This window comes from Esox lucius, chromosome 13 (genome assembly GCF_011004845.1).
Source record: "Esox lucius isolate fEsoLuc1 chromosome 13, fEsoLuc1.pri, whole genome shotgun sequence".
Taxonomy (NCBI): Eukaryota; Metazoa; Chordata; class Actinopteri; order Esociformes; family Esocidae; genus Esox; species Esox lucius.
In genome coordinates, this window is record NC_047581.1 from 26,090,663 (window position 1) to 26,227,434 (window position 136,772).

The 136,772-nt window shown below is 42.1% G+C and overlaps 3 protein-coding genes and 1 long non-coding RNA gene across 15 annotated transcripts; 3 read left to right on the forward strand and 1 right to left on the reverse strand.

The window, feature by feature from the left end:
• Window positions 1-28,660: 28,660 nt before the first annotated feature.
• tnc (tenascin C) lies at window positions 28,661-93,445 on the forward strand. Of its 6 annotated transcripts, none has more exons than XM_010876680.4 (24): window positions 54,307-54,573; window positions 55,542-55,553; window positions 66,952-67,535; window positions 67,842-69,248; window positions 69,533-69,796; window positions 70,290-70,405; window positions 71,234-71,387; window positions 74,236-74,505; window positions 75,045-75,230; window positions 76,754-76,843; window positions 77,107-77,370; window positions 80,394-80,669; window positions 84,267-84,542; window positions 85,814-85,936; window positions 87,303-87,446; window positions 87,842-87,961; window positions 88,620-88,763; window positions 88,915-89,045; window positions 89,421-89,553; window positions 89,842-89,993; window positions 90,203-90,299; window positions 90,457-90,618; window positions 91,415-91,578; window positions 91,752-93,445. In XM_010876680.4, exons 3-24 carry the CDS (start codon window positions 67,049-67,051, stop codon window positions 91,860-91,862), a joined length of 5,271 nt encoding a protein of 1,756 aa, XP_010874982.2. In that variant the 5' UTR covers window positions 54,307-54,573; window positions 55,542-55,553; window positions 66,952-67,048; the 3' UTR covers window positions 91,863-93,445. The 6 variants fall into 6 exon arrangements, with proteins under 6 accessions (XP_010874983.2, XP_010874982.2, XP_010874985.2 ...); XM_010876683.4 differs by lacking the exon at window positions 55,542-55,553 and having other exon boundaries at window positions 67,842-68,880; window positions 69,067-69,248; XM_010876681.4 differs by lacking the exons at window positions 54,307-54,573; window positions 55,542-55,553 and adding an exon at window positions 28,661-28,783.
• Window positions 93,446-93,789: 344 nt separating this feature from the next.
• LOC109616529 lies at window positions 93,790-98,560 on the reverse strand. The gene is made up of 3 exons (XR_002197692.3): window positions 98,091-98,560; window positions 95,281-95,354; window positions 93,790-94,523 (listed from the first exon to the last, which is right to left on the reverse strand). It is a non-coding gene; the product is annotated as an uncharacterized LOC109616529 (long non-coding RNA).
• A 53-nt stretch (window positions 98,561-98,613) lies between these two features.
• Window positions 98,614-100,399, forward strand: si:ch73-195i19.3 (beta-1,3-galactosyltransferase 2). Of its 2 annotated transcripts, none has more exons than XM_010876694.3 (2): window positions 98,614-98,985; window positions 99,080-100,399. In XM_010876694.3, exons 1-2 carry the CDS (start codon window positions 98,982-98,984, stop codon window positions 100,009-100,011), a joined length of 936 nt encoding a protein of 311 aa, XP_010874996.2. In that variant the 5' UTR covers window positions 98,614-98,981; the 3' UTR covers window positions 100,012-100,399. The 2 variants fall into 2 exon arrangements, with proteins under 2 accessions (XP_010874996.2, XP_010874995.2); XM_010876693.5 differs by having other exon boundaries at window positions 98,614-98,923.
• On the forward strand, window positions 99,087-121,292 carry zgc:162952 (PKc_LIMK_like_unk domain-containing protein). Of its 6 annotated transcripts, none has more exons than XM_010876686.5 (10): window positions 101,078-103,044; window positions 103,530-103,644; window positions 111,052-111,248; window positions 111,720-111,841; window positions 112,982-113,030; window positions 113,586-113,735; window positions 116,762-116,935; window positions 117,209-117,292; window positions 118,179-118,265; window positions 119,518-121,292. In XM_010876686.5, the coding sequence occupies exons 2-10, from the start codon at window positions 103,614-103,616 to the stop codon at window positions 119,620-119,622; spliced, it is 999 nt and encodes a 332-aa protein (XP_010874988.1). In that variant the 5' UTR covers window positions 101,078-103,044; window positions 103,530-103,613; the 3' UTR covers window positions 119,623-121,292. The 6 variants fall into 6 exon arrangements, with proteins under 6 accessions (XP_010874990.1, XP_010874988.1, XP_010874989.1 ...); XM_010876687.5 differs by having other exon boundaries at window positions 111,055-111,248; XM_010876688.4 differs by lacking the exons at window positions 101,078-103,044; window positions 103,530-103,644 and adding an exon at window positions 99,087-99,168.
• The last annotated feature ends 15,480 nt before the right edge of the window (window positions 121,293-136,772 follow it).

The window sequence follows — 136,772 nt, forward strand, 5'->3', positions numbered from 1 at the left end:
AGCCAGAATTGAACACTTCTTTTCCTCACTCAAAGGTTTTCTTTTCAACTCTTTTGTCATGCTGAATAGTTATTTTCTTATTCAAATCACCTTTGAGGTACTACTTGCACTGTTTTTGCCATCCAGCTGGTCCTATTGCAAGAGGATAGTGATAACCACAGCAGGGGTTTTTATACTTTTCCTTGTTAAATTAGATTTGGTTCAGGTAATCACCTAATCAGTACCTCATTAAGTAAAATTAGGTGAGCCTGTGTTGGTATTTAACAGACACTGGAATGGAATGGCTGCCATACATGTAGAGATGCTGATTTAAGAGAAATTAGGAGTGGTCTTTAAATTTTTTCCAAAGCTGTATATGCTGCATCTGGGTGATGTCATCCGGAATAACAATGTCAATTTTCACTGTTATGCTGATGACACACAGTTGTTTATTTTGATGAAACATAGAGAAGTCCCAAAATTAGCTACTTTGGAAGCATGTGTTTCAGATATTAGGAAGTGGATGACAGAAACAAAGAGATTTGTTGGCAGATCTTACAGTGAACCTTGACATTTGCATGGTCATTTCCCATCGAGGGGTCGAGGGTGTTACCCTCGACCCTGACCTCTCCTTTGAAGAATATATAAAATATAACTCAAGAGCTGCTTTTTTCCATATTCAGGAACAAAGCTAATCCATGCTTTTTTCACTTCTAGATTAGATTACTGTTTTGCTCTTCTGTCCGGTTATCCTGATAAATCAATAAATACATTTCAATTGGTGCTGTACACAGCTGCTAGAATCCTAACTAGAACAAAAAAATGTGAACACATTACTTCAGTACTAGCCTCTTTACACTGGCTACCTTTTAAAGCTAGGGCTGATTTTAAGGGTTTATTGTTAACCTATAAAGCAGTTCATGGACTTGCTCCTACTTACCTCACTGAAATGATCCAGCCATACATACCTACACTTAACCTAAGATCGAAAGATGCAGGCCTTCAAATTGTACCTAGAATATCTAAACAAACAGCTGGAGGCAGGGCTTTCTCTCATAGAGCTCCACTGCTGTGGAATGATCTGCCAAGTAAGGTAAGAAATACAGACTCAGTGCAAACTTTCAAGTGTCTACTAAAGACTCATCTCTTCAGCATGGTCTATGATTAAATGCAGTCTGATCCAGGGGTGTGAAGGTGAACGGAAAGGCTTGATACTGTCTACCCTTGCTGTCTTGCCTGGTAGGCTCTGATTGTCACTGGGATGCCCTCTCTCCAATGCCATTCGGGGGTGGAGTCACTGGCCTGTTGTTGTCTCTCTGTTGAGCTCATTGTGCAATTGGGGTGAACTCTGCTGGTAGTACTCGGCCCTCATTTCAGGGTGGTTGCGGTTGGTGGGTGTCCCTTTGGTTGATGCTTGGCAATGTGGGTAGATTGACTTCCTGCTTGTTGGGCCCTGTCTGGGGCCTCCCCCAGATAGGGCCACAGTATCACTGGACCCCGCTGTCTCAGCTCCAAGGTTTTACGTTGCTATATTAATGTGCAGAGGGAGTAGGGTCAGTTCTCCTTCTCCACTGTAAAGCCTTGTAAACCTAAGGAATGCACTCTCCAAATGTTCTTGTCTCCTGCTCCATTCAAACTTGAGGACTTGAGGTCTTGACCCACACCTCCAAAGTACCAGGCTCTAAAACTCATCGCCACTGTCGAAAGTCCTCCTAGCTGTGATGCAGATCAAGACGGTACCTGACAATTCCAGCTGTCAGTCTAATAACCACACCCTCCTCCACCCGGTTGTCCCTGTCTTTGTCCATCTGGTCATGCTTCTGACCTGGCTTAGGATTTATAGACTCTGGACAAAACCCAAATGCAAATACTAATTATTACAACTTTAAAATGTTTTAAAATGTTCACCTGGCACAGCCAGAAGAGGACTGGTCAACCCTCTCTAGGTTTCTTCCTAAATATCGGCCCCTATTAGGGAGTTTTTCCTAGCAACTGTGCTTCAACATTGTTGTTGCTTGCTCCTTGGGGTTTCAGGCTGGGTGTTTTGTAAAAACACTTTGTGACAACTGCTGATGAAAAAAAGGGCTTTATAAATAAATATGATTGATTTTGATTTGATTTGACAAATAGAAAAGGGCACTAAAATTACGATGGATGGCCAGTGGTGGAACTGAACAGTGTGCTGGCACGGGACATTGATCTAAACCAACATACAGTCAGTCGTAGTGAGGTTTAGCTCACCTCAAGTTAATACTGCCGATTTCCGCCTGCCCTGCGCTGGACCACAGGGGTCATAGGGTCAAAACTGGCATGCAGCGACACACAAAGACTGGCCTGTTCCCCAGGCTTCTGCGGATCCTGTTTATAGGCTCCATTCTGACAGCTAAGAGATCCCCCAGCTCTGTTTTGGAGAGCACGAAGAACAGATCCTATATTACCACTATTCACAGAATGTATTGCTAATAACTACGGTGAACAAAATTATAAACGCAACACCTTTCTTGCCCCCATTTATCATGAGTTGAACGCAAAGATCTAAGACTTTCTCTATGTACACAAAAGGCCTATTTCTCTCAAATATTATTCCCAAATCTGTCTAAATCTGTGTTAATGAGCACTTCTCCTTTGCCGAGATAATCCATCCACCTCACAGGTGTGGCATATCAAGATGCTGATTAGACAGCATGATTATTGCACAGGTGTGCCTCTAAAATCTGCAGTTTCACTGTATTGGGGGGAGTACGGGGGGGTCCGACAACCAGTCAATATCTGGTATGACCACCATTTGTCTCACGCAGTGCAACACATCTCCTTCGCATAGAGTTGATCAGGTTGTTGATTGTGGCCTGTGGAATGTTGGTCCACTTCTCTTCTATGGCTGTGCTAAGTTGCTGGATATTGGCAGGACCTGGAACATGCTGTCGTATACGCCGATCCAGAGCATCCCAAACATGCTCAATGGGTGACATTTGCTAGCCATGCAAGAACTGGGATGTTTTCAGCTTCCAGGAATTGTGTACAGATCCTTGCAACATGGGGCAGTGCATTATCATGCTGCAACATGAGGTGAGGGTCATGGATGAATGGCACAACAATGGGCCTCAGGATCTCATCACGGTATCTCTGTGCATTAAAAATGCCATCAATAAAATGCACCTGTGTTCATTGTCCATAACACACGCCTGCCCATACCGTAAACCCAGTTTGTGCAGAAATTCTTTGGTTTTGCAAACCGATTTTTGCAGCAGTTGTTCCGGGTGGATGGTCTCAGACGATCTTGGAGGTGAAGATGCTGGATGTGGAGGTCCTGGGCTGGTGTGGTTACACGTAATCTGCGGTTGTGAGCCCGGTTGGATGTACTGCCAAATTCTCTGAAACACTTTTGGAGATGGCTTATGGTAGAGAAATTAACATTCAATTCACGGGCAACAGCTCTGGTGGACATTCCTGCAGTCAGCATGCCAATTCCATGCTCCCTCAAAACTTGCGACATCTGTGGCATTGTGCTGTGTGATGAAACTGGACATTTTAGAGTGGCCTTTTATGGTGGCTAGCCTAAGGCACACCTGTGCAATAATCATGCTGTCTAATCAGCATCTTGATATGCCACACCTGTGAGGGGGATGGATTATCTCGGCAAAGGAGAAGTGCTCACTAACACAGATTTAGACAGATTTGGGAATAACATTTGAGAGAAATAGGCCTTTTGTGTACATAAAGTCTTAGATCTTTGAGTTCAGCTCATGATAAATGGGGGCAAAAACAAAAGTTTTGCGTTCATAATTTTGTTCTGTGTAGGGCATTGTGTGCCATTTGGGCCAAAGTTGGTGATGTCTCACCTCAGCACGCAATATACAGTCATATAGCAATATAAAGTAATTCAGCTGAAACTGGGGACAGTTTGTGAGGTTGAAAGCCATGCTCCTACTGACAATTACCACATAACCGTGACTGTCCTTGATCCCACCCCATTCCTTAACAGTACCCCTAAACAACGGTTCCTTTCAACTCTCAAGGTCAAAGATCAAAGATCAACATAAAACAAGTCCAGGAATCTAGCTGGGTTTGATTAACCAAATTAGTAAATGGGTCTACAGCTCACTGGGGAAGATTGGAACAGTTTAGGTCAAAAAGAAAGTTACTTATAGGTGGTGTATTGTTCTAATTTATCTTATTTTGTTAGTGAGTGTGATATTGGCCTTTGCTACTGTAACTCCTGCTCTTTGAGGCCAGCGGTCAGGACGAGAGAGAGTGAAGTAAGAAGTGTTGTGTTAGTTGCTTTGTGGACCATCATTATATCTTACAGACCTCAGGATCAGGGTCCAGGAGATGCCATTAGGATTCATCATATTATGTGAACACAGTAGTTATCCACAAGCTTCATTTAATGTTCAGATGCCATTAGGATTCATCATATTATGTGAACACAGCAGTTATCCACAAGCGTCATCATTTAATGTTCAGATGCCATCCCTGTACTTACCCCGCTATTCTTTATTTAGGAGCCAGGTTCATATGTGAGTCCCATTTGAACACTCCAATGTAAATAGTTAACTGCTGTCCAGAGCCCCGTGGACTCTGTCTTGCACTAAATAAGGAATAAGCTCTCATGTGGGACCTTTTCATTAAAACCCTAGGGGCCTCCGTCGTACTCCTTCTGAACTCTTGGTGTTAGGTGAAACGATCCCTAGCAACAGCAGCATCTGTTTAAGGTGTCAATGAGGCGAGACACAGCAGAAGGATAAATACAGGCTGAAATTCTGATTTATTCCTCTGACACATTCCTTAATTAAGTACTTTTGACATCGCTTTAAGAGAGAGGAATAATTGTTATGCACAATAGCTTAATCATTTATGTGATGAGATGCAAATAGCTGCTGTTTTGAAAAGATAACCCCTTCGTCCTCTGATATTTTCTGTTTTCTTAATCAGAAACTGAGTTAGTGACTATGGTGACAATCCGAAATGAACTTTAAAGAGGATCATGTACTTGCAATGAAAGACCAATAATTCATATTATATCTTGTCTTGGTATGAATAGTACAGATAGTACAAATCAAATGATTGTCTAGTGTATGCATGTAAGTATGACAGATGTCTATAAACGCTTTACTGAGTATTTAAGTGCCACTCTGGGCCTCTTTTCATCCAATGTAGACCTGCTAAATTATTTTACCCTCACATACCTTTTTTTCTTGTTCGAAACAGCTAGTTCCATATTATGAATAATGGAATATAATCAGTGTATGTTTATTCATGTACATTCAGGAGTGACTAGTGCTGATGAAGTCCCTTGCAGGCTAGCCTTTGGCTATCCAGATTGTGCTTTTTTGATGGTGTCGTGTCAACCATTAGTGTCAGACGGTGGAGTAATAGTACTAAAGCTGCAATTTTAACGTCTAGCCCTTCTAGTAATTTATACTCTATGAATTAGGAACTGTCAAACACTGGAGCCACTTTCAAAGCCTCCCCTATTCTCTGAATCTGAATGTAGACCAATGTCTTCATTACAACTGTAGTGCTTTTTGTCTATTTAATTGCAACCATTTTTCAAAGTTTACCCCAATATTTTGCTGACTGGCCAGTGGCAGGGTTGGGAGTTCCCCGAATACGTCCTAATTAACTACTTTTGACTGAGCTTTATTGAAAAGTAGTGCACTCTGGAGTAATTAGGGGGCAATTTGGAACATGGTATTGACTTTCAGCCCTGCTCAGGAACACAACCCAGTACCGTGCTCAAGTCATTTGATACAGAGATTGCAGCCCTCCTTTTTAGGTATTGTACCTGTCTGTATTTTTCCCTTCACACAACATTATTCGAACCTGCTAATGGCCAGAAAAGTGTTTTAACAAGGTGGTTTTAGATTGTCAATTAGGGGTGATGTCATGTATGTTTTCTCTGACTCAAGAGGTCAACCCGGTCAGGATGTGGTGGTCTGGGTCTGTGGATGAAACCTGATCTGCCTTCTTGCATTCCGCATCATGTGGAGTTTTATTCTGGGCTCTTGTAAATTGGACAAATGTCCGCCAGGTCTAGGATAGCAAAAGTGTTGGTTTTGTGTTTTAAATCTACTGAGATAACCAAAAACTCCAAAAATAATAATGCTTACAAGGAATTGAAAGTCAGGGTTAATTTCCGAAGTGAATGCTTTGAATCTAACAATATACCAATATGGCAGAATTAAGAAGTGTTTTTGAAATTACATATACATTTTTGGTGAGGCAGTTATAGCATACAGACCATTGTAGTTGCTACAATCCAAAGAAAGAACACTCCACTAATACGCAGTATGGATGCAAGATTCCAAGGAGAAACTGAGGAGCCAATGTTTGAATGACTCTGTCTGCTGTTTGCCTAGCAACCCAGCTCCCCTTCTCTGTTGTAATATTCATGGACATTAAGTTCAAAGACCTTGAACAGTCTTGTAAAGCTTTTTCACTAAACCAAAACAAGTAAGGCATTTTAGCCCAATTAGTCGTAAAGGTCTTGGGAAAATGTTGTTCAATATTCCCAGATTTTTTTTTTATTTAAACACAAGTGGTACCAGATGTATATGTCGTGCTGTTCAAGTCTTTTCATATTTAACCAACATCCCCTGAGCTATCCCATGCAACAGTGGATGCCAATATAAAAAATACTAATTGCACAATTCTAGCAAGAAAGTAATTGTGGATGCCTTAATTAGCACCCTCTTCCTCCGAAGAGCATAGTACTTTTCACCAGGGTCGTAGTTCTGGTCATAGTGCCATTCGGGACACAATTAATAGCTTTACATGAAAGACTCCCCAGCATGGTCACATCATCTGTCGCCAAACTCAGTGAAAGGGGGTTGGATGGTATTAGACCCACGGCTGAGAGAGACATCAGAATGCCTGACTGGAATTTGCCAACACACCTAAACATGCCACAATCTTTCTGTGAAAAACTCCTTTAGACGGATTAAGCTAAACTTGAGCTTTTTGGAAAGCACGCCATCGCGTAGCTTACACACAACAAAACAAAGCCTTCAGATAAATTAAGACCTTCCTCAGTCAAACATGATTAAGTGATGTTTTTGGGTTCCTTTGCTGCCTCTGACACTGGGTGCCTTGAATGTGTGCTTAGCATCATGAAATCAAGAGATTCCAGAGGCATTTTTGAGTGCAATGTAGAATCCAGTGTTAGAAAAGTGGGTCTCCATTAAAGGTTTGTGAGTTTACCAGCAGGACAATAACCTTAAACACACTTCAAAAACCACCCAGGAATGATTCAAGACAAACTGCTGGACTGTTCTGAACCAGCCAGCAACAAGTCAGAAACCTGTGGAGAGATCAAAAAAAAAGGGGAATCGCCCCTAAACATCTGGGAGAACAGAAGTTTTCACAAAAAGAGAAGGCTGAACTGGAGGGCAGATGTGCCAGAAGCTCATACATGCCAATAGGAAACACTTGATTTCAGTGGTTTTGAGCAAAAGATGTGCTACCAAATATTGAGTCTGATGTTAATATGGCACTTTTGTCAATGCCATTTCTATTTATTTTGTTATGTAAAAGTATACACCGATCAGCCATAACATTATGACCACCTGCCTAATATTGTGTAGGTCCCCCTTTTACCGCCAAAAAAGCCCTGACCCGTCGAGGCATGGACTCCACTAGACCTCTGAAGGTGTGCTGTGGTATCTGGCACCAAGACATTATCAGCAAATCCTTTAAGTCCTGTAAGTTGTGAGGTGGCGCCACCACGGATCGGACCTGTTTATACAGCATATCCCACAGATTCTGGATTGGATTTAGATCTGGGGAATTTGGAGGCCAAATCAACACCTTGAACTCGTTGTTGTGTTCCTCAAACAATTCCTGAACCATTTTTGCTTTGTGACAGGGCACATTATCCTACAGGCCAATGCCATCAGGCAATACTGTTGCCATGAAAGGGTGCATGTGGTCTGCAACAATTCTCATGTAGGTGGTACGTTTCAAAGTAACATCCACATGAATGGCAGGACCCATGTTTTTGCCCAAAGCATCACACTGCCTCCACTGGCTTGCCTTCTTCCCATAGTGCATCCGGATGCCATGTGTTCTCCAGGTAAGCGGCCATCCACGTGATGTAAAAGAAGACCAGGCCACCTTCTTCGTGTTCCAGGTCTGATGCTCACGTGACCGTTGTAGTCGCTTTCGGCAGTGGACAGGGGTCAGCATGGGCACCTTGACTGGTCTGCGGCTACGCAGCCCCATACGCAACAAACTGCCATGCACTGTGTGTTCTGACACCTTTCTGTCAATACCATCATTAACTTTTTCAGCAATTTGAGCTACAGTAGCTCGTCTTTTGGATCAGACCACACAGGCCAGCCTTCACTGCCCATGGCCCCCCATGACCCTGTCGCCGGTTCACCGCTTTTCCTTCCTTGTACCACTTTTGATAGGTACTGACCACTGCAGAGCAGGAACACCCCATTACAATTTGTCCCTTGTGAAAGTTGCTCAGATCCTTACCCATTTTTCCTGCTTCTAATACATCAACTTTGAGGACAGAATGTTCACTTGCTGCCTAATATATCCCACCCACTGACAGGTGCCATGAAATATTATCAGTGTTATTCACTTCACCTGTCAGTGGTCATAATGTCATGGCTGATTGGTGTATATTAGGTTCTAAATCAAAAACAAAGGTTCTGTAATATAAACTATGAGATAAAGAATTGTGGAGACTAGAATTGTAGTTTTCCAACTGGCCCTATGCTTACTCTCTCATACTATATGTAGGAGTCAACTTCATGTCTAAGTCCCAAATGCACCCTATTCATTACAGTGCACTACTTACAGGGCTCAACAACCTGTACTTTAGAAGGGAATCTTTAGCTCCAGGCAGGCTCTTTTACAAGCTCTCAAACTGGAGCATGGAACCCTCCAGCTGGGTCACTTTGCTGTAGTTGTCTGGCTTAACAAAAAAATTGTAAGCAGCACTTCCACGTTCTATTATACAGTACAAGCTATTCACTAACTCGCCTCTGGCTGAAATGTCATAAAGCATTTAACCTTTTTTATCAAAGACAATCATTTTTACCGACTGTTTGTCACTCTGGATAATTCATTGCATTTTGGAGTTATGCAATGGGATGTTCTGTCCTAGATGTAGTAATCATAAACCAGGCTTATGTCAAACTACTGCAACTGACTTCTGATGCAGTTAAGTTCTATATGGTGAGGGAAATGTTTTTTTAAAAGCAAACATTCCATGTATACAATGTTAGTTCAATTATACAGAGGAATGCTGGAGGCTTAGGCTGTTTCATGTAGAAACAAACTGAACTATTGCCACAGTTTACTGTTCTAAGGATGTCCACAAGCTTAACTCCCAACACATACACAGAGCTGGGAAAGTACAATGCATGGAGCTTTATTCTAGTCTCACTCTATTCCAGTCCCTCCATATTCCAGTTCAACCCAGGTTTTTAAATTGATTCCCACTGTGTCCCAAATGGCACCCTTTTTAATATTGTAGTTTCTAAACAGGTACCACAGGCCTCTGGTCAAAAGAAGTGTACTAAATAGTGAATAGCTGGGTGCCATTTGAGACGCAGAGCCACCATGGTTTTTCATTTCCTTTGTGTTCTCAATCAGCTGTGTGATGATGTCACTGGGGGAAGCCCTGTCCTGGCTATCAGGGTGTAAGCTTGTGGAACACAAAGGCTTGTTGGGGGAGCCCAGCTGTCTGGAACAGCCAGCCCCATTGTCCCAGTGCCACTGTACTGAGACCTCATTTAACTCCTAGTCCCAAACTGCGCCCTATAGCCTATGCAACCTCACACAGCTCTGATCAATTTTAGTGCCCTATATCGGAAATAGGGTGCCATCTGGAACATAGGATAGTCTGGCATGACCAGGCTTACTCCACTCTGTGCTGCTATAGCCTCTCATTACAATGTGTCCGGCCATAGTCTCAATCACCTCAGACGTGACCCTGATCACACGTTAAACCTCTCATTCTGACAGAGTGAATGGGGAACGAGGTGCGGCTGGTCCGTTTCCTTTGGCGTGTGGCCCTTATCCTATTTCCATATGTTTCGTAAGGTTCGGTAGATATTGGACTAAAGGCCCATTCAGTGGCAGTTTAGGTACATTCCAGCATGGGACCCTGTTTTTATATGAGAAGAAAAAATCCCTCATATTTAATTTGGATATCACTTCAGGTGTCCTGCAAGACAGAGAGGAAAGGCACACAATGAACTGAAAAGACAGTTCAGTGCGAAGAGGATGTTACCCTGGTTAAACTCCGCGCGCGCACACACACTTACTTGTGCACAACAACAAAATTCAGGCCACTCACACTCAGCCCCAGAGTTTCGTCTTGGTAATTCTACTGCCGTCTGTCTCAACCTGTGGGAGTTGCCTGGCCCGTTGCCCGCTGGAGGTCTGGTTCAGTCATTAGAACCAGCAGAACCAGAGCTGTATAAATCATGTCCCTGGCCTGGTCTCCTGACACAAGCCCTCAGTCTCAACCCACCTCGTTTCAGATCCAGCAGTATTGGAGCCACGGCATGTACACCATATAGCACATGTCTGGAGCATGGCAAGCTGATTATTAAACTAGATGAGTTAGAAAGAGAGGATTTCAGACGCCCCTTGTTTTCTCTTTTCTGTTACCCTGTTATGATCATTAGTGTCCCTCCCCTACCCTGTTGGGATATCAATCTACCATGGGTTAGTGCTCTAGTTGCATTTGTAACTAGTTTATTTTTGCATTAAGGCATTGTGGGGGTTTGTGGTATGTTGCCAATATACCATAGCCAAGCACTGTGTCAAGGCACTTCGTGAAGTGTCGTGTATAAGGACAGTTCTTAACCGCAGTGTTTTGACCATACACCACACCCCTCACGTGTTATAGCTTAAGTCATTTATTGAGGTTCAAAGAGATGTTCGATGAAATACATTTAATTTCATTTAATTAAAATAACATTTGACTGTAGGCCTACTGTATATTGCATATGACCCTTGATAGTAGTACCATTTATGTTCTCAGCTTATCATAGAAGTTGTTTCATCTTCTGAGCAATATTTAATAGCAGCGTCAGTGGGAATTTGTCAGTGCCACAGCAGAGCACCATTCCTTGGCAGTTTGGATGGGTACGTGTCTGTGTCACAGCTAATACAGACAGATCTATAGAATATGATATTGATGAATGTGCAGCATGTTTCCCAAATGGCACCTTTTCCCTTATGTACGTAGTGCTGGAGCCCAGTTAAAAAGTAGGACTCGGTCTATGATTCCCATCACAGCAGTAACCTGCCCCTTCTGATAGTGAGTCACAGACCCATGCATAATGGGATTTTAACCATCGCAGGATTATGATTATCTGGCCTCCCTCTCTAATAAGCCATACCATCCAACATAATGTGTCCCAAACAATACCATATTCCCACTGGACTGCTGTCAAAAGTAGTGCACTATCTAGGGAACAGGAGGCTATCTGGGCCGTAGACATCATGAGCTGATTTATGTCTTCAACGTAGTGAAACAAGGTGGCAGAGATTATTTTTTTTTAGAGAGAGGTCTACTGTCACCATTAAGAATATTACATTTCAACATGCTCCAGAGATTCAGAAGCGTGTAATCCATTACACTTTCTGTGTGATGACAGCAGATTAGCTGTTGAATACGAAATAGGTAGCTAGCTAGAAGAAAGTGATATCAGTTTTTTTGAAGCTGGACAGTGGAGTCTTCTTGATTACTTTTGTGCCAAAAATGACTACAAAAACATAGGAAGTGATTGTAAATTATGATGTTGCATTTGTACAGCAATTCAAACAAAATGACTTTTTAGTTTCACACATGGAAATTGAGTGTTTCACCTTTGAGTCGCTGACAGTTCTTTTGGCAACTTCACATCGCGAGTGGTATGTTATGTCGTAAATGTCCCCAAATGCCATAAATAGTGCAATGCTTTTGACCAGAGCTCTATGGACTGCAATGTACTCCTTTGTTAATGCAGCAATAAAACAAGATTTCACAGCGGATGTAATCACCTTTATCGTAGAAGCATTTGTTAATGCCAGCCCTAACTCTATCACGATATCCCATTCTACTATGACAAGGTCACCCGTGTCCTGCCCCACTGAACACGACACTAGTAACACCTTCCGGACAGCCAGGCTGGTCCCTCAGCTGATGAAGGCAGGCGTGAGGGCTTCTCTCCGATCATTTCCCCCCATCACGCCCACACCCTCGTCCATCTCAGGCCACGCATCTCATCTTAAGCAGGGTTCTTGTGGTGTGTTGATGACAGTGGTGAGTGATGGCCGGCGGCACACAGCCGTTGTGGTCAGTTGTGAGGAAAGACACCACCGGTGCTTCACCAGGAACCACAGTGTAATTAGATCATTGCCTGGGATTAGTTCAATCAACGATCCTTAACGAAACGCCACAGTCTGGCCCCTCCCCCTCCTGCTGCCTGCTTGGTTTGTCCCCGTTAAAATCCCAAGCAGGAAAATGGCTCCCTAGTCCCCTGTACTGCATTACTTTTCAACAGTAGTAGTGCACCATCTTAGGAAAAGGCTGCCGTTTGGGATTAAAAAAAAAATGTCATTCACGCCTCTAATGAAAATTGGTCGTACGGGGCCAAGCAGAGAGAGCTCAGAGACAATGGCCCCCCCTGCATACCATGGCCAATTACTCTCCATTTCACTCTGTTAAAGGACATCTCTGCACATGCTGCTGAACAATTATTTGCCGCTTATCTTGGCCCTGACTATAGCGGTTTCTCAAAGCCTGTGCCCAGAAGGAAATGACTGTCTTTGTGATCATATATCACAGTTGGCTCCATTTTCATGATATCCTATCCATTTAATTCAGTTAGATTCATAACGAACTCTGATTCCTCAAGAAATGAATATAGCCACATGGACAGTTGTTGTCATGGTAACAGTGGCTCTGTCTGAGTAGCGGTGTTCTTCTCATGATGATTCGACTAACGTAGCGGATGGCAGAATATCGACCATCTCTCCCTGTAGATGAACAGTGTGGCTTAATAAGCCGCACTGATGAAAGAAAGTGTCTGTGCTCAGGTTGCTCTGGCCCCGCTAATTGAACATGAGGAGACATTGCCAATTGATCCCCCATCTGTATTTGTTTTGCACAGTATCTGGTTTGTGTATCTCTTGACCTGGTCTTGAGTGTGAGTCAAGCAATGAACCCGGCATATCCTCCTGTACCGCCTGATCACCTGAAGCCATTTTGACATACATTTGCCAAGTCACTCGAAAAGGTTGTCCTTAGAAACAACATAGAACAAAATGTGTTAGACTGATACTGACAACCACATGTATCTTCCAACAATGGCATTACTGGTGATTTCAAGTCCTGTCAGTGCATGAGGTAATGTGGTTACCGTTATTCCCTATACAGCTCCTGAGGTGCTAATGAAAGCAACTTTCAATGGCTATTAAATGTGACATGTATTAAAAACTTTCTGTTATTTCTGGAAACCTTTCTCACAGATTTAGGACAATTCAGTAATCGGGTTGAGTTAATCCATCCCTTCAACAGCATATTTGAATGCTAAACGGTGGCTTAGTTCAGGACTGAGGCTTTAAAATTCTTAAATCTACTGGATTAGAAGACTTTTAAGAATCCTTGACAATAAGACATTTTGAGAGCAGCAAATATGTATCGCCAGTCTGGAGTTGATTGTTTAAAAGAATAACCGATAACAGCCCTGAAACCCAGAGAAATCCCATGGAGGTGGATAAGCACTGACTTTGGCAGGCTGATTTCTCCAGAAGCACATAACTACCCTGTAAGTGGGGGAGAAATGTGTGGATTTTCTTTCATGTCTTGCAGTAGGTCTGCCCAAGGTGGCCAGAGCTGTAGCTGAAAGGAGATAGGATCTATTTGTGCGAGGTTTACCGTGCTGCCAGCAGAGTATGAGAGTGGAAACTAGAATTGCAATCTTCCCACGGGATCTTCTATGTGATGCCCATATGTGTTTAGAATGCAATTCTGCATTGAACTCAGCTATCACGACTCACTCTGCCAAGCAGTACCACTGTGGTTAGTCCGCACTCGTATGACTTTCATGATTACAGACTTGGAAGGATGCGGACCTCAATCAATCAATCAAATGTATGTATAAAGCCCTTTTTACATCAGCAGTTGTCACAAAGTGCTTTTACAAAACACCCGGCCTTAAACCCCAAGGAGCAAACAACAGTAGTGTTGAATTTCCCCTGCATTGCTACAATTATCCTTGAGATGTCATTGTAAAGTCTACAGCGGCAAATACGGTTTCTGGATTTGCTTCATGACTTTGTATGCCTTTCCTTCAGATCCAGATACACACAAATGATGGCATTTCAAGGCTGCGTTACAATATCTCAGTTTCAATATTTAGGGACGGTGACAATTTAAGAGTGAAAAAAATCTGCCACTGAGGAATGATTCTGAACAGATGTCAGATGAAAACAGATGCCTGATTTAGTTGTTTGTTTAGTGTATGAGATGAGGTGTAATCAGAAGTCCAAATAACACGGGTCAGTGAACACGAGGGTTGGGGGGGAATTTCCCCAGATCAGGTTTGTTATCCCCAAGACAGATGTATTACATAGATCCTATCATTTATCGCCAAAACAGTGCTCCAAGCGTCCCGGATTTCCTTCCTCCTTGTACCTCTTGAACATGATTTGAGCAGGTCTGAAAACGGTCCAATCCGTTCCACTGCCATATGTTGAATGAATTAGAGGGCAGGTGAAGCACAAGCCCTTTATGTCTCTGTCTCCTGGGAGACAGGGGGCTCATGCTGGATTAACAGGCCTTCGAGTGTGCACTGTATGAATGGAAACCCATTTTTACATTTTCTCCAGACAACTGCCGACCAGCATGCGTTTGTGTACTATACTCTGAGAGAGTGGGCTGTACTGGATAAATGATGGTCAGATTAGGAAAGAAAATGCAGGCCAAATGGTAGATCACGAATGTTTTGACCGCATATGGCGTGTATTCTGAGGGAGCTTGGTCTGAATGTACGCTAGGTAATCTGTATCCCAAATTGCTCCCTATTTTATAGTGCATCATGGGCCGTAGTCAGAAGTAGTGAGCTATAGTGCAAGATTAGGCAATTCAGCTGCAAGTCGATTTTTGTCAAAACGGTTTGTCAGGGGGCTGGACTAGAACTATAATCATGTAAAATGATTTGTACTGTATTTTTCAAATTGACCACGACTAAGCATCCCAAAACAGACGCATTTGTAAACAACAGTAATTTCATAACTGGACAACATCGAGAAACGATTAGACGCCTAGTACTTTGTTGGATGTTATTCTGTTGGAATACTTGGATGCAGATGTAGGAAATTAAGCATATTTGTATCTGAATTCCATGGGATTTTAAAGTCATAAGAAAATGCATTTCTTCCCTGTTGCTGGCCCCTAATAAAGACCATAGGGTGCCATTTGAGAGCACATGCATCCTCCTCTTACAGCCACTCTTGCTGTCTCTAATTAGGCTCCTGGTCCGGGGTCTCTGAGAGGAAATGGTTGGATGAAGACCCCCCCCCCCAAGCCCATGAGTCAATCCGCTTCATCTTAGACCTTTCGTTGGAGGTTGACCGTGAGGTCTTCTTTGTTGTCCCTCTCTACCAGGGGGGCAGCTAATGAGAAAACCATCTGAGGGAACTAACTGACATAGCGAAATAGTGCACAGAGGCTAGGTTACCAATCAGTTTTGTTCTGTAAAATCCCAGCCGTGGTGTTTTTGCTGTTATTACAGATGATCACTGTACATAAAAGTACAGTTTTCATGTGATGTTTTAGTGGTGTTTCCGTCACATTGATACTCTTCTCAAAAACACAGTTGTGTTTAATAGTAAATGAACCTACTATGGTCTTGCACACCTGTGCAAATAGGGTGTAGGTAGCCTACCTTACGCTACAGTATAACATTATTATGGATAAGAAGGTGACAGGAGACAGAGAAAGAATATATGTGGGCATGAAATATAGTTTTTGCTCATAAAGCAATAACTTAAGAGGGGATTGGCTTCAGTTAGGAAATACGAAACACTAAACTTGTTTTAATGTATCACAGGTCTGCCACTTGGTGCCATGTGGCCATTTATGTGTTGTGTAGTTGGACCTTAGGTCAGGGAGCCATGAAGATCAACATCAAAGTGCAGCTCCCCAACAGTTCTGTCACAGTTCATGGAGGTACATTTGAAGCAGATGTACCTTGCTGCTTAGCAAGAGGACACACACGCATATTGGGGTCATACACAGACGCCGCTGTTGACAGGTTATGGTGCTACTGATAATAGGTCATCTCCACACTGACAGATTTGTTACAAAAAGCTGGGTATGATTAGGTTGCCATGTTGGTAGGGTTGTAGACCCAGCCCAACCTTGGTATTTTCCTATCATCTTATTGTCCTAAGACCAAAGACAAAGGGCTTGTTTACAGTGTAACTGGATGAAATGGTTTTTGTCGTCACCTTCCTGAGGTAATGTCACATAGGAAGTTTGATTCTGTTCCCTGCCTACCTTTTTGACTCATGTTGAGATTTTTTGTTCATTAACTTTTGTCATGCAATAACCAATATAATCTTGTGTAATGTTTCATCTACACTGTTAAGTTAGATTTGTTTGAATTACAAAACCATTTTCTTTCCATGACTCATGTTGTTTGCTTGATGCAATCCCTTTTCAATAGTCATAGTTGACAATGAAAAACTTGCTTTTGAATATGTTTGGCGAAGTCCTATATGGCTTTCAATAAGTTAAACACTTAGTTGAAAAATGATCACTGCTACAGTGACTGATTGGAAAATAGCACATCGCCGTTAACACCTATATCCTTACTACTATTGAATCTTTAGTTCAATGTCCCATCTGAAAGATTGCCCCTATGTCGGGCAATGTCCCTTTCATCAACTTCGTGCATTGGGAGAGTGCCCTTTACTCACCCAATAACACCACTTCCAGCAACATCTGATCTCCAATCTAGGGACTGACCAGCAACAACCCTGCTTAGCTTCATAGGCGGGCCAGCTGTGGGATGAAGAGTGATTTTTCTCCCTAATATTTAGACTACTTAATGAAATCAGTTCGTTAACCAATTAGCATGGCATGATCACTTTGACAGATTTCCTGTCGCTCACAAATTATATCACCTGTTTTTGTTTTCAACAGCATATTTGTTATTTTGAAGATGCAGAGTGGAGTTTTTATATACAGTTATTTCACCCAGTAGTTGTTAATGTGGTTCTTCTCCAAAACGAGTTTCAATGTTTTGTACTATCATGCATTTTGCATGATTTGTTAAATTAATGTTACAAATCCAATTCCTAACATATTAGAGTAAATTGGTGTGCTTATCCTGAAGTGCACCTGAAATTCAAAATATGAAGATGGCTTCAATGGAGGTATTTTTTATTTCCCAGCTGAATTGTTTCCATTATATATTATCTGGGATTTCTTTCAGAAAAAAACTTAATCACACAACCTAATCTTAAAATGATTAATCAGTTAAATTAATCCCTTGGTCCTAAAGTCTTTCACCAAAGCAGGAAATAGGTGGCAGTGGAACAGCAATTCAGCAATTACACTGAGCGGTAAAACTCATAGAAGCTGCAAAAGTCCAGGAATCTAGTGTTTACACTATTATCTTATTTTCTACAATTTGACTTCCTGACTGTGTTTAGAACCAAGGCATCTGTGTTTAAATTGTAATCGTTTCAAGACAGGTAATTTAAAAACCTCAGTGTTTCAATTTGATAGACTCCAGATCTTTACTGGTATCTACTTAAAGAAGGGGCCCTAGCCAAAAGATGTGACTCTTTTCATATCTATGGTTCTTTGTCAAAAGGGGATAGCCTTAGTCCGTGGATACATTTTTTTTCTGTACTCCTCATATTCTCAAAATTATTATTGACAAATTGCTAGATTATGCTATAGAAGCCTTTTGGTATTTTCAAATCCAATGCATTCCTGTTGCAGTAGCTAGCCCAGCATGCTGTCAAATGTGTCAGTTAAATGAAACAGTCAGTGCCTGGAGGTCCATTTTGTCATGGCCTGTCCCATGTGTTTCAGTTGGAAGAGCTTTCAACTTGCAACACCAAGGCTGGGGGTTGATGCTGTAAATACTTCAAAAGAAAACTTTAGGCTTTTGTGAACTCAGGAAGACAAGAACTGTATGTTAACAGCTTCATTGTTTAATTTTACAAACAACAGATCACTTCTGTTATAGTGGTCCCCCCCTTGGATTTTATTGTTACAACATGAAATCAACACACTGATCAACAATTTCTACTGATCAACACACACAGTTAGAAATAAAATCTGCAAATTGTATTTAAAAAAACAAAACAAAAAACAGGTAGCTATTGATTGAATATATATATACTCATTTTATTTAATGTTTTGTAGAGGCACCTTCCTCTTTACTGAAAGTCATATAAAACAGCATAAAACATTGGAAGCTATAAAAGCTGTTAGGCTAAACAGTGTGGTTAAGTTTAAGTGCTCAGTCATAGGCACGTGAAAAGAGAAGTGTTTTTAACCTGGATTTAAAATTGTAGACGTTTGGGGCATGTCTAAGATCTTCTGGTAGTTTATTTCAGTTGTGTGCAGCATAACTGCTAAATGCAGCTTGACCATGTTTAGTTGGGACTCTGGGCTCTAGTTGACCTGTGTACATGGATCTAAGGGCCCTGCTCGGGTTATATTCTTAAAACATATCAGAAATGTATTCAGGTCCTAAACCATTCAGTGATTTATAGACTTGAAGCACCACTTTAAAACCTATTCTGAAACTGACTGAAAGTCAGCGGAAAGATTTAAGAACCAGAGTGATGTGCTCTGTTCTCTTGGTCCTGGTTAACATTCTAGCAGCAGCATTCTGAATGGGCTGCAGCTGTTTTAAAGTATTTTTGGGGAGTCCAGTTAAGAGGCCATTACAGTAGTCAACCCTACCAAAGATAAAAGCATGGATGAGCTTCTCGTGGTCTTTTTGGGACACCAAGTCCTTGATTCTTGCTATATTTTTAAGATGATAGAATGCTGTTTTGGTGACCACTTGATACGACTGTTAAATGTGAGGTCCGAGTCTGTCAGAACACTAAGATTATGCACTTGGTCCCTGGTTTTTAGGGCCAGAATCCAGCCCTTTATTAATACTAGTTATTTTATTTTTGTTGCCAAACACAATAATCTCTGTTTTATCTTGGTTTAATTGTAGACAATTTTGGTTCATCCAGGTATTTATGTGCTCTATACAGTGACACAATGAGTCTATTGAGCTGTTGTTATACGGTTCGAGAGTCATATATACTTGAGTATCATCTGCTTAGCTATGGTAGTTAATGTTGTTGGCCCAGAGGTAGCATATACAGATTGAACAGAAGCGGTCCAAGAACTGATCCCTGGGGAACTCCGCATGTCATAGCCACCCTATCAGATTCATTATTACCAAAGGTGACAAAGTAACTCCAGCCATCTAGATAAGATCTGAACAAATTAAGGACTGTCCCGGAGAGTCCTACCCAATTTTCTAGCCTATCTAGAGGTGTTCTATGATCTACAGTGTCAAATGCTGCACTGAGATCTAATAGAACCAGAACTGTTATTTTATCGGAATCAGTTTTCAGCCGTATATCATTCAAAACATTTATCAGAGTTGTTTCAGTACTGTGGTGAGGTCGGAAGCCTGACTGAAATTTGTCTAAGAGACCGCTTGAGTTGAAATACTTACTTTTTTTTTTACAAAAGAAACAAGCAAACTCATTACATTTGGGCCAAGTCTTTAACCATGACAGAGGAAATATCTAGAATGTGGCCTTGTGTGTGTGTTTACGTTTAGTGAGATCAAAAGTGTCAAGTAGTGCAAGAAGTTTTTTGGCATTATTGTCTGTATTATTATGTATGTGGATGTTAAAAACCCCTGTAATAATAAACAACTGATATAACAGAGTAGTTCAGCAAAATCATCAATAACATTTGCTGAATATCGTGGTGGTCTGTAAACAGTTAAAAACCAAATTTTGGGGGCACCATTTAAGGTAAAACAGAGGTATTCAAAAGAAATAAAATTACCAAATGTTTTTTCTTTGCACTGGAATTTATCTTTGAATAGGGCAGCCACTCCTCCTGTCCTACCATTTTGACTCGTATACATATAACCTCATTTTTCCTGTGCTGTCTCGTTAAGAACAGTAGCACTACAATCGTCTGTTAGCCACGTTTCAGTGAGAAACATAAAATCTATGTTGTAGGATATAATAAGGTAATTTACCAAGAATGATCTGTTGGTGATCTGATATTAAGTAAAGCCAGCTTAATAGATGTAATAGGGGTTCCTGGACAAGTAGCTTGATGTGTTACAGTTAACAGATTGGACAGGTTTACTTTATACTTTGCATGCAGTCGATTCCTTCTATTTCTAATCAACACAAGAATAGAGGTACCAAGTCCTAGCTTGTACTCAAGACAGTCGGCATTGCTATTTACATAATAGCAGGGACCTGAAGCACATGACTGAAGTCTTGCAGACATCAGCAGGTTTTCTTCTAGGATTTCTCTGTACTTTTCAGTATCAATATTTCTCTGTGCTGTCTTCAAGTTTTCCTGGCCATGACACAGAAAAGCATCCCCATAGCATGATGTTGCCACCACCATGCTTCACTGTGGGGATGGTGTTCAGGATGATGTTTCAGTGTTAGGTTTGTTTCAAACATAGCACTTAGCCTGAAGGTCGTATAGCTGTATTTTGATATAGCTGTACTTTTTTGTGTTGATCAGTGGCCATGTGAAAGGGGGTGAATGCTTTTGAGAGCAACTATATCTGCTTTTTGGATCATGGTTTCTAAGGTAGCATCTTCGTAAAAGGATATGACAGATCGAATTGTGACATCTAGCCTGTATCCCCTATAGGGATGTGGTCATTCTTTCATTGGAAAAGAAACTTAGCTAAAGGTGATCAAACCTTTAAGCATTTATTTGCTGTGAGATCAGGTTGAGATTGAGAGACATCTAATTAAATGACAGATATTTTATGTATGTTGCAGTAAAGTCCTCTGGCCTTTCTGACCAAGGATTATGTGGTTACTCTCCACAGAAATCAATGAAGTGGATCATGCTTAAGTCTTATGTGAAACTACTCTTTTTGATCTGGTCTCTTAGCGAGTACCGCTTTCTCTTGATTAAGCTCATGCTGATGCTCAAACCCATGTCCTCTGCCTTTCAAACACAGCTGACTCTTCAAACACAACACACAAGTGTCTTCCCAGTCAGGCCTCTATATCGAACTGTTCAGTGGAACAAATGGAAACACTTCACGTTGACCAGTTGTTTTTACGCTACCATGTGCTCCAAAGGCAGGTGAGGGATAACGTAGGTACATTATGGTATGATAGAACAGCTCTAACCTGTGTGGCTCGGCAGGCTATTTGTTCATCCATGTGCTATACAGTTTGTGATCATCTCTTGAAGGTGGCCACATTGTTAAATCATTAACTGCCACACAGTTTGTGATCATCTCTTACTGTAGATCTGGGCAAGTACAGTAAAACGAAATGCAGTTAGCATCTAACCAGAAGTGCAGATAGAGGGCAGAACATTTACAGGTAATTACAACTATATGTTCATTACAAGTGGAACGTGAAGATGTGCAATGAAGGCAAAGGCAGTACAAATGGCAATACTAAATGTGCAATTAAGGCAAATAGAGGAGGGCCAAAGTTCACAAGGTTTAGGTATAGTGAATGTTACAAGTGGGATAATAGTTGTTCGGGTACAAATGGCAAATTGACATTTTAGATGTGCAAATTAGGCAAATGAAGGAGTAATGTTGTTGGGAAGCATGAGCAACCGGGATGCAGAGATAGCAGCGCTAAGATCCTCAAGGTAGACCTCTTGCAACGAATAACGCTGCAGGCTCTGGATGCAAGTGCGCAAAGAAAAGGTTTTAATGAACAAACACTGCAGCAAAACACAAAACACTCCTTGGAATAATACAACGTAATGGATCTAATCAATTTATGACAGAGAGTGACCTGGGTTCTGACAGAAACAATACTCAACAATGAATCCGTGACAGAGGTGTACTTAAAATAGTGTAGGAAATCAAACATAACAGGTGCACTCAATAAACAAGAGATGACGATCGTGGCAACTGGGAAACTGCGGTAAGGGGCCTGGTGCGCTGGGAACCGGAGGACTGTGCTCGTTGTGATACTGCCGTGACACCTGTGTGTAACAACTGTACAAATACAAGCACAATGGCAATTCTAAGTGTACAAAATCTAAATGCACAAAGAGGCAAATTGAATGTACAAGGTTCATGCGCAACTGAAATGTAGGGATAGCAGCAGTGAGGTTCCTGAGGTAGACATGTATCTGCGACAACTGAAAAACTTCAATTATCGGGCTTTGCAAGGAAGTGTCAGAGTAGTACAAGGGAGTAGTGCAACAAGGACCTGAGACGCGAGGGGGTATGGTGAGTGATGGGTCACAGAGTTACACTGGGTCACAGAGTTCACAGAGTTAGTTCACTGGGTCACAGAGTTCAGCAGGGTTACACTGGATGGGAAGAAACTGTTCCTGAGCCTGTTGGTGCAGGACCGAAGAGACCTGTACCGCCTGCCTGATGGTAGGAAGGCAAACAGTTTGTAGCATGGGTGTGAAGGGTCCCTGATGACACTGCTTACCCTGGAGTTTGGCGATGGCAGGAGTTTGGCGATGGCAGGAAGCTGGGCACCAGTGAGGTGCTGGGCGGTTTTCACCACCCGTTGCAGCTGCTGAACCACACTGTGGCGCAGTTTGGTAGGAACTAGGGCTGTCATGATATCAGATTTTCACTACACGATTATCGTGGCCAAAATAATTCACTGTAACGATATTATTGTGGAATCTATTGAAAATGTAAAAAATGCTGTTAGTCAAATTAATCTTCAACTCTGTTTAATGTGTTTTTTTCTCTTTTTTGGCAAATTAATTACACTCAAAATAAGAATGTATGGAGGTAGAGAGAGTCTGTAACCATAACTGTACAAAAAAAAAAAAGCATACATAAAGAACTGTTACACTTAATGGAAAGTGAAAAGGCAACCAGATGAACTGATAAACTAAAGATCCACAAGGCCTAACACTGAGTTCTTGGAAAAATACAAAACATTTTGGCCTAGTGAATAGGCTGGTGAAAAGGCGTTAATTCAAACACTAGTGAACAGAACCAGTGTATAGGTCCAGACTCTTAGTTTAAGCAAATGCATCGTTTTGCCATGAATAAGCTATGGAAAAGCCTAGAGGAGTTTTGGGAAAAATACAACTTCAGTTTCGCTTAGTAAATACTATATTATCATATGTGTATTATTAACATGATATCAATATTCATTTTTTTTTAATATCACGGTTATCGTCAATACCGGTATATTGCGACACCCCTAGTAGGAACTATGAAGAACTAAAACTTTATTGGTGATTGAAATCGCATGATTGGACCATACGTACTTTATCTCTTTTTGCCATTTCTATAGGCTGACAACTTTTCCCAGTGGTAGCTTTGGCCCATGGAGTGATCTATATAGAGAATGTTTTGAGGGCTGTTTGTCTGAGGGCTAAAACACAACAGAACCCCTAAACTACTTTTACTAGCTATCTTAAGATGAATGCACTTACTGTAAGACACTTTGGGTAATAGTACCTACTAAATCACAACAAATGTAAAAGTACATTTTGTTACCCTCCCACACTGACAAGCCTGTGCTACCTGTTGAGCCTTTCATTTTAGCTCATGACTTGTTTCCAATTAAAAGCCATTGTATGTTAGACATTAATGTCTTAACTCACTAAAACAACAGCACATCTTCATGTCCAACTGTGTGTTGGTGTTTCCTTCGATGAAATGACTTCAATATGATGTTATTACAGCACACCATTTCTACTGATTTATACAGCGCTCTGAGGTTTGTAAATCTGCTTGAAGGCTTAGACACTAACGACTAAATAGCATACCCTCCTAGATCATAGATACGGAAGACTAAGTGAAATATGACTTTGTGATTAAACAGTAATCGCCTGACAGAAGCTATAAATTCCGTTAAGCTCCTTCTATTGAAGGAGTGAATGATTAAGTTACGTTGTAGTGTGACCTTATGGTGTAATCATAACAAACTCCTATGGAAATCTATAAGTGGACTTCAGCATTCAAACCTAATATAAATCTCCATCTCTCTTCTTTAGACCTGACTGCCCTCAACAATCAGAATAATGGAAGGCAGGTCTATTGGTGATCATGTGATGGAATTACCCTCCTTTAATTTCATTCAAGAACAACAAAGTGGGTTAATATCTGGAAATGGAAATTAAATTATTGATGGCAATAAGACCCTCAGAGACACCGCAACACCAACGGTTGTCAATACTTTCATTTCAACACCCATTCGTCGCAATCATTCTGTCAATTTCGGTCTCCCATTGTCATCTAAAAATGAATTCGACCCAATCTAGTGGTCCTCATTCATATTCATGAGTTTGGGAGCATATGTCACTGACTGATCATTTATCAATTGTTACCTGGTACAACAATGTACAATCAAGGCTTTCCTATCAAAGCAATTCTAAACCGTCTAAAATCCAGTTTGTGTCAGTATTGCTGTAGACTCTTTTAATAGTCATATTAGATTTGAGACTATATCCTGTCTTGGTTCAGAGTCAATGGGATGCTTCCAAGGCATATCCTGCCACCTCCGACCTCAGGAGCATGCAGTGGCTGTTTGTTGCCTTAGCAACCAAATATTTAATCTGGGATGGATATAAAAGCACAAGCTTCTCATTGGGGGGATGCTTTGTGAGTTTTGGATGGACACGTTTGAACAAAGACGCAGAGGTCCTGGCTGTGCTCTGAGTTGGTGGGAAAATGGGAACCCCTGGCGGTGAAACAAACCGAAGCTGGGCCTCTTCAGATAACAGTGTCCTCCTGGGGTTTACTGATAGCGCTGTATTACAATGCACAGGGGCTCTTTAGAAGAAAAATGCTGCTTGCTGATACTCATGAGATAAACAGATGGTATTGTGGAACCGATTGAAAAAACAAATATGAATTTATGAACAAATATGAATGTGATGTTATTGCTGTGGATTCATGAAGAGGAGAAGGTACCTCAAACATTGCTTTGGACAAAGAAAAAGCATGCAAACCAACCATTTCTACATCCTCTGGATTGTGTGTCATTTTGTTTCTCAATATTTATTTTGGAGATGTTATTTGAGACTGCAGGTTGCAGTCTACTCATTCAGAATACAGGGATGGTGTGTCAAATATGGCATTCCATATATAATGCAGTTCATAAAGAATGGGGGTTCATTTTTACACACAGTGAGAAGGAAATTGTATTTTTTTTCTTTAAGACAGACACAACATGATGTGTTCTTTAGTCACTAGTTGAATTTTTCAACCTGTTTCGACTCTAAGTGGGTTGAATCATTCTGATAATATTTTCTTCTTAGACGTTTTCTTCTATAAGAATGTCATTATATGTAACAGGCTTGGAAGCTGACCAAAGAGGCAGTGTCATCACGCAGTGTATCTGAAAACCGTAGGCTTTCAGAGTATTTTGACAAGATGGTGTTCTGATTTAAGTTAAGCTATCACTGCTTTCCAAATGGCAGCCTATGTCCTAAGTAGTGCACTTTTGTCCAGGGCCCATAAGGATGAGGTGAAAATGCATTACAGTATATAAGAAAAAGTCTGACATTTGGGAAACATACGTTTCTTCACAGTTTGAAACTCCAATGAACATTTCAGGAAATATAAAAGAGGCCACATTGTTAAATCATTATTTAACTGGCACATAACTTAGCACATTGACAGAGGCATTTTATCATGCTTAAAGGTTTAAATGGTAGGTTATATGCAGTAGCAGAAAATACCAAAAGTCTGAACACACTCATCCATACACACACGCACATTTTTGTAAATATTTGATTATATCTTTTCATGTGACAACACTAAAGAAATAACACTTTGCTACAATGTTAAGTAGTGAGAGTACAGCTTGTATAACAGTGTAAATTTGCTGTCCCCTCAAAATAACTTAACACACAGCCATTAATGTCTAAACCGCTGGCAACAAAAGTGAGAACACCCCTTAGAGAAAATGTCCAAATTGGGCCCAAAGTGTCAATATTTTGTGTGGCCACCAATATTTTCCAGCACTGCCTTAACCTTCTTGGGCATTCTTCTTGAGTTCACCAGAGTTTGAGGATGCCACACAGATTCTCAATAGGGTTTGGTCTGGAGACATGCTTGGCCAGTCCATCACCTTCACCCTAAGCTTCTTTAGGAAGGCAGTGGTCGTCTTTGGGGTGTGTTTGAGGTCGTTATCATGTTGGAATACTGCCCTGCGGCCCAGTCTCTGAAGGGAGGGGATCATGCTCTGCTTCAGTATGTCACAGTACATGTTGGCATTCATGGTTCCCTCAATGAACTTTAGCTCCCCAGTGCCGGCAGCACTCGTGCAGCCCCAGACCATGACACTCCCACCACCATGCTTGACTGTAGGCAAGACACACTGGTCTTTGTACTCCTCACCTGGTTGCCACCACACACATTTGATAGCATCTGAACCAAATAAGTGTATCTTGGTCTCATCAGACCACAGGACATTGTTTCAGTAGTCCATGTCCTTAGTCTGCTTGTCTTCAGTAATCTGTTTCCGGGCTTTCTTGTGCATCATCTTTAGAAGAGGCTTCCTTCTGGGATGACAGCCATGCAGACCAATTTGATGAAGTGTGCGACGTATGGTCTGAGCACTGACAGGCTGACCCCCCACCCCTTCAATGTGTTCAGCAATGCTGGCAGCATTCATATGTCTATTTCCCAAAGAGAACCTCTGGATATGACACTGAGCATGTGCACTCAACCTCTTTGGTCAACCATGGCGAGGCCTGTTCTGAGTGGAACCTGTCCTGTTAAACCGCTGTATGGTCGTAGCCTAGGCCTATCATTTTTTTCAGATCCTCAGAGAGTTCTTTGCCATGAGGTGCCATGTTGAACTTCCATTTACCAGTATGAGGGAGTGTGAGAGTGTTATTAGCAAAATTAACTCCATTCACACCTGAGTTTTCAAGGAGGGTTGTGGCTGACTGTAACACATTTCAGTCAAGTTTTCAAGGTGGGTTGTGGCTGACTGTAACACATTTCAGTCAAGTTTTCAAAGAGGGCTGTGGCTGACTGTAACACATTTCAGTGAAGTTTTCAAGGAGGGTTGAGGCTGACTGTAACATATTTCAGTGAAGTTTTCAAGGAGGGTTGTGGCTGACTGTAACACATTTCAGTCAAGTTTTCAAAGAGGGCTGTGGCTGACTGTAACACATTTCAGTGAAGTTTTCAAGGAGGGTTGAGGCTGACTGTAACATATTTCAGTGAAGTTTTCAAGGAGGGTTGTGGCTGACTGTAACACATTTCAGTGAAGTTTTCAAGCTGGGGTGTGGCAAACTGTAACATGCCAGGAAAGTTTTCAAGGAGGGTTGTGGCTGTCCTACAAACCACAGGTGTGTTATAGAATTATGACAGATGCTATCCTCTTACATGCCCACATATGGATTTTGATGGCTACACACTGAATGAAAGAGTTGAGTCATTTAGCAAATATAGCTACTGTACTACTACCAGCCTATTAAATACTATGATTCACAGAGTGACTCATAAAATCTGGGATAAACCTCTCTGAGTAGAGGACATTTGACCCTGAATGTCTCAATAAACAAATATTTGCCGTCCAGATTCAGGTTTCCCTCTAGATAACTGAAGACATTGGTATGCTGGAGTCTATCTAAGGGCAGTATATTTGGTTGTAAATCTGCCATATCATTAGACAACCAAAACATTTGAATAATCTACCCTAAACATGCTGCATAGCTGGATACCATACACAGTAGTAAAGACACCAGCCGGACATCTGTCATTCATTCTGATGAAGACCAATGTAGGTCAGTCAGCTCATTTTCCCTTGCTCTTACAAACCCACAGTGCCTGATTAAATCCTGCAGCATCCTGTCTCATCCGCACTCTAAACGTCCAGTCACACGTCCTAAGGACAACTCTGCCTATTCTCTGGAAAGGTGTGATGCTGCTCCTGAGGCGGTGAAAACTGTGATGGGCACACCGGGAAGTATGTCCCGTGTCACACTGTTAGGAAATAGCAGAGATTGGATTAGCCAGCTGTCAATCAATCAGGGGGGTGTTGATGCGAGCCCACCATGAAACATCCAGACAGATGGCTCGCCATTGAGGCTTTGAGAATGCACCCCCACCGAGCCCGGCCGTGGACACGCTCCCTGGGTAAGAGACCGTAAGCTCCTTAGTTGATGTCCGTGCCTCTCTTTGATTTGGTTCCCCTCATCAACACACTGTCATTATAATACATTTGTTACATCTTAATGGATTCCCTAAAAAACATGGCAAAGAACCCTCTAATGGCCCATGCCAGAGCTTTCACCAATACAATAGGTGCAACAGCTGATTGTTTGTCAATTATATTGAAAATGCTTTAAAGTGACTTAATGAGTTTCCTGCCCATAAATCCCTGCTAGCTGTTGCTTAAGACAATAGCGTGCCAAAGGGAGGGATGAGCGTTCGCTGGTCTATTTTAAGCAGGGCAGGACAGGCGACGACCCCCGAAACTAAAGCAAGCAGCAGAGTGGAGGAGGAGACTCCAACCCAAACAGAGCAGGTGCCTCTTGTGACATCTGCCTCAGTTCACTGGGGAAGCACCCTGCAGCAACCATCAGCCCTGACAATGAAGTGCTCGGCTCTGTCTTCATATAGATAAGGTACCCTTTCTCACTTTTGTCGTTTTGCTGGGATCCATTTAGAAGCGTCATAATATATTTACGCTTATTTTTGTGCAACGATGAATCATGATATTCAGACTGGAAGTAATGTTTGTTTTTGTCCATTTTGTTTGGAAAAGTATTGAATTTGCATAATTATCATGTGTTGCAAAATCTTAGAATTTTAGAATTTGGAATAAAAAGCTATTTTCTCATTTTCTAAACTAAACAGCTACATTTCAGAATACATGGAAATAAAACATGTTTTTAAACAAAAATAAATAGAAAAATAGCTAGATTCAATCTCATGTAATATTGATTCATTTTCTTTTTCATCAACCCTCTTTAATTTAATCAGGCTGACAAGTCAAAGCCACAAGGCTGTTTATCCAGACAAATTATTGATTAACCTAGGTCCGTGTTACATTGACCAAGGAGCATATTGAAGACAGGCAGTTATCATTGAGCCTTTCTATTGGATCTATGTAACTCTCCTCTCCCCATACCTGGCTTATCAGATTATCAGAATCCTGTTGTTGGTTACAGTTTGCAGGGTTTTACAGGGATATGAATCTTAATGTGTGTATTTGTTGTAATCGCTCATTGATCTGAGGGGGATAGAGTGGTGATGTGGACACGGATTAAAATATGGCAGTGACACATGAGAATGGGTACACAGAGTGGGTGAATGGCAATTTCAGAGAGATTTATAAGAGACTGAGTGTGAAAAAGGGCCACAGAAAGGAGCCCCTGATAGAAATTCATGGCATGTTCACCGTCCAACATGTCCTCCTTCTCTACGTATACATCCGCATGTGTCCCATCTGACACACATTTGCTATGTAGTACCCTAAAGGAAACCTGCTGCCAACTCAGCCTATGGCTACAGAGAGACCATTCTTATCCATTATTTCAGGGGCCCGGTTAGGGAAAGGTGATAGCAGTAGAGGGGCTTTGGTCAAAGTTGCTTTAGTATTCCACGTAACCACTCACTTCGGCTGAGAAGGACAGCCATAGCTTTTACTGAAAACCGTTCTAAAGGTCACTGAGACCACAGATATTCCAGATGTATTTTAAGTGTGGGTGGATTTTAATGAGTGCACCCTTTAGACATATTAATGACATGGCCTGAACTAAGGCGGGCTCACTCATGCGGGGGTTGTTATTTCATGACAGGTTTCAGCGCAATTTCATTCTGTTCACAATCTTGGTCTTTTTGAACTGACAAACCTTTCGGCTTGGCGAATGAGAGACTCTAAACTCCAAATGTCAGGACAGGAAATTGATCTTTGGCTTTGGTAGTGTAACAGTCTTATTTTGGCAGCTTTAGGTGTCTCACAGGTGTTGAGTTATCTCTCTGTCTCGTGGCATGTCGTAGCCAGGATAGGCATGGAGAGCATGTGGCCCCTGTGCTGGGTTGAGGAAGGTCCTTAGCTTATTTTTGGCCAGGGGGACTTGGGACTGAAGCTGTTACTTAGCTGGCATCAGTCTGTCTGGGAGTGGGATTATAGGGTGAATGTGGAGGTGAGGGTTTGCAGACAGATCAGCAGCCTCCGAGTTGCCCTTGTTTTAATACAAGGGTTTCATTTTGGGGTGTAGGCCAGTAAATTACCTTGTGTGGCGTGTCCAGTGAATTTGAACCACCAAGATATGTTCAGTAAAATATGTTCAGTTTCTTATCCATATGTAGTTAAAAAAGGTCCATACATACCCTGAACCTATTTTTTGTATCGCATTGCTTTAGATAGGATAAAAGCTGTTGCACAAAATGCTAAAGCATATTTAGTGTTTTCCTCAGGAACAACAGCCTTTTAGCTAAGTCACTGCAACCTTTGGCAACGTTTTCAACCTGAAGGCAAAAGGGTCTTGTTTTTAATAATCAGCACCAGGTCTGTCTCTAAATAATTCACCATGTTCACTGCTATGCATATTGTCTTAAGCCATTTCCAGTTGAGTGTGCTAATATTATCCAGTAGTGTGAACAGTCCATTATGGTGAAGTATTAACAGTAAATGTTAAATGGCGGATGAGGAAAGCTGTTGGAACTGTGTTCACTATTCAAAGATGACCACACGTACGTGCACCCATGTGCACACACTCAATAATGTGCATGCATATACACACACACACACACTCACACACATGCACACAAACACATCCCTTGAGCAACCAGATATGTTGGCGATTTAGTTCTCTTGTGAATAGTTAATAAGCTTAACATTAGACTCAGAATATTTTATGAGACAACGGTATGTTGGGTAGGATAGAAGGAAGAAAACCTGAAAAAGCCATACGGCTTATGGACTGCCAAAGATAGCAGACACAACAATTCCTCAGGGTGAGAGGGAGAGAGCGACAGAGAGAGAGAGGAATTCTCAATAATCAGAGATCTTAGAGGTATTCAGAACGTTGTATTTGCATCCCTGTAGGCACTATTCTCAGATGGAATAAGATCTTACACTCCAAAAAATCTAATGAATCTAAACTTTAATTGAGTGAAGATTGTTCAAAGAAAAGAAAAATATCTCATCAGGATATCATTCCTTTATTACAAATGTATGTGTGTGTGCCACAAATGTAAGCGCCAGGAGTTAGCTAAACTTCATTGGAACTTTGATTGCAACCAGTTTATATGATCTGATGAGTCTAAAATGTAGCTTTTTGGCAACAAACACCAGAGGTCGGTTTGGAGTAGAAAGTAACCCAAAGTATTGTAGGGAATCTGTTGTTTTGTGTTTTTTTAATTGCCATTCTGTATACCAATCTTCATATGCCACTGCCATTTAAGGATCTGGATAGTTTCTGTATGGAGAAAGGCTCTCAAATCCACTCCTATGAGTTCTCCAACTTCAGTTAACATGATAGGAGACCACTCAGAGCTGTAATCTTGGCAAAGGGTCCACAAAGTACTTAATGTAGAGGTGCTTGGTATTTATGTGTAATACCAAGCTGATAAATAACAATAAAAAAGTGTTCAGGTTTCCTAGGGTGCCAATCATTCTGGAGGGTGTTATATCTCACATGTTCTATATGTATCATATTAAGAGAGCTTTCAATGAGGGTTAACCCTAACCCACATTTCTAAAGTTCCCAGGGTAGAAAGACTTGTGAACAAAGCTTATAGGTTAGTAAGGAACATCCACTATGTTGCTGAAGCTTTGAAGTGTTCCCATATATATATATATATATATATATATATATATATATATATATATATAGTATTAATGGATCCTTTAAACGTATTTAATCTAAGTAAAAGCTCAAATGTTTGTCCTCCATTCATCTTCATACAGTACAGTATGGTATATAAGTGGCACTCTGATTCCTTTATAGAGCATTTATTTTGGGTAAGATTGCACAATTCTACCAAAATTGTTGTTGGATAAATCTTGTCATCTAGAGGGAATAATCACAACATACGGAATCCAGCTTCCCGGATTTCTGGGAATTTCTGGCATCAGGGATTTTTATGAAGTTACCAGATTTGTACAAACCTAACTCGCACGCACAGGGCCTAGAATAGTATTCTAGTATTCTATAGCACTATTAGTGTTGGAGAACAGTGAACAGTGTTGGTATTCTATAACAAGGTTATTGTCAGAGAACAGTGAACGGTGTTGGTATTCTATAACAAGCTTAGGTTTGGAGAACAGTGAACAGTGTTGGTATTCTGGTTTTTAGTGTTATGAAATTCACTGCTGACGATGACATAAATACATATAATTTAAAACTTCTAGATGGGCTTAGCTGCATTGATTTCAGTATGAAGCTGAGAAAAGTGCCCTTTCCCGTTTCGTTTTTCTGGGTGCCCTGTACCCAAGATCTTACAGGTAACAGGTTCTGGATGTTATGTACATGTTTATCCCACTTATAGCATGCCAACAAACAATCACACAAACATACATTGACCAATATAAACAACTTTTTCCAATGTTTCTCCTTTTGGCAAGTGAAGTCATACTGATTCTCCATTAGCCTAGTAGATGACATGTAGGCACCTGTGCTGAGAACACTCACATGTTCTACATACCAAGTAGGCTAGTTATGTGTGAAACGAATGTCACTGACCTCAAACTTGATACAAACCATCGAAGGATCTTCCAAGGTGAAATGTCCCTGTAAAAGATAAACAAAAAGAATGTAAGAAATAAATATCCTAAACATAAACAATTTTTTTTTAACACTAATACAATTGCTCAGAGAAATAGAGCAATTATAAAACAAGGAATTATAAAAAAAAAGATATTTGAATCACAGCTTTTCAATATGGACTTGGATGTAGCTATATGTAGATATTGTGGCAATTTCCTCAGGATTTTCTGTTTGGGATTATTCTCTAGATGGAAGACCCACTGTTGACCAAGATTCAGCATCCTAGGCAGAGGCATTTTGGTAAAATGTCCTAGTACTACTTAAGGTAAAGTGCTCAGCATTAATGGAAGGGAAATAGCCCTCTCATTCTACATTTAATATTTTTACCCTGAAAAAACAAGGCGTATCCACAGTCATTGTAGTTTCACTTGAGACCAATAAAGAATAATCTTGAATTATCATGAAAAAAAAAATGCAATCATTTTAAAACAGCTTTTGGTGAAGCCAGGACCTCTCTTCAAAACACACTTGCCGAATATACAATAATGGGTGAGGGGATAACATAGACTATAGATTACTCTTTGTTCTGTTTCTGGTCCATCATACATACAGCTAGCTATATATACACAGTTTATATACACAGTTACCTTTCAAAATTTTAAGCACACCACGTATTCCGACTATCATAGGTTTTTTTAAGTTAACATTTTAATGTATTTATTTTTATTCACAACAATGAACATATACATTACATTTATGAATGTAGAATTTTGCTAAGATAATTACCGTATTGATAAAGAACTTGGCTTCAACATCGTTATTACGATAGGCATAGTGCCATCTAATGTCATCAAAGGCAATCATCGGTTTATTAGGATACTTGACTCTAAACATTCCATGAATTTCAAGCCATCATTTATTATTATGACACGACTGTCATAGTAGACTATATTAGCTAGACAATCGTGACTAGCTAGCTAGCTACTTGTAAATGAGGATCCTCGTAAACTGCTAACTGCGGCATCTACATTTTTTAAACTGCGTTGGCCTTCTGCACAAGAAACTTTGTATACCCCATTTGTTTTTGCATCACATTCTCAAAGCAGTTGTTTGCAACATGTGCTCTACAAATGGTAGGCTTCGTGGGCACGATTTAGCAAACTATGCTTATAGTTGCCTGCTGAATCTGGGAATGACAGGTAATGTACGCATTCAAATTAGGATGGGATGTGGGAATATTAAAAGCATATCATTGGATGGATTTCAATGACGCAACGGTGTGGCTTCAGGTCTTCCTAGAAAAATCATGATTGTAGTCAAGTGATTGGATTTTTAGATTAGGCTCTTCAGACATGACAAGGACATGTATTTTTCATACTTTAAACTGCCTTAGTTCAAATGTTGATTTAATTGAGTAAAAGTGCAGATTGAAAGGACTGTCTCCTACATGTCAAATGGCTCCATATTCCCTACAAATTGCCCTATGGGCTGTAGTCAAACGTAAGGACAAAGTGCATGATTTGGGACTTATTCAAGCTCTCTTCTCTGCCACAGACTATATTCAGTAAGGTGATCCATTATAATGAAATTACTTTAAACCTGGTTGGGTCAAGACAATATTCACTCTGAAATCTAGAAAGGTGGTGTGCATAGTCAACACATAATGGAGTGTATTGGGGAAGACATGCTTAGAAAAAAATACATTGTAACATGTAACTCTAACTTACTCTTTTGTGAGAATATTATTTTCAATGCATGATTAAACTGAGGAACCAGTTACTACATAGACGATGCACAGACTATTTTGGTCAACATTTTTATGGTAGCTATTTCTTTAGCAAGGCCAATGCCATTATATTAAAATTACAGAAAATGTCACATCAGGTTTGTTTTATTAGCAACATAGTGTGCTTCAGACACAGCTAACAGTCAAAAGAATTAGTTTGAGTCTAGACATGAAGTAAACATTACTGTTTCTGGTCTTGATAGAATTATATGCTCCTGTCTTTAATAACTTGTAGAGTAAAATGTACCATGTTCACAACAGTGACTTGAGGCTAACAGCCTCATCATGAATCTGCCTTAAAAAGGGCTATTTTCTAACAGACAGACTGACAGACAAGACAGATGGAGGTAGAGAGAGAAAAACTAGTTTGCTCTGCCTTGTGTGACACATAACGGCCATCTAATCATGCCAAATGCAAATGACCCAGCTCCATGACTGCTTGGCACAGTGAGCTGGCACAGCCTAAACTCATCTGGCCCCCAGTTCCTCTGGGTTGATCTAAATACCCACTGTGAGGGCGCTTCAACTCGCTACAGTCAAGTGCTTTTGGCAACCACGGAAATAAGGGTAGAAGGAGGGAAGAACACCCTTCACAGAGCTTTTCTCATCCTCTGGTGTCCTTGGGCGGGCGGGCGGTTGTTTTGTGACATAGTGGAACCAGTGCCGCTGGATCTATGAGGATGGGCTCATCGACTTCAATCATCTTTGCATTTTTCGTCCGGCTAGAACTTTCAATGATCTCTTGTGGACCACTGGCATAAATCTGTGTTTTCTCCCGTCTCACTCCTGACCTGATTGGTTCTGACATGAAGCTAGTGCCAACCATGGACTATTAATAAAGCATTTTAGGGTAGAGGTGTTGTAGGATCAGATATAATCTCATTATTGGTGATCTAGGGAAAACCTGATCCTGGAACAGTACTCTTACACCAAGGCCACAGGCCTAGACCTCTTTCTTTTTCCTGAGTGAGGCAGCACGGCACTCCGCTTACCAGAAGAAGAGTCCAGTGTGCCAGTTTCTTTAATGTGTATGTGTGTGTGTGTGTGTGTGTGTGTGTCAGCCCCTTTTTTATCCTGTAGAACAAACGACTGCATTATTCAGCTTGCCATTTCATCTAACTACAACAGGCTAAAGAGCCTAGCTATCTCTGTGCCAGCAGGCCACCATCTCTGTCTACCTGTGTTCCAAATGCCTTTCTATACTGTAGTACACCAATTATGATCAGAGCTCTATTGGCTAGGCTTCTTACATGGACAATAGGCTGCAATTTGGAAACCACACATTTAGTTCCCTACAAGGCAATGGGAAATCAACTAAAAATTAATGTCCTGTATTGATGCCACTTATTCACCCCCAACATCTCAACCAACAACGTTATCTACTAGGAGTTCAAGCCAGGAATTTAAACATCTCACAACTCATGGCTGGTAAATCAACACAGCAGTTTAATTGCTGTGTGTTTATCAGATTTATGTAATGGTAACCTCGTTCCCGGGCTCAATAACTGTGGCATATATACGGTTCAATAGAGAGGCCGGCTGGTGGACCAGATGAATGTGCACGGTGATAATCATTAACAGTGCTCAGTAAGGACTGTTGACTTGTGCTGCATTGAAGTGGTGCTATGTATGCTGATATGCCAGACATTACCCCAGACTGTCAGGCAAGTAGATCCTTCCCAGCAACAGACCGTCCCATTCCAACCAGAGGAAGAATGAATGTGTTTACATGGCACACTTGGCCACACATACACAGGCACACACAGACACACTGTGAGCACTTTGCTTAAATTGGCTGTTAAAGTCTTAGCTTCACTCTGTCTTGCCTGTGTTAATGGTCAAGTGATAATGTTTGGATGTGCCAGTATCTCAACATGCTCGTGGTCTTGTCTGCTTAGCTAGGGCTTAGTGTCATTAAAGCCCCAGCTCAAGTCCATCAGACTTTAATGTGGAGGTGGTAATGGCTGGAAAGGGTCCCGCACGGAGATGCAATCAGCGTATCGGGGTTCAAATACTATTTGAAATATTTTCATTTTTCATTGAGGATTTTCTACAGCCTGTGTAGGGTTAGAAATTGGCTGTGTTAGCATTTTTAGGATTTGTCCATTTAGCCAAGTACACACAATACGTTTTTAATAGGAATTAAATAGTAAATGGGTAGTGGTATTGGCAAATAATGTTAATGTCTGATTCTTTCTATGAAGAATGTAACAGCTGATTTGTCAATAAAAACAAACTGTTTAATTTGTAAAGGAATCCAGCTCTGCTAAGATCTCTGTCTGCTGTGGATCAGAGGCCAAATACATTTTGGTTTCACGCCATTGTTGTAAAAACAACCCAACCTTCGCTTCTATCCTGGCAGAATTCAGCTGATGAGATCATTGTCCAAGAATAAAGGATGGTCTGTATTCATCAGGTTTTTTAGATTAGCCCCTCTGTACCTACAGGGCCTTCAGAATGTATTCAGACACCTTAACTTCCTCTATATTGTGTTGGGTTATAGACTTAATTAATAATTGATTATATCCTGACTATAGTCCCATCATAGCATGATGCTCCCACCACCATGTATCACTGAAGGGATGGTATTATCCAGGTGATAAGCATTACCTTGTCTGCCAGATGTAAAACTTGGCATTCAGGACTAATAGTTTGGTTTTGGTCTCATCAGACCAGAGAATCTTTTTCCTAATGATCTCAGAATTCTTTAGACAGCTTGTCATATACCATTTATTCAGGAGTGGCTTCTGTGTAGCCACTTTACCATAAAGGCCTGATTAATGGAGTTGCAGCAAAGGTTGTACTTCTTGGAGGCTCTCCCATCCCTTCAGAGAAACTCTGAGGCTATATTTGAGTGGTCATTGGGTTCTCCCTGACCAATGCTCTTCTTTCCAGGTTTCTTAGATTGGTTTGCCAGCAGTCTTGGTGATTCCAAACTTCTTCTATTTCACAGTGATGGAGTCACTGTGCTCCAGGGAACTTCCATTGCTATAGAAATGTTTTATTACCTTCCTATGATCTGTGACTCAGAACAATTCAGAGGTCTACAGAGATTTCTTTGGAATTCATGGCTTGGTTTCTTCCCTGACATGAACTGTGAAGTATGGGACCTTATATAGACAGGTGTGTACCTTTCTAAAGCATGTCCAATTTATTGAATTTACCACCAGTGTACTCCAAACAATTTCTAGAGAAATCTCAAGGATGATGAAAGGACAAGATGCATCAAAACACATATTTTATTTCTTATGGGATTCACAGAATGGCACCATCATAAAACAAAACATGGCAACAAAGAAAAAAAAATGAATTGACCCCTGTTCGAAAGTATGCATACCCTAAGTTCTTAATATTGTGTATTGCCCCATTTAGCATCAATGACAGCCTTTTGTAATAGTTATCTATGAGGCCCCAAATTCTTGCAGGTGGTATAGCTGCCCATTCGTCTTGGCATAATGCCTCCAGGTCATGCAAAGTCTTTGGTCAACTTGCATGAACCGCACGTTTGAGATCTCCCAAGAGTGGCTCGTGATATTAAGGTCAGGGGACTGTGATGACCACTCCAGAACCTTCACCATTTTCTTCTGTAACCACTGGGGGGTCAACTTGGCCTTGTGTTTAGGGTCATTGTCGTGCTGGAAAGTCCAAGAGCGTTCCATGCACAACTTTCGTGCAGAAGAATGCAAATTGTCTGCCAGTATTTCCTGATAACATGCTGCATTCATCTCGAATTTTCCCAAGATTCCTTGTGCCTTTAGAGCTCAAACACCCCCAAAACATCAGTGAGCCACCTCTATGCTTCACAGTGGGGATGGTATTCGGTTCACTATAGGCCTTGTTGACCCCTCTCCAAACATAGCGGAATGGTTGTGACCATAAAGCTCTATTTTGGTCTCGTCACTCCATATTACACTGTGCCAGAAGCTGTGAAGCATAAATGTTCGAACAGGGCAATTTGGGTTATTTCTGTTATCATTATGATTTAAATAGGAGCCAAACAACTATGCAAATGGCCTCATAATAAATGGCCTCATATGATAAATTTTTTTTTGCATGATCAGTCATCTTTTCAAAATCAATGCCAAAATTTCCCAATTTTTGCCAGGGTATGCAAACTCATGAGCACAACTGTATGTACATGAGATATTTCAATTATTCATTTTCAGTAAATTTGCACACATTTCTTACATTTTTTTTTGCTTTGTCATTACGGTGTATTGTGTGTAGATTTATGGCAAAAGAAAATATGTTTATCAATTATAAGTTAAGTCTATGACAACAATATGTGAAGCACTGAATATAATTATGCTCGTTGTGACTTTAAAGGCAAAGATTTTGTGCTGTGGTCTTAGTACATCATTTCCTCAACGAGACATACGGCTCCATCCCTTGTCTTTACTGAAGTGACCCGTAGCCATTTGGCTCTGCATGGCTGGTCATTACTGATGGGGCGATTCAGTCACAGTTCCACAGTCAAATGCAGTCACCTCTTTGCGCCAAGTAAGTTAAAACAGCTGAATAAAATCTGTGTCACTGTTTATACAGATTTGGTTAGATACAATATCTAAAATATGTATCAGAGTAGACTGTATAGAACTATATTCCTTACATCCTCATTCGCACATCATACCTAAATGTAAGATCTTTTTAAATCAGTGCAGAGAAAAAAAGAACAGAACCTTCATTGTTTTGGTTTTGCTGCCATCATCAATCATCACAGCCATATTCAATGACCCTGTTGTTCTATTGTAATCATCAAAACTATGGATACCTGCACATTTGGAGGGAGGCTCTCTGCTTGTTTGCCTGATCAGTAGTTTAATGCTGAAGAGTCACAGGTTAATGTCTTTGGGCGACTGTGGGAAATAATTTGGGTTTGCCACCAAATAGTACTCTATTCCTCTTATACAGAGCATCAAAAAAGTTGTCAGACTCTTGAAAAGTGCCCCAATGGGGTCAGAAAACATTTACCCATTTGTCAACTTTTTCTGAATTAACCACAGTTTGGGGACGTTTGTCCCTTTTATATAGTTAAGTCAGAAATATAAATATACACACGCAAACACACACAGCCACCCTCAAACTGTTTATTAGATCTCTTTTAGATAGATGGTTACTGCAGTGCTGATACGATAATAGCTTTAGGGAGCCAATAACTTGGTATGTCCACGAATGCACGCTTCCGAGACAGGCAGTGTATTAAAGCCGTGCTTTATGTTCACGAGCTGGGATGTAGGTGCACAGACGTATAAAGGCTAGTGCTCCATTAACCCTTCCTTTGAATTTATGATTAGGTAAAAGTCGAGTGAGTGGGGGGCGGCACAGGGGGTGTGGACAGATAGGAGGAGTGAGTCTATCTGTCGGTGACAGAACAAAGGATCATATTTCAGGTTTGGTGCAGATTGCTGACTTACAAATATTCTCCCAAAGCAGGTGATTGTTTTGGGGCTGTGAATAAACGAGCGCCGTCACTGGGTTATTTCGCACAGGAAGTAGAGGAGACTCTGGTTCATCCATCTGTCTAAATGACATGTCATCATGGGGGATAAGACCCAGAAGAGGACCCGCTCCCTCCCCAGTCCAAGAGCTCCTCAATCAGACCATGCTTCAGTACTCAGAGGACAGCAGATAGGAGCCCTGATCTGCCCTCCCATTCTCTGCCGACAGTAGCTTGTATTTCGGGGCTCTGTATGTAACTGATTGTGGATATGGCAGTTAACTAAAACCATTCCCTCCATCTTTACCTTACCCGTGTTTATTTATCACATTGCAGCCAGGGAAATGTGTGTGTGTTCTTTTGAGTGTTTGCGTGCGTGCGTGCGCATGTGTGCGGGTAGGTGGCTGGGTTTCTGTGCACGTACGCGTATGGAGCTTGTTAGTTCCTCTATTTCGCACCTAGAGAGTTAGACACTAAGCTCTTTGTATGGCTGCTGCCGGGTGGCTCACAGTGGAAGTGAAGGACAGAATGAACAACAAGTAGACCACCATCCCCATTCATTCAGCCCGGATACTCTCCCAGCATGTCAATGTATAGCCTTTTTAATGGACTTTGCAGGCATCCCCAGTCTTCCGTGCAATGAGATTACGGAGCTGTGCTTGTCTGCCTCACAATAGTGGCTGCGTTGATATGAAAAAACCTCTTTGGCTTGTTGAATGCAATAAGGATGGAGTACTCAATGAATTTCAGGAAAAATATTTCCTTCTTCAGAATGAAATTTACGTGCAGACGTATTTGAGTCCACTGGGTGTTCACATTAAAGGGTTGGATATTGGGATTTGGGGCAGAGTTGATCTTGGTGCGGGTTGCTTTTTCAGCAGAGTACAGAAATTGCTCAATGTATCATTAATCATTAGGGTCTAATGTGGCGATGCAGGGACGTTATGTGTCTAACTCAGTGGGGCTTGTTTAAGTTCACTGAAGTTTATTCACAAGAGGTTCCTGCAGGATGAGATCATACTGCAAAACCCCCAAACCCATAAGAGGCACGGTAAGTTTGCCAAATAAAGATGCTGTTTATGTCTCCCAACTGGCACCTTATTCTCTTTATGGTGCACGTTCTCTGGCCAGGTCAGAAATAGTGCACAAGAGGATAGGGTGTGATTGGGACAACCTCCCCCCTGTGCTACCTGCATGTATACTCTAGTCTCCTATTGCCTTTCTGAGGTAATTTATGGGGTTTTTCCGATTACAGAAGCTTGGTTCCTGACATGGCCGTACACTGTTCTTCAGTCCACTTCTCACCTCAGGAAAACATGATTGACAGGCCAGGTGCTCAGACAGACTGAACTGCTGGAATATGGATGGAGATTAATGGTCTTGACTTGGTGCTGCATTCACTTTCAGGATAACTGAAATGGTTCTCTTAATAATGGACTACCTTTGAACAGAGCCCAATGGGTTCACCAAAAGTCTTTACCCCAGCACACCGGACGGTTGCTGAAAAGCTAAGATCAGATGTTTGTGGCCAGGTTGGACGTACACAACAGTCAGACTGATGTGTCTGTCAGTAAATCTGTCCTTCTGTCACTCTTTTGCTTTCTTTCTTTCTCTCGCCCTCTATTTTTCATTTTCTTTCGTTTTCTCTCTCTCACGCTCTGCCTCGCTCCCTCTCTCATAAATCTCTGGTATAAGAGCAAAGGCTCCTCCTCACCACCCCACAAGGTTTTTTTAAGCGTCTGATTTCAGGCAAATGTCCTCCATAACCGTATTAACATACAATTTACTGTTGTTGGACGCTGTGGTTGGTTGCACCAGCGATACATTCCAATGTACATAAAGCTTTGTGCTTTGCTGGTAAAATATGTGTGGGTCAGAGTGGGAGTATTGAGGTCTCTGTGCCTGGCAGCTCAACACAGAACTTTATTCCACACTGTGTCCCAATAAAAGCCTTGAAACTGAAGAGGAAACATTTATCCACAAATGTTTGCTTCACTCGGCAAAAATAGCCACCCTGATAGACACATTTATTTTTTTAATGTTCTGCGAAAACACCCTAAAGAATACTGACCTAAATACAACATATACACAACATACATATATAATGACCTTTTTGTGACACAAATGTGACAAATCTACTGAAATCCTCATGCTGGCGGTTCGTTTTATACCAGGATGTTTGGATTGCATAGTTCTGATACATAGTTCTATTATAACTTTGCCAAATTGATTTAGGGATCATTTTGTAAAATACTGGGATGAGACTGTAAGGTTGTTATGGTTCTTGCCAAAACTATCCAGACAGAGGAATTCATTAATCTAAGCAATTTATTTCATGTTTTGATTTACCGTTTCAATTTGGACCAAAATATCTTGCATTCAACAGGAGAGTTGTTTGAGAAATTGAAGTGGAGGATTTATTCAGGGAAGCAACTGCATGTTCTGAAAACGATTATTATTAATAGCTGTTTAAATATGATTCCACTTCTTGTCATGCTAGACCTCGACATTTGACATTGAGGGGAACACTAGCTAAACAGACTATTAGTGTGTCAGTGTTTGACCCATTGGTCTTAGTACTTGATGGATTTTAAATAGTTACTATAAACCAAGCATCAGGCAGAGGATGGAGTTGAATCTACTGCCTTCATGCAGGTAGTTACCCTGGTTGTTTATCCTTTTGTGATCAAAGAATAATCCCTTTCCACCGAATGTGTATAGACAGCCATTTTACAGCTGGGGAATTCAATGTTCTTTTTGTCTTGGCAATGAGAGTACAATTGTCCAACGCAATTGAGAAGTTCTAAGACCAGTCTTTGTTTATTTCCAATGGGCCTTCACATTTGGCAGAAGGAATCCTGGGTGACTGGAGGTGGCTATATATTTTCTGTATGTGGGAGTGTGAGTGTGTGCAGCAGGCTTGTGTTGCAGTAAATTGTGGGATTCCCTTTAGACAAGGCTGTGACCTGCTGCCAGCTGCCTTGGTCCCCTGGGGCCTCTCAGGTTCCTAAGGGTCGTGTGTGTGTGTATGCATGTGTGTTTTTTATTTTTTACCGTCCAGGGGGGGCTTTTGAAGACTGGGTTTTATACGTGTTCTTGAAGGGCGAGCATACCACCAACCCTCCATAACTCTATTTTCCGTAACCCCTTTAAAGCCATTTGGCTAGCCATATATTTGGAAGACAGCCATCCATTCTTTAATTTGTTGTTAGCAACATCCAATGTAACTAACTCTCTCAGATTCAAAGCCGTTTCTTTTTGCCTGCTCATTTTGAAGAATGGAATGACTAACTTGAATATGCGCTGGCAAGTAAAAGACCCATGTTTCCTCCTTTCCATTCAGAGGAAATTACCCAGTAGACTCTCTGCTCTGATCTGCTCTCACACAGAAGCTACCCTTGTAATTACAGGATGCTGCAATGCACTGTGCCAGTGCTTTCACTGACCAACAGAGCAGACTTGTATAAACCCACACACACACACACACACGTTAAGGGAACCATAGAGCTGACACCATGCAGATTCTCGGGGGAAGTGTTTATAGGCTCTTGTATGTTAGGGCAGCCCACATGTAAACTATACACACTGAGATAAATCCGTTACTCAATTATTTCTTTGCCACATTCAATTTGATTTATGAGTGTGAAAGTAAAGGCATCCCAGAATCTTTACTGTGTAACGCTCATCGTAGTTTTCAGGTTTTCTTTGCAAGGCTACTCTGAATTCTGGTATACCCTGTAGATACCAGGTAACTGCACAAGTCCTAGAAAACTGTCCTGAATGGCGTGGTGGAATAGAAATTCAACTGCAGCCCAATCTGAACAAACCGTCTGCACATTCTGCAACATTGAATCGTCTGCCAGCGTGTAAGCTCATCTCTATGTTTGACATTTAATAGAGGAGCGCTGGGAGGACCGAAAGACATATAATGAGGTGCTGTCTGCTAGAGGAGATGGACGCCGTGTTCCAGCTCTGTTTCAGGCACCATGACTTCTTCTGGCTAATCTCCAGGTCTGTGTGGTAGCAGAACCACGAGATGTTGAAGGCTCATGGAAATATAATGCAATGCATCCTTAGTGTCATCATTCTTCCCCATAAGGTGTGCTACTCTTACCTCAGAGCCAGATGGTCCCTACTGTACCAGCTGGGACACACAGCATTTATGGACTTTATAGGCCAAGCAAGCTTTTTTCAATGTATTAAATTCATATATATCATATTACATGTTTTCTGTTTAGCATGTTTTGTTACTATTGTGTAATGTTTAGCCCACAACTATAATTGTGTTCCCTTTAATTTGTGTTGAACTGGAACAATGTACCATTTTGAAAACCATACTTAAAAACCAATAACTCGAACCAATTTTTAAAGACGCACATGTGGTTTCAGTCCATTTTTTGGCTCTGCATTTGGCTTCCATAAAAGAATTATTGAAACATAAACCAATGCTATCATTGAATGAAAGCTTTGGGGCACATTTGAATGGCTAATGCATGTTCTTAAAAAATAAATCTGTGAGTCCTCATAAGTGAGCACAGCATGACTAAATCTGCATTCTCTTTGTTTCAAAGAGGCTCTTTGGGTTGAGAAAAGAAGTAGAATAGTCAGACTGCACACCTCAGGAAATACCCAGAACCCCTCTGGCATCTGCAACGCTAGTTTATCATTAAGAAACACTTAGGATTCCCTTCACTATCCCCCCAAACCCCTACAGCGGGCGATGGACCATCGTACCTCTTTGTTTGGAACTGGGTGACGCTGAGCTTCTGAGCTGCCTTCAGGGAAGCAACAGATACTGTCATCCCTTTGGAGAGCTACTGAATTTAACTGTAAGAGAGACAAAATCCTTTAAGGAAGCTGCGCAATGGAACCCTCCCTGGCTTGATACATTTTCATTGTCTTAAAAGCACAAAAATGTGAGTTAGCCATTTGTGCTACAGTATGCACTAGTATAGTGGCAATAGCCTGCCACTGTCTCATTGATTCTCATTGGCTCCTTTGTCATTTAATGTAGGCAGCTCAGTCTCTAGTGGCAGGCAAGCTTGGATGGGGAAAATCAATTGGCAGGTAATATGAGTGTGTATTGGGACGTGGGGGTCAGGGTTGTCATGGTCCAGGGAGACTTCCCAATACCACAGGTAGTTTGATCCAATTAGACCCTCTCCACCAGGGCCATTCCAATGCAAACCTGATTGCTTTTTTTTTTTTGTAATGCTGTCAAAATTATATAATATAATTGTACATAAATATTTCTTATGGGATATGCCACATGTTTCACTTGGACTCGTACAGTGTGTATTTAGGATGCAGGACGGAATGAAAATGTGGTATTTGCCAGTTGGAGTAAGCAAACAACATCGAACAACATCAATCTGAACGAGAAGTTACTGTGGTGACATTCAGAAGATTTCCGTTTTAACTTTGGAAGCGTTCCGTTAGTTATAAGGGGCTCAGTGTGAGACTATGAGGAGACTATGAGCGTCAGCACTATTGCCTCACAAAAGAAAATTCATTACATAGCGTACAATGTTCTGTCATTATTCCCACGTAGAGCAACTTCTGAACCAGTAGGGAAAAACACGCTAATGGGATCTCCATCGAGTCGGCAAGAAGTTAATGGATATTTAAAGCAGCACTTATGGCTGACTGCTTTTCAGACCAGTTCATTTGATCTTTGTTGAGTGATATTGTTTTCCATCCTAGATCCCCGAATGTCTGATTGACCAGTGGCCTGTCCACCTTCGCCCTGCTGGCTTGCTGGGCCTAAACCCTGACCTTTGACTCCTGACCTTGTTTCTATCACAGGATTTCACACCGTTATGATGGAGGATTTTTTAACGTTAGTCGGGCTGTTTAGGGTTGAGATTCTACTGGTGGCTTACAGCTGATTTATTAGTCTGTCTCTGTTAGATTAAAACAAGTTCCTGACTGAAGGCCCCCTTCCATACTCAAGGGTTTGTTTTTTATTCATCTTTGAGGATGTAGCAGCAGGCTTCAATCAGTGGGCTTAGAGAGGAAAACAGGGGCAAACCTTCATCTTCTGACCTTAATGGAACAGTAAACTCTACAATAAGTCAACAGAAATAATAAATTCTTGTAATTGGCCAGGTCTCCCATATAAAGAAATATTTTGATCTCAATAGGACTTTATAAATAAGGTTGAAATACTGTTAGGTCCAAAGTGATTGGCCTTCTTGATAAAGATGAGCTCTTTAAAAATAATGTGTTTGGCGTCAACATAAGAATGCTTTAGGAAGACAAACAAACATTGCTACAAAACATTGTGTTGAATTGATGATGTTATGGCCTACTCTGCTTCTCCTTAATCTCCTAAATCTTAAGGCCTTTTTTGGGGGTCCCAGGACCCTTCAAGTAAACAAGTTAACTGATAATTTAACACAAAAACTAAATGTAACAATGGCTATTTCTGTGTCCAGACTTGAACGCCACTGAAAAAATATGTGAATCAAAAAGGTCCACAGGACTAGGAACTGAAAAGATGAAGTATGTAGTTATCTCCCTGTGGACAGATTTTACTTGTAGCTGAAATGTTTTCATAAAGATTTTACTTTTCAGAGATTCTGTATGGAGAATCACTCCCCATAGGGTCTCCAAAACCAACAATAGAGGTATTACAAACAGTGATGCAAATCATTTTGACCGCAATCTTTTCTGAGAAACAGCATATCAAATAATAGAGTGTATATATATTTGAATGACATATTGTTACATTCATTCATCAAATTCTTGAGTCCTGGTTGTTCATAAAAGTATTTTAATACATAAAACAATTCAAAGCAACTACTTTATCATGAAAGGCATTATGCTGTAGAACCAATTATGCAAAAACATGCTCCAACTACATATGTTTTAGTCCCAGCTGTGAAACAACTGCGGGTGAAAAGTTACACACGAATATCAAACATCCTTTTGGGATGAGAGCCTGCACACTCAAAGGCTCCTCCACGTGTCTTTTTTAAGTGTTTTCGATCTACAGGATCTACAGGGGTATTCCATGTAGATCAAAGTTTTATCTGTTTGTTTCGATCCCTGTAGATGGAAACACTGCAATGTTACACAGAGATGTGACACTAGTAAACAGTTGTATGACTATCCATGATTGATGCTCACCTGACGGAGGGGCATCTCCAAAGCAAGCGGGCACATTTTCCCATTTGTGGACCACCACCATGCCTGTCCCAAGGTAAACATCAATCATGTCGTCTCTCTCCCCTGTCTCGTGGTGTGGCCGGGTATTCCCATGAAATAAGGGGAACTGACAAAGCCCTTTATTCAGATAGAATACCTCATCCCCTACAACCCAACCCCCCACAGCCTGTCACACAGCTTCTTCATCCCCCGTCGCCCGTCTCTGCAGTTAACGCACAGAGGTCAAGGTGTTCAGATGGTCATCACTGGGATTTCTGTCATCATCTCAGATGATTAGAGGGTTGACCTTAGTGTGGGCCTATATATGTGTAACACGGTACAATTTCATTTAATTCATTAAACGTATGCTCCTAAAACTGGAAGATGTAATTGCCAAATTCCCTTTTTCACTTATGTTGAATGCTGTTTGGCATAATTGTAGTATTTTTTACAGTGATAACACATTGAACAATCTTGTCTTGTGTTTCCCTTGGCATTCTCATCTTGTCCAAACCAAATAAATGTTGCAGCACTATTTGTTGTTGTGTGTGTTTGTGTGTGTTTGTGTGTGTGTGTGTGTGTGTTTGAGCATGTGTCCGTACGTGCGTGCGTGCAAGAAGAGGAGTTGACAGGGTTTGCTGGCAATAGTTCTAAAGCGTGACTTGTCCTCTATTTGGCACTGTGCTGGATTACTGACACTGGGGATGGAGAAATGCAGCTGAAAGGAAATGTTGATAAGAAGAAGCAGACAAGAAAGACCAAATCGCTGGTGGGGGAGGCAGGAGACTGGGGTGGGGGGCGGTGGGGACAAAGAGAAGGCTTTTTCCGCTAAATGAAATATCAGGTCGGAAGTAGATGCAGGGAAAAAACGGAACGCGGCAGTAAAGCAGGTTGAATCCAAATGGCAGTTCCAAGAGTGTGACATTTCAGGAGATCTCAGCTCAATCCCATTTGAAAGGAAAGGTTTTAGATCTATATTAAAGGAGACAGTGCACTTTCTATGTTTATTTTCTAACCAGTTTTAGAAATAATCACATACTGCAATCTCTTTCTCCAATTTACTTGTGAACAGGTCTTCATCTGTATATTGCAACGACATATTTTTACCAAAAGAGAACCATTATGGTCAATCCGCATATAAATAAAATAGTTTTTCATCCTTCTATCCTGGTTTTCCAATAGCCTCTTCCTTAAGTTGGCAGCCTGTCGCCATGCACCTGAGGACGGCATCAGTCATGTCACTGAAAGGCTTTGATAGATATTGATGATGTATGTGCATGACAGAGACACGCTGTGGTGTTGAGAAAAGAGGATCTCAGCTGGTCCACTACACTATAATTACCCTTCCCCTTCCTTACCATCCTGGACTGGAGGTGATCAAGCCCCAGCTCCCCTCCCCTTGCTCAACATTGTCCAGAGCTCCCTTTACATTGGCTACCATAACCCAAACTAAGCTCATTTGTCCCCCGAATAGACCCCTGATCTGTCCTTTGTCCCATCCACAACCTTCCATTCATTTTGCTCTAGAGAGCGAACAAAAGACTAAAAGGGAGAGCTGAACCTTTGGTCCAGACAGGCTGTGGAAAATGGCCTGTAAAGACTGCTGGTGTCTGAATGGGGTCGAGACGAGGATGGGAATCCCTCTGTAATTCTGGCCAATGTTTTTTGTCCGTCAAAATCCCCAGAATTCTTAGATTGTTCTGTCAAATGCAAATTTTTGTATCTCTGATTAACAACCTATTTGACTCCACCAATTTCTACATACATTAATTAGTGAGCCTCATTGAATGTATATGTATGAGTCAGGCACAGTGTTCTATTTTATACTTTATATATATCTTTCTACCTCTACTGTAACTTAAATATGTAGATGTTTTACTAGCACTGTTTCTTGTGTAATAATAAAGATTTGAGACCGGACAATTGTTGACAGCTTGAATCCTCAGTCATTAGTTTATGGTGCTGTGCAGACTGGAAGACATATAGCTAGCTCTTTCACGTGTTAATCTAGACAGCAATGAAGCCAGTCAAATAGCAGTAGTCTGTCATGTCTTATACCTGTTTCACATTATAAATCATCAGTTCAATGAAAACACAGCTTGAACTGCAATAAGCTTCCAGACGCTTCTCTCTTTCTGTGGAGCTTAAAGCTGTAGCAGATTTGGGGAAGGTCTCAGCTAGACACAAACTAGATGTTTATGTGTGGTGAGCTGATGATATACCAGGGTTTAATGTATTCATTGGAAAATGATGGGCTTGTAAATTCATTTAAATATTAATGTAATTGTGAGCTGTTAAGATGCTCATCATTTTAAAAAGAATTTAGGCATGTTGATGATAAATTGTCATAACAGCTAATCTGCTACACAACACAACTCAAAAGTGCCAAAGACAAACGAAGCACTGAAAAAGATGGGCTGTAATATTAGTGAATGGTTGTTCACTGAATCCAACAAACATGTGTAACTGTATAGGTGTTGAGCTGAAATATTTTTAACCTCAGCTGTCCGGTATTTCAGGGCATATTTGTGGTCACTTTCGCCATGGTGCCCTATATTCTATAGGACTCTGATTAAAAGCAGTGGCTATATAGGGAACAGGATGACAGTTGCAACATAGCGTCTGACTGCGCCATTTCCCCGGATGCCAGGCTGTCATCTACGGGGTGGGCAGAGGTCAGGTCTCAGGGGTCACACTTGTCACACTTTCCCCAGGTGGTCCCGACTTCCCAGCACAAACCTGACTCATATTGCCACATTCCACACTCAAGTTGGGATCTAAATGGAGCCCTGTTCCCCTTAATACCATGCTTTTGACCTGAGCCTATATAAACAATGCCCTTCTGAATAGGTCAGGGGTCAGGATGGCAACATAGTTTCCCTGGATGCAGGTTAAATCATTTCCATTGGATCCATTAGGGGAGAACAATCAGCCCATGTATAGTCCCCCAATAAAGTTTTCATTCAGCAGCCCTATCCGTTGCTTGTTAGACCATTCACTGTCCAGCCCTTTGTCGGAAGCCATGGTTTACTTGTCTCTACATGTACGGTTTGTCTATGTGTTGGCACTTGGTCCCTGATGACAGAAAAGCCTACAGAGCTGAGAGAAATATTCTGCATATTCAGCTGTGTATGTTTCACTGTCTGTACCTTTCGACGCTAAACTGGAAAATGTAATGTAGGCTTTGTGTGTGCTGCTGTCCGATTTTTTTCCTCTCTTTATAGAGTGGATTGACGGGGCAATTACGTATTTTATAAACATATGCAAACATCTGTAGCAAATGAGAAGAAAATTCCACTGACATGAAATGAGAGCTTTGTAGTCATTGATTTCATGCATGTCACCCAGTCATAAAAGTACCCTGAACATTTCTAGCGGCAGTTGTGTAATGACAGTTGATGATCGGACAGTCACTGGACACACTGCCTGCTGTGACCACCCAAAGGGAGGGGTTACCTTGGTTACTGTGGTCACACAGGTCAGGAGAGGATGTTAAGTCCAAAGTCCTGTCATTGTGTTGAAATTTACAGGCATTTTATATGGCTGCTCACGTCTGACAGTAGAAGGTTTGACTGTGTGTGCGTGTGTGTGTGTGTGTGTGTGTGTGTGCGTGTGTGCGTGTGTGCGCGTGTGCATGTGTGTCTGTGTGTGGGTGTGTGTGGTCTTTGGCACAAGACATTCCGCAGCTAGACTGCAGACATATTATTTTGTCGACATGTATGAATACTCCTGAGCACAGACTAATAGGTTTCATTTGTATATTTCCAAAAACACAACATAATTTGTTTTAGAGAACCACAGAAAATGACAAAGAAAGAAAGGATCCTCTGTCCTCCATCTCAGGGATGGCCCCATGTCTACTCGATCCTATCCTGAAGCCATGCCTATCCCCCTTGGGTTATGAATTATGGATCCTTTCTAATAAGCTGTTTCTCCGTTGTTTAACTTACTGTAGCCACAGGCTGATTGCTCTGTTGGCTGACTTTACTGGCACACTCCATACACTCTGAGCAAAGCACTCAGTGTTCTGGTCCATCCCATCCCTCCTATCGCTGTGTTAGTGGCCCATTACTGCATTAAGCATGGGTTCCTGTCCACTCACTGGGCTGGACCAGGACTGGACAGACTGGGAGCATCTATCCCCTGTTCCAGTGCTGCTCCGATGTCCACGCCGACCGTCCCTGTGGACCTAACCCACACCCTGCTGGCTAGCTGCTGGTGCATAATGGATGAAGGACAGACATTGGAAAGGGAGGACAGGAGCAGGGCAGTGGGAGCAGGGCCCATTATTACCTGGGAATTCATTTTTAATGAGGTAAACAGGTCTTTCCAGGTCATCTGCACCCTCTGTGGGTGGTTTGTCTGCCCCATCAGCTGCCTTATTGCTGCCTGCCTGCCTCCACTACCTCCACTACCTCCACGCCTTGACACGGAGGACTGCCGCAGGGGCCCCGTCTTATAATTAGGTCTCACTGTCATTGACGGAAAGTGTCTTACTTCCCGCAGAGTCCCTTTTCCTCGCCTTCAAGTTGAGTGCCACCAATTATATGGTGGCAAGAAGACCTTATTAAATGTGCTCCAGGCAACCTTTGCCTTACTTCTTCTCACTATCGGCAGATTAAGTTTTCTGTCAGCTCACATTATAATACACTTCAACACAAATGAGGAACTATAGCAATTTATTGATTCCACCCTAATTTGCTGCTGAGAAATGGGAAGCAATTTCTTTAGCTGGCTTGCATAACAGCGAGTTGTTCAATGTCATTCCGGAGAGAGATGTACTAGCTGTCCTTTTACATGTTGTCTTTTGAGGTGTATCTTCATTCTTATGCAGTATGTTATTAACACACTAGCAGCGTTTAGTGGAGGTTGTCACCCTCTCCACACTTTACATATCCTAGCAGCATATTTTCATCAGACATGTACATTTATATTCTAGTCGATAAATCAGAACATCCTTCTGCCTTAATAGAAAAAAAAATGGTCTCCTTCAAGCAAATGTCTGGTTCCGGATAGGTTTGAGATTAGATGACAGGCAAGGATACACACTCTCTCTCTCTCTCTCTCTCACACACACACACACACACACACACACACACACACACATACACAGTAGGCGGTGGTAGGGGTAGGAGCATGACAAACAGGGTGCAGTCAAGCTCCCACAGCAATTCCCTGTGAATCCTCCTTCTCTCCCGGGCTACGCTGCGGTGAAGGACAGAAAGGAAAAGAGAAAGAGAGAGAGAGAGAGAGAGGAGAGAGAGAAGGAGGGTGCGACAGGAAGGTGAGAAGAGGAACAGATGGAGATGCGCAGTATGTGTTCCACAGGAACGTAGAGACTGGGCATGTACAGACATCGTCATTTAAAACAGGTGCTATACTTAGACATGGCTTCACAGCATCTTTCCATACTGTCGTAACGACGTTGATTTGATTAGAACCCAGTGCCACTGTTGTTACCCAGGGACTGATAGTTGACACATATCTAGCATCAGATAGATACCTATTTACCCTCAGGGGAGCCAAAGCTATATAAAACCAGGCCCCTCAAGTCATAGAATATGGTTTATTACCCAATCGCTGTCCCACATATGTGCCATTGTGTTTTGTATGGGATTAGGGGGGTCTTTTCTGCCTGATTTGTCACTGGTTCTCAGTAACACGGACGGGATCATTTCCCCTGCTGAGAAAGCCCTTCTCTCTCAGGTCGCCTCTCTCAGCTGTCTCAGACCTCCCTCGCCACACACAAAGACACGTCCTCTGCCGTACACACCAGCCATGCTTATCACCGTCCATCAGTCCCAAACGTCGCCCCATTCCCTACACGATGCACTGCTTTAATAAACCTAAAGACTTTCAATTCTCTGATTTTTTTCACCCAGAGAATTTCCATAGACTGGCACCCTTACAATACTGCATACTTTGATAAGATTTTTTTTGTCACATCAGCTCACATATGAAAAGCTTTTGTGCCACGTCAGCTGTATTTCATTATTGAAGAGCAGAAAGGTAATGGGGGTTGATTAAAAATGTTTTGCATCAAAGGGGTTCTTGAACGTTCCCCAAGGGGAGGCCTCTCGATCATCATCAGCACCAGGGCCTTTGTAGCCCTCCGATTAGTCTGGAAGCCGGGTCACATTCTGAATTAATGAGTGTCACTCCATTCTCCATTCTGGCTCCTCTGGTGCTTATGAAATATCTTTGATTCACATCTACTCCATTGAGGTCCCTGGGAGCCTGGCAGCAGGATGGCTTTAGCTCTTGCTGGCTTCTGTCTCTTCCTGGTTGGTTGTGCCTGTGTATACATGATGATGGTCAGCCTGTTTAGTCTGTGCTTGGTGTCGCATGCCCCACAGCTGGGAATGTTAACCAGCATCCTCTGCGTTCTGCTCTACTGGTCTACCTGTCGTCCGTCATTAATATGGAGGCTGTATTCAAGTCAGAGCTGTTTGTAGGTCACAGGGGCAGACTTCCCCATCGGGCTCTGGTCAAAAGTAGTGCACTATAGAGGTAATAGGGGGAGATTTGTGAGGCAGATTGAAAAAGTCTGCGATAAGTGGCGCCGTACGGAGAGCTCTGCCCTGTTCGGGGTCGGTGTCTTTGGTTCCAGTGTCTTTGGTTCCAGTGTCTTTGGTGGTGGTAGTCCACAGAAAGGGATAAGCATAATAATGGCGAACAATCTTGAAAAACTGATCGTCATTATCATTGTCATCATCATTATCGTTACCCCTGGCAATATTATACTCAACAAAAGGCAGTCAGTCTGGCTACTTTTCTCTTCAATATTCTAGTCTGAAATTGTATGTAAATGCAGCCTTCAATTCACTTATTCCTTCCCATTGGCTGCTCCACTTTGTGGCTAATGGTTCCCCCTGCCACCTCATTGCCCCCCCCCCAACCCCCTCCCGCTGTCCCTCTCTCCCTTTCTGTACTGTGAGTGAGTGGGAGCCAGCCTTGAGGCATCCCGTTTCAACTCCTCAGTTTCCAGTCGGGGGGGGGGGGTATTTAAGAACACTAGGTGGGAGTGGGGTCTGACCGCAGAGTCTACTGTTTAAGAGAAAGAGAATTCTCCCTCCCTCTCTCTTTCAGTCCCTAGCTCTTCTGGCTCCTGTCTTTCTCTCTTCTCTGGCTATAGCATCAGCAGGCTGGCTCTCTAGGTGGATGTAATAGACTGACAGAGGGAAAGAGGGGGAAATCACACAAATGTCATTGCTTTAAAAGGCGAAGACACATACCCACAAGATTGATTTTTTTTTTTTTTATTTGAGCCAAGCTCTACAACATTGATTCAGCTCCAGTGGGAAGATTCTGTGAATTCATTGGAAGGTAAGGTGTGCAATATTATGCTGATTCTGTCTAGTCAGATCATTTAAGACAACTGTTAGTGTGACTTCATTTGGAATGGACTATCTTTAATATTGCGAAAAGGAAAAAGAGTGAATAAAATCAATTGAATGGTTTTGGAAAAAAAATCTAAACCGAATTATATTTCTTGCGAATATTGTATTAGTTTATAGTTCTGGGTGATTGCTGCTTATTTTCATAGCAATTTATTTTGAAATATTGAACTAGTGATTGTAATTAAAATCATGATTTCATTCATTTAAGTGTGTATTTTATTGTTACCGTAGAATTTCTAACAGACTCCATCATTACCCGCAATAACGTACAATTCAAAGTTCACCAATGCACTTTTTGAGGGATTCTTACTAATCCTCATTCACCAGCCTTCTTTCTCGCTCTTCTTTATCCTCGAGCCTGAGGATGAGGTTAGGTCTTACCTGCGCACAGGAAAAAGAGTAAATTGAGAGATCTGAGGTGTTGATCATCTACTGAATAATTCTGCCTGTTGAGGTGTTGTGTGGAGTCAGGGATAGGGTTGTTCTATGCAGCCTGCCAGATATCGGAGTCTTTTCAGCTCTCTGTACATCCACTGTATGTGTGCCAGCAGACAGCAGGCTTCTGTAGCCCAGGAGACAGACAGCTGCTGTACATTAGAGTTGCTCTCTCTTCTTTACTCTCTTCTCGCTTTCCTCACTCTCTCTCTTGCTACTCTCCCTTCTCTGGCTGTTCTTTCCACTTTCGCTTTCTTTCTTTTTTCTCTTCTCTCTCCATCTACTCTCTCTGCTTTTTCTCTCTCTGTTCTCTCTCTTCTCCTTCTCTTTTGAATAGATAAAATGTTTGTTCAATGTTTAATTGTAAAGTAACCAGCTGTATTAATAATGTTTGCCCGACAACGTTTTCACATGCTAACCTTTTGTGTTCCAATCCTACTGCGGCTGGTTGCTGTACAGTTCCGTTGAAAGGTGAATAAATGTTTATATATATATTTTTTTTTACAGTTTGCTTTCTCTGCTCTCTTGGCTGATCTGTCTCCAGGTGCACTCTGTCCGGTCTGTACTCGCTGGCAGCTTCACCCAATCTCTCTCTCCAGCCTGTAGCCTTGTGTGGTTCACGTAGTTCTTGCATGTGTGCACGTGGGTCCTCACTGATCTCCTACTTCAGAGGGCTCAGAGAGAAAAATTAGGGAGGAACAGGACTTATTGGGGGGTTGTTGATAGTGTCCAACAAAGAGATTACATCCCTCTGACTGTGAGGATCAAGACTAACAGAGGAAGGGAGGATGTGTGTGGAGATGTGTGTATTGTGGGGTACTGTGTGTGGATATGTATGGAGATGTGTGTATTGTGGGGTACTGTGTGTGGATATGTATGGAGATGTGTGTATTGTGGGGTACTGTGTGTGGATATGTATGGAGATGTGTGTATTGTGGGGTACTGTGTGTGGATATGTATGGAGGTGTGGGCTGTAGTTAAGCTGGAGACCCCCGGGATACCACGGTTTTTCCTATTGGATGGTAATTGTTACATTGAGGGGAGATATACACCTAATCTATCCCATTAAATATTGCTGTGTATCCTGGCTGAAGGAAGAGTTTTGAAGTTATTGCAACACAATATTCGTTACTGCCTAATTACGCGGTATTTAATTTCCCACACGTGATCTTGGTGTTTGTGGGATTACATATATTAGCTGTCTTGGTTTACTTGCGCAGGGTTTTTCCTCTCTTTTGGTGTGACATCTGTTACAATAAAATTGGTTTTCCTCTCTCATAAATGTGGTTGCTGTAAATGTTTTATGATGCTATTGTTATGTGCAGAGCAAGGCGCCATTGACAGCAACAACTAGTTACTAGAAATGAGTGGGAAAATGTCCTTTGTTTGGACAGCTGTAGCCTCCATCAACAATCCATGCCTGATGATCAATGCACTTGGGGAGGTATTTACCCCCACTTGGATTATCTGGTAGTGATTGAGGAGCTACTATTACTGCATTTATAATGACCTAAATAGGTTCTACATGCCCATAAAGAGAGTGGGAAGGAATGTAAATGAATTTTGTGTGGATGGAGTTTTTTAGCTGGAGAAAAATAACCAAAATATGAAAACGCCTCCTGTCCCACTGGGTCACCACCTCTCTTTCTCGCTCTCTCGCTCTCCCTCTGTCTCTTTTTTCGCTTTCTTTTTTTCACTCTTCTTTCTACAATTCTTTTTGTCCCTATACGCTGTCATTGCTCTCTTGTTGAAGTCCATCTAGTTAAGGCTTTCTTGTTAATTGGTTCTCTCAATGACGGCACAACATAATGCACTTTCTGTCTCATCGATTTACTTTAATGATGTTGAGTAATTAGTATATAATGACGTACTGCAGTTCATTCAGACTATTCCAGTTTGGTAAATGTGTGTTTGTGTCTCTAAAGAGGAAATGGTTCACATCACCTTGTATATCCCAGCCGCTGGCACTGTGGCCTGCCTGTCTTCCAGATGCTAGTGTTGCACACTATTAATGAGATCGCTGGTGAGGTTTACAGTGTTAATTTGCTTCTATGAAACCACAAGAAATACTGTACCTGGCCCTAAGACATTCTGGCCGGTATCTTTCCTTAAATCAAACAAACTTAACAAATAAAAGATAGTGTGGAAGCATTTACATTTACACTTTTTTCAGTTTACAGATGGCTCATTTCATATCATTTTGTGTTGTTTATTAATTGTCTGCCTAAGCATGTGGTTAGAACAGAACCCAGTAGGTATTTTCCTCTATATCTAGCTAACCTTTCCACTCCAAAAAGTTATTCCTCTATTCTTCTCATACTTTGTCTAACCATGTGTATTGTCCCAGTAACCATCTCATATTGTTATATACTTAGCCGTTTTACAGGTACCAAATGAATGGGGCGAGGGGGTTATTTTCCTCATGTTTCATATTATGGGTCCCGCATTATCTATCCATTTGAGGGGACCTGTTTGCTTTACACATACACTAAGCCTTCCATCCACTAAATGAATCTCTGTAGTATTATGTCTTGCTTGTGCGTTTTGACTTTGTCTTATATTGTCTTTCCTTTGAGAGTAGCTCAAACGAACTTGTAAGCCTTATTAAAGGCGCCTTTCCTGTGTCACTCCCAGAATTAGCCTCAGATGGTGACAGACCCTTCGTCCAACGAGACACAAAAAGCTCCAGACAGATTACGCATCACTATGGGAACAAAGATTATCTCAAAAGAATCCAATGTCTTAAAGTGCAGAAGTCCCAGATGGTTTTTAATGTTCCTCTGATGCTAATGTGAGAGCTGAGTGGAGGGGAAGCAATTGCAGTCGGTTTTGCACTACACAAATGCCACCCTGTTCCCTATGTAGTGTACTACTAACGGGCCCTGGCCAACAGCTGTCCACTATAGGGGAGCGGATGTCATTTGGGACACAGCTTGTCTGTTCTGAGCCGGGCCTTTGTGTTGCCAACGTGGTCTCTCCATTGATGGCATCCAAGAGATGAACACATGAGGCGGATGACACGGCTGTGACTCTTTGGCTTCGCCAATGACCCCAGACATTGGAATGCACCCACCGATGCATCAAGACAGGCCCGTCGGAGGATGCAGCTGGTTTGAATTTGGATAGGTAAAAACGGTGATCCATAAAGTGTTTGACCTAGTGGGTGGGAAAGTGTGTAGCTGATACAAGTGTCTGAATAGATGGTAGTTCTCCAATTTAGGACTAGCAACACACTTTCAGCCCTCATCCACATGCAAAGACAGATGTCTTTTTATCACAACCAGCACTGCTGCCTTGATTTCCGTGCGGAGGGGGGAAAAAATCCTGTCGGAGAAAGAGGTGGTAGAAACCAATAAAGCCTTTCAATGCTGTTCCTACTATTTTTCTATATATTTTATTTCACTCCACAGTCTAAAGTACTTTGGATGTCCTTAAATAAACCTCAAAGTCCCCTGTGTTCATTTGTTACACATTGTTGAATAGAGCAATACACACCAAATGACATTACTCCAGGCATTTTTATACTATTGTCTAACCTTGTTAGCAGTTTTACCATATTGAAAGTACTGGACTGCTGCCAGTGCAGCTTATGAGGGAGGAACTAGGACCAAGGACAGAGAAAGCTGTTCTCGCCTCTATAGGAATAAACTGCTGCAGTGCAAAGCACTAGTCCGCAAGTAGCAATGCGAAACGCTCCCCAGTTGCACTGCGAAACGCTCCCCAGTTGCACTGCGAAATGCTCCCCAGCAGACATGACTATGAGACACCCTCCAGGAAAGGGAACTTGCTTTCTGCAGTTGATAAATAATTTCCTCAGAATGAAAACTCAGATTGTTTCTGAATAGTGCAGTCCAGGAAGTAGGTATTATTGGTTCATGAAGTCATGAAGAGACATGCTGAGGTATTGTCTGTGTTTCTGTTTGTGACTGAATTAGATCATCATGTCTGAGAAGGTTCCTCAGGTTTTTTTCCCTTTACTCATGTTGTGTCTGGGTCTGGTGCCACTTGGGTATGTGTAGCCACTGACGTTATCCATCGCTCTTCAGAGGTAACTTATATATCAGTTGCTATCTCATGTTCTAGGGATGCAATTAGATTCCCGTACAGCTCACCCTAGGTGACCTGAAGCGGAATTTGTTGGTTATTGAAAAGTTTGTCCTGGTCAGACAGGCTTTGAAAGATTTTCACCACACTGTGGCCTGAAGTAAAACACAGGATTTTATTGTAATTGTTAAAATGAATAGAAAGGAAATAAGCTGAACGGTTAGGTTGTTACGAGTGTCTGGAGAAATGACTTGCAGCAGACTAATAAACAGGAGGTCACCAGTTCTCTGCATGTAAAAATGAGCTCATGATCCATGTCTAGTATCTCTCCTCTCCATCTGGACGGTGCTATAAGAGCAGTATGAGGCAGACCCACGTTGAGACAGGCAGTAAAGAATATTGATGGGCTCATTGTCCCGAGATGAACAAAATCTTGACATAATGAAATGGTATGAAGTCTTCGGCTGTGTGCCGTAGTATCCCCCTCCCCGATGCGTTCGCAGCATCAGTCTTTGTCTTTGTATCTCAACGTCAGATTCGGAAATTGCTTTTCAGGGAAATAAATGTGTTTATTTTTGTAACAGTCAGATAAGTTGGGACGGGTTCCAGAGCATCGGGGCGATACTGTTCACCCTTGGCAAAGTGATCCCCCAAATGGCACTCTAATCCCTATGTAGCGCACTTCTTTTGACCGGGCCCACAGGCAGTAGGGTGGAATTTGGGACAGCTTAGCAGTGCGTGGAGATAAGTGTTTGTGCGGGTATCACAGTTCTCCACTCTCAGGCTGTCTTATCAGACATGAACACACCAACCCTCCCAGTCCTGTGATATCTGTGCCATCAGATTCAACAGGACTAATAACATGGGGTATGATTCATATGAAACCTAACCTTTTCATGCAGATGGGGATAAAACATGTTCTAATTTAATTTTCATTTTGCAAATAATATTATGCTTTTCCCATACAGAGCAACAATGATAAGCTATGAACCAAGTGGAGATGTAATCAAAACATTTTAACACATCATTTATTTAATATTCTTATTTTAAGTGTTTTCTCTGTAGTTTTGGTACATGCATATTCAAAGAGAGTCGCCAATTTAAAGTTGAATATAAAGTTTCTTAATGTTAATCTTACTTGATTGAATTGCATTTCTGCAATTATTCAATAAATGGACATTTAGGTATATTTTTGTGCAAATTTTATTTCCCTAGTCCCTTTTGACTTCTCTTAAAGCCACATAACCAGCTAGTGTCATTAGCTATCATGATCGACCAGACATTAACTGAAAGGGAAGTGTATTATGAGTTTATGATGACTGTTCAAAACAATTTGTTAGAATCTAATTAGTGAGCCCAGACTTGACCTCTCACAACTGACTGCCCTTTGAAGTGTGTCGAGGCCAGACAAAATAAATGTCTGAGGCGTGTCGGCAGACTAGACTAGGATGTCTTGTTTGGAGGCAGTGGACTGTGTTAGAGGCTGACTCCCAAATGTCCACCCTTTTGCTATTTAGAGAGCTACTTTAAATAGGGCTCTGTTCAAAACCAATGTACTTTAGGGTAGTGGGTACCATTTAAGAAACCTATGGTAATTGTAAATGTACCGCAGTCAGTACTACCAGCCAGTACCACCAGTAAGAACACTCAGTAAAATCCCTTTATCTGCAGTGATGGAAAACAGGGGTCAAATCCGGCTCAAAGGTTTGTTTGACTGTATCCATCTTGCTAATAATCACATAAATTACCGTGTAAGAGCACTTTTTTTTGCACATTTCTGCTTATTTTGAGTATGGTCACCCAGACTTGGTTCAAGGCTAAATGTGTCCCCCTGGGGTAAAATGAGTTTGACACTCTTTTATTACAGTATCCAATGACTTCTTCCCCTCCTGTGAACATGATTGATTGTCTGGTTTATTCGCTGTGTTTTCAAATATTAATTCCTGGGGCAACTGTGAAATATCGCTGAAGGTTGCGTAGTGTATGATAGATTGAGACAAAGACAAAAAGCAAAGGGGTCTTCTATTGTTGAAAGGCAATAACTTTAAAAACTCATTCTGAAGAGCAGCAAAAACGTGTCAGAGAGCTGGAGTTTACAATCGATCCCATGTCTCTCTTTCTCTCCCTTTGCAGTCAATCCACGTTATGAGTCGTCCTGGAAATCCATTTCTATGTTTGATGATAATAACCCGATGCCATACAGCCATAGTGCTGTCCTCAGCATCTCCCTCTCTGATTGTGACCTTGATGGAGATAGAAAAAAATCTATACTTCAACCGCTCCAGGACATAAGAGGACATAACTACAGCCTTTTCACCTTGCAGGCTTTGATTATGATTTATGTGCATAGTAACACATTTCGATATTTGCCTGGGGTACTTCCTCATTTCATAGCTTCTCTTTAAAGATTAATCTTGACATGTGATAAGAGAGAGTCGTTTATTAGCATAGCTCTTTTTTTGGGCAGTGAATAAATGCCCTTATGGCAGTTTGATGCGTTAGTGTTTTCTCATGAGCGTTTGACGGAGCAGCCTTTCCTGGTCATTGCGACAGGTTCTCTGTGACAGTTTCCATCCACCCAGACAGGCTGTACGGAGTTCTCCAGACAATAACTGTTCATTCATCCCCTCATGAGTGACCCAGATAAAAAAAAAAAACTGTGTGTTCCAAAGAAGGCAAGTTCATTTTTGTCATGGGTGACCTACAAAACTAGGCAAGCTTGATAATTTCTTCAGAAACGAGAAGAAAAGCATCCCCTTTTCACATTCCCCTGTTTAACTCACCGGGGATGTACAGTCTTGGGAGATGATTGAAGAAGTCATTTAATATTTACAGTTTTTACACATCAAGTGGGCCAATCTGCTTCATTATTCAGTTTGTTTGTTGTGGAGTTAATCTTAACTGATGCTGTAAACCGCAGTATGCTCCAAACATACTCCAACCCACTGGGATATCTAATTATCATTAGCAAACATTCATGATCTGTATTAGCTTGCATTTCAGTCATTAAGCTTGTGCCCACTGTGCAGAATGGGGATGCTTGCATTCCCTCCTGTCCTACTGATAGCTAGCTTTTTTCACCTAACAGCTAGTGACAGCTTGCCCTGTGCGTGGTGAACGGTTGTCCTTTCTAGTCATTTATCTTGGCTGTACCATATGGTACAGTCAGTCAAGGTAGGCTACAGGGATTATTATGTTTGTCAGCATGGGGGTCAAGCTGGGCTGACTTCAGAAATCCTGGCTTCCGCATACAGTTGGATGTCTGAAAAGCTCTACAGACGGAAAGCTCTTCGGCATCAGTCATAAAGTGCTCCTCCAGAACCAACTGAAGGCTGAACTTTGGTCTGCAAGAAGGGAGACGTTAAGAAAATACCGGAATTGCAATCATAGACAAAATAGAATTCTTTTTTATTTTTATTTCCCCTGACACTATGCAGGTCATTGTGAGAAACCACAGCACCCATGCTTGACAATTCATTACCAAACCTGTCCCTATTCTCAACATAGAGCACTCAGCTGTATATGAAGTAGGGTCAGCGTTCTGGAGGAAATCTGTTGGTGTACAACAGTCCCTGCAACAGATGGGCTGCTTGTCCTGGTATTCCACTCTGTTCCCCTTCCTTCTGTCTTATGTTCAATAAGTTCATTCTCGTGATTTAATTAAAAAGTGAGGTCCTCTAATGACAATCAGAGTCCAAAGACAAACGGGAGTGTTTATTAAAAAAAAATGCACAAATGTAAAATATGTGAAGTGTTGAGCCATAATAGAAAAGGGGATCTTTCTTTGCATTGGTTGTAGTTTAAACTGATTGGAGAATCTAGAGGGGTTGATTCTGTCTCACATATCTATAATGTTTTATTCATGGCACATCCATTGCTAATTGTATTCACACCCACATGGTGAAACCATGTTTATCAGTTCAATATGCATTTTTGGTCTCTATTTCTGGATTATAATATATAATACATTATTTGGATTTGATGAATTAACATCAGGTCAATTTAGTTAATACTATCAAATGTTACACTATTTCTTGTAACTGTACCCCAGTTATCAATACTGTATATCCAGGCATTTGGCAGGATCTGATATGAATGCTGTTTTGCCTTGCTTGTTTCTGGAACAAGCAAAATTTCCTTCACCAATATAAATTCCTGCTGTCTGGCACAAAAACACATATAAACGATTTAGTTTTATCTTAACAAACATTTAATTAGTCTCGCAAACAGATGTGATATCTCTGTCCTGATTTTGACGGCATTTGGGTGAATTTGTCTTGTCATAGAGATGGAACATGATCAAATTCAGACCAATTGGTCCAGTGTGCCAGTGCGACGTTTGTGGGAGACAACAGTTGTGCTGTTGCCTTGTTCGTTTTATTCTTTAACCAATCTACATTTTGGCATTTTGGGAGAAATCCTTGCTCTTTAATCTATAACAGACCTTGTCGTTACCATAGATGAATGGTCAATACAGCAAACTTTTGAATTAGCTTCTTTTTAAAGAAGGAACTTTGTTTGAAACCATTCCCAGGTGTCCTCTGTGTGTGGTGGGCACAAAGCTGAAGTGTTGCTGGCTCAGCAACACATACAAGACTGAACTAATTTAGATCACTTGCACTAAATATATGTGTGAGCCAGCAGGTTCTTGTTCCTCTGGTAAAAACCCACCTCAAACTGACCGCATGGCAAGCCAACTGGCTTTGTTGCTGTCTGAGAAGCTAACAATAGTGTAAAGACTAGTAAAGGAATTAGAAAGACGCCGCAGTCAAATTGTGTCAAGTCTGTGTGAGCGTGCCAGCTACCAGCTGCATTAGCATAGTGCAATAGCCACAGGGGTCTGTGCAGGAAGTCCAAAAAGGAGTCTGTTTTCTTCGTTTCCCATGGTATAAAAAAGCTTGGTATTTAACTGATCATCTAATGATAACCATGGACAAATATGACATTAAGTAGCTGATATGTCACTATGCAGTCTGTGGAGTTTTGAAAAGTAGAAAAATGTATGTGATTATACATGTTTTATTTCTTAACCCCTTTTTTGTAATTGTAATTTGTTTTGCCAAAGCCACAGATTTGCTAAATAATGCCTCACACAAAGACTAGTTTGGTCTCTCAGGGAGGGTTGGTACTCTAAGAGGTGTATGTGCAGAGAAGCCAGCCAGCCTCCAAAGAAAGAAAGGCAACTATCCGCCCAGAACTAAAACCCTACACACACAGAACTCAAAGAAATTGTTCAAGCTATTTTGTTGATTTAATCCCTAGTTTATGATGCTTAGGCACAGTGGGGCCGGTTTGTGTGTCTGTGTGTGCCGTGTGTGTTTCTGGGAGTGGGTGAGTGAGAGTGTGTGGTTGCCTGTATGTATGTATGTACTGTAACTTTTTTCACACCCCCAAGGGCCCAGGTCTTAGCACTCTCATCAGCGGGCTACATTAGTGCTCTTACTCTGCTTCCATCATGCAGGCACTCATCCCTGTCTGTCTAATCAGGAGCTGGCTACATGGGACTGCTCAAGCTGAGATCCCAGTCCCTGTATCCCTGTGACTGGAGCCCATCTGTCTTGCTAGCCAGGGCAGATTTCAGAGTCTGCATATGAGACATTACCCAGTTATGACCTTCCTGTGCCAGTAACTGTCCTGACGGTCAGGGAAGAGTGAACAGAAGATGTGTGATTCACTGCTTCTCCACTGGTATTTTTCATGTCAGTTTGATTTAGTCTGCGTCAAGGTGGTAACTACATTTTCATTACCCGATGAGGATGAGGGAACTCCCTCCACTGCAGCGCCCTGTTTGCAAACATGTTTGAATGATTGTTCATTCGATGTTCATCGGTCGGGATGTGTAAAAGGTTGTTTAGATGTGCATAATACCTAAGTACAATCAGTAATAACTAAGTTAGCCATTACATTCAAAGTTTTGTCTTTTACAGCCAGTGGGCAAAAATTTGTGACTGCACCTTTAACACCTGTTTGTTCAGCCTAGCCTGTACAATGCCCTTCTATACATCAAGATCTGTTCATGTATTGATTACTAAAAATGCTGGACATTTTGCGCTCTGCATTCAGTCTCTGTTGCTCAAAATGGAGCATACTTTCACTTACCTGTCTTTTATGTAAAAACAAGATCATAGAAAAGGTAACATCATTCTACTTCGCCAAACCACAGTCCAATCCTCCAACATTTCCCAGCAGACTGTTACTCTTAAAAGAAATAACATGCCTCTTTAACTGTCCAAAACAGCCCAGTAACTTCTGCTGTAGAAAGATTCATGTTGCCAAATAAAACTAAATGGCCGTCTTGAGGGCGGTCAGGATAATGCTGATCCGGCCTGTTTATTTGAAACAGCCCTGTGTCCCAAAATGAACTCTATGCCCTTTGAAGTCCACTACAGTCAATTACAATAGGCGGTAGTGCACTATAAAGGCAAGGGTGGGACATTTGGGATTGGGACCTTAATGCCCAGCCCAGGCTACTAGGCTACCTGGAACCCTGCAGATGGTCTCCTCACTGGTATTCATCTGTCAGCTTGGGTTGTGGTCCGGGCATCCGGGGGTGGGGGTGGTGGGTGGGGGGTGCTGTTGCTCTCTGCTCCCCACTTCTCACTTGCAGGTGTTGCCTGCTACATGAGAAACCTGGACATAGAATCAAATTCAGCAGCATGCAAGGTCACAACACACCACCCCTGCAGAAATTGCCCCTGCTGTGTTGGTCCTCAGAGAAATAGAGAGAATAATGACCCAATGTCAACAACTAAGTGTCTGTCTTCCCTACTGCAAACAGGGGGATTGGCATGGGTCGGCATCAGGATCCTGTATTATAGGGGTCTTTTGTTGCAGGGGACTGGAGAAGGTTAATTGCTTTTAGTAAGATGCTATGACATTTTAGTGCAGCTACATAGTCCCTAGTGTTTTTGACTGTTTTTGTGCTGGTCACTTTTTCATCTACACTGACTTGCAAGGGCAAACCAGAAATGCTAAAGTATACATTGTTTAAAGAAATTTAAACAATGTATAAAATAAAGTTGGATTTAACTAGAATTATTTGTTGTTATTGTAAAGAAAAGAAAACTCTAAGAACATATTATTATTTTTGTTTATAAATATGGTTTCTTGTACTCTATTCCTTTATTTTTGTAATCTTAAATTGATTAAAAAAATATTTAAAAAGTCTGTGACAAAATATATCAGCTTCATTTTACACTCAAAATAAAACATAAGTAATTGATGAATAATTTAAATGTTTTTCTCAAAAACATGTTATAATTATTGGCACCCTTAGGATTTTTTTATGAACCAAATCTAATAGTAGTATCCTCCCATTGATTTATATTTTTTCAGGTTGAGTCATTAGGAACTATTACGTGGTCATACATTACTTCATGTTTCACTAGGGTATTAATATAAGGTGACAGACATGCCATACTGCCTTATTAGTGTATCCACATCGTCATGTTATACCCATTTCCAATTTTTGGGCAATCATTGACAAATGGAAATTAGTAATTTAAACATGTATTGACTAAGGGGGTGAATAAATATCTAAACAAGGGAGTGTTTACTCCGATATATATATATTTTTTGGTCTGACAAAATAAATATCCATTGAACTCACACTAAATCACACGCAACAAAAGAAAAAAAGCCTGTGAAAACACATACACCACTGTATTTTTGAGTGTCTATAGTTGAGTTTCATGGCAGTATCCAGCGTCGAGACACATTCAATATTTTATAAATCAAGTCGATGCTTTCTCTCATAGTTTTACCTGAAGGCTAACCTTCGGCTTGCGTCTATTCTCAATGAGATTTATTTTTTCTTCGATTCTAGGACACAAGGACATCTGCACCATCTCCCAGATAGAAAGACTCAATTCACCGACTCATCAGGTGGTGCTCTCAGCAGGACATTACAGGACCTGGTCATTATGGGGCTAAAAGGCCTGCTCCTAGGCTGTGGGATTGTGGCGGTGCTGCTCCAGCTCTCCACTGCCGGCCTGGTCAAAAAGATAATCCGCCACCGCAGAGAGACCCTGAGAGACCGATCTGAGAATATAACCCTCCCCAACCCTGACCAGCCAGTGGTTTTCAACCATGTCTACAACATCAACGTCCCATCCAGCTCCCTGTGTTCCGTAGACATGGACATCCCCAGAGGATTAGATGTTAAGCCCAAAGGAAGTCCAGTCCAGGCAGATATGCAGAGCACGGAGCACATGGAACACACTGTGGATGGGGAGAACCAGATCGTGTTCACCCATCGCATCAACATCCCTAAGCAGGCGTGCGGCTGTGACAACCACGTGCCGGACATGAAAGACATCCTGAACAGGTTGGAGATGCTGGAATCTGAGTTGTCCAGCCTCCGAGAGCAGTGTGGCAGCGGAGCCGGTTGCTGTGGAGCGCAGATTGCAGGTACAATGCAGCTGGACTGTCTTTCCCATTCCTTGTCCTGACAAACTTGATCCAACTAGATTATTATTAGTCTGTTATTAGTGTGTTAGTTCTGGGTAAAGAAACTAAACTGTGCACACCTTTTGTTCTGCAAGATCAAGATTTGAGAGACACTGTTTTGGCGGCAGATAGATTTAAGATTGTTCACATTTTCAGAATGGTCTTAGTGTTTCTACAGATCAGTAACCCCTATTCATTTCATGTCATCATTTCTGTGATAGAGAATTACAGCATGATCACTCATTTTAATGATTTTCTTTCCCTAAGGTGAGGTGGCCACCAAGCCTTACTGTAATGGCCGTGGTAACTTCAGCACGGAGACCTGCAGCTGTGTGTGTGAGCTTGGCTGGAAGGGACCCAACTGCACCGAGCCTGAGTGCCCCAACAACTGCCACGACCAGGGCCGCTGCGTGGACGGCAAGTGTGTCTGCTTCGAGGGCTTCGACGGAGACGACTGCACCCTGGAGCTGTGTCCAGTGGACTGCGGGGACAACGGGGAGTGCATCGACGCCTTGTGTATCTGCGAGGAAGGCTTCACAGGGATTGACTGCTCACAGTCGAAATGCCTGAACAACTGCCTGGGACGTGGCCGCTGCGAAGACGAGGAGTGTGTCTGTGACGAACCGTGGACAGGCGACGACTGCTCCGAGCTCATCTGCCCCAACGACTGCTACGATCGCGGCCGCTGTGACAACGGAACCTGCTTCTGTGACGAAGGCTTCACCGGGGAGGACTGCGGAGAATTGACCTGCCCCGGCAACTGTAACAACCGCGGGGTGTGCGTGAATGGCCAGTGTGTGTGTCACTCCGGCCACAGTGGTGAGGACTGCTCAAAGCTCACCTGCCCTAATGACTGCAGTGAGAGAGGCCACTGTTTCAACGGGAAGTGTGTCTGCGATCCAGGTTTCGAGGGCGTGGACTGTTCCGTCCTCTCCTGCCCAGACAACTGTAGCAACAGAGGCCAGTGTGTCAACAGAGAGTGCATCTGCAACGTCGGATTCGAGGGCGAGGACTGCTCGGAAATCTCCTGTCCCAATGAGTGTCTAAACTTCGGCCGCTGTTTGAACGGACAGTGTGTGTGCAGCGTGGGCTTCGCCGGGGAGGACTGCAGCCTCAAGACCTGCCCTAAAGACTGCCTGGGACGCGGGGAGTGTGTTGACGGCAATTGCGTGTGCTTTCCTGGCTTTACCGGCAAAGACTGCAGCGAGCTAACCTGTCCCAACAACTGTTTGAACCGCGGACACTGTGTCGACGGCCAGTGTGTTTGCCACAAGGGCTTTGCCGGGGAGGACTGCAGTGAGAAGACATGTCCCAACAACTGCCTTGGACGTGGAAAGTGTGTTGACGGCAATTGTGAGTGCGGCACTGGCTTTACAGGCAAAGACTGCAGCGAGCTAACCTGTCCCAACAACTGTTTGAACCGCGGACAGTGTGTCAACGGCCAGTGTGTTTGCCACAAGGGCTTTGCCGGGGAGGACTGCAGTGAGAAGACTTGTCCCAACAACTGCTTGGAGAGAGGCTACTGTGTGGATGGAAAATGCGTGTGCTTTGAAGGATTCCAAGGTTTGGACTGCTCTGTTATGACCTGTCCAGGAGATTGCCAAGACCAGGGGAAATGTGTGAAAGGGGAGTGTCAGTGTGATGAAGGCTTTGTTGGAGAAGACTGCTCTGAAGGTAAGAGACACAGGATGTGTCCTCAATAGAAGCCTACTCCCTTTATAGTGCGCTACTAAAAAAGCGTAGTTGTGTTTAAGGGTAGTTAACACATATTTTTTTATTTCCCTTCCCTCTGGACTTCTTGATCTGATTGAGGTGCAGGCATTATCTGCATTTGTGATACTGTAGATGATATAGGTCTTATGTGTTTTTTTCATTACTTACTAAAGTTTAACCAAGTTCATGGTATGAACAACGAACAACAATGATGCCTAACATGCCATGTTTTCTTGTCTCTCCAGTGTCTGCACCCAAGGATCTAACTGTCCTAGAAGTCACTCCAGAGACAGTGGACTTGTCCTGGGCTAATGAGATGCAGGTGGCAGAGTACCTGATCACCTATGTGCCCACTGCACTGGGAGGACTGGAGTTGGACATACGTGTGCCTGGGGACAAAATGACTGCCACCATCACTGAGCTGGAGCCTGGTGTGGAATACCTGATTAGTGTCTATGCTGTACTCAACAACAAAAGGAGTGTTCCTGTCAGTGCCAGAGTGGCAACACGTAAGTCAGAACAGGCATGGAGTTGACACTAAGACACTGACCTTGGGTAAGTTTTGCATACTACCCATAATTGTTACGGTTGCAATTGGGGAGAGGAAGATGATCGCAGATTTGACTAGGTGAAGGAGTCCATGCCTTTGTCTCAAATGGCAACATATTTCCTACAGTGTAATTCTTCAGACTAGTGGTTCTCATACCTCTCCAGGCAATCCTCAGATGTCTCACTATTTTGTTGTTGCCTTGAACTAGCTCATCTGAATAAAGTTGTCAAGGGCTTCATAACTGGTAGCAGTAGTTTCAATTAAGCTGACTGGAATACATTGAAATCCTGGATATTTGGTGGTCCCTGGGAGAAGTTTGGGAACCCCTGCTGTGTCACAGACAAAAACCCTATATGGGAAATATGTTGCTATTTGAGATGTAGTTAATGTGCTTAGTGTTACATTTAACAGAACATCAAACAAGATCCTATTTGTCCATCTCATCTCCTTAGATCTTCCTGAGCCTGAGGGACTCAAATTCACATCTGTTAGGGACACCGCAGTAGAGGTTCAGTGGGACCCCCTGGACATCCCCTTTGATGGCTGGAACCTCATCTTCAGAAACACTGTGAGTAAACAGCAAAAAACTGTTCTTCAGAAACACTGTGAGTAAACAGCAAAAAACTGTTCTTCAGAAACACTGTGAGTTAACAGCAATATACTAATCTTCAGGAACATTGTGAGTTAACTGCAATATACTAATCTTCAGAAACACTGTGAGTTAACAGCAATATACTCATCTTCAGAAACACTGTGCGTTTAGAAACACTGTGAGTTAGCATTAGAAGACTCCTCATCATTAGAAACCCTGTGACTTAGCTGCCCCATCATCTCCAGAAACACTGTGACTAAGCAGCATGACCCTATAACCTCTCCCTTGGTGCATTGCTTGTCGTTCATGGATCTTTGGTGCATTGCTTGTCGTTCATGGATCTCTCCCTCAACATATTCCACAAGGAGGAGATTGAGATCATCAAAAGCATTGCCTATCTCAATATTCCTGTGATACAAACCATTTATGCATCTTCACAGGACAGACCCCCACTGGACAAGTTGAATGTTCTGTGGAACATAGTTCAGCCAAGCCAGTACTCAAACAGTTTCCTCAGTTTCTATGTCAGCAGTTTGAATACAACTATACTTTCTGCAAGGCCTCTGTTGACTGCTCCAATGGCCATGCACTCCAGTCGTTTTTTGTTTCCAAATACTTTGTTTCTCCCCACAAGAGCCGACAAGAACATGAACATTTCAGATCAATGCATTCAGTTTTCCCCATGCATCCTACTGTAGACGAACCATCACAGAAAGGACCTTGTTCACTATGATTTGCCTGCCCTAGTCCGCCACCAATGAAATGTGCAATGAGACATGAGATTACTGTTTTTGGTGTTTGCAGAAAGAAGAAAACGGGGAGATTCTGAACTCCCTGGGCAGCCCAGACACCATGTTTGAACAGTCAGGCCTTGGACCTGGTCAAGAGTATGAGGTCAAACTGGAGGTGGTCAAAAACAACAGCAGTGGACCTCCAGCACGCAAGAACGTTTTCACAAGTGAGCACATACAGTAGCTATGCAGATCTACCCCATGTTTTTTAGAATAGCTTTTAATTTGAAATAATCCAAATATTATTATTGTTGATAATTATAAGGAGACAAAATGCTTTAACACCCGTGAATAAATTATTTTTATAATAAGTGGCCCCATTAACTAAGCCTTGAACTCTAATACCCATGACCTAATGCTCCAGGCTTGAATGACTTATCCCCTGAAGATAAATAAAATAATTAAATGATAATAATTCAATCAATTTAAATGTGTTTTTTTAACACAGCCAAGGCTGGCAAAGAGCAAACAATATCATTAGGAACTATTTACAGTTGGCCTTACGAGGACTTATCTTGAGTTCTAGGATCTATATACATACGGAAAGATTGTCTGTAATAGTATTCGTAGTATATTTACTATATCGAAGAGTTATAATTATATAGTTTTTCATTTTGTCTCAGTAGTAACGTCTTATGGCATGATTGGTCCCCCATATTCAGTATTATTCCATTGAAGTTCCTTAGCTTACCTTCAAGCTAGGTATTATCACAATACCAATGACTCTGTGGTATTCCTGCCAGTCAATTTATTCTAATGCAAATGTTTTAGCTCCAACATAATTATTTGTAGCGCCAACAGTCTTTTTTCAGGAAAAAGTCGTGGACTTAACAGGCTAAATTCTAATATTATGGATTTTGAAATATGAAGAACATGCTTTTGATTTTGAAACACAATACTTTTAAATAGGTATAACTTACACATTTCCTGCTGAAATGGTTCAGGTTTTACAGCTAATTTCATGACAGTTTTCAAGAAACAGATGACTTTATGTCTGAGATTTCAATATATTTCCAACAAGAAAATACTCAGAAGCAGCTTGCAGCCTTCACAGTTACACACAGAAACACAGAGCCTGGTTAAAAGTACTCCAATATGTAGGCAGTTGGGTGTCATTTGGGATACAACATAGTCTGCCAACATTGAGGGATTAGCTCATTATTTTTTCATAGCATCCTCTTGATTTACTAGAGGCAGTAAAAAGCCATTGCAACACCGACGGAAGGTTTAACAGTTATAATGAAATTATATCTCCATCAGGCTGCTGCTATAAAGGCTAATGGCTTGTATCAGTGAGAAGAACTTGGGGTTTGGGATCAATATAACTAAAGGTTTTCGGATTGAACTATATTCACGTGCCAGCTTAGCTTCCTCAAACAGTTTCAACAGTCCAGCTGTTTTAAGGTGGGTCAATGGGATGTTAAAATATACTGCAGCACCAACGCATTCAAGTAGAGGGAATTATGATTTTTTTTTAGGAAAGTAATTTTCTGTGGAGAATTAAGGGGCTTAACAGGTCTGAACCGAGTGTGTACTTTCTCGCCTGCCCTGTGAGATTTTGGTTACAGAAGTTCATAATGTGCAGATTTCAAAATGATTAAATAATGTTCGTTAGAAGGTTCTGTACCACAGTTGGGGGTCAATTCTGAATGGTCCTTAATTTCAATTAAATATTTAATTTAATTCACATTTCAACTGGACACACCCCATAGAAAGAAGATGCAAAGGATTTGAACAAGTTTCTCTTAAATCAATTTAAATTTGTGAAATGTAATTAGATTAAATTCAAATCCTTATACTGATTACTGTATGAAATATCACAATAACATTTTACAGTACTTAATTACCTTATTTTTACGAAACATCTAATGATAAAAAAAATATCTTTGAAATATCAATCAATCAATCAATCAATCAAATGTATTTATAAAGCCCTTTTTACAACAGCAGTTGTCACAAAGTGCTTTTACAAAAACATTTTACAGTCAACTCAAAAAGTACACCCACTCTCACACACACACACACACACACACACACATGCTCAAAGACTGACACTGCAGCACAGGGATTAGGGGGTCCCCTATAGATGTTCATGTCCCTCATGGCATCTTTATTTCTGTCACTAACACACACAGACTCGTGCCACATACTGTAGTGGGATTTGCATTCTGAGGGACTAATTGCACATAGTGATCCCATCCCCCTCCCCCTCCCATGGTGTGTGTGACATCCTCCCCCTCCCATGGTGTGTGGGAGTGCGGGGAAGCCATCATCCTTCCTCCCACTAGACAATCACAGCCCAGGAGCACGTGCACGCAGGCACGCATGCTCACACACACGCTCTCACTCACTCACTCACACAAACGCTCTCACTCACACACACACATGCTCAAAAACACACACACACTTAAATCTGTTAAGCTCCAATGTAGAATGCCTGTTTTATCTGGCTTCTGCAGAAGGTTGACTTTCCTAAAGTTTTCTGAATGTGTCAAATCAATTCCATCACACAGTAAGGAATTTGCCTTTCATGCTCTAGGTTTTGATGTGTACTTACAATAATATCCTTATGAATCCATACAAGCAAATATAGCATTCATTTGTTGTGTATAGCCTCACTATTCCTTTTCAACACTGTATCAAAAGATCTGATGTGAGCGCAAATTCTGATTCGGCTTCCAATTCTCTGCCCTGTCTTTATCATCTGACCCAGGCCCCTGTGCCCACTGTCACCCCACTTGCCCAGTGCAACCTGCCTTAAACAGCCACCTAAAGCAACCACCTACTCACCATGACATGAATTACCTCATGAATGCTGACCTAGTCTTCAGCCATGGGATACGACCTATATCGCACCCTATTCCCCATAGAACTCACTGCCTTTGACCCAGGCATTGTAAGTGCCTGGTTAAAAGTGATGCTCAGTGCAGGTAATAAAGGTGCTGCTCAACGTTCATATTCCACCCTGTATTCATATAAACCAGCCCCTCTTTGTCTGGCATGCTTTCTCTCCAGAGATCGACTCTCCCAGAGAGGTGGATGTTCGTGACGTGACAGACACCACTGCCCTGGTGACCTGGTTCCACCCGGTGGCTGTGGTGGATGCGGTCAGAGTGTTGTATGGGCCCAGCCACAACCCCTCAGACCGAAACACAGTGGAACTGTCCTCCAGTGAAACCCAGTATCACCTGGGCAGCCTGAATCCCGACACAGAGTACCAGGTGTCCTTAATGGCCATGAGGGGAGAGATGACCAGTGTGCCTGTGTTTGAGAACTTCCTAACGGGTAAGACAAGACCTTCGTCCCAACTGGCATCACGTGCCCTCCTACTGTATTAGGGCTCTGGTCAAAATGTGTGCTCTAAATAAAATAATCAGACGATGATAAAAACATAATTCTTTCAGAAGTCCTTGAATCAGAATTTAGTTAACATGGGAATCTGAGAATCTTAACACTGGGATTGTGTGGAAAACCTATAGATTTTGGGAATGTGTCCAGAAATTTGCCATTGTATGCCAGACACAGTTCTAACTATGGATATAGAATAACTGCTTCTTTGTTTGCTGGGTCTTTGATCAAAATACAAAACATTTAGATAGATATAAAAAAAATCCAAACAAGCCCCCAAAAAATGTATACTTTTTTTTTTCAGCTCATCAACTATCTTTGAAGAGCTCATGAGCTAGGCCAGAATTGTCAGGGATTTTTCAAATGTGCCAGACAAACAAGTGGTCTGTTCTCTACTGGGATCTGGTCGACACATGGTTGTGTATTTATTAGGGGATCTTTCCCTTCTGACTGAACTGTGACGGGATGTGTTCCAGACCTGGATGCCCCACGTGAGCTGCAGGCGGTAGAAGTGACAGATGAGAGCATCACTCTAGAGTGGAAGAACAGCCACGCTAAAGTAGAAAAGTACCGCATCAAATACGGACCCCTCTCTGGTGGAGACCACGGGGAGCTGCTTTTCCCTCGCGGAACGCTGGACACCACCCAGGCCAAGATAAGTGGTTAGTGATCTCATTTTATTATCTGCGAATCCCAGATGAAGGCCTAAAGCTGAAATGCAGTAGTTACATCAATAAAAAAGTGTTTACTTCAGTTTTCCTTCCAAGGTTATCTGGTAATATATGGTTGTGTTGGTGTTTTCCTTCTTCAGACTGTGTTTAGTGTACATTTTCACTTTTAGATACTTTTGTTTGTTCCGGGTTTACGTAACCTGGTAACTTTTTTTTTCTCATGTGAGAACACCTGTAATACAATAATTCTGTCTTTTCCTAATACATATTGTTTTGAATGTTAACGGTTGCCTTTCTCTGCCAACAATTACAGCCTTTCCTCAAATAATTTTTCAGTATTGAATTCAATGCACTCATCTCCAATTGAGCCGCTTTGTTTCATGTTGTGAAACGTTTGCCTGGCCAGAAAATCCCAGGTCTTTATTAGAAAACAGCTCTAGGGGGAATGCATTTACGCCACAAATGCATTAACACTGCTGCTTGTTTCAATGTGAGATCCATCCTGGTCAAACAAGAAAAGCAGGGAGAGATTTTCTTCATCCTTCTGTATTGGCTCCATTATGCTCCATGCTTATAGGCGGCCAGCCGGACGCGTTTTTCTAAACCCCGCCTCTGCCTCGACAGATTAGGCTCCCTGCCTGAAAAAAAAAAAGGGAAAGGGTTCCAAACTGGTAATAGTGTCTTTGTCTGGTGCCATTCTTTGTCCTTGGGAGGCCCAGCCCCTGTAAATAATGCAGAGTTGATTCCCAAATGGCATTCTATTACCTACTCTATTACCTACTCTACCTATTCTTACATAGTTGACTACTGGGAAGAAAGTGCTCCACATAGGTTGTAGTGTGCCATTTGAAAGGCGCCCATTGTGTCTATTCAGCTGACTGACGTTCTTCTCCGCTTCTTCCCACTCCTCTCCACTCCTCTCTCACCTCAGCACTTTTTCACACAGTTATTATCTGTAATTGCCTTCACGCTTGTGATTTTATTGATAATGAGTTTCCTCTGCATTAGGTGTAATTTCATGCTGCAAGACTTCTAGTGCCTGCCTGCCTAGTGACCTCTGTGGGAGTTTAGAAAGGAGATAAAAGCAGTTGGAATGAGGGCCTTTAATTGCAGCGTGCACAGTGGCCCCACTGCCAGGCAATGGGGATCTCAAAGCCTCTCATGTTATAGCAAATGTTGTTTCTGGCACATAGACAGCCTCTTCTAGATTCATCAGTGCACATAGAGGTTGCGAATACAGCTTCCAGACTGAAGAGGTTTAAATAAACGCAATTATGTTTGAATCTATTATATAGGCAATTAAGACCTTGAAGAGCTATGGACATTTTTGTTGATGCCGTTTGCCGTGAAGCTATTTTCCGCAAAAAAGCAGGGTATTTTTCTATAGCACTACAGGAATCGTGTTTCCTATTGATCAAAACATGTTCGTTGGTTGATACAAAACGAACACTGATGATTCCTTCTGTTTGTATACATCGGGGACAATAAGTGTCGCCCTTCTGTGTGTGGTGTAGGTCTAAGACCCGGGACAGAGTATGGCATGGGGGTGACAGCCGTGAAGAACGAGCGAGAGAGCCTTCCTTCCACCACCAACGCGGTTACAGGTGAGCTGTGATACACGTGGCTGTGCAGTGAAACAATGAATGGGGTTGCTGGGACAACAAGCTTGAACTGCTTCACTGCAACACGTACTTCTAGTTTACTGTCAAGATGGTTGGAAGAATGTATCAATGAGCACTCGTATTCAGCTGTTTACCGCCTACACAAAGGTCAGGGCTTGAGCTGTATAAAAAACTACGGTCAGACGTATTGGTAGTGGAATGGTCTCCATCCATAATTGATGTTCTACGTTCTACAATCTGCTCAGCGTTGGATGCTCCTAAGAACCTGGAGGTGGAGTCCTCCACTGAGACCCAGATGGTTCTGGTGTGGGAGAAGCCCGTGGCTAAGATCGACCGGTACAGGCTGGAATATGTGTCAGCTGACGGTCGAAGGGCTGAGGTCACGCCCTTCTCCAGAGACGTCAAGTACACTCTGATGAATCTAACCCCGGGCATGCAGTACACCGTCACCCTGACCGCTGAGAGGGGACACAGGCAGAGTGGCCCGGCTACAGTCTCGGCAGGAACAGGTCAGTGTGGTGTGGACGTGCCTTTCTATCCCTCCGATTGCCCTTGTGACATATATAGAAACGGAATGAGTTGAGAAGGCCTTCGCGTTCAGATCTGTTGTGCTGTAAGATGGCTGTCATTTTGACGGTTGCCTTGTTCTAGATGGTTCCATACTGCAGTAGCACAAACAGACTGGACCATTAAGCTACATTTCTTCAGGTGAGGGCCTTAGCAACAGTTTCTGTGTACCTTGGTGGTAACCCTCTGCCAGCTCACCTTGTATAAACAGCCTACTTAATGTGTACCTGAAAGCTACAGGAGAGATACCCACTATCCATTATCCATTTAGATATATAAGGGCTACATGTGGGTGAGAACGTGAGTTCGGACTGTGTTTTTTGGGGGGTTTCCTGCTGGGCTTTGTAATGAAGGACATAAGCTATTTCCTCATCAACCAAAGTTTCAGTTCTACTCTACCGCCCTGAAGCCAGATTTAGGGAATGAATTACTGCATATGGGTTTATTTAATTTCTTTACTGAAAAACGGGACAGCTTAATAATATGTTTGAGAGATATTTTGTTTGCTCCACTGCTAAGAGTACATCCAACCCAAATATTTGCTAAAAAAAATCTCCTCTGGTAATGTAACAGGCTACCCATTTATATTCATGGCTTTGGGCAGAAGTGATATGAGTGAAACGCTGTTATGGCTCCGAGTAGCCGCACTTTGTTGGAATCTCTGTCCTGCCGAGGTGGGGTGGTGTGTGTGTCTTTGTGTATATTTGTGTGTGTGTGTGTGCGTGCGCGTGTGTGTGTGCGTGTGTGTGTGTGTGTGTGTGTGTGTGAAAGTGAGTGAGTGCCTGCCTGTGACTGTGTGTGTGTGTGGTGTGTGTGTGTGTGGGTGCTCCATACAAAGCTCATTCATGTGATAATTGTTGGAGTGAGCCCACTCCCCTGTGTTTTTGTGCGATTTGACCATGATGAACTCTGGGTCTGTCAGATAAAAGGACCCATGCTGGGGCCCTGTTAAAACATTGTCTCCGAAATCAGCACTCCTCTAATCCGCATGCAGCGTCCATTACCCCCATGCTTTATCGTCTCCAGACACGTAAGGCAAACACAGTGCATGCTGCAAGTGAGTAGGTATAGAAAGGAATTGGAAAGGGGTTTGTCCCCCAGGGCTGGGTCTCTACTTGTGTTTGACAATCATCAGGCATTCAAAGGATTACAAGAATTTGAGTTCCATTTTTTTGGGGGGCTTTTTCAAATGCTAAGCAATATTGGTTTTGTCTAATAAAAAAGTACCAGATCCTTCCAACAGTTAGAAATGTTTTATTGATACAGAAAGACCTGGGGAAGACAAAGCAGACGGATTATCATAATTTAGGCTAATCAGCAAATTCTCATTGAGTTGTGGGGATGCTTTTATGTTTAGTAACATATTGGGCATATTCAAAAGATAATAAACACAGATTGTAATGCGCTGCACAAACCTTGCAGACTGTTGAAGCAAACCTAGAGGGTAATATTAAGATGCCACTGTACAGAGATCTACTGTTTTAGTAGTTTGGTCATGTAGTCACGTAAACTGAAACCAAAGTTAGAGAAAACAGACAAAAAAATTGTCTTTGACACACTATTCTGCTAAAACTGTCTGCATGACAAATCTCGTGACCATTTTCTCCACCGACTTGAGAAATGGAACATTAAATGCATGTCCTCGCATGTTTTTGGGATGAACTTATCTCCAGCATCCGTTATATCACTTGTCCCGTGACACCTCCATCTGCATGTGCTGGCCAGGAGCCCCAGCCACGGTGATTTCTGATGACTGACGATGGAAGGGGAGACCAGGAATAGGTTATGGGGCAGGACTTTGGTCCAGGCCCGTGGGGATCCACCTGGGATGTGGAACAGGTTAGCTGATGGTCGACATCAGGCATCTTGACAGTTCAGCATCAGCGTGTTCCCGTAAAATTAACACGAATACAATGGTGCATAGAAAGGAGCTGGGACACTACAGTCTGACTCGATCTCTCCCTGCTGATGCACTCAATCTAACTACTCCAACGTTACACACACAGTAATCAGTCTCTTCTCCCATTCGAGCGTTTCAGAAGAAACTAATGGCAGGGCCGACCACGCCTGCCTTCCAGCAAGAGGTCATTCATTCCATTCTCGTCTGCTTCCATTCCATTTGCTCTCCGTTCTCCCTCCCACTCCAACGTTGTTGGCTGTAAAGAGGATAATGGCAGCCTTGGCGTTTTCCTGCCACTCACTTATGACTGCTGACACCTCCAGCCCACAATGGTCTCCAACTGTATGGCTCTCTCTCTGCGCTGTCCTGCTGCTTTAACCGCATGGCTTCCTCACGCGTTTGAAATGTACAGTGTACTATTGCTCAGGCAGACTACACTGGACCTTCAAAAATTAATGGCTTGTTCAGAGCCATTAAAAGAGCGGCAATGCAGGCTGTTTCAGGCGGAGAGCCAGGCTGGATAGCCAAGTCAGGTGCATGCAGAACAGTTTTTTATCTTCCCACAATGAGTGGAGCCTTCTTATTTGTTCGTCACCAAAGTCTTTTGTAGTGCTAATGAGGGAGCATTCTGACTGGCACACCCAACACACCAAAGTCGTATGTGGAAAGAAATGATTGAAATGCAGATAATTACAGAGGACCAGCCATCAGGTTAATCTTTTTTTCCCTGAAAATATTGAATATTGTTTCTGTTTTACTAAGTCTTTAATTCACAATGTCTTTGTGTAATGATGAAAAAAATCCTCGGGATGTTCTGGTAAAGTCTTCCTAAAGCTACAGTACTTGTTTGTTTCTATAAGTGTGTTTTCCCCCTTTTATGTGTTGCACTTTTCCTGAGTTCTGTACTGTGAGCTCCAGTACATGGTGAAACGGAGCCAGTTGTCCAGAACCTCACCTGTTTCCCTGTCTGTACCGTGTTCCATCTCTCCACCTCCCTCCCTGACATTGGGTGGTTAGTCTAACGTTGTTTTGATGTTGTCTGTCATCATGTTTGTCATCCTCCAGAGGAGGAGAAGCCCGTGCTGGGAAATCTGACCGTTTCAGATGTGTCGTGGGACGGCTTCCTGGTGTCCTGGGTCACTGAGGAGGGGGCCTTTGATGGTTTTGTGGTTGAGGTGACAGATGCAGAGACAGGGCTAGATTTGCAGAACCACACCGTGCAAGATGCAGCCCAGAGCCTGGTCATCATAGGACTCTCCCCCGCCACCTGGTACAATGTCAGCCTGTATGGGCTGTTCAAGGGGACCCTGCTAGGGCCTATCTATGCAGACACCATCACAGGTATCACCACTCACTCAGTGAGGCCGGCCGCAACTCCTCTGTCTGTCTGACCGACTCTTCATCACAGTTCAGCTCTTTCGTCTCGGAAGAGGCCCTTTTTTCAATCCATGGATATCATTTTGCCACCTCATTTTTTTTTTATGTTGTTTTGTTTCTATACCAACAGCACTTATCTCAACCCTATTGTCTGGTGATGATACGTTACCCGTCCAGACACCGCGGAAGCTCATTTGTAATTTAACCATATAAATCATTCTATCCAAACCATGCCACAAACCCATCGCCCTTTATCACCTCAAAATATATCTTACCCATCAATTGTTTCCCCTGTCTTTGATGCTGTGACTGTATAAGAGCTTTAGAAACCAACCGTCCACTGTACAGAACCACCCCACGTAGACAAAACCTACTCAGTTCACATGAGATCTTGCCTGGCCTGCAGCGAGCTGTCTTTGATCCTCCCTGAGCAGCCTATCTGCCTGTAAGGACGTGTCATGAAAGAGAAAAAAAACACCTGGAGCATTTCTGAGCAATCAGCTAGCGTGTTGTGATCTGTAGTGACTAACTGCCCAGCGACTCCCCAGACCCAACAGGTGCATTGATTTATCTTCCCATCCAACCAATAATAGTAATTATCAGCCATTCACATTCTGCCAATTGCAACGTTGTGGACTGAAAGGAGTCTGAACAATGTACAGAAAACTCTCACATCAAGGGGACTTTGTTGAAGCTTGTTAAAGCCTAGCTCCTGGATTTTGTATATGTGCTTTCAAAATGCACAAAAAGATTAGGCATTGAAGTGACTATAAGTAATAGTATTTATATGCAATGTTGCCAGTGATTCAGTTAGGATTTAGATAAACTACACAAGCCATCTGTTCTGACGGCACAGAAGGAAGCGACCTCTGCATACCTCTGATAATCCCTGTCATTTCAGATCAGTTGGCCCATTTGTACCACCCACTCTCCCAAAACACACACTCAAAGACAAAGCTCCATACACAGCTTTGTCCTTTTAAGATCTTCCATCACCTGCCGAAAAACATTGTCTGTTTTTAGCTGTCCATCATCAGCTAATTTGGTAACTTTCCCAGTGAATAAACAGGATATATTTCAAACGATCCTTTCAAAGCAATTTGAACCCATTCTTTATTTTGACAGTATTACGTTACACTCACAATATACACAGTAGGTGTATTGTATCTTTTTTAGTAAACAGCAGTCACAGTGCATTATGGCTCCGCTGTTCCCAAATAATGATGATTCGGCAAATGGGTGGATGGAGAGTCAGTGATTTCTTCAAGTGCATGAAGGGCTTTTGTCCCATTATGTGAAGACTCTGTTCTGTATGCACCCTCCATCCCTAGACCCTGACCGCTCTACTCCCAGACCCGCTCTGCTCCTCATTCTCATGCACACATTGACACTGTGTCCTGGAGCCTGGAGCTTGGTGTTCGGGTGCCAAGAACTGTTGGGGCTTGTTGGGTCCGTGGGCTCAATGTGGCACACACTCAACTCTGATCTGCATCCTATTGTCTGCATGCTAATCTCTTGAGAGAAAGCGAACCCGACTCCAACAATTCCTAATTGAAAGAGGGAAATTCAGTGTGTCAGAAATGAAGTTTGTGTCCAGTGGATGGGTGGGTGGATGGATGGGGTGTGCTTGCAATAAAAGGATGATGGGAAGATTCTGCCCAGTTCCGAGGCCCCCGAAAGAGATGAAATACTTGTCAAAAGATTACCTCAGTTGTAATGTTCTTTACATGAACACAGGCTAGCCCCTGTAGGTTATTGAATACTTCCTAGCCTCAGCTGATTGCCTTGGGAGCTGTGACTACTCCTTTCTGCAGGTTCGTTGTGGCCGACTTCCTCCACCAAATAACAGGCCTGCCTTTGTGAGTCAGTACTGAGCAAACTAAAGGCTACACGTGATAAAGGGGAGGGGGCTGTGTCCCAAATTGCACTGTATTCCCTTATACTTCCAATACTTTTGTCCAGGGCCCTCCATACTCAATCCCAGATCCCTGTCTAACTAGCTGAAGAGCTAAAGCCGCCCTGCTCTACCCCTAACGAAGAGTGACAGCTCCCCGGTGTTTGTCCGCCCTGGTTTTCATTTTCCACCGCTTCTCACAACAACTGCCTTGTGTAGTTTCTTGGTTTCACGTCAGGCGAATCCTCAGGGATCACTTTGGCTCAGGACCCTTAGACCCTAACATTTGGTGTATTGTTCTCAGGAGTTATGTGTTTGCCTCTAGCCAGGCAGCTCTGAGTCCACTTAGGTAGAAGTCTCTCATCCAACTGAACTGGAACAGGGAGACTTAAAACCACGCTACCCCAGCCTAGAGATGTTGTGACCCTGAGTGGTGTTTGGTTGGTGGGTCCCCCCCATCTCACGCGAAACATTTTAGTTGCCCGCCCCTTGGGCAAAGAGAATAACATTGCAGTTCTACCCATTTCGCGATGGCGCGTCAAAAAAACATTGATCAGCTGTACAACGACGTTCATGGAATTCTACTCATTTAGACAAGACATTTTCACCTGAACAGCTTATTTTTCTTTTATAATTCCCATTTTTGCCATGGCATGGAGAGTTTTCATTCTGATTTTAAATCTGATGTCCAGCAACTCTGCACTTTAGACGTAACTCATGCCATGTTAAGTTAACACGACTGAGAATAACACAGTTAACGGGGGTCCCCTTAAAAAGCCCGTGCGCCCTTTTCTAGAGTGTGTTTCGCGGGCCCTGCAGCCGTCTTCTATTGGTCCGTGGCTGTGTGGTTTAATGAGCTTCTGTTTGGATGGTGCAGTGCAGGCAGGTCTGTTAACACATCCCATGTCTCTCTGAATGCTGCGGAGCTCACTTCCTCCCACAGCTGTTGACGCCCGCTGGCTCAGCTCCACTCTTCCCCCGGTCATTATCAGCTGCTGTTAATGACTAGCTAACACGGTCGACTTCTAAAATGCTGCAAAACGACAAAGCCCGACGGCGCTGACATGGTAACCCCGCTCTCTTGGAGTTGGTCAACACAGGCTAACCTTTTAGATTTCTTTCCTGAATGCAGACTGCCTTTCATGTCAGTGTAGCATGGATTTGATGGACACGTCACATAAAGGCTCTACTGCGGTCACAGCATCAACAAACCGAGGGTTGGATTTAATCTAGTTGTTCATGAACTATGTGCCTCTCTTCACCAATACAATCCATATCTTTTCCTCCATGCTCACCAAAGTGTCTGTAACATCAAAATACAGTTCATCAAGGCTTTCCACTCGTGTACAATTGTGTCAAAACCCATTCGGATTCTAAGTGGTATAAACACTTCTCTTATACCTGACACAATGACTACTGAGGAAAGATAATTTAAACGTGAAAATGTATGTATTTTGGGGGAATAACCTCTTCCTTTTGACCAGGATGGGGTATTTACTGTATCTGTTCTTCTTCTCATCCTACTCTTCTTCTTTGACTCGTATGAGATTGATGTGGATCCTAACTACCATAGATATGGAATAACTGTCACCACATGATCTTCTGTAATCTCCATAAACACTTCCTAAAGCTCTAAAGAGGACCAAAATGTCTTTCCTTATCACCAGAAGCCGAACCCATCATCGAACATCTCAAGATCTCTGACATCACCCCAGACAGCTGTAAACTGGCCTGGTCAGCTGAAGAGGGCCTGTTTGATAGTTTTGTCATTATAATCAGAGATATTAGCAACAACCTTGCTTCTCCGCAAGAGGTGGTCGTGCCCGGCGACAAGAGAACCACAGTGCTTACTCAGCTATTTGACGACACAGAGTACCAAATTAACCTCTATGGGGTCATTTCTGGACGGCGTTCCGAATCTGTTTCCGGGGTGGCAAAAACAGGTATACGCTATGACTCCACACCAGCAATGTCGGCTGCTGGGTCGATTTTTTAAAGAAATGTTTTAATTACATGTCAGCTTCTTTTAATGTTGTACATTCTGTTTTATTATGTCTCAAATGTCACTCCTAACAGCATGGAAACACAGTCTTAATGGTCTAAATTCATTTTTGTTTACTAACCTGATAACGTTGTTCAAGGCATTCAAGGCAGTAGTGTGGTAGAATTATAATTAGGCAACTTTGGAAACGTTGGCTATTAAGTCTGTTTAATGGATATGAAAGGCTGTCAAACTGTTATTAAATGAAAACCTGCATTGTGCTGCCTTGTGTATCTTGTCGTCAACTGTGTGATATATCTCAGCGTGGATTGTTTACTGTTGGACGTGTCTTGGAGGTTCACTGTCTTGTCACTGTCTTGTCTGTCAGCACTAGTGAGTGGTCCCAGTTGACTCATTCAGCAGCACATTCATCTAAAACCAGCGCCAGTGTCTGACTGTCTGTGTGTAAACATTGCCTCTGATGGGCTCTCATTCAGTTGTCCAGAGAACTGCTCAGATATACTCTCGTCTTCATTTGCCCATTTCTTTTGTCTCAAGTTATTTCCACTGTTTTTCCTTAGCTGTCTAGCTCGAATTGAGTTTGTCTTATTGACTTTAAACCGTAAAGGGAAAGCTGTCTGCCTGCCTGTGTGTGTGTTTGTGTGTTTGTGTGTTTGTGTCTGTCTATCTGTCTGTATTGACTGTCTGAATGGGTCTCTCTTTCTATTTTTCTGGCCGTCCCCAGTCTTCCCTGGGGGTATGGCTTCACTCTTGGGTCCGATGGCCATGGCCCTTCACTTTTGTGTTCCTGTAATGGGGGCAAGTTAATCTCCCTTTGTCGTGTTTGTCACGCGAGATATTATGGCTCAGCGCTGACAACAGATGCTGGGTGCCATGGCCTCTTTGTTTCAGTCTGTCTCCGTTCTCTACTTTCCCTGGTGGTTCTCAATGCTGTGTATCAGCTCACATTAAATTAACAGACTGGTATTTTCTGGAACATGGATGCATTTAATGTGATCTTTAAGGATGTATTTAGGGATTGCATCTTTAGGGATTTCAATGTAAATATTTTGTTTTACCGTTTTTTGTAAGTATTGTTTTATTGAGAGATGTGATGAGGCATGATTTGCTCTCATGACATGACTCCTCTAAACTCAGAAAACTGCCCACTGAGTCTTTAACTAACTCTCTACTCTTTGCGTTATCCTCTGTACTTGTGCAATCCTGTGCCAGACTTGGGCACACCCAATGGCATCCGTTTCTCTGACGTCACTGACACCTCTGCCACCGTACACTGGACAATCCCCAGGGCACGAGTGGACAGCTACCGTGTCACCTATGTCCCGGCTCAGGGAGGTGAGTACAAATCTATATACCCACTAAACCTGACAGAAGCCATTGGTATGTGTGGTCACAAAAGTCAATATATGATTTTCTTTCTTGAAGTAGTATTTCCAGGGGAACTCTACTGTAAACTGGTGTCATTGTGCCCTCTAGTGGCTGTTCTTTCTCATTGAAAGGACGTGGCTTTTTATATCTTTATTTACACAGAGAAATCAAGCTGAAACCTAGTTCTCTTTTACAGTTGATCACATTTTTGAACTGCCTTCTAAGTACAAGAACATTTAGCTTAAGGTTACTCTGCAAGACATTCCAAGCATTGGGGTTTAGTAGTCAAAAGCAGTCTTACCCAACTCTGAATAAGCCTGCAGTGCCTCTAGGACCAGTCAGTCTTGAGAGCGTATTTGATACCCGCTGTTTTTTTGTATCTATTTCTGAGCTAAGAGAGTACAGGAGGTTCGGCAGTAAAGCATTATATGAAAACATCAACCAATCTCACCCTTCTAGGATTCATGTTGTCCCTGCTAACCAAGTGTATAATAGACATTGGTGTGTGCAAAAGTCTGCCCCAGTCAAACACCAAGCTGCATAGACGGCTTCCAGAAGTTCTAATATTGGTGCTGATGCGTGCATATATAACACATCACCATAATCTTGCACTGACATGAATGTTGCCTTTTGAACAGTTTCATTTTTATGCTGCGATGACAGATTAAAGAAACCAATTTAAATCTTCAGCTTCTTCGCCAACTCAGCAATGTGTTTTTAAAGAAAAGATTGTAATCAAACCAAATACGTTTTGTAACAAAACCGTCCAGGGTAGCAATTTTAAGATCCAATTGTAGATTGTCAGGCCTAGAGAACAGTATATACTTTGTTTTATTTGCAATTAGCAAATCCATAAGTGACTTTTGCAGTAATTGAAACTCAAACTAGCAGCATGCAGTACTGAGTCATCAGCATAAAAATAAAAATTACAGTTCTTCACAGAGACAGATTTTACAGATATCATTTATATACAATGTGTACAACAAAGGACCCAAACTTAAACCCTGGGGAACTCCTTTGTGACTACAAGAAATTCAGATTAAACACCAATTCGTTATGAGTTCAATCGCTTAGAAACTAAGCTATTGTCCACTTCTTCAGCAAGATGGAAAAAGGAACTGTATCGAAAGCCTGTAAAAGATCAATAAAAATAGCAACACAATTGAAATTCTCATCTTTCAATTCCACATTGTTTTAGGTAACTGCTTCACTCCTGGCTTACTATTGCACATTACTACGTGTATAGCTTTACAACACTATGCACTTGTAAATAAAAGCTTATGCAGCATCCAACATATGACCTTCCTTGTCATTCCTTGTCATTACCGTCCAGGCTCTCCCAAGACTTTGACACTGGCTGGGACAGAGTCTCAGACCGTTCTGCCCAACCTGACCCCTGGAGTGACCTACCAGGTGGCCATCATCTCTGTGAAGGGACAGAAGGAGAGTGAGCCAGGCTCTGGCAGTGTCACCACAGGTGAGGGTTACACCAGCACTGTTCATCCCAAATGGCAACCCTTATACGGCACCCTACTTTTAACCAGAAACCTAGCCCCAGTGGCCCTGGGTCAAAAGCAGGAGGCTAAAGCGTGAAAAGGATACCAGTTTAGTTTATGTTAATGTAAGACTATGCTCTGTGGAAATGGTTGTATTCATTCACTATATCCAAACTAAACATCAGGCATCAGTATGGTGACAATCAGTCTCTAAAGGCTGAGAATACAGCCCTTTGTTCTTAGTTTATAGATGGAACATGGCCGGGGGTGGGCCATCCCAGCAGACAATGGCTACAGTATATCCTTGGGGAGGTGTCTGATGTGGTTCTGGTCATAGTCTACCTAATTGTGAGTGTGTCTGTGTTGTGTGTGCCAGCTCTGGATAAGCCCCGTGGCCTGACAGCAGTCAACATCACAGACACCAAGGCTCTCATCCACTGGCAGCCCGCCATCGCCACAGTAGATGGATATGTGATCACTTACAGTGCAGACACTGGTACGGTAAATCACACACCATCTGGATGTACACTATTGTATACAACTGTCCTCAATTTTCTCTATGACTGGTCCTGTAATCATACTCTACTGTCTATGACTGGTCCTTACTGTAATCATACTCTACTGTCTATGACTGGTCCTTACTGTAATCATACTCTACTGTCTATGACTGGTCCTTACTGTAATCATACTCGGCTGACTATGACTGGTCATTACTGTAACCTTACTATACTGTCTATGGCTGGTCTTTATTGTTATCATACACTACTGTCTGTAACTGTTACTTACTGTAATCATAATCTACTGTCTATGGCTGGTCTTTATTGTTATCATACACTACTGTCTGTAACTGTTACTTACTGTAATCATACTCTACTGTCTATGGCTGGTCTTTACTGTAAAAATACTCTACTATTTATGACTGGTCTTTACTGTAATCATACTCTACTGTCTATAAGGGATCCTTACTGTAATCAAACTTTGTCTCTATCTGGTTCTTCCTGTAAGGATATTTTAATGTCTCTACATCTGGTTTTTACTGTTAGGATACTTTAATGTCTCTGTATCTGTTTTTTACTATAAGGATTCTTTGTCTCTATCTGTATCTTAATGTAAAGAAAATGTCCTCTCCTGTCCTCTCTGTGTCCTGTGTGTAGTGGCCCCAGTGATGGAGAGGGTGTCTGGGAACATTGTGGAGTTTGACATGACCTCCTTGACCCCTGCCACCCACTACACCGTCAAGGTCTACGCCGTGAGAGCGGCTGCTAAAAGCGCTGCCACCACAATAGAGTTCACCACTGGTGAGTGACCTGGAGGGCCCAGACCAAGAACACTCTCTCCCACAACACACATTCAGTCGCTCACTTCCATGTCTGCCAGTTCCTTAACCCTTCACAACCTGAATAAAGAAAAGCCGGAGGACTCTTGTGTGACCTGCGCTCTCTGCTGTAGACGTGGACGCCCCGCAGGACCTGGCGGCCAGTAACATCCAGACGGAGAATGCAGTGTTGACCTGGAAGGCCCCACGTGCCGACATCACCGGCTACATCCTCAGCTACCAGTCGTCTGACGGCACAATCCGGGTCAGTGGCGGTCTACTGTGAAACCACAGGAACAAAATCCACTCCAGCCTTTAGCTAATCTATTCCAACCATTCTCAGCAGGCAGACGGCATTTTATGCAGGTTGTGTAAAAACACACACACACACACACACACCCACAGACAGACAGCAAAGGATAAGTGATATGGAGCAGGGGAGGGGGAGATTTTATTTGATTGAAGCACACTTCTCTTCTAATTCAACACAGGAAGATCCCATGAGTATCACCTTTAAGGCAAAATTGAGCAGCAAAATGTGAAGACTGTCACTAACCACTATATGTAGACTGTGACTAACCACTATATGAGTCACTCTGTATCTCTGGCATGTGTTCTGACAGTTGTGCGGTTCCAACAGGAAGTTGTCCTGAGCCCTACAGCCACCTCCTACAACCTTGCACAGCTGAGTGCCTCCACTGAGTACTCTGTCAGACTGCAGGCAATCGCGGGGCCGAAGAGGAGCAGAGTCATCACCACCGTCTTCATCACCAGTGAGTGTTTTACCACAGGGATGCCAGGGTCTAGTCTTCGCGGTAGCTCTGCCAACTCCGGATCCAATTTCCAAACGACAATGTGTTTACAAATCCTGCCTCGGGGAGACTATTTCCAGCCTCTTTCGAGACCTCTCTCTCACTCTACCTTCCAGCTCTCACTGTCCACAAACAATTGCACACAAAACATGTTTTTAAACATACATGCTCTTTTCACCTCCCACCATGACAATATCTGATTGTTTATTCATGACCTCAGCTGTTTTGTGACTTAACGTCTTTGTGCAGTTGGTGTGCTGTACAAACACCCCAAGGACTGCTCCCAGGCCTTGCTGAATGGAGACACAACCTCCGGTCTCTACACCATCTACCTGGGTGGAGACGAGGGCCAACCCATCCAGGTCTACTGCGACATGGCCACAGATGGAGGTGGATGGATTGTAAGTGTTGTGTTCAACATCACATGGGAACACATCCAGTGAGACAGTGTCTTATAATGTGCCGTGACACCCACCAGAAAAGTTGATTGCAATTCAGGAGCGATTATATAAGTTATGGGGGGCAGATAATATTTTATGTATCGCGGTCATTTTTATTCTGTAGGACGGTAGAAAAAGGGGTGTTGACAGTTTGTCCCTGTGCTGTACAGGTGTTTGTCCGACGCCAAAGCGGTAAACTGGAGTTCTTCCGCAACTGGAGGAACTACACTGCCGGCTTTGGTGACATGAGTGACGAATTCTGGCTCGGTATGATCAGACCAAAATATCTCAAACACAGCAACACGGCAATGTTCATAATCTGTCATGTATGGTCGATCTTCTAGACAATATGTTGTATTGAACTCCACAGAGGAAATGGTCTTTCAAACACATCCACTAGAACGAACGTCTTTTTTCTCGGCAGGTCTGTCAAACCTCCATAAGATCACAGCTGCAGGGCAGTATGAACTTCGTGTGGACCTCAGAGACAAGGGAGAGGTAGCCTACGCCCAGTATGACAAGTTCTCCATCTCTGAGCCCCGCAGTCGCTACAAGGTCCACGTCGGCGGCTACAGTGGTACCGCAGGTACATTGTCCAAAAGTCCAAGTCTGTGTCCCAAATGGCACCTTATTCTCTAGGGTCCTCCCAAAAGTAGTGCCATTTGGAATGTACTTTTCGAAGGACCCCTGAGCTTGTGTGGACAGGGGACCACATCCTCAGCCCAGCTGGTGCCTCTGTCATCATTACTACCAGAGAGATAGCTTCAGGCCCTTGTTAAGCTAGCTAGACACTTCAGAGAATGTCATGGTGGTTCTTTCATACCGTAGAAAAGAAAAGAGGGGAACCCTCAATTCTGCAAATAATGTTAGCAGATATATTTTTATTTGGAATACAATGGCTGATGTATTCTCTAATGTACCATACATTTAGTTCAATCAGGCAACTGTGTGGTGCAATGTGGAAGAGTTAGCGACTAACAGAATGACTTTGGCAGGACTCGCAATGAATGCTGGGAACAAAGTAACTGAAACAGTATGCTTTGTGTCCTCTGTTTTTCTCAGATATGATAGAGAACATCCAGCTTGTGTACAGTTGGAACAGTTGTCTTCCATACTCACTATAGACTATAGATATAACACAAGAAAATATTTTTAAAAATAAACCACATTTCTAGCAGAACTGTTGAAAAGTATTTTTTTTTTAATAAAACATGAAGCCCTCTATTGTAGCTACAAAACGTATGGGATTGTAGTTCAAGCCAAATACAAATAACCAAACACTTGGCAGTGTCAATGTGAATGTCAGCATGAATTCAAAGCCCTCTTTTAAGCTTGATCGTGTCGGTTTTTGGTTAACTTCCTCATTTTGTTGCTGCCTGTAGGTGACTCAATGACCTACCACCATGGCCGCCCATTCTCCACCTACGACCATGACAATGACATTGCCGTCACCAACTGTGCCCTGTCCTACAAGGGTGCCTTCTGGTATAAGAACTGCCATCGTGTGAATCTTATGGGACGATATGGAGATGACAGTCACAGCAAGGTGGGCCAGCACAGGAAAACACTTGTCTTGATCCATATTTCGAAAATATTCCTGTAATGCTGTATGAGACTGTAGACTGATATTTTCAGATACCAGGTAACTGTATGAATGTAAAGGTGGACCAGGTATTTGTGATCATAATCTGTAACTGGTAACATGACTGTGCCCTTCAGGGAGTCAACTGGTTCCACTGGAAAGGCCATGAGCACTCCATTGAGTTCGCAGAGATGAAGATCAGGCCATCCAACTTCAGGAACTTTGAGGGAAGGCGGAAACGATCGTAAACGAGCCAACCAATCTGCGGTGTTCGAGCCCTCTCCTCATCGCTCCGTCTCATCCCCCCTGAACCCACCTTCCATCCTCCGGCCCTGCTGATTCCAGGGCTGCACCCCAAATGGCACCATGTTCCCTGTTCAGTTCACTGCTCTTGGGCCCTGGTCAAAAGTAGTGCACTGACTAGGGGATAGGTTAAAATATGGGACACAACTCAAACCTCCCTGCAGCTACCAAAGCCACTGCCAAGAGCCCAGCCACTTCGAACTACACCCCTCCTCCTTCTCACTCACGCAATACAGTCAGAGTCACTACAAAACCCCACAATCCAACAGCAAAATGGCTGTGTGATGTCAGCACAAACTGATGTGGGGAAAAAAAATGTACGCCACAAACCAAGCCCACGCAGATTATACATGCACCAAAGAGAGCACAATCAACACGACCCAAGTATAAAACATTTGTTTCTTTCTTGTCACTCTCACGAATGGTACACCACTAAGAGGATGGGTGTATTTAAGTCCGGTCTGATGCATTAACATGTAGATTAAGGTCCTGTCTCTACAGTATCCCTCTCCAGACATGATAGTTCATCAGGGTGACAAAGAGGGGGTGTGGCTGTTTACATACAACTGGTCTTGTTTTAGCCACAGGGCTTCTACACTAATACTGGTAACTTTTAAACTGGATTCTATAAATTGTATTCGTTGAATAACAAGAGCAAATACATCTAGAATTAATTGATGTTATTGATCTAAAAGCATCTCATAAAACCGCACAACACATTTAAATGTCAAGTGGAGAGCTCATAGAGCTCAGAAAGAAAGTCCCATGTTGTCATTCATTCGTCTGTGTGACTCGTACTTTATCCTCCCCCTCTTAAAATCCCTTGTTTCCCAAAACCCTGTCAACTGAAAAGATACGGGCAAAATAAATGACATTCTGAAAATCTGCTCGATCACACATGCATACATCCCTGGATGATGACCTGTGTTTCCGTTGATTGCGTGGGTCACGCAGGCACTGTGCAGCTGTCTCTAACACAAGTACCTGACATACTCCTTTTCACCCCAGCTTTCATGCATTAGCTATCAAATAGAGAGAAAAATGCCATGTCGGGTTTGACTTGTTTTGTTTTCCTTTATAAATCCAGGGCAGGACCTACTATTAAATAATAAAATGATGGCTGATTGTTACATTTTAGTGAAATGTGAAATACGTATATTGATGCAACATGAGTCAGAGAGTGATATTGTGATTTACAAAAAAATCGGAATGCTCAAAAAGGCTAATGGCCGATTCCATTTGACGTTGTAAGGTCTGAGCATTCACTTGATAAGTTGAGAAACATCTATTTGGGGAGACCCAAATTCACGGCAGACGTTTTGCTTATCCTCTTCTTTCCTTTCTATCCCAGCATTCCATTCCAGGAAACAATACCACTGCCCCCCTAATTCCTCCTCCCTATGGAATTCCCATGTAAATTAAGTTTCTTTTTCTTTTTTTGGTTTTCAAATTTTGTTTGTTTATTGCTGGGTGAACAACACATGTTTCTCTGTAACCCATATTAAAACAAAGTTTGTTTAAAAATGAAGTGTCTTTGTGTAATGAAAAATTAATAAGGGAACGCTGTAAATAGATCTTTTCACATTTCATATTGTGATTTGGACTTGGCACATACGGGAATCATGACTATGGCCCTCAAAATACTGGCTATATGTCACAGAACTTGAATTAGATTAGGTTAACTAGATTACCTCTGTAAATCAGATTAACTTTATGGTAAGCTGCCTAGGCCTATTATAACAAAATAGAATTTAAAGGAGCTTCTAAGGCAACGGTTTTTCAACACAGGCCTACCAAATGAATGATATCAGTACAACAAACTATCAAGGTTTTATTTCACAAAATAAGGAAATAAAAGTGGTTGATGTGGCATTTGCCTACAAAGCAAGGGCACATCATGCATTTATAATAAACATAACATACAATGCCTTCAGAAAGTATTCATACCCCTTCACTTTCTCCATGTTGTTGTATTATAGACCTTTTTTATTGATTACTTTGTTTCTTTACAATCAATCTACTGTAAACAGAATGCGCCACTGTGACAAAGTCAAAATATGTTTTTAGAAACTAATGCCAGTTTACTGAACAAATAAAATCTCATGTACATTAATGTCATGTATAAAAGTAAGTACATCCCCTGGAAAGAGAGATTTTATTTTTATTATTTATACACATATTTGAGCTAAATTCCCAGCCAAAATTCCCACCCAATTTATCAAATCACACAAAAAACTTTAACCTTGAAACCATTTATGCAAATAAAATAAACAGAAAAGCAATTTCCTGATGCAGAATCACATAAATTGGCTAAAATATTAATCAAATGAACAAAAACAGGTGCAAATGATTACAAAAACATTACAGAGTACATTCGGAGGATCCAAAACACCTTTCCGAGGCCCTCTGAAGAAAGACTATTGATCAGTCTCTCAATGTGTTTCCGCTCAAGTCATCCTAGTCTCAAAACACACTGGAATGGAACCAGAAGGCTGATGCCCTCTCCCATGATTCTCTTGACCAACCTCAGCCATACTTCATCTCTCGTCTTCTTCCAGGTGAAGAACACTGTGTGGTCCCATGGTGGATGGAGGAATTCGGAGCAGCTGTGAATAGTAGGAATAGGGCCTTCAGATGCAGAACATAAACCCCCACCTCACTAACCACTGCTCCACCTTCTCAGTAACTTCCTGCCCACTGCTCCATCTCCTCAATAGCTTATGCTACCTTCCTGACTATGTACTGTATCTTTCTTAACCACTTTCATAAGGATCCTTCATCCTTCACCTCCCAATATTTGCTTGCACCTGGTTGTAAAAACATTTTTTCATGATTGAGAACCGGATCATGCTACCCTCCATTATGTTGCGGATCGACAGAGATGTTCCCACACTCACCGGAATCAACTCTCGAAAAGTTACACAGTCTCTCTGCCTCTTGCCCCATGACCTCAATTAAGCACCCACTCTTTCAACATGATGTTACTTGTCCTCTTCTCCAAAAGGCAAATTCATCTCTCTCTAATCATACACTCCATAATCTTACACACACAATGTCAGAGCTACAGGCTGATTTTTTGTGGTGGTGCGTCCTTCCATATATTCTGGCTTGGCAATGCTTCTTCCTTCCAGGTGCCCCTTCCTTCCACACTCTGTTGCAAGGTACCTTGTCCAGTACCTTTTCTAAATGATATTTTTTCCATTATTTTACCAGGTTTGTATGCTAAAAACACATACTTAAAAGAACACATTAAAGCAACTACCTGGGAGTTATTGGGATTAACCGTTTTTCACTACCATTGTTCAATTACAGTAGTTTGGGGTTTCTTTTGGACTTGCTTACCTAAATCATCCTCTTTCTTACCTGTCACCTGCGTCTATCGCTGATGTATGGGCTCCATTGGCCTGCTGTTCTCATCAGTCCTTACCTGAGCTCACCTGCAAGGTAGAAGTGAAAATGTCAATAGTCAGTTTAAAAGTTATTATATACTGATGAAACCCCTCTTTCTGGCTGTTCCCTTTCAAACATATCAAGTTGGTATAGTACATGGAGTAGGAAAGACTGTGGGGGGAAAACAAGTTTTAAAATGTTTTATAAAGACATTACAAAATCTGTATTTGAAAGTTCAGGCATGTCATATTAAAGAAGAAAAAAAATAATATCAATGTATTTCACAGGAGTATTTTTAGCATTAAAATTTGTTTTAAATACTTAGCTGTAAAATCCAATCTACAACCCTATTCCAAAAAAGACTGTTTGGAAAATGTATAGAAAAACAGAATGCAATGATAAGCAAATAATTTAAACCATATATTCAATATAAAAATGACAAAGACAACATATCAAATGTTATAATTTTGAAAAGGTATTGTTTCTTGAAATAAATATGTCCACTTTGAATTTGATGGCAGCAACATGGGTCAACATAAAACTGGAAAAGTTGAAAAAAACAGGGGGAATATCTCACATTAACAGGTTAATTAGCAACAGGTCAGCAATATGATTGGGTATAAAAAGAGAATCCCAGAGAGGAAGAATCTTTCAGGGGTAAAATGGGGAGGGGTTCATCACTCTCTTAAAGACTGCGCAAGCAAAAAGTGCAATAATTTCGAATAATGTTTCTCAGTGTAAAATTGCAAAGAGTTTGGGGATCTCATCATCTACAGTACATTATATCATTAAAAGATTCAGAGAATCTGGAGAAATCTCTGTAAGCAAGGGACAAGGCCGAAAGCCAATGTTGGATGGTCGTGTTCTTCGGGCCCTCACTGCATAAAAAAAAGACACGATTCTGTAGTAATTGTAAGGATGCCCCCAGGACGTCTCCCTAGGGAGGTGTTCCAGGCACGTCCAGCTGGAAGGAGACCTCAGGGTAGGCCCAGGACTAGGTGGAGAGATTATATTTCGACACTGGCCTGGGAACGCCTCGGATCCCCCAGCCAGAGCTGGCAAATGTGACTTGGGAAAGGGAAGTTTGGGGTCCCCTGCTGGAGCTGCTGCCCCCGCGACCCGATACCGGATAAGCGGATGAAGATGAGATGAGATGATGATTCTGTAGTGGAAGTCATTGCATGGGCTCAGGAACACTTCCCGAAAAAAATTTCTGTCAACTAAGTACATTGCTGCATCCACAAAGGCAAGTTAAAACTCTACCATGCAAAGAAGAAACCATACATAAACAAGATCCAGAACCACTGCCGCCTTCTCTGGGCCCAAGCTCATTTCAGATGGACTGAGGTGAAGATTATTATAGAGAATCTTGGACGCTGCTCCTCCAGACTAAAGAGAAGGACCATCCGGCTTGATATCAGCGTGCAGTTCAAAAGCCAGCAACTGAGATGGAAATAGGATGCATTAGTGCACATGGCATGGGTGACTTGCACATCTGTGAAGGCACCATTTTTGCTGAAAAATATATACTGGTTTTGGAGCAACATACAATGTGCCATAGGCAAACAGCAATGAGCTCAACACCACTGAAGGCCACAACGAAGCGGAAAGACAACTTTTTCGGGATACAGATCCATTCTATGACAACAACCTTAATAGATATGCATGGACACACTAACACTCGTCGCCATCTATATCAATCTATCCAGCACAAAAATATGACCAATGCACAGATAAGCACCACAAAAGCAGTATGTCCTCCTTAAACAGGAACAGTGCAGCGCAGTTTTCCCAAACTGCTTTGACAGTTCGACTTTTAAAGTTCCATCGTACAGCGTGTGGCCTTGGAATGCGTCTCTGTGTTGCCTCAGTAAGTGCCGCAACAGGTTTTGGAGCGCCAGAGAAAAAGGTGGCAAAACCAGTTAGATCTGCAAAAAACACCTTCAGGATGCTCATCCTTGCTGAACAAAGTTGCTGCAAGGTCAGGTTCAGCTGGTGAGCATAGCAGTGAACAAACTGGGCATGTGGGTATGTCTCTTTCATTAGTGTCTGTACCCCTCGGACGTTTCCACTCATTACAGTTGCACCATTGTAAGTCTGAGCGATCAGCTTTTCTCCCAGCTTCAGTGGTTCTAGCACACCCTTGATGAGGCAGAGTCCAGTTTTATCTTTGACTTCCACAAACTCCAAAAACCTCTCTGTCACTGTATTGTCAGGCAACATGTATTGCAACACAACCACCATTTGTGATTTACAGGAGACATCAGTTGTGTCATCTGCCGGTGTGGCAGGAAATTATGTCTTGTCCACTTGCTTGGCTATCTCCTCCCTGTACACTACATACATACAGTCTAACAGTTTGTTTTGTACAGTACTAGATGTCCCTTTGAAGATGGGGTGAGTGTCATAGTGCCTCTGAAGTCTCGAATCGCCCTCACACAGTCTCGAAAATGCATCTGAATATTCCAGGATTCAGGAGTCCACTGACTCGTCGTGCCCCCGCAGTGCGGTTTCACATTTTCCACACAGTTTAATACATGTTATGATCCGACTGAGAACGTACCTGTTTTCCTCCACCTGTTTGTTATGCTGCTCAATGGAGCGCCTGTATGCACTGTCAACTTGGGCTGCGACATTTACCCTTCCAAGTGAGCTGTTAAACCCACGGTTACTTTTAAGTGATGACAACTTCCCGCATGGCAGGGACCAATGAATTTGAAATAAAATCCTAACACAAATTATATGCATGTCATGCTGTGTCCTGAACTGTGTGTGAAACCTACTTCTCAATCTGCATTCCAGAAGTGCCATAAAAGGTTCAACAGAGTTCAGATTGCAGAGGCAATGGAATGTGTTTGACATCGTCCTGGTGTTCATACATTTTCTCTTGAATTAGTTTAGCAGTGTGTAAGGGTTATCATCCTGGAATATGGGATCTTCACAAGGGGGAAAAAGTGGTCCTCTAAAATGACCATATTTCTTGGCTACCATACAGAGCAATCATCGGTCCCAATCACTACTACGAGATGGCTGCCCATCCCCTAAAAAAATTATAAAAACGTGTATTTTTTATTTTTATTTTAGATATGCTCTTCCCAATACACGACGGGCCAGTCCCACTGGCACTTGCCTGAATTGCCAGATGGCCATCCGTTCATGTAGCCTACTGAACAACAAACCTATCGAGCAGTTCACTGTAATGACTATGTATAGTAAAATCCCGAGGAGGAAGCTCCCTGAACAACACACACACAAGTGGCCTATCAGCTCCCTGAACAAAGGGGCAACTCCTCCCTCTCTCCGTACTTTACTTTCCCCTTGAGCCGAACACAAGCTCGAGCTAGAGGGTCTACAAAATCTTAAAAATATTAAGAAACGAGTATTTCATAAGACTTTGTGGAGTATTTTATTACATGCATCCACTTACATGGATCAGTGACGCAAGGAAGCATAAAAGCTCAGCGCAACATCACACCGCCCGTTACAGTTTGACCTGCTGCTTAGAAGGGCTATGGGATATGAGAAGCTCTTAGTAAGATGAACAGCAATTTCCTGTTAGCTCTTGGCCAGGGAGTGGCAACGGCAAACAACAAGGATATGCTTCCTGCTCGACGCCGTAACTTTTTTCTTTTTCGTGCATCTTAATACAGGAAAACTACAACATATTGGAATTAATGTGTAGGAATTAAAATCAGATTAGACATGTGTCGTATTTACTTTGCAATGCTGAAATCGTCTTACTGGAGGTTTGTGAAGTTCTTTATCGTTGCAGGTGTACTCACGTTGTTTGTCAACATTTTACTGAAGAAAAAAGCTCCACGCAAGACAACACCAAGTCCGCTTTCACAGGAACTTTACAAGGTAATTTCCCCAGAAAGCTACAAATATGTTTTTAACCAGGCATCTGCATGTAAGGACCGAACCCCCTTCTTGGTGCTGATGGTTCCAGTGGCGCCCAGTGATGGATTGTCCAGGGCTGCTATCAGAAAGACATGGGGAGCACCAGGACTCATGCCTAATGTGGACATCCTTACTCTGTTCTATGTGGGTCTGCCCGAAGAGGGCCATCACTCCCACATACAGCAGGACCTTGAGAGAGAGAGCAGAGAACACGGTGACATCATCCAGATGGACTTCCAGGACCACTACCAGAACCTGACCATCAAGACCATGATGATCATGAATTGGCTCGCCACCCATTGCCAGGAGGCCTCTTATGCCATGAAGGTGGACACGGACATTTTCGTCAATGTGTTTTACCTGGTCAATCGGCTGTTAGTTGGCGGCGGCTCAGTCAGGCATGAGTACATCACAGGCTCAGTCATCAGTGACGGCAGGCCTCGGAGGGATTCGAACAGTAAATGGCGTCTGTCTAAGGACGTTTACCCAGAAGACACGTTTCCCCCGTATGTTTCTGGGGCAGGATATGTCTTCTCTATCGATCTGGCCCACAGGATCTCATTAGCGTCCAGGTTTGTGAGACCCATCCCCTTGGAGGATGTCTTTGTGGGAATGTGCCTGAAAGAATTAGGCATCCGGCCTGTGTATGCCCAAACATTTCTTCCACCCAGGAACCTGTTTGAGATCCGTCGATTGGATTATAAGAGGTGTACGTATGCCACACGAGTCATCGTCACTGGATTTAAGCCACAGGAGCTGGTGGAGATCTGGGGTGACTTCCAGAAGGGCCATCTCGCCTGTTGACCTCTTATTCCAGTCCTTGCTTATGCATTAAAAGGCACTAACTAGGCCTCAGATTAATTTGTATGCTCCTATGTTTACGCAGTGTGCATGGACCCGTGCAATGTATTATGACCTCATATGCAGGATCCTGTATTTGACATTTGGTAATATTATGATCTACATGTAGGTGGAATGTGTTTAATGAGATGTTAACATGCCAAAACAAGAAAAAGACCTGTAGTTCCACTTCTTAAACAGCTGGTGGCATAGTTCACCCACTTTCCTGCAATGAGGTGGAAAAGAAAAGATCAGCATATTCTTTTTCAATTGTAGTGCCTTTTCATAATTGACTGTTTCAGAAAATGATTTGAACAGATTTTATAATTCAATAAAAATAGTTGTACGGCAAGCCATACTTCCAATTAATCTTATTTTAACTGATAAAAATAGAAAGATATAGTTATTTGATGCTATAGCAATACATATATTAATTATGAAATATTTGGTGCTGGTGGGGACTGTAACATTATGGTTTTGTGAAATAAAAGGAAAAAGAGAAGATGTCTTCCGATGCTGGATAATAACAGGGTGAATGGTAAACTTATGACAGAATTATAGAATATCTTAGAAGCAGAAGAGAGATGTGTCAGTGAGTAGGATCAAAAATAGTCTGATGATTCACGAACATTGGAGTCAACTGCCTGCTTCTCTCAGCCAGCCTGCAGCAGATGGCTAACGCTCAAGCTGTAGGACCAGTAAACACCAACCATATCACCCGCGTCACACAGTCACAAATAACAAGCCTCAGCCTTTCTTTGTTATGTCAATCTTCCTATCCCCATTTTCTATTCATTTTCCCCACTCATTCAGGTTATATTTATTTCATTACCACACTTTCAGATTTTTATAAATTACTTTGCACACTTGAAATGGGGGTTTTTGCATGTTAATAAGTGTCATTTTCCCCACCACTATTGCATTCATGCAATCCCTGACTTCACAGTGTCCCAATAAATATATCTTTCATATTTGATTATATATATATATATATATATATATTAGTTTAATGTCAATACTAAAATTATTATAGATTAAGGATGTAGCTAGAATAGTGCCAACAATCATGTGAAAAAGTAAGAACTTTCCCTGGAAAAATGTATTCCTTGTATGTGTTATCTTCACTTCAACACTAGTGTCAGATGCTAAACTAATTTAACAAACTACACTGAAAGATTATACTTTGCAGTCATGTATTCATCAATCATGCAGTTTCATAGTGTGGGAAAAGAAAGTACACGTTTAGCGTCCATAGCTGGTGTAGCCCCCTTTGGCTGAAATGACTTCATGTAGCTGTTTCTTGTAAGAGTCCCTTACATTGACTGGGAGGCATTTTTGCCCGCCCTTCTGTAAAGTACTGCTTCAACTTGGTCATGTTTTACTTCTGGTTGTTGCCTATTACCGCTGATTCCGTAGACCTCAATTTCTTCATTTTGAGCCGTTCTGTGGTTTCTTTGCTTGTGTGTTTTGGATCATCGTTCTGTTGTAAGATAAATGGTGAGTTCAGCTTTTTAAAGATGGCCTCACATTCTCTTCAATAATTCTCTTGTAAAATATGGAATTCATGGTTGACTCCGTGATAGCAAGTTGGCCTGATCATGAGGCAGCAAAGCAGCCCCAAACAATAATGCCACTGCATCCATGCTTTCCGGATGGTATTAGGTTATACTGTTCAAAGGCAGTGTTTCATTTTTGCCACACATGGCCCTGGAAATGCGTCAAAACAGCTCCAGCTTTGACTCATCTGTCCAGAGCACAGTGTTCAAATTGTTCTGGGATTTATCCAGGTGTTGTCTTGCAAATGTCAGTAGATGCTTCTTCTTTCCAGACCTCGCAGGTAGGCCAGGTTTGTGCAGTCTCTTTCTGACAGTTGACTCATGCACTCCCACAATGATGAGGCCTGTATATCCCTTGATGTTACCCTGGGGATTTTAGAGACTTCTATGAGTATCTTTTTATCAGCTCTTGGCCTGAATTTGATAGGACAACCTGTCTGTAGATTGCCAGTGGTCTGGGATTTTCTCCATTGGTAGGTAGTCTGTCGGACAGTGGGTGTACTTCGAATTGCTTGGAAACGGCTTTGTTTACCCCTCCCTTTATGGAAGGCAAGACCCACCCAATTTACTCAGCATTTACTTTCTAATAATTTGCAACTGTTTTGGTTCTCCTGATTCAAAGGTTAAGGTAAGGGTGTACTAGTTGGATTCAACACTACTGTTGTTTGCTCCTTGGGGTTTAAGGCCGGGTGTTTTTGTAAAAGCACGTTGTGACAACTGCTGTTGTAAAAAGGGCTTTATAAATACATTTTAGTGATTGGGGATTGATACTAACTTCTGAATAAGGAAATTGCCTTTCTGTTCATTTGAGTTGCATAAATGTTTCTAAATAGATTTTTGTGTGAATTGTTAAATTGTTTATCTGTGAAATTGGTTGGAATTTAGTTCAGCTATCCATGTGTCCATAGGTAATAAAAAATATCTTTCCTGGGGTGTACATTTTCTCATTACTTTCTCCTGTGCTGTTTTTTAAACCTACTTTTATATTTTTTTGAAGAATGTCATTCGTATGCCGTATGCACCTGCTGATTAAACGCATGAACGTTTTTTTCTTCTATTCTCTTATGTTTTTCCATTCTTTATTGCAACTGACTAACCATCAGCACAGCTTGGTGCTGTACTGTAGATCGCTTGATACTGCAGAGTGGGTGGAGAGTGAGACTGAGTTGAGCCCCCACGTGTTTGAAGTTGGTTCCTAAGACAACCCGTCAAACATGCGTTTCATCAGGCTTGTTTCCACCCCTCCTCGTCGAACAGCGTGTTGACTGAACTCGGTGTGAGGAGACTGCTGTTAGTTGGATACTGGAGACATACAGCTTAGACCGAAACTGCGCAGCGCTCAGAATTTGGTGCCCGCTATATCCTGTGTAGAAAAGAAACAAAACATTTTTTTGGGGGGGGGGATACGCTGGTCTTTTCAGAAGTGGACTGTTGTTGTATTGTAAGTAAGGCTAGTATTTTTACTGATCAAGTGTGTATGTGTGTAAATCGATAGATGTGGCCTATCAAAGGTCGGATTGTAGCCTAAACTTTTCCGTCTTATGTTAATATTGATTCCAGACATGAATACTCGGCAAGATAAAAAACAATGTTAATATCACACTGCCATCCAAAGAAGGCTACTTTTGTAATGCTGTTTAGACATGTAATATTTAAATGGATTTTGTCAGAAATTACAAGCATGTTGTTTTATGGAGAATGGACGTGTTATTTTTTGGAGCGTTCGTGTGTAATAATATTAGTGCCATTGTAGGGATGACTTGATGGACAACATGAATGCAACATGTTGCCTATGAATTATTGTTTGTCTGCCTCATGTTGCCTGCATTAAAGTAATGTATGTTCGTCCCTGCCTTGTATCAGTCTGCACACTTCGAGCCATGTGTGTTTGTGTGCTCATTGTTGCATGTATGTGGTTCTCCCCAGCTTCTGGATAAAGACTATACTACTGCCCATCTGGCTTGAGTATTGTACTGACAGACGGCCAGTGCATTTGAACCCATCCTCCAGATGCATATGAATAGCTTATTGAATCAATGGCGTAAGTACAGCTAAAACAAAAACATTTTCTTAACCCGATTTATTTTGCCTTGTAATACAGAAATAATCTAAAAGCTTATTGCCATACAATATTCCTGTCATAGCCTTAGTATGCATGTGCTCTCCTGACAACAGTGTCATAGCAAAACATTTCACTGTTTTAGTGCTCTTCTTATTTGACTGTATACTGTTAGTCAGATGCCTTTGAGTCTTACTGATCATCCTTTACACAGCAATTGGTAAAATTATTTTATATTGTGAAGTATTGTTTTAATCAGATGTTAAGTATGCTTCCCTGTTCCAGTGCTTATGATGGTAGCTTGTGTATGGAGCATTGTGCCTTGGGTTTCTTGTTTATTTTGATATGCGTAGAGGCTACAGTAGATCACAGTAGAGTATGTACATTGTGTCTTCTCAGTGTCTGTATGTGCTGATGATTCATCTGTATTATTTACATGTTGGTCTATAGTGTGTCGAAGACTGTGTGGTGCCAGTGGGCCCTGGTTGAAAGTTGTGTGATATATGGGCAGTTTGACGTTTCAATGAAACTCTTCTGACACATTGGGAAACTACTTCACTACCTTTTCCCCTTGAATCGTACAAAATACCAGCTAAAACGACAGATACCACTGGGTTTGTTTTTGTGGCTTGTCAACCACCTTCACTAAAGCCAATGCAAAAGTTTAGCCTGCAAACCTTGGTTTTGAATTGTGACATTCTGGCATTTCTGTTGTATGATTATTTTTTTAAATAGTCTGACTGAAGAAGAACCACCACACTATATTTATGTTTGACCCTTTCTGATGTTGCTACCCTACAGTTATTGTTGAACTGTGATAGATTGTTTTTCATTAACATAGGGCTATTATTCGTCACGGTCTTGTCCAAATTCTGATTGTATTCACAGTTTTAGACAGAAGACAATTTAAAAAAAACCCTTATGATCTGATTGAATTGGACCGATTTTTAATAAAACATGTTTTTTTTAAATGTGTGATGAAGAAAATCACAGGTTAAGTGAGGCACAAATGTGTATGATTGTGCATTGTACTAATATAGAAACACCTTAACTCAGCACTATGGCCTCCTCTCCTAACCTTGTTCAGAGGTGTTGAGTCAGGCAGGAGTCCTGTTACCATTATTTGCATCTACATATTTATGGTTTGAACATCAGAGACTAATTTCTCTGAAAACCCAACCGGCGTAATAGCGAGTCATGTATCAGGAATATCCTTTGCTTTTAGGAAAACCAGGGTCACATCAGACTAGGATTACTGATCTAAGATCAGGTCCACTCTAGTCACTATAATCTAAGGAACACCCGTTACATTGGGATTCAAAATAATAGTAGTCTGCTTGCAGTGTGATTTTTGGAGCACTTTCCACCACAAAAACTCAAAAGTCAGAATACGGCTGCGTGTGAAAATGGGTTAACATTCCCTTTAAGCGGATGTTTACAGAAGTCAAAGAGAATGTGCTGGACTTTTCTATGTCTCTGTTTGCCATCTGACATGCACAGAAACAAGTGGTCCGATTGATGTGAAGCCTGTGTGTGGTGGGTGTCAGTCCACTGGAGCCGAGGGGAGGGGAGAGAAATGAAAGGCATTGAGTCAGGAGAGGGACTCAGATAGATGGGTTGGCATGGACCCCAGACATTCGAGTGATTGGTCAGAAGGGGGGGGTTCCAGAAAGTCTAGTGATTGGTCAGATGGGGGGGGGGGCAGAAAGACTAGTGATTGGTCAGATGTCCAGTGCGTTCTCAGTTTCCCACCTGCTAAAAGCCCCATGCAGACTTCATCATTTTATCTTTAAATCATCATCGTTTTTCTAATATAAGACTGTGTTCATTTGAAGAAAATAACCACAAAATATATTTATAATTCATTTTCCTGAGCCCAACTGGGCAGTATATATATATATACTTGCACAGCCCTAATTTGATGAGAGGATGGCCTAGAGTCTACCCAGTTACCCAGAAAACCAGTCGCCAGGCTATTACACTCAGATCACATTTGAGTGATCAAAATTAGGCAATAAATTCCATGAACACGCCGTAAGATGCCAACACCTTTATTTGGCCAAAGCACATGAACTAATGCATCTCGCGTTATCTACGTGCATCCTGTTGTGTCGTACCAGATCTGTGGTTGTGTTTCTGTTTAGGGAGTCTGTGCAAAACAGATGAGGAGGGAAGCTCCCCCTGTGTTTGTGGTTGTTTATGGTGATGTAATCAGAGGGTTTGAGGCGTTCTGCCTGGCCTCCTCAGAAACGTTCCCAAAGTAGTGGAAACACAAACAGACAGGCTTCCAAATGTGTGTGTTCTGTCCTCTGGACTAAGTAATCTTAAGGTCACCAACAGATGTCACTGTGTATGTTACGTGAAGGATGAATTGGGCATAATCTCACATTTCTATTAATACGTTGTCATTGGTTTTGACTCTGCCAAATGGCACTGCGTTCTCTTCGGAGTGCGATTGTTTGGACCAGACGGAAGTACTGCACTAGAAATAGAGAGAACATTTGGTCTGTAATTTAGTCTTTTTCACTGTATGGCGCATTTTCAACTATTTGCGGTGTAGTTAACCTCTTTTTTGAGGTTTGTTAATTTCCTCTCTCTCTGACACAGCAGTCCTCCCTCATCTGACCGATGACTTGCAAACTATGTTCTTCCTTCCTATAAGTGATATCTGGCCAAGAAACACAAAGTTCTTAACCCTCCCAACATTGCTAACATGCCCTGCCTCACTAAAATCTACTTCCTGGATTTTAATGGAATAATGATTTAAGGCGCATTTTAACAGATTCAGCTAGTCTAAGCCTGCCTAAGCAAACCCCCAGCTGCAGTGACCAGTGGGACCTACAGGACAAGAAAGGGTGTACATTTTATACCTTGTTAAATGTGTATTACATTTATTTCTAACCAGAGCCCTTCAGTATATGAATGCCATCGTTGAAGTAATGAACTAGAGGGAGTAGGACAACATTTCGGAGGCCAAGTTGGAGAGGGACAGAACTGCATTGTGTAGTTCCCTCGACATTTTGTGTGACCTCCCATACAGTACTGTATCCAGCCTACTCCCTACCACCCTACAATGCCGTGTTGTTTTCAAAAGCCATTATGTTGGCAGAAAACATTTAGTGCACAGTAGATCCATAATGAGCAATGTCTTTCAATACCCCGCTCTCTCTCTCACTCTGTATCCACGACTACAGTGTGTTGTAGTCAATGGGGGGGGGGGGGGGGGGGGGTCAATAAATCCCAGGATTTTCACTCTTTTCCAGGGGGGTAACATTGACCTGTCTGTAATATTGGGGGGGTCGTGACCCCCATACCCCCCATCCCCCACTAATTATATGCCCCTGGTTGTAGGCTGTCACAGCCTTCCATAGGATGTGACAGCCTCTGGACGGATTATTTATCTGATGTTACACTTCTAAAGTGATGGGTGTGAGGCAGAGCTGAGAATGGCCTTTAAACATTTATATTGATTCATAGTGAAGCGTGAGTCTTTTCTGATGTTCTCCCAACCAAACTGTTAATGGCACGTGTACTGTACAGCTGTCCAGTCCAGCTATGTCTTCTGGGTCTGCTGTTTCAGATGTATTTTCACACAGTTGTGGACACGGATATTGATATGATCTATTCTTGCAACAGATAACAACTTGTGAACTTAGCATGCTTTCACGTGACCATTTGTTGGTTTGTGCCTCGTTGAATGATGTAGGTGTTACAAGCTGTCATTTTGTTAGTGTTCTGAAGCTCTACTGACGACAAGCCCTAGCAGGTGATCAAGCTTGCAGTTGACCTAGCAGGATGGTGACTTTTTACATAACAGCAATGGTTTGTTTGTTGACTTCCAGGTTGCTTTGTTCTGTAGGGCATCTTATCTGACTGATTCTGTTATTGGCAGTTTGTCTGTTTCCCAAATTCCTTTAAAAGGGCCCCATATGAACCCTGGTCTAATATGTACCCTGGCCTAAAATATGTACCCTGGCCTAAAATATGTACCCTGGTCTAAAATATGTACCCTGGTCTAAAATATGTACCCTGGTCTAAAATATGTACCCTGGTCTAAAATATGTACCCTGGTTTAAAATATGTACCCTGGTTTAAAATAGTGTACTACATTTCATTGTACAGGAAGACACTGTGGTGTTCGGTGCATTTGACAAATTAAACCTTGAAACTCAAAACCTACATTGCGCAGGGGTGGCAAATAGGTTTTTAAAGTGCACATTGTGTAAAGGAAAGAAGCCCAAACCAAGCCCTTATTTGATTAAAGGTTTCAAAAATGAGTCTCAGGGTAGAATAGCCGTCTGAAGCCTGTGTACGTACTGTACATTGCTCCACACTTAATTGAAGTAGTTTTTTTTTTAACAGAGTAAAAGGATTCCAATGAATGTTCAATAGGCCTGCGTCAGTTCGTGACAGCTGCTGATTAATGTGATTGACTGAGGTAAGCTGCACGCTGCCTGGTCAGGTGCTGGTCACGTTAGTGGAAGCCCTGGTCTCTGCTTTAGGCTGCTGGTACTAAGATCTAATCCAACAGTAGGTTAATGTGAGTTACTATTTACAGAGGTTCCACCCAAACGTCCAACATAATGATATAACATGATAAATTATGATGAATTGTTCGGAGTAACAATGTTGCATTCAGACATTACAGAGTAACTGTATCACTGTTGCTAACTGCTCCACAGTGGGTGACAACCTACCCCATGCTATCTATTCATGTTGTTATTATTCAATTACCTACTTTATTCTTGGCAGAAACCTTCTCAAATGAAGGTAAATTTGAAACAAATGTCTTCTGTCTTTGAAAAAAAAAAATAGCATTATTGAGTTATGCCTTGATGTGAACGCTCTGGCCACTAACTACAGCCTGCACAATAACCCAAAGTACCCACCCCTAGGATACAGACAGACCACCATATAGCACATGGCCCATGCTGCATTTACAGGTCAGTCGCCAGCGGAGATGAGTGCCGCCTGGCCTGGGTGCTGTGTGGTTCAGACCTATTGATTATCTATGGATTGAGGCAACACGATCTCTCGACGGTGTTCCTCTGTTGGCCACAGATCTGCACACGAAAGCAGGTAGCGTCGGGTCTCTTGAGGCGGAGGGGCCCCTGTCAGTCTCCCCTGGATGGATGTCTGAATGTCCGCTAGACAGCCAGCGCTGGCCGTGTCCTCAGTGGAGCCACGCTAAGTGTTGAGGTCGCGTCTCAAATGGGACTTCCCTACCTCAGCCCAACGGCTCGCGGTAAAAAGCCATTTGGGACACAGTGCAAATTGGACGTTGGCGCTAATGCAGCTGTATGGAGCCGTATGTCCGGATATTTCCCTCTCCAGCCCGCATTCATCACACTTCATCTTCACTACCCACACACTCTTCCCCCTTTCTTTACCCTGAACTGAGAAAAGGACGTTAGGTCTGTTTGACGTCCTCAGAGAGAGAGTAATTCCCCTGCTCTAGTCTCACCCTGATGTGAGCAGATCTCGCTGTTAAATTCTCATAATTCGCATTCCTTATCTGTAGGTGGGACGTCAACCGGGCTTCTGTCACTGCCGATGTTTGTTACAAAGGTCCCTGTGGTCAGACACAGATCAAAGGTCAAACTAACTGTTTAGTGTGATTACAGACTTCTCAGGCGGAAATCCCTTTAGTAAGACGGTCATCCTGAACGTCACACTATCCCGTTCAGTGCACTGTCTTTGCACCATGTAGGAAGTCCACTGACAACTGTCTCTCCTAACCCCCATAAGTGCCTCCTGAATTTCTTCTTCTGCAGCTCTTGGATCATTTCCAAAGTCCCTTGGCAACCCGAGGCTGAAATAGACTGACGGAAATATCTGATTTCTAAACATAAATTGAATCCAAACACTGTGAAATTCAATTTCAAGACAGCAATTTTGTACAATGAGAGACTCCCTCCCATTTCAAGTTCAAGTAGACTGAAGCTAATATGAAGGCAACTATACTAATATGAAGGCAGTTCCTATGAGTACGTTTTCTCTACTCGCCTTAAGGCTGTCGCTGTTTTTTCTATGTACTTCTGTCTATTCAAACCATTGAGAGTTCTCTGTGGACTCGCCTGTTCAAGGGGCTGTTCCTACCCATAGTTACATACTACTGTGTGTAGGACGTTTAGTGTTGTGATTTCAGTGAATGACTGGGGCAGATGGCAGCGGGACACTTCTCCGTAGGCCAAAGTCTCGGTGGGTGTCTGTTTGGGATCGTCCCTGTGACATGATAAGGCTGCACTGTAAGACTGTTCACTGCCATTCTGTTGGGTTCAGAGGCGCCTTGGAGCTGAAAAAGGCTGTGATTGTTTGTGCACACGGCCATAGCTGTGAGGACAATGCCAGCATGTGTGTAAGCCGGCTGTCCTCTCCTGGTGAATAAGACCATGGTGGGGCTGATGCCGGCTTGATTTGACAGAGCCCTGCCAGTTATGTCAGAGTGTCAGTCTGTGCTGTTCACCGTTGGTGTGCCCCCAACCCCCCCCCCCCCCCCCGCGCCATGTTCCCCCAAAACTGGAAGTTGAGGTAAAATATCCTAATTCATGTAAGATTGAGTGATTTTTTTTTTACATAGAATCTTGGGTATGTTCAGTGGTTTTCTGTACAAACTTCCTGTTAGAGGTTTTGTTCACACTCACCGTTTCCTGTGACAGGCGATTTCAATCATTTGTGTTTCATGTCGATTAAAGTCTTGGTGTACAAAGGCCTTACAATCTTTACCTTCAAGGACTCCTAAAAGATGGAGGTGCTTATGGATACCTATAACAAAGCAGTCAGTAAAGAACACAATCTTTGGAGAAAGAGCTTAATTCAGCTTCATCAGCTTCAACAAATTAATTAATGGAATAGGGGCACCTTCTAGATAAATCATCAAAAGAACACATTTTACTTCCAAATATCTCCCCCTCATCCTGTGTGGGATGCATGCAGCATGCATGGCCCTCTATGTATTTTCTTCTTTGAAAGGAAGTCCTGGAGGGAAAACAAGTCACTTGACTGGAGTGGGCTTTGCTGGGCAGTGGTTCACCAGCACTGACCAGGCCCACTACATGCTATTTTAAGAAACCATGATTCACGTCTCTTTGTTCCGCTGTATAAAGAGGTGGCACTTTATCTCCTATTTCATTAGTGTAAATGATTGTCTTTTTAGTGAGTGGTCTCTACCATCGCGGTTTTAATATATGCAGTACGACTTACCAACTGTTTTAAATGCGAGTGACGTCACGTTGTGATTCTATATTCTTATCCACTGCATTTTATTTCTGCATCGGATTATTTTGGTTCATCCCAGACTATTTGGAATGGAGCCATTCTCTCAGTGACATGAGTTGAGGGGTGTGACTAACGTGTGTGTGTGTGTGTGTGCGTGCGTGTGTACCCTAGCAGACATCCCTCCCCACTCCAGGATGTGTGACGTGTCCTCTGAGCCCACCAGTCCTACGCTCTATGGCGAGTCTTCTGACACATATTACCATGTGGACCGCTGGCAGAAGCTGCGCACTGCCGTCCGCAAGCTGGAGTTCTGGGAGAACTTCAGCGCCGAGCTCATCGGGAGCGGCTTCTTCTCCAAAGTCTACAAGGTTCCTTTCTCATCCCATTCATATGCGCTGAATCAGCATGCATTCCAAATGGCCCCCCCATTACCTACCTGTAACAGCTGCCCCACTGTGTCTGAGTTTACATAATCTGTACAAAGCACAATAGGAAGAGCAACTTGGCATGCCTTTGGGGCATGTCCTGTGGTAAATTAAGAGAGATTCTGATTGGATTATTACAGAATGAATTTATTACTGTGCCAGAGTGAAGACAACTCTGTTTTTTTCATACATGTTTTGTGATTATTTAATAATTCACGCACAGAATCCACGTGTGTCAGGAAGCTGATGTTGATGTCTGCAACGCCTAAAATGTAACCAGTATACCAGTTGGTGTAATACCTTATCTAGGGTCAATGGGGGTTTGATAAAGGGCTTAACTGTTAACATTTGTCAGTACACTAATCTGACTGAGTGGAGGGCACGGCACTTTAAATCCTCCACTGTTTCTCTCAGGTCATACACACTTCAAGCTGTAAGGTGATGGTGGTGAAGATCTACAAGAATGACGTGGACCAGGACAGCATTGTCCGTGAGATCAGCCTCCTGCAGAAACTCTCCCATCCCAACATTGTCAGGTACAGACCATCATTCTTACCTGACCAACCATGTCTGCCCCCCCCCACCCTCGTTGCTAATGTAGTGCTCTGTCCAGTTCCCTGCTCCGCTGAAGTATCGTTGCATGTTTGTAATGCTTAACTCTGTTCGGTTTATTGGTACCACAGCATCAGAATCGGAATTGGTATTTGGCCTGATCTATTTGCGCTGTTATTTTTTAACTGTAGTATTTGTAGTAATTGTTGTTGTAGCGGTAGTAGTTGTTGTGGTGGTGGTAGTACTCTTAGTGGTCGTGTGAGGTGGAATGCACTACATAAATTATATTTCTATGTGGTGTATGTCACAGGAACATACTGATGCGGCACAGAATTGGAAAGCCCTGATATAAGGAACAGGGTATCATTTGGGCCTAAGAGGTCAAGGGTACAGCAGGAAGAGTTCAGTGCTACCCTGTCACCCATTCTCCATGGGATGTGGTTATAGAAGGTGTGAAGGCTGAGTGTTTGTCCATGCAATCTTACTAGGCTTTCACAAAGTCCCAGTATCAGAGTTTATTAAACAATACAATGTGTCTGCTGAGGTCAGTGTGTAATTTAGTGAGTCAGTGGTGAATGCAAATTTGAGTCCATTACAGTATGTGCCTGGAAGGGCACCCAGCCTTTCGTGAGTGGGCACTTTCAAACAATGACGTGAAGATAAATATGCGCACATTGCTTGGATTAGATTGTCCCAAATTACACCCTTTCCCATAGATTGCACAACTTGAAACCGGCTCAACACTGGTTTTCAAAAGGGCAATGTTCTCAGCGTCAGAGTATTGTTATAAAAAGGACCCTGTTTAATGGTTTTATGTAAGGTGCTGGCAATGTGGTTCAGTAAACAGGTGTGGATGTAGATTTTAGGCTAATCTTGAGAACCCAGCTGTGAGCAATGGCCAGTGCCCCTAGGCTGGCTGTTGTTTAATCTCTGGCTCAGCTGGACCACAACCATTTAGAATCTCATGTCACTTCCTGTTTGAAATGTGTACAGTAATGTCTTGGGTGAGGTAACAGTTAATGCCAACGCAGTCCGGATTCTGTCCCACGCATGCGACCACGTAGCGTGCCCTGGGGGTGGTCTAATTAACAGCTTGGTTTTTTTTCTGTGGTGATTTTGTGTAGGTATCTGGGGATCTGTGTGAAGGAAGATAAACTTTACCCTATTTTAGAGGTGAGTGTTACTTTCTGCACCTTGGATTGATGACGTGTTCACACCCTGTTGAGATAATGAGGACAGTCACTGATGCCTGTTTATGAGGCGCCTGTGTGTGTGGAAGATTGTGTCGTTAAGCCCCTCACATTTAAATAACTGACACATATTCCAGATTGATTTAGTAAGTGCATACATTTTTATATTCTTTCCATGCTCAAGTGTTCCTTTTACTACTAATCTTTATTTCTATGTGTGTTTCAGTATGTGAGTGGGGGCTGATGGTGTCTTTGTGTGTTTCAGTATGTGAATGGGGACTGATGGTGTCTTTGTGTGTTTCAGTATGTGAATGGGGACTGATGGTGTCTTTGTGTGTTTCAGTATATGAATAGGGACTGATTGTGTCTTTGTGTGTTTCAGTATGTGAATGGGGACTGATGGTGTCTTCGTGTGTTTCAGTATATGAATGGGGGTTGATGGTGTCTTCGTGTGTTTCAGTATATGAATGGGGGTTGATGGTGTCTTCGTGTGTTTCAGTATATGAATGGGGGTTGATGGTGTCTTCGTGTGTTTCAGTACGTTAGTGGGGGCTGCCTGGAAGAGCTACTAGCCAGGAAGGATGTGTCTTTGTGCTGGAGGGAGAAGGTGGACTTGGCATGTGACATCACCAGGGGAATGATCTACCTGCACTACAAGAACATCTACCACAGAGACCTCAACTCCAAGGTAGTGCAGAGTGCACCAAAAGCATCCATGAAAACCCCACACACATCTGATCTGGGAAAACCCCTACCATTACGTTACACTTATAATGTAGAGAGGTTCCCCTTACAAAAGTGGTATGGTGAAGTCAATGAGAATACACAGGTGTCAGTCTTTGTTCCAGCGCATGCATCAATTTAGGATAACATTATTATAAGTCAGTGAGCAAGCTACACAGGCTCAACCCCACCCGCAGGGAGGAAACATTACCAAACTAGGTGGAGCAACTTACCGACCGCTGTCAGTAAGCAGGGAATGTATGAGAAAACAGATTGGCTTAAATAGAGGAAGCAGGGAATGTATTGGAGAAGCAGACTGGCTTAGAGGAACCAGGGAATGTATGATCTGTGAAATGTTTTTATTTATTTAAAAAGGTTTCACCAGGTAAGTTGACTGAGGACACTTGATCATTTAAAGCAACGACCTGGGGAGTAGTTTCAGGGGAGGATGAGATGAACGAGGCAACTGGAGGCTGGGCCTGATTAGGTAGCCATGTTGGGCTAGATTGTAAATATACCGCCATGTTAAAGTCAATGAATATGATTTGTGCAATGTTAGCTGACACATCACCAGACATTTTGCTAACGCCAATACTTGGGTTTTCCTATCTGACCCAAATGCACTTGTCTTACATAGATAATGTTTTGCTGTTGTGGACAATGCAGGTCATGTTGAATAAAGTCTCATTCAGCAGTCAGCTAGAGGCTAACTCTCTCCCATGTGGTGAAGACAACAGAATTTAGAAATCAGCTGTCTCTCTCTATCTTTTTCTCCCAGTTGCCAGGTTTCAGAGAAATGCAGGTTGACTATGTTACCCACAGACACAGACCCACAGGCCCAGTCCATTGACATGCTAATGTTCCCGGACTCTGGGCGGGTTGTGTACACACAGTGACGTTGTCCATTACTGACATTTAGCACGTCATCCAGAGGGATAATCCATTTGGCTCGGCTCACCGTGGTGCCATTTTACTGGAAGCTATTTGCTTCAGCAACTTAAACTTCTGTTTTCCCCCATGGACCCCTACCGGTACACTGTTATTTCAACCAGGATTAGGATGCAGAGATCTTTCTCACGATAGGCAAACGAACGCTGCCTTCCCAAATACCAAGTGTTTCAAAAGAACGCCCGCTTGGGATGATGGGGCTTAGACACTCGACTGGGAATGATCTAATGTGCAGTGTTTCAGTCAGAAAAGAAACATTACATGTGGTCCTAGCCAGACGGCCGATCACACAGACGGCGTGTCTGAGTATGTAATGTTAGGTTGAGCAATCACACGGCCTGGCTGCATTGTCTTCTAACATCTCTCCCATAGGAGCAGTCACTAGAGTTGAACATGACCAGGGTGAGGCATGGGGATGTAATTCAGCTAGCTCATCCTTCTCAAATTGCTCCCTACTTCATTTTTAGGGTGTAACTGTGTGAGGACTGGGATTTGGGATGCAGCCTTGATTTAGGTCAGCCCTTCAAAAAAAATCTAGTGGCGAATCATTTTAATTTTCCTTCAAACTCTCTGTTTTTCTTCTCCCTAAACTGTTGCTTCTTTTGTCTTTGTTGTGAGGGCCCATTCTAAATTTAGTGGTCAGTTCTAGTGCTTGTAGCGATCCCCAGATAGCCCGGTAATCACAGGCTACTGAATGGAAAGGCTGGACCGTAAGCTCCCTTCGTAATGGGATCCAGATGTTATGGAGACGTCTGCCAGAAGGGCCCTCCCTCGCTCCCTCCGCCTGCTCTCCCTCATCAGCAGTCCTGCTCCCTCAGAGCCTGTCGCTCTCTCGCCTGTGGTCTGTCTCTGTGATCCAGACCACATCTGTCATCCTATCTGCCCGCCTTTTTCTCCTTCTGCTTCCTTATTGAAGGCTTGTCTACCTGTCTGTCTGCTTGCCTTCTTATTGATGGCTTGTCTGTCTGTCTGTCTGTCTGCTTGCCTTTTTATTGATGGCTTGTCTGTCTGTCTGCTTGCCTTGTTATTGATTGGTTGTCTGTCTCTGTCTGCTTTCTTGTGTCTCTCTGTCAACTCTCTCGCATCTCTGTCCACACCTACAGTAAACAGCCTACTATAATAATCGCTAGATCAACACACATTTAGAGTAGGGTTTGGTGGATTGTCCCCTTTGTATTTCATCTGTGGAGGACAGGCCAGGACCGAGTGCTTCAGCATGGAAGGGAGGTGAGAAGGCCAGAGCCTGCTGAGTCAGGATATTTAAGTGTTGCTGGTCTATCTACCTTCATATTAGCATATTGCCAAACTGTTCCCCACTCAGTACAGTCCGTTAAACCCGAGTCCAATGGGCCCTTACACAGATGTGCCATGAGAAGTCTGTCAACAGCTTTCCAACTGCCCAGTTAGATTTTCTCTAGGCATAGCAGGGAACACATCCGGTACACCCACAGGTAGTTGATGAAAACATCAGGTGGAGGATCATTAGAAGGCAGTTGGACTCAAGGAGCTCTGCTGTTGCTGGGATTACCCTGTAGCAGTGTTACACTGCCATCTGCTGGCAAGCTGATGTCATAACAGACATGTTAAGAAGCAGTATTATTTACATTTACTGTACATTTTACCCATTTAACTGACGCTCGTAGCCATAAATGAAGGATTGCATACATTTAGTATATATAGTGTCTTGCATTACTTTAATTACAGGGGTGGGGGGGGGGGGTATTATGAGCAAATGGGAAACTGGGGATTATTAGGATGCCAAACTTTGCCAGGTGAACACCACTGCTCCTCCGATACCATGGGATCCTTGGTTATCATAGAGAGTCAGGAAAACGGTTTGCCGTCCTGACGAACAGAATGTATTATATGTCGTTGAGTTAGCTGGATGTAGTCATGTCATTATATTCTGGTGATTAGTGTCTCGTGATGCAGCGTGTTAACACCTGAATTTTCAGTTCACACTGGGTAACCCATTTGAAAATATATCTGGGCCGCCTGCAAGTCACTGGATAAAAGTAATGTTTGTTGTTTCTGGCTCTGCAGAACTGTCTGATCCGTGTCACTGCACGGGGCCGGGAGGCCTTGGTCACTGACTTTGGTCTGGCCAGAGAGGTGGTGGAGCTTCCGGTTAAAGATCCAGAAAGGAAGCTCTCCCTGGTGGGATCCGCCTTCTGGATGGCCCCTGAGATGCTGCGCGGGGAACCCTACGACCGCAAGGTACACATGCTGCCAAGACCTTCCATTAAGATGGCTCAGACTAGAGGGTGGAATTGGCTCTAAATTAGCATTGCATATTTTGGAATGTTGTATAATGGTGTTCTGAAGAGTTTTGGACCGTGGTGATTTGGTGTTCACCGGGACCGAAAGGTTTGTGAATGGCTGTTTTAGTCATCGGTGGAGGGTTTTGATGGGTCAAGTTTCCAATAGTTAGAGCTTGGCTCATCTGTTGGTTGGTTCTTCATATGATTGGTACATATGTGTTGTCACCAGGTGGATGTGTTCTCCTTTGGGATTGTTCTCTGTGAAATACTGGCAAGGATCCCTGCAGACCCAGAGATTCTACCAAGAACCAAGGTAAATATCTTGTGTGCATTCACCTTACAGTTCATATAACCAGGAGCCATGGCTGCTGGATCTTTATGAATTTGTTTTAAGACATACAAGCAAGGTCGAATGTAATGGCACTCATGCACTTTATTCAAATGATCTACCATTTCTTCTAAAAAAAAGGTTGACATTCAAAAATCTTTTGGTACCCATATATGTATGTTTTTATATACTGTTGAATATTCAGAATCATGTTAAATGTTTTTTTTATCCTTTTACACAAAGAAATCCTAAATTGGCAAGGACAATATTATTGGCAGCTTCTAGAAGTAGCTCTTTATATTTAGATGTCAAACAGAAGATTCTCCTTTACCTTGTAATTAAACTCACCAGAGGTGCGGGTTCCTGCGCTATGAAAATAACTAATTCAACCAATTTGAAAAGAATAAAAGACTCAATCTAATGATTTATGACACAGCATGTATCGCGATGGGCATCAGAAGAAAGAAAAACAGAGAATAGTCTGGGGAGTGGAGAAAGCACCTTCATCAACTGGCCGGTGCTGAGAAACATAAAGCCTGACTGCAATTACCCAAAACACACCTACATCTGAATATTGAGAGATCTGAAAACAGCAGTCAGTGTCAGTTCTGTTTATTTTCTGGTATAAAGGCATGTATTAGGTTCTTAATAAAAATCAAAGGTTCAAACTGTGAAATTATGGATTGCGGAGACCAAATATGTTGGTCAATTTCAACTTATTTCTGGTGAAAATGTGAGTTATTTGAAAAAAGTGCAAGTGTGCCATGACTGAATGTCCGAACACACACATCCAGGTTTTCTGCTGTATATCATGTGAGAAAGCTTTGTCACGCACTCCCTACATAATGTCTACTGTGGATGTGTTTGACAGGACTACGGCCTGGATGTGGGTGCGTTTAAGAAGCTGGCGGCCGGGTGTCCTCAGCGCGTGCTAGAACTGGCAGCCAGCTGCTGTTTGGTGAGAAGATACAATACAGATTACGCTACAGTCCAATTCAGAAGCACTTATCGAGTGAGGAAGGTTGAGGGAGTTTTCCTTTTTTCTATAACTGTGTTTGACACCTTGCAGAAGTAATGTGCTTTTACATTTTCTTCACAGCCTGATTACAATGATAATACAGTTCACTAGTTGTGTGCGAAATGAAACCGTTGTGAAAGGTCAAAAATCTATGGGTCTGGGCAGGCACTAGACAGATTTTTTAATTCTATTTTAGAAATTAAGTAGTCAAAAGTATCCAGAGAATTTACTGTTTATAAGCAACTTGGCCTGACAGCCTTCCTCAAGAAGAGAACCGTTTCTTTTTCAGGTTCTGGGTTTGATCTAGCAACCTTTTGGTTATTGGTCAGATGCTTTGACTGCTATGTGTTCTTCAGCCCATTTTGTCCATCAAACTAGTTTGGAGTCACTATTTACACAGATTCCTAAAGAGGAACTGATACGGGATCAAGTCCTCCCATTCCATGTATTATCTAGGGGAGACTGGGGATCATTTACATACTTATAAGTACATTTCTTAGTTATCTAACTACTAGACCGTGGTCATGTGTGTGAACTTACAAACATTCTCAAGCAAACGTTGATACTGAGGAACTCCACACTTGTAGAGAGTTGAACCACGTGTAGAAATGGTCTCACGCGTGGTTTATGCACAGATTTGTACTCCCACACACTAAATTCAGAAACATTCCCACCCTGAGAAACTCATAAATAGGGTTTAAATTAAACTCTCATTTCCTTAATTGTTAAGAAAATGTTTATACTTCACCAACATGATAACAACTTACTGTGACAACAATGCCCAGCCTTCCACTCGTCCAAGTCCCTCTGCAGTCTTAGTTGGGGTTTTTTCACTGTGTGTGCTAATTTAAAAAACTATCATTGATTTAACTAAGCCTCCTTATGGTCTTGAAATACTTTGTCTGATCCTGTGGGCATTAAGAAACTGCTTAGAAGATAAGCACATACACCACTGTGATTAGCTGATGGTCTAGAGCCCACCCACCTTCCCCTTACTAAAAATTTTCATTTTTACTATTAGAGATTTATTTTGACATTTCTAATTTGGAAATCTCATCAAGAAAAAATAAAAGAAATCATGCTTTTTTGGACTGCCCTGGGCCTGTGAAACATTGTGAACACAGACCCAATTAGAATTTTAAACCCAAGTCATGGCCAAGTATTAATCCTTAGGTTTTCTATCTGTGTTCAGATGGAGTCCTTCAGAAGACCAGCATTCACAGAGCTCCTGGATGAACTGGGCGAGATCGCCGAGTCTCTGGAACCACCCCCTTATTCAGAGCTGACCACTGGGTGAGCAGCATGGGCTGGCCTGTCCGAAGCCCAACCCACCCATCAATCCTAAATAGGATTAGAGGACTTGGGACTTTGGATTAAGTTCTGTACTTATATACAGGCGGAATCCTAAATGGCACCCTATTCCCATATAGTGCACTCGCTATGACCAAAGACCACGCCTGTGGTCACAATCGGTGCATTATATTGGGAATAGGGTGCTATTTGGGACGTAAACCATGGAACGCTAGACGGGGCCAGGGGCACAACGATTCCCCAGGAGGTCCTCTTCATACAGGCTGACCTCTCGGTATGTGCCTACCTTCATTAATCTGACCCTACAGTGTTGGTGGGTGGATCCACATGGAATAGACTGCATTGCATCTTCTAGAAGAAAGGCTTTCCCTGGAAACAAGAATGCTTTACTTGAACAGTTCGCACACTTTGTGTACAGATAAAAGGATGGCATTTGGGCATAGTTTTGGTTAGCGCCATGCCTTACCTTATTTCAACTTTCCTAAGCTGAATCTCTTATTGCTGCTCTTTTCGTTTGTGTTGCCGTTAGAGTATTTTTTTTGTGTTTGATCTCTCTATTTCAACACTACCTAAATGATCATACGCCGAAGTGGAGTCATGTTCAACAAACCACGTCACCTCTTTTCAGAGATTAAATTGCCTCTGTCGGTTAAATTTGCCAAGCTGTGAGGAGAGGTGTTATCGTTCACAGCTTTAAAAGGAACTCGGCAAAGACAACCCCTGGGCCTGGACTGACTCACTACCATCAGTGAAGCTACTGTAGCACAGACTGCAGGTTAATGCCAGTGGATGGGGAACAGAGTTTGAATCGGGAACCCCCACCAAAGCGTGTATTCCACTGATGCTATCATCATTATCTTTAGTGTAATTGTTGGCTTCTCTGTCACCTGTAACATTCAGTGGCTAGGCCTATTGTTAGCTTTGTTAGTACAGTAATATAACAGTCATTATTCCTAAGCTCACTCAATGGTGCAAAATCTCATCTCAGTGGATCTGGATTTTTTTTCTTTGGTATATACTGTACACATCTTTTATCATCATTCCTAAATTATCTGTATTTATTTGTGTTTACTGTTTTCGCCATCTGCTTGTGCACAATACTATTCACACATCTTCAATATCAGAAAGAAAAGGATTTTCATGTGTTTGTAAATATTAATTAATTGCCCATAGTTTGGCCTTAATGTAAAAAGTGTTTTAGTTGGAAAATGTGGCCTATGACAACCTTCTGTGTGGACCTTCCACTGTAGTTAATGCTCTTGCGCAGCAGCCAGTATTTGCCAGTAAGTTAGTTGTCATCTCTGATGTTTGAAGTCGACAGACATCCTGCCAGACACCACAGTCAATTGTAGAGAGTTTGGTTATTCATTACAAAGTATGTTTCTGGAGCTATTTTTTCAAAGGAAAATGTTATCAAAGAATTGTGTATTGCAAACTTAAGCTTTCAGACATTCCTCCTGTGTTATCACTTTTCCCCCCAGGTATTTTCACTCCCTCAACCTTGCAATATCGTTGTGAAATTGTTGATAAGTCTTATTATGTTTGAAAATTGTTTATCACTTTTGACAAAACTCTGAAAAGTTATATTTGAAACATGTACAAGTATTTTCAAATGAGTTGCCTCTTTCAATAAACGGTTTCTCTGGTTCAGTTTAAGACTGAAGGATATGTGGCTGATTAGATTTTACCATCATCAGTGGCAGTATGGGTCCAGAATTGTGACGAAAGACCCAAAAACTAAAAAGCTGGTGGGTAAAAGTTGGCTTTGCCTTAATTTTTTATTACATGGGAAACTCCCTACTATGCGTAATCTTTAAAGGTTGGTCTTTGGCATAGTTCAAATAGAAATCGTTGAAATAAAAAAATTGCATAAATATCCTTGTGTACTGTATTTAACATAACAGAATTTAGCAAACAGTGTCAAACACTTTACAAATGTCCTCAAACTAATTTATATCCCTACCACCTGGCAAGGAGAGTGAAACGTTCACCAAGAGCTTGTGTGAAATAAGACCGATTTCCCTCCTGCTGATTTTCAAGTTAATTACTTTTGCAAGGATGGACCCCCAAAACAAATGTTTAAAGTGAGAAAAACTGTTTGATTTATCACTTTTTTTGGAACAGGTAATTCTATTTTTCCTATTATTATTCGGAACCGTTTTCTGACCAATAAGTAATTGCAAAATGCTGTATTTTTTTTTTTACTGATTAAAGTCCTACGTTAGTGCAGCTTTACCCACACTTCCCGCAACAGTGCACCTTTCCGATTTTAACTTCTCCAACTCCTAAAAAAAACTACCGAAGATAACCCGTTAACAAACTCAAAATTACATTTCATATCGAATATGCACTACTTAAATTGCGTCGTTCAGTTTGAATTCCATGAGTAAAGTAAGATTACTCCGTTTATTACGCGTTGTTATTATTATAATTTTTTCATCAAATCGTCCTCAATCAATATCCATGTTTTTAAAGTAAAAGGGAAGACAATGGGATTTTCACTATTTTAGAAGCGATAAAATCGATGGATACTGACATCGGCTTTCATCTTCAAGGAAATAACTTAGAGCGAAAGACACCAGGTGCTGAAAACATTGAGGAACCAATAGGGAGAGGAGGAGGGTGTTCTATATGGGAGGAGCTTCCCTGGGCGGAGCTTCGCTGCGGCGGGCCGCCCATAGACTCTTCTGGCGGTGTTCGTTCTCACCTTGTTGAATACATTTCAATGAAACAATCAGTAGCATGTCCTGTCAGTCGGCCAGTGCCTTGTAGTTATTGGTTGGCAATGTTTTTAAAACTGCACATCACATAATTCCCAGACCGTTCCTAGTCTGTGGCGAGAACAGGTGACGAAGGGAGCTGAAAACGTCACTCAAAAGGACATTAATAGGATTGTTAGAGCCGAGCCAAACGTAGTGGGAGTACATTGTCAAAGGACTAAAATGTCCCACTTTCGTTCACTGGAAAAGAAAATGATTGGGCCGTGTGTGAATCTGCACCACGTTATACCAGGCTTTTCCCTCAAGGTGAGTTATGGAAAGGACAGTGGTTTTGTTAGTGACACCCTAGGGAAGAGGCAGCTGCGCTGTCAAACCTGCCCGTCATTCAGATGGATAACCTGGCCTTAAACTCTGTGACTCCCACACACACAAAACACCAGCATCCCTGTCCCCAATGAACACAACGCACATCAAGGGATCAATAAAAGACGCGGTAGGTCTATTTAGTGTTTAAACAACTGCGCTCGCTCTAGTATCGCCCCCGCGTCTCTCTCACTATTACAATAATGAATAGATCTGCTGATGAATTATGCAGAAGGCTTGTTCTATTTCTTGCCGCTGGTTTTGTATGATGAAGCTTTGTTGCCTTCACACACTGCGAGGGCTCCGTCCCTCGAGATCAAGGCTTTTACCCCTTTCATCTCATACAGTGGTGTTAATTAGGAGCTCGTGTTGTTTATTATGCGTCTGTGTGGCGTTACCCCGAGCAACAACACAACCCAGACTCCACCGAGATCTTTGGGTTTCATCTCTTACAGATGTCTGGTTTTATTAACAGTGTTACATGGGAAATGCATGGCGTTAAGTAGCCACATGTAAAGGGGATGTGTCGTTGTCGCTAGCGATTGTGTAGTGTAGCATTATGTAGTGAATTAAAGTGCCCACAAGGTGGCAGTGTTTAATAGGATTTGTATTTTAAGACTACAGTGGGACTCATGGGAATAGTGGGAAGTGTAATTCTAAACATCTTTTGACAACGTCTTTTTGACCAATGAGATGAGTGCTTGAAAAATATATGTATTGAAAATATCTAAGGCCGTTTTTAAAATTACGAAAGGTCACAATCAGCCTTTGTGAACTCAACCATACGTGGTTGCTCCTGTTCTGCTTGCATGTTCTCCCCTGAAGTCGTTTATACCAGAGTCAGTATAGTCTAAATCTTTGGAAATAACTGTGCATCATATTATGGTTGCTAGTCCTAAGATTTAATGGCTTAAGATTCCTTCATTTAGCAGTAGTTCCAACGACTGTTCCTCTATGATGTGATGATTTAAGTCTGTTTAAAGTTTTTCATGGCCTGTAAGTGGGCATTTCTGAGGTTGGATCCCTTATGTGACTTGGGTGAGCCGATGCAGTAATTGTTTACACAGCAAATCTTTTTCTGCAGAGGATTCAATAATTAAAAAGTCTAAAGGCAATAGCTCTTCTTTTGTTACATCGTGTTGCACTGTGCTGAGCAAAAGAACACTAGTGCCATGGGCATAGCAGAGGTGTAATAACTCAGTAGAATAGATTATACTTCGCAAACAATGCACACTCCAACCTTCGCAAGCAAAAATAAACCTTAAGAGTGAAAAACCTTTGTTTATACGCATTGCAATAGATGTGTGTGCCAAAGCACAACCTGATCGTGCATCCCTGTTTTAAAATTTTTAGGAGTGGGGCAGTATCACTCCTTTACCATTTGTGCTGTTCTGTTCAGATTGAACTATAAGAAAACGTGAAAGAGAGGGTCCCAGAAGCAGCTGACAAGACCACTAGACCACCCGAGGCCACCAACAGTCCTTCTAGAATAGGATCCTGGGTTTTAGATTAAAGCTAATTACCTGTTTGGACTGACGAGGCACAGTCCAGTCAGCCTACTGAGCCAAGGAATCATTGGTATGAAACTGATGTTGGTTACTGAACTGTGCATGTGTCTCTTATGTCTGACCGGATGTATGTGATCCACTTCTGTGTGTACAAGTGGGGACCAGAAGTTCCCAAAAAATGTGATGAACCTAAAGAAGATTGGTCAGCAGAATTTTTTTGGGCCGCTTAATCTTTCTTAGTGGTTAAGTATTGAGACAAACAATCAGTTGGTTTAGGCATTACTAGTTAGCTGTTAGCATAAGGGCTTGGGCTAGGGAATAAGGAGCATAGATTTTAAGGATAGCGCAAGGATAGAATAACATGTATGCGCACATCCGGAATACCCAATGTTGTTTTGGGAGGCCAGAGTGGGGTGCACCTTTTGGAAAAGGACTGCTGATTTGACCACCTCATGAAGCAGACTTATGCCAACAAGCTGCTTCATTAACAACTTCTCATGTAATGCCCTGAACAGTCTTGGTTATGAGTCTTGGCCATGTTCACCTGCTCTGGCGAGGTATGGCCCTGTGGCTCCAGACAGCCATGAGGTTTGGAGAAGGTGCTATCCTTGACTCTACTGAGATCTCTACTATGAATCCTTCTTGTAATGTAGGACTACAGAAATACCTACCCCTCTGTACCAGATAGAGGATGGACTCTCCAGCTCCAATATGGGGCTGTGCTGCTCCACATGCCAGCCGGCATATAATACCTGATCGATGAACAAGACACTGTGAATGTCAAACACCTGGAATGCTGCTTTTTACAGAGAATTGCCGTCCAACACTACATGTTCCTTTTCTCTGCTTTTTTCTCTCTGAAGATGTTCACACTATCTTGTCGAAACATCTATTTAAAATGATGAGAAGTATGATAATGCCTTTTGGGGAGAAAAATAATTTCAGCTTGTTTAGGCTTCATGATGTTTTTAGGGCAAACAGTATTTTACAAGGTTGATTTGATTATAATATACCAGTGACTGTTCATCTGGGTGACAGAATGGGCTCTCGACCATTTCATCAGCCAATTAGTTCTACATGAATATCTTCATATGTAAAATGTCCATAATTATCCTCAGCACCAACATAATCAGATATAACATTTAATTTATTAATAATTGTATACATTCAAATTGTAATCCTTTAAAAATAAAAAGGTCTCCTTTAAGTATTTCCCCCCCCTATTAGAAATATGCACTATAATCAATTTCTTTGGAAACCAGTTAGGATACAGCTTTTCCAAATTGACAGCCTATTACCTACAGTGCAGTACTTTAGTCCAGGGCTAATCAGGAGCAGAAATGGGTTCATCTTTATGACGTCAATCTGTATTCATTCCGGTTCACCAATATTAATATGACCTCAAGGTTCAAATTAGAGGGGGAAAAAAGGAATGTATTTTTTTTTTTGTTGAAAGAAGTCGTTCTGAATTAATAAGTACTGGATAGAACAGGGGGTTATGCCGAGGGCGTGTGCCAAGGAGATTGAATGCCTGTGTGTGCTGAGCCAGAAACTGAGCTACAAGTGTGTCTGTGTGTGTGTGTGTGTGTGTGTGTGTGTGTGCGTGCACGCATATGTGTGTGTGTGTGAGTTTCTAAAATAGGTCAGGGAGAGACTGGAGCAGTGTGTTTAGACTCAAGGTGAGCCAAGATTTGGAAATTAAACCTGAATCAATAAATAAGATGGATTGAAGGCAGTGCAATAGGGAATATGCTTCTCAAAAAATTACTTACATGTATTCATTCATTTATTTATATTAAGGCCTTCAAGTTATTTTCAACAAAATTGGAAAACATTTCATACATTCACAGAGGAAGTTGGTTTATCAGAGTTCATGGGATGTCAGGATACTGGGTTTAATTCCTGGTAACATTCAAGGGTCATTTAATAGAAAAACATCTGTAAAATGGCATATACAGTGCCTCCAAAAAGTATTCAGACCCCTTCACATACTATTCTCCATTTGTTTGTGTTTTACAATTGATTACATTTTTTGTTTCTCATCAATTTATTCACAATCAGCCAAAACAAATATAACTAATGTACATAGGCATTCAGACCCTTCACCCATGACCCTTGATTATCCCAGAGATGTCTCTAGATCTGGAGTATTCAAGTCTTGCCCCATATCTGGTCCCACTTAATGTTTTCACTGCAGTCTCCTAATCAGGGATTTATTTGGACCTTGGACACATGTTGGGTGCAGTCCACGATGAGCTAATGGGAAAACTGTCAGGCCCTGAACCTTGTAGGGTGAGAGTTGATTCCCCTGCTCTAGAACTCGATTGGAGTACACCCGTGGCTATCTGAATTGATTTGACATGAATTAGAAATGCACACAAGTGTCCGTGGATAAGGTCATACACTTTACAATGCATGTCAGAGCGTAAACCAAGCTAATGAAGTTCAAGGAACTCTCCTTAGACCTTGGAGATAGGAGGTATGGATCTGGGGATGGTAATGAACAATTGCATCATGATTGTATAACTGCAATACTAGTATGTAAACTAGTTGACTTAAGTATTATGTGTAAATAAATATGTTTCAGTACATGAAAATCCCGATGTCCAGCAACAACTTGAAGAATCAATGGATAAAAACTTTTGGAAAAATAATCCATAAAATGGATCATGACTTCCAACTAGTTTAGGTCTGGAACTTTGATTTGCTTGTAGAGTATATTAATACCTTTTTTAGTTCATATATTTAACTGTTTTAGTCCATATTCAATGTCTTCATATTCAAGGTGTCACAGGTCAATGCTTGTCACTGTACTCTCGCTTACCTGAAGACCTGTTAGCTTTGTGGGTGCCCAAGCTGCATGTCGGAGTCCCCAGAGCGCAATCAGATTAGTAAATGCCTGATGACGATGCTTATCCACTTCCCAATGCTGGAACATTTGTATCCGTTTGTAGCCACAACATACTGTATATGTCAAGTTGTGTAAAATGAAAATGTCACCAATCCTTTCTCAGACCATTCTGTTGATTAAACTGCAATTAAATCTAAAAAGCCATAACCTTAATAGTCACACAGCTGTTAAACGATTTACCATCTCATATAATCAGAATGTATCACTGAGCATCCATCCTATATCCCCAAGCATATGGAATGATGAATGTCATTTTCGCAGATGCATCTGGATATCCAGATATGTGTGGATATGGTGAAGATTTTGAAATCAGTCACATGGTTGAGGAACGTCTTGAAGGGGTCTACTGTGTGTTGTTATTGAAACCGTCAGCAAGTCATTCAATTTATGGCATCCAACAAGTCCACAGCTTATTCGTTTTGCCCCAGCACCATCACAGCAAGTGACCCCAAATGTGCTGAAGTGAGCAGAAAGCGAAAAGAAAGAATGGGTCTTCTGGGACGTTTCAGCGGTACTAGATTTAGGGGGGGGGGGGGGGGCGAGATCTATAAACCCAGCTTCTGGGACTGAGTATGTCTGCAGGGGCCGTGTCTGTGTCCCAAATGACCGCCTATCTGAAGGAAGGAGCTCTGCCACTGGTATCAGGCTAACGGTTTCCCCTCTCTTGTCCTGGCCAGCCTAGTACTTAATGTAGGTGTGAACGGGGTTGTACATTACTGTAGTTTTCGGTAATTGAAGTGCCGTTGTGACAGATGTTTTACTGTTCTGCCAATAGCAGGCGTTTGAAGATATATCCCCTCTGGTGGAGTCCTGGCAGGTTGCTTTGAGGTCACTGACGTTATCTGAAGACCACTGGCCAAATCCTCTCAGTGTCAATGGCCCGCATAGCGGGGAGTTAGGAAGTGAAACATGAGCAAGCAGTGATAAACAACAGCTTTAGGATAATGATGGTGACAGAGGGAGGATATGCAGAGAAGAGGAATTAGGGGATTATGACAGAGAGATGAGGTAGAAATAACCTTTGAAAGACTACATAATCTTCCAAATATATTTCCAAGTAGAGTACTAGTAAATGTGCCAGCATGGCTATACTATTGTCTCTTAATCTATACTGTGACAAGAAAAATTTTTCATGTGTTAAAAGACCCCGGGAATGTTGTATAGCCACAAAAAGCGTATTTTTCTCAAATTCGGTGCACCATTTTTTTTTTTTTACATACCCATTAATGGGCATTTCTCGCTTCCAAAGATAATTCATCCCCCTGACAAATGTGGTGAATCACGAAACTGATCAAGCAGTTTTGTCACACAACAGAGTGCCTCAGATGTCTCAGGTTTTGAAGGAGCGTGCAGTTTGACGCCACGAATGTATACCAAGCTGTGCCAGAGAATTTAATGTTCATTTCTCTAACATAAGGCGCCTCCAATGTTGTTTTAGAGAATTTGGCCTGATGCCCATCCAGCCTCACGAACACAGACCACAAGGCACCATGCAAGACAAGGAAGTCCACATCTCGCTACTTCACTTAGCGGATCATCTGAGACCAGCCACCCAGAAAGCTGATTAAACTGTGGGTCTGCTGGGCTGAAATCACTCTACACAAACTGTTGGAAACCATCTCAGGGTGAGCATGTCTGCATGCTGGTCATCCTCAACAGGGTCTATACCTCGTTACTGATTTCCGGGGTCAAATGGGCCACGGACACCCTGAAGCGGGTGCTTTTCAAAGATGAAACCTGGTTTCAACTGTACCAAGCAGAAACTCAGTAAAACTAATAACATTTTGCATGTTGCTTTTATGTAATATACTTATTACTTGTAAAAACACATATGAAAGACAATCGCAAACTCTTACTCAGACATCTCTTGACCTGTAGTTTGATTGATCCTTCATGTATTTGTTTGAAATGTTTATATGCCCTCAAATGAATATATTTCACCTAAGTTACTAAGTGTCATATTGGTTTTTCTTAACTAGTCTACAAAAAAGGTATGAAAGTAATCCATGCTGTTTGTACCCACATACATATAAAAATATTTTTAATATCTATTTTGCAGTGTACCGATAGAAACATCTGTCTGTATGGAAGAATGCTGGATGCAAAAGACCAATTACATTGACAACACTTAACATAACATAAACCGACAGCAGCTCCATACCTGAGAAAATGACAGGTGAGAAATTCCGAATTCCATCTCAGGGCAGATATGATGCTGAAATAATGCACCCGGATGGTGGCGTCATTGTCTTGTCCCATGGTGCAGCACGTCCAATGGTTTTGTAGGCATTTGCGGACTAGATACAGTTGTGCTCATAAGTTTGCATACCCTGGCAGAAATTGGGAAATTGTGACATTTTGCCATTGCTTTTGAAAATATGCAAAAAAATCCTTTTTAAATCATAATGATAACAGAAATCACCCAAATGGCCCTAATCAAAAGGTTACATACCCTTAAATGTTTGGCCTTGTTACAGACACAGAAAATGGCAATTAAAGGTGAATTTCCCACACTTGTGGCTTTTTGAATTGCAATTAGTGTCTGTGTATGAATAGTCACTGTGTTTGTTAGCTCTCACATGGACGCACTGAGCAGGCTAGATACTGAGCCATGGGGAGCAGAAAAGAACTGTCAAAAGACCTGCGTAACAAAGTAATGGAACTTTATAAAGATGGAAAAGGATATAAAAAGATATCCAAAGCCTCGCAAATGCCAGTCAGTACTGTTCAATCACTTATTAAGAAGTGGAAAATTCTGGGATCTCTTGATACCAAGCTAAGGTCAGGTAGACCAAGAAAGATTTCAGCCAAAACTGCCAGAAGAATTGTTCGGGATACAAAGAAAAACCCACAGGTAACTTCAGGAGAAATACAGGCTGCTTTTTAAAAAGACGGTGTGGTTGTTTCAAGGAGCCCAACACGACAATACTTGAACAAAAATTAACTGCATTGTCGAGTTGCCAGAAAGAAGCCTTTACTGCGCCAATGCCACAAAAAAGCCTGGTCTTGACACACCTCACAGCATCTGGCACACTGTAATTTGGAGTGACAAGACCAAAATAGAGCTTTATGGTCACAACCATTCCGCTATGTTTGGAGAGGGGTCAACAAGGCCTATAGTGAACAGAATACCATCCCCACTGTGAAGCATGGTAGTGGCTCACTGGGGTTTTGGGGGTGTTTGAGCTCTAAAGGCACAGGGAATCTTGTAAAAATGTATGGCAAGATGAATTCAGCATGTTATCAGAAAATACTGGCAGACAATTTGCATTCTTCTGCATGCAAGCTGCGCATGGGACGCTCTTGAACTTTCCAGCACAACAATGACCCTAAGCACAAGGCCAAGTAGACCCTTCAGTGGTTACAGCAGAAAAAGGTTACAGTTCTGGAGTGGCCATAACAGTCTCCTGACCTTAATATCTTCAAGCCACTCTGAGGAGATCTCAAACGTGCAGTTTTTGCATGACCACCAAAGACTTTGCATGACCTGGAGGCATTTTGCCAAGACGAATGGGCAGCTATACCACCTTCAAGAATTTGGGGCCTCATAGACAACTATTACAAATGATTGCATGCTGGTATTGATGCTGAAGGGGGCAATACACAGTATTAAGAAATAAGGGTATGCAGACTTTTGAACAGGGGTCAGTTAATATTTTTCTTTTGTTGCCATGTTTGTTTTATGATTGTGTTTTTCTGTTATGACCTACAATTGAATGTGAATGCCATAAGATATAAAAGACAATTGTTTTGCAAGCTCATTCACATTTTCTTTACAAATGGTACATATATTCCCAGTTCTCTAAGGGTATGCAAACTTTTGAGCACAACTGTACATGTTACCTTCATAGTAACTGTTTTATTTTAAATCCAGAGTATTTAAAATACATCACTGTCCAAATTATTATCATTGGAACTATACATTATAATGAAGAACTCCAGGGGTGATGACTCAACAAGATGACTCAAAAAGGGGTGATGTGACAACCTATTTTCGCTGTAACAAAACAAAAAACAACTGTTTGTGGGATCGACTAGCAGCACAATGAGTGAAAGTAATGCTCAACTCGCAAATCGCTCAATCTCTGGTGAGCTGTCGCTTAGCTTTCCCTAGCTCGCACACTACCCGCTCTTCCTCATTTATGCCAGCGACAACCAGTCAACCAGACTAGGGGATACATCCATCTCTGCAAATATTAATAAATATTTAGAGTTTGTGTGACTCAATTACTAAAAACATTACGACGATGCCAAGTCAATGATTTGTCAATGTTCAAATAGCAATTTACTTCGTTTTACATTATGCATATGTATCACTCAGCCGTGATCCCAACGATCTCTGAAACCTTCCATGCATCCATTTTTAGAATTATATCTCCGCAAGAAGCCAGAGAAGCATCATAAATAATGGGGAAACCGGACACCGCAATTATACGTTTCTCGTATTTATTTAGCGAGTGAATTTTTAGCTAGAGTGTAGAAAAGAGAAGGGACTTGCTGGAAATTAGCATGAAGTTGAACATTTCTCATCTGTCATTGTGGCTGGGAGATTTTGTCTGAGTAGCTCTGGCTAATCTCGCAGTGATTCGCTGCCTCTCGTAGGAAATGAATAAAAGCGTGCCTCTTTGTAGTGCTAGCGAGCGGATAGAGTGCACGTGCACTGGTCGGCCATTTTTCATTAACTTTGAAGTACTTTAATTTGATCTTTTTGCTCTCAAGGTGTACCACCAAAATCTGTTTCCTGAGTTTAACCTAGGTGTAATAATAAATAACCCACATCAGCGTAATGTACACACCAGTGATCAACCCTAACATAACTCCGGCCTTGACCTCTTTCAAATTGTGACTGACTTTAAATTGTTTTATTAAAAATGCTATATTGATCTGTTGTCTGCTTCTAAAATACAGACTCATACATAAATAATGTCTGTTATTTAAATATCAGAAATGTAATTACATAAATTATATACAGAATGCTTTATCTTAAATGTTGGAAAATAATTTTTAAAATGAATGTGGTTCTCCAGGGGACAGTCCAGAGCAAAGGACATCTGAACAGAGGAACTGGAAATAAATCAACAGGGGGAGGAATACAAAAATGACGATGTTCAAAATTTTGCCAGGAACTGAAAAAAGAGTGAAGGGAAGATGTATGTGAAATGAGATAAAAGAAGAATGCAGGTGGGTGTGAAGGAAGGAGGGAATGAGAACAATCTAAAGAAGATAAATGTCTGACCAGCTGTGGAAGAAGCATATTGTTTAGGGAGGAGTGACATTCAGTAGCTGGTGTAGAGGAACTGAAAATAATAGGATACAATTGTACTTGTACCAGTGTGTTGGTGTTCGCCTGTGTGTTTGTGGCTGTAGTTGTGGATTTTTGCTGTGCATGTGACTGATTGGCTGTGACTGTGGGTGATTAGATGTGTGGCTGTGGCTTTTGGCTTTGACTGTGGTGGATTAGCTGTGTGGCTGTGGCAGATTGGCTTTGGCTTTTGGCTGTGACTCTGGTTGATTTGCTGTGTGGCTGTGGCTTTTGGCAGTGACTCTGGCTGATTAGCTGTGTGGCTGTGGCAGATTGGCTGTGGCTTTTGGCTGTGACTCTGGTTGATTTGCTGTGTGGCTGTGGCTTTTGGCAGTGACTCTGGCTGATTAGCTGTGTGGCTTTTGGCTATGACTGTGGCTGATTGGGTGTGGATATTGACCATGGCTTGGGCAGCCGACAGTATTGTATCAGGCCATTGTGGGTCTTTTCTGGTCTACCAGTTTGTCAGTTCTTTGTTTTCTGGTATATTTAATGTTTTACATTGACCCTAGAAAGAGTAGCAGCTGCTCTGGCAGAAGTAATGGTGAACCAAATTAGTAAACTAGCTGTGAGTGATTTGGTAGACATGAAAGACCAGGGAAATGCCAGGGAGGGGTATGTTTTAGTCTGTTGTAAGACAGGGTATGTTTTAGTCTGTTGTAAGACAGGGTATGTTTTTTTCTATTGTAAGAAGACATAGAATTGTAAAATACCAGTGTGTGGAAAGATTGCTTCAAAGTGTGTGTGTGTGTGCACAGTAACACATGAAAAACAATTTGGAGAACTGAGGACTCGCTGTTGGTCTTTAATAGTTACTATTGTAGGCTTAGGGGGCAGTTTTAGGGTAACCGTTAGAATTGGGAGTAAGGTTTAGATTTAGCAGGTAATGCTATGAAAGGGAAGGGGTTGTGGTTAGGTTAGGTTAGGTTTAGGGTTAGACGTTGGGGAATGTAGGATTTGAAATTGTTGTCCCCAAAACGTCCTCACAAGTATAGTCAAGATGACAGGTATGTGTGTGCGTTAGGATGAATTATAGAAGGTTTTACTCTGATTGAATACTGCCATTTAAGAAAGAAGGAGCCCTGTGGGAGTGAACAATCCTATGACTCACAGGGCCAAGACAGCCCTGCTCTTCACTCCACACCCTCCAGACGTCTGTATACACTAGTCTGGTCCATATGCAATTTAGTTCAGCTGTGTAGAATCTTGAAATACAGCTCCGGAAAGAATTAAGAGACCGACCACTGCACCTTTTTCTTTCCTTTCCAAAAAAGCTGAAAATTAAAGTATTGAGTGAGGAACAGAAGCGTTCAATTAGCAGTGGTCTCTTAATTTTAACCCTTCTGTTCCTCACTTAAAACCTTCCTTCTTGACTTTTTTGGAAAGTGCACTGGTCACTTAATCTTTTCCAGAGCTGTACACTAAGTCTTGAAAGACAATTAGTCTTTCTAACCATAACCTTCCACTCACAGAAACACTGGAAAGTTTCCAAGGGCAAATCTACCACACACACGTACACAAACACAACCACAGACATACATCTTACCTGGCTGGCTGAGGTAGTATTCCACAGCCCTTATGACAAAGCCATAATGAGAGCCACATTACATAAATAGACGTACAGTGAGAATCAGACCTGGCATCAGAGCAGAGCAACAGGATGTTAAACCCAATGTAATCAGACACTCCAGTCTCCCCAAGGAACCAGTGTGAGGACCAGATCTGCATCTTGTTCCCCACACATTGACCATTGGTCAAAACTAGTGCACTATCTAGGCAACAACAACCTGTGCTTCAGTGGGGATTTCTTTAAGACTGCAAGGGAAGCTCGGCTTCCCCTATAAAGTAAAAACAAATAATGGTCAAATATGTACTATTGTGTAAACATTTTAGTGACTAAGACATCTCTAAAACTAGTAAGTTCAGAATCGGCTTCTCATACAATCCCGCAGCATCACAGTGCATTTCCTTGTTGAAGCCGAGCGTCCATTGACTTCAATGGGGCTGCTTAGAACAGTTTTTTTTCAGTGCTCCGAAAGTAGACGGTGATTGGATAAATGCTGCGATTATGTCCCGCCCCACGGACGCTCAGCGTCTCTGGGGGTGTATGAGTAGTGGGCTGGCCCAGACTCCGGGCTTCCGCGTGATGATTGGAGGATCTGACGATCTGTCATCTGTCAACTGCATCTCCTTTTGACTGACAGCGGTCTGTACTATAAGAAGTCACTGAAGCTATTTCACGCTCAGTCCCATCTGGGATTTCTCAAGTATATTTGAAAGACAAACTGTTGCAATATTTCTTGATATTTATTTGGCGAAATTGCTAGCCGATTTGAATTATACATTTCACACAATTATAGGCTACACCACAATCCTTGTTTCAGTTTTACAAAGTTTAATATATATTTTTTAGATAGTTCATTCATTCATTCATATAGAGTAGTAGGCTAGGCTAGCGTCGTACGCGGGTGAAACTGCGCACGATGGCAGACAGTGCTAATATTGTTGACCTGATTTTAGCGAAGCCATCAGAGTAAAATTATATATATATTTTTTGTTCTGTTACAAAATTAAATGTTATTGTCTGGGGTCCAAAAGACCCCGAGTGTCACTACAAATGAAGACCATCAGAGGGTTATAATGTAGGCCGAAAATGAGCTTCCCCTCTTTGAAAGACCAGCAGCCGCCACTGCTGTGCTTATGTGTTGTATTGGGGAGTATGGCTGTTCGGATACACTGTGAGCGATTGCTATTGATAGGTCCATTATTGGGGTCCATTACTGGGGTGGTAATGTAATGTAGGGGCTTATCAGAGCTGAAGCCCTTGGGTCCAACCCGTTCCAGGAAAGCTGCGGAAACACATTAAATATTATATATATTTTTTTTAATTGCAACCAAAAGGCAGCATTTTGGCAGCACAGGAGCCAAATATGGAACAGCCGGTTGTGTGAACAAATAATACACAGAAGGGAACTTCAGAAGGGATTTGGAACATATTTGACTTTTATACACGTGGGTATGCTCATGACAGTGTTTCAATGTTGCTTATAGGCTGCTTTTGCCAGGACATGCCCATCAGCCATCAACAATGAGTAGCTTAGCTTTCATGTTCATCATCAGTCAGTGCCACTATGAATTCTTATTCTTACTCAGAAATGATGGACAACAGCCCCAATGGAGTGTGTGAATTAATGTGAGTGTCTGCATGCACACACACCCACACAATCATGTGAAGATTAATAAGATTAATCAAATTTTCCATAACAACTTACCCTATCCAATTCCGCTAATGCACCAAAATCCGAACCTAACACTAACTCATAAACTAAGCTACTTTTTTACATCTTAAACCTCAGTATAACTTTAACCTAACCCCAAGACTAAAATAAAGTCTAATGTGAGGATTGGGGCTAGTTCCCAATCAGGTTAGTAAAACATATTTATTATACAGGGCCTTCAGGGAAATTATTCAAACTATTATACAATCCACATTTGATTGTATTATGGCCTTAGTTTATAATTCAACACTTTTTTTTTTTATTGGTGCAAATCTATTGAATATGTATACATAAATATTCAGACCCTTTGCCATGACACATCAAATTGAGCTCCAATGAATCCTGTGTCCTTTGATCAACCTTAAAATGTCTCCACAATTTGATTGGATTAAAAAGGCACACACCTGTCTATGTACTGTAATTTTCAGGCACAAACCAAGCCATGATGTCCAGTCTTCGTAGACCTCCTAGATAGAACTGTGCTGAGGCATAGATCTAAGGCTATCGTTTCTTTTAATGAAGTATTGGAAGTTCCCACGAGCAGAGTGGGTGGCGTCATTGTTAAATGAAATAATTTTGGAACCACAAAGACTGGTCTTTCAACCAAAGTAAATAATTGGGAAACAGGGACTTGTTCAGGGAGTGGCGCAAGAACCCAATGGCCACTCTAGCAGAGGTTCAGATATTCCTTGCAGAGATGGATAACCTGCCACAAAGACAACCATTAATGCAGCTCTCCACCAATCAGGCCTTTATTGTAGAATGGCTAGACGGAATCCACTTCAGAGGAAAATGCATGTGACAAGCCTCCAAAAGGATTCTGAGAGAATTAGGAAAATTATTCTGTGAGACTCAGACAAACTGGAAGACTGGTCTGGTTTGAGGGAATGATGAATGGAGCATAATACAGAGAAGTGATTGAAGTAAACCTGATCCAGAGCGCAAATGATCTCAGACTGGGGTGAAGGTCCATCTTTCAGCATGACAACAACCTGAAGTACACAACCAAGACAATACTGGAGTGGCTTCTGGACAAGTCTGTGAATGTCCTTGA

Coding starts and splice junctions, on each gene's coding strand:
- zgc:162952 (XM_010876686.5), top strand. CDS start 103,614: ATGCATATGAATAGCTTATTGAATCAATGGC. Junction 103,645..111,051: donor TAGCTTATTGAATCAATGGC/GTAAGTACAGCT, acceptor TGTGTACCCTAG/CAGACATCCCTCCCCACTCC. Junction 113,031..113,585: donor AACTTTACCCTATTTTAGAG/GTGAGTGTTACT, acceptor CGTGTGTTTCAG/TACGTTAGTGGGGGCTGCCT.
- si:ch73-195i19.3 (XM_010876693.5), top strand. CDS start 98,845: ATGAACAGCAATTTCCTGTTAGCTCTTGGCCAGGGAGTGGCAACGGCA. Junction 98,924..99,079: donor TATGCTTCCTGCTCGACGCC/GTAACTTTTTTC, acceptor TTATCGTTGCAG/GTGTACTCACGTTGTTTGTC.
- tnc (XM_010876681.4), top strand. CDS start 67,049: ATGGGGCTAAAAGGCCTGCTCCTAGGCTGTGGGATTGTGGCGGTGCTG. Junction 70,406..71,233: donor ACCTCATCTTCAGAAACACT/GTGAGTAAACAG, acceptor TGGTGTTTGCAG/AAAGAAGAAAACGGGGAGAT. Junction 91,579..91,751: donor GAGATGACAGTCACAGCAAG/GTGGGCCAGCAC, acceptor TGTGCCCTTCAG/GGAGTCAACTGGTTCCACTG.